The following is a 136617-nucleotide window of genomic DNA, read 5'->3' on the forward strand; positions in this document are numbered from 1 at the left end:
TTGATATTAGCAGTTGTTGTGGTGGCGCTGGTTGTTGTGGGTGTGGTAGTGTTGGTTTTGGTCGTAGTTGGGGTGGGTGTGGTGGTGTTAGTGATGGTTGGGTTGGGTGTGCTGGTGGTGTTGTATTTTGAGGTGGTTGTGCTGGTAGTTGTTGAGGTGGGTGTGGAGTTGTTGGAGTGGTGGTGTTGGTGGTTGTTGTGTTGGTTGTGGTGGTGTTGGTGATGTTTGGGGTGGGTGTGGTGGTGGTGTAGGATTTTGTGGTGGTGTTTTTGATTGTTGGGGTGGGTGTGGTTTTTTGGTGGTTTTTAGGGTGGGTGTCATAGTGGTGGTGGTATTGGTGGTTGTTGGGGTGGCTGTGGTGATGTCTGTTGAGGTGAGTGTGTTGATGTTGTTTGATGTGGTGTTGGTTGTTGTGGGTGTGGTAGTGTTGGTGGTAGTTGTGTGGATGGGTGTGGTTGTGTTGGTAATGGTTGAGATGGTTGTGGTTGTGTTAGTGGTTGTTGGGGTGGGTGTGTTGGTGTTAGTGGTAGATAGGGTGGGTTTGGTGGTTGAGGTTGTGGTGGTGGTTGTTGGGGTGGGTGTGGAGGTGTTGGTTTTAGTGGTGTTTGGGAAAGTGTTGGTGGTTGTTGTGTTTGTTTTGGTGGTGTTGGTTATAGGAGGGGTAGGTATGGTCGTGTTAGCAGTTGTTGAGGTGGGTGTGGGGGTGTTGGTTGTTGTGGGTGTGGTAGTGTTGGTTTTTGTGGTGGTTGGGGTGGTGGTGTTGATGATGGTTGGGGTGGGTGTGCTGGTGGTGTTGGATTTTGGGGTGGTTGTGGCGGTGGTTTTGGGGTGGGTGTGGATGTGTTGGTGTTAGTGGTGTTTGGGGTGGATGTGGTGGTGTTGGTGGTTGTTGTGTTGGTTTTGGTGGTGTTGGTGATGTTTGGGGTGGGTGTGGTGGTGGTGTTGGATTTTGAGGTGGTTGTGGTGATGTTGGGGATAGTTGGGGTGGGTGTGGTGGTGTTTGTGATGGTTGAGATGGCCGTGGTTGTGTTAGTGGTTGTTCGGGTGGGTGTGGTGGTGTTGGTGGTAGATGGGGTGGTTTTGGGCATTTTTGGTGTGGGTGTAGTGATGTTCGTGGTTATTGGAATGGGTGTGCTTGTGGTAGAACTTCTAGTGGTTGTTGTTATAGACTGGACTCCTGAACAAAATGGTTAGTGCATAAGTGAACAATTGATTCAACTTCAGACAAATTACTTAAAGTAGTGTAAATAAAAAATGTTAATTATAATCGTCATTACATCATACAGTGTGTGACCTTACTGGAAGCTATTTGTAACAATTAATAATAACATTATTTTGTTCTGACCTGCACCACTTGTTGTAGTGGTAGAAGACAGAGTTGTAGGAATACTACTAATGTTCACACCTGAAAATAAAAAAAACACACAGAGTTATAGAAGCGAATCACAACAACACTGCTACATCACTGTCAGGATTCACGGAGCGGACTGACGGAGGCGGACGCATTTGCTAAAACACGGTATTTTAATTATAATGAAAGAAATAACAAAACAACGACAGGAAACAGTAGTTACAACACAACACGAAATGAAACTAGACTAACACTTAGACAGACTAGACTGGGGAGCGAAACGACGATGAGAGAAACTACGGAGACAGACAAATAACGTGACTGACATGACAAAAGAGAAAAGAGAATGTGAATGAAATGAACGACAAACAGGACACGAGACAAGAGGGCTTAAATACAAACACAAATGAGACACACCTGGACAGATAACGAGGGGACGGGTTAACAAATGACAGACGAGGAGGCGGAACAAAGGCGGAGACTCGAACATAAACAAAACAGAGCCATGTGCAAATAAAGCACATGGCGGGGACAACAGACTGACAGGACGAAGGCGTGACAGATGCCCCCCCCAAGAACGCGCAACTCCCGGGCGCGTACTCCTAAACCCCCCCAGGAGCTGGCGCAGGAGAGGGCACGAAAAACAAGACAGGACAACAAACCAACAGGTGACAGGACTCAGGACAGGACGGGAACAGACACAGTAGCTGGGGACACGACAGGACCGAATATACTAGACGGGACACGGGACATGACAGGAGACTGACAAAGGGGGGCAACAAGAGACGAGAACGGACTGGACAGGACAGGAGTGGACACATGGGAATTGACGAGATTTTTGACATTGGACATGACACTGGATGGAAACAGGGACTGGACGGAAGACGGGACAGGTGACAGGACTCGGTGCTGGGACTGGACGGGAGCAGAGACTGGTGACAAGACACTGGACTGGACAGGGGTACGTGACTGGACAGAAGACAGGACAGGTGACATGACACTAGACTGAAACGGAGACGGGACTGGAGACTGGACAGGGGATTGAAAGGGAAACTGGACCGGAGACAAGACAGGTGACTGGACATTGGACTGATACGGGAACTGGACGTGAGACAAGACAGAGGGTTGAAACAGGGACTGGACAGGACTGACAGGGGACTGGACAGGAGACGGGACTTGAGACAGGACCGAGGGTTGGAACGGGGACTGGACAGGAGACGGGACTTGAGACTGGACAGGGGTCTGAAACAGAGACTGGACAGGGCTGACAGGAGACTGGACTGGACTTGGTAGGGGAACAGGTACAAGGACATTTACAGGGACTGACACAAACACAGTGACCGGGACAGGGACAGAGACAAAGGCAGACACGGGTACAGGGACAAGGACAGAGACGGGAACCAGGACAGGGACAGACAAGGGAACCAAAATAACAGGGGGGTGCCCAGGACTGGCTAATGTCTGTGGGGTAGTCTGAGGAACCAGCCTGGGCACAGTTCTGGGGATCGGCCCTGAAGTCCTTCGGGCCGACCTACGGACATGGACAGGAGCGGCGGGTGCCGCCATAGTCACGGGGACAGGAGCGGCGGGTGCCGCCATAGTCACGGGGACAGGAGCGGCGGGTGCCGCCATCATGGACACTGGAGCGGCGGGTGCCGCCATCACGGGGACTGGAGCGGCGGGTGCCGCCATCACGGGGACTGGAGCGGCGGGTGCCGCCATCACGGGGACTGGAGCGGCGGGTGCCGCCATCACGGGGACTGGAGCGGCGGGTGCCGCCATCACGGGGACTGGAGCGGCGGGTGCCGCCATCACGGGGACTGGAGCGGCGGGTGCCGCCATCACGGGGACTGGAGCGGCGGGTGCCGCCATCACGGGGACTGGAGCGGCGGGTGCCGCCATCACGGACACTGGAGCGGCGGGTGCCGCCATCACGGACACTGGAGCGGCGGGTGCCGCCATCACGGACACTGGAGCGGCGGGTGCCGCCATCACGGACACTGGAGCGGCGGGTGCCGCCATCACGGACACTGGAGCGGCGGGTGCCGCCATCACGGACACTGGAGCGGCGGGTGCCGCCATCAACGGGACAGGAGCGGCGGGTGCCGCCATCAACGAGACAGGAGCGGCGGGTGCCGCCATCAACGGGACAGGAGCGGCGGGTGCCGCCATCAACGGGACAGGAGCGGCGGGTGCCGCCATCAACGGGACAGGAGCGGCGGGTGCCGCCATCAACGGGACAGGAGCGGCGGGTGCCGCCATCAACGGGACAGGAAGCCCTGCGACGTCGTCCACGGAGGCAGGGGAACCTGCGACGTCGTCCACGGAGGCAGGGGAACCTGCGACGTCGTCCACGGAGGCAGGGGAACCTGCGACGTCGTCCATGGAGGCAGGGGAACCTGCGACGTCGTCCACGGAGGCAGGGGAACCTGCGACGTCGTCCACGGAGGCAGGGGAACCTGCGACGACGTCCAAGGAGGCAGGGGGACCTGCGACGACGTCCAAGGAGGCAGGGGGACCTGCGACGACGTCCAAGGAGGCAGGAGAGGCGCGCGTCGCGCTCACGAAGACAGGAGAGCCGCGCGCCGCGCTCTCGAGGACAGGGGTTTGTGCTGCTCGCCGGGCTCGCGCTGGAGCTGTAAAGGGTTTAGGGGGTTTCACAGGCGCACCCATTAGATCACCTCGAGGTGCGCCCCTGTTAGCCTCAGGCCTCAGAGGTACGGAGGTGAGGCTAACAGCCCCTACCCTTAACGCCCCCCCAAAAATTTCCCCGGACCTGAGGGGGCAATCCTCGGGAACAGAGGGTCCTGCGGAGCTGACCTTGAGAGCCGATCGGGAGAATCTGGCTCTCAATAGATCTCTGAAAGTCTCCACCGAAATCTGCAGGCCTCTCTCTCTCAGCACGCGATCAGCCCACTGCAGTGCTATCCCTTTAAGAAGAGATCTCATGAACATTACCTTAATAAATTCGTGTGGCGCAGGAACAGTCAGATAGTCAAAGTATAAGCGGCATTGGAGCAGAAAACCCTCAACGTTTGAAGTCCCCTCAAACTCGGGGGGAACTCCCATATGAGATTGCAGGGCAGCAGGTTGATCGCCCACCTTTGCCGCTAGAAACTCCTGTACTCTCCTGAACGCCTCGTTGAGAAAATAGTCCGTGCTAGCTGCGTCCTTTAGTGGGTCGTTCATTCTGTCAGGATTCACGGAGCGGACTGACGGAGGCGGACGCATTTGCTAAAACACGGTATTTTAATTATAATGAAAGAAATAACAAAACAACGACAGGAAACAGTAGTTACAACACAACACGAAATGAAACTAGACTAACACTTAGACAGACTAGACTGGGGAGCGAAACGACGATGAGAGAAACTACGGAGACAGACAAATAACGTGACTGACATGACAAAAGAGAAAAGAGAATGTGAATGAAATGAACGACAAACAGGACACGAGACAAGAGGGCTTAAATACAAACACAAATGAGACACACCTGGACAGATAACGAGGGGACGGGTTAACAAATGACAGACGAGGAGGCGGAACAAAGGCGGAGACTCGAACATAAACAAAACAGAGCCATGTGCAAATAAAGCACATGGCGGGGACAACAGACTGACAGGACGAAGGCGTGACAATCACCAGTTTCACATTCTATTAGTTCAGCAATAAATTACCAAACATTCTGAAAATATTTGATTAAAGGAAAGATATGTTTTCTCCTGAAATTTAAAATTTAAAATAAAAATGTTTTATGTCTGAAATTAAGAGTATTGATATTTATGTGTTTTGCAGGAGAATTGGGCTAATGTTTTAATTCAAAGAATCTGTACATTTCATTAGTGTTAAGTTGAATGTATTTGAAAAATGGTATTGTATTCCATCATGTTTTGAAATTCAAACTACACCAAAAATACACTACATCAAAAACGTATATTCAGACAATTGACAGCAGTAGCATTTCTTAGAGTACTGGTGGTGAACTTTGTATGGGCGGTCCTAGTTGTTACAGAGTTGACGCCTGAACATAAATTACTATGTGCAGAAGCAAAAATTTGATTGAAGTGTTAAGTTTAGAAACTGTACAGTGGAACAGAAATATATTGACTGAAGATTTTGACTTTGTATTTAATTGCTTATTAAATGCATGGAAAATTTCAAGTTTTAAGGACTTGATTATTATTACATTTGAAATTAGATGAAGTGTATTTGCACTTCTATTTACACGTTTTGCAGGTAAATTGGGTTAATGATTTTTTTTTTTTCAAAGAATCTATGCATTATATTAGAGTGTTATGTTGAATTTATTTGAAAAATTGTATTGCATCATGTATTGTAATTCAAACATACATTGAATCAATAATTTGTATATAGAAAATTCCTACCAGTAGAGCTTTTTGGAGTACTGTTGTTTGCTGGGGTAGATGTGGTGGTTTTTGTGGTTGTGATGGTGGTGATGATGGGTGTGGTGGTTGTTTGGGTGGGTGAGGTGGTTGTTGGGGTGGGTGTGGTTGTTGTGGTGGGTGTGGTGGTTGTTGGGGTGGTGGTTGTTGTGGTGGGTGTAGTGTTTGTTGGGGTGGGTGTGGTTAAGGTGGTGGGTGTAGTGGATTTTGGAGTGGGTGTGGTGGTAGGTATAGTGGTTGTAGGGGTGGGTGAGGTTAAGGTGGTGGGTGTAGTGGTTGGTGTGGTGGGTGTGGTGGTTGTGGTGGTGGATGTAGTGGTTGTTGGAGTGGGTGTGGTGTTTTTTGTGGTGGTGGTTGTGGTGGTGGGTGTAGGGCTTTTTGGGGTGTATGTAGTGGTTTTGGTTGTTGTTGGGGTTGTGATGGTGGTGGGTGCGGTGGATTTTGGAGTGGATGTGGTGATGGATATAGTGGTTGTTGGGGTGGGTGTGGTGTTTGTTGGGGTGGTGGTGGGTGTAGGGCTTGTTGGGGTGGGTGTGGTGATTTTGGTTGTTGGGGTTGTGATGGTGGTGGGTGTGGTGGATTTTGGGGTGGGTGTGGTGGTTGTTGGGGTGGTGGTGGGTGTAGTAATGGTGATGGTGGGTGTGGTGGTTTTGGTTGTTGTTGGGTTTGTGATGGACTTTGGGGTGGGTGTGGTGGTTGTTGGGGTAGGTGTGGTTGTGGTGGTGGGTGTAGGGCTTGTTGGAGTGTATGTGGTGGTTTTGGTTGTTGTTGGGGTTGCGACGGTGGTGGTTGTGGTAGTGATGGTGATGGTGGGTGTGGTGGTTTTGGTTGTTGTTGGGTTTGTGATGAACTTTGGGGTGGGTGTGGTGGTTGTTGGGGTAGGTGTGGTTGTGATGGTGGGTGTAGTGTTTGTTGGGGTGGTGGTTGTGGTGGTGGGTGTAGGGCTTGTTGGAGTGTATGTGGTGGTTTTGGTTGTTGTTGGGGTTGTGATGGTGGTGGGTGTGGTGGATTTTGGAGTGGATGTGGTGGTGGGTATAGTGGTTGTTGGGGTTGGTGAGGTTAAGGTGGTGGGTGTAGAGGTTGTTGGGGTGGGTGTGGTGGTTGTGGTGGTGGGTGTAGTGGTTGTTGGAGTGTGTGTGGTGGGTGTTGGGGTGGTGGTTGTTGTAGTGATGGTGATGGTGGGTGTGGTGGTTGTTGGGGTGGGTGTGGTGGTTTTGGTTGTTGTTGGGGTTGTGATGGTGGTGGGTGCGATTAATTTTGGAGTGGATGTGGTGGTGGGTATAGTGGTTGTTGAGGTTGGTGAGGTTAAGGTGGTGGGTGTAGTGGTTGTTGGGGGGGGTGTGGTGGTTGTGGTGGTGGGTGTAGTGGTTGTTGGAGTGGGTGTGGTGGTTTTGGTTGTTGTTGGGGTTATGATGGAGGTGGGTGAAGTGGACTTTGGAGTGGGTGTGGTGGTGGGTATAGTGGTTGTTAGGGTGGTGGTTGTGGTGGTGAGTGTAGTGGTTGGTGGGGTGGGTGTGGTTGTGGTGGTGGGTGTAGTGGTTGTTGGGGTGGGTGTGGTGGTTTTGGTTGTTGGGGTTGTGATGGTGGTAGGTGTGGTGGATTTTGGAGTGGGTGTATTGGTGGGTGTAGTGGTTGTTGGGGTGGGTGTGGTTGTGGTAGTGGGTGTAGTGGTTGTTGGGGTGGATGTGGTGGTTGTTGGGGTGGGTGTGGTTGTGGTAGTGGGTGTAGTGGTTGTTGGGGTGGATGTGGTGGTTGTTGGGGTAATGGTTGTGGTGGTGGGTGTAGTGCTTGTTGGGGTGGGTGTGGTGGTTTTGGTTGTTGGGGTTGTGATGGTGGTGGGTGTGGTGGATTTTGGAGTGGGTGTAGTGGTTATTGGGGTGGTGGTTGTGGTGGTGAGTGTAGTGGTTGTTGGGGTGGGTGTGGTGTTTGTTGGGGTGGTGGTTGTGGTGGTGGGTGTAAGGCTTGTTGGGGTGGGTGTGGTGGTTTTGGTTGTTGTTGGGGTTGTGATGGTGGTAGGTGTGGTGGATTTTGGAGTCAGTGTAGTGGTGGGTGTAGTGGTTGGTGGGGTGGGTGTGGTGGTTTTGGTTGTTGTTGGGGTTGTAATGGTGGTAGGTGTGGTGGATTTTGGAGTGGGTGTATTGGTGGGTGTAGTGGTTGTTGGGGTGGGTGTGGTTGTGGTAGTGGGTGTAGTGGTTGTTGGGGTGGATGTGGTGGTTGTTGTGGTAATGGTTGTGGTGGTGGGTGTAGTGCTTGTTGGGGTAGGTGTGGTGGTTTTGGTTGTTGGGGTTGTGATGGTGGTGGGTGTGGTGGATTTTGGAGTGGGTGTAGTGGTTATTGGGGTGGTGGTTGTGGTGGTGAGTGTAGTGGTTGTTGGGGTGGGGGTGGTGTTTGTTGGGGTGGTGGTTGTGGTGGTGGGTGTAAGGCTTGTTGGGGTGGGTGTGGTGGTTTTGGTTGTTGTTGGGGTTGTGATGGATTTTGGGGTGGGTGTGGTGGTTGTTGTGGTGGTGGTTATGGTGGTGGGTGTTGTGGATTTTGGAGTCTGTGTAGTGGTGGGTGTGGTTGTGGTGGTGGGTGTGGTGGTTCTGGTTGTTGTTGGGGTTGTTATGGTGGTAGGTGTGGTGGGTGTGGTGGTGGGTGTAGTGGTTGTTGGGGTGGGTGTGGTGGTTCTGGTTGTTGTTGGGGTTGTGATGGTGGTAGGTGTGGTGGATTTTGGAGTCAGTGTAGTGGTGGGTGTAGTGGTTGGTGGGGTGGGTGTGGTTGTGGTGGTGGGTGTAGTGGTTGTTGGGGTGGGTGTGGTGGTTTTGGTTGTTGTTGGGGTTGTGATGGTGGTAGGTGTGGTGGATTTTGGAGTGGGTGTATTGGTGGGTGTAGTGGTTGTTGGGGTGGGTGTGGTTGTGGTAGTGGGTGTAGTGGTTGTTGGGGTGGATGTGGTGGTTGTTGGGGTAATGGTTGTGGTGGTGGGTGTAGTGCTTGTTGGGTTGATTTTGGTTGTTGTTGGGGATGTAGTTGTGGTGGTGATGGAACTTGTAGGAGTGGTGGTTGTTGTTATAGACTGGAAACCTGAACATAAAATAGTTGGTGCATGAGTGAACATTAGATTGCTAATTTCACTTTAGGCAGTTATTCCTGTATAGTGGAGATGAAACAAACTGACCAATTACCTAAAATAATATAAAATTACTTAAAGTACTGTAAATAAAAATTGTTAATTATCATTACATCTCCTCTAATACTAGGATGTGACTTCACTGGAATCTATTTATAATCACATTATTTTGTTCCTACCTGCAGCACTTGTAGTGGTAGAAGGCAAAGTTGTAGGAGTACTGCTAATAATGTTCACACCTGAAAAATCACACGTAAACAGAGTCATAGAAGCAAATCACAACAACACTGCTGGTATTGTATTCCATCATGTTTTGAAATTCAAACATACAGTGCATCAACAATTTGCATTTGGAAAATTCCCACCAATAGCATTTCCTTGAGTACTGGTGGTAGAATTTGTATTTGCCATCGTAGTTGTTATAGAGTTCATGCCCGAACCTAAATTAGTAGAATTGAAACGTTGGTTGTAGTATTAACTTTAGAAATTGATGCTACACAGTAGAGCAGAAACAAATTGACTGAAGATTTTGACTTTGTATGAAATTGTTCAAGTTTTAAGGGCGTGATTATTATTACATTTCATTGTAAGAGCGATAGTTGCTGTTGCATAATGTAGTATTTACATAAATGATCTATAAAATCTCTTTAAAATCCCCTTAAAGGGTAAAATGGTAAGCTTTTACACTAAAAATGACAATTTATGAACACAACATTTATGTCAAATCTGCAGTATTTCTTTCTGAAATGATAAATATGGAATCATCTTCCCCGCAGACATTGTTGGTATAGTGTTGCTGGCTATACTTTTTGGGCTAGTGGTTGATGTCATGGAGATGACTCCTTTAAATAATATTAGACAGTCAGATTATTTAGAATGAAAAAAATTCAGGATATCAGGATTGAACTATAATCAAAATCACACTTTAATATAAACCATTCAGTGTTGAAGGAATCATCCAAAAATCCTTAAATTTACAAATTCATCTTCAAATTTGAATTCTAAGAAGTGGCATTTAAAAAAATCTATATATTTTTTTTTTCAAAATATAGTTTCAATAACAAATTCTTTGCATTACATTATTGCAGTCGTACATGTCTGAAATGTGAAGCTGGATTATATTCCAACTAGTTTGAATCATCATTAGCTAATGGGGTTTTGTATTCAGTACTACAGTGTCTATTTAAAGTGCTTGGTCTATTTGGTGTAATGAACAGTTGTCATGACTCAGCATAAATCTTTGATAAATACATTATGTAAAAATTTAAATAACCTTTAACAAAAGGGAAAATTATTGAGGATGTTTTACACAGCATTTATTGACAATGTAAATCTGACTTTTGCATGGAATAATTCCTACTAGTAGGGCTTCCTTGAGTAGTGTGAGTGGTGACTGTGGAATTTCTAGGACATAGTATTAGATTTTCCAGAGTTGACATCTGACAATAAAGTACTAGGGACATCACATTATTGTAACCAGGTTAACAGAGAATGTTCTGGATTGGTCCAACATGATATGGTCATTCATACAGCACACAGAATGAGGAGCAATCTATGAAGGAATTCACAATCAAGGCTCTTCAGAAAGACTTCATCCATCCCTCTACTTTGCCTGTGGCTTTGGATTTTATTGTATATTAAGTAGAATGTCTTGACAATTGGGTCTTGAACTTAATTTAAAAAAAAATTCTTGTATCATTTGCAGTTAATTTCTGTAACCTTAGAGCGGTTGCGAGGAGCCACATGTTTTACCAAATGTGACCTGTGTGGTGCTTAGAATTTAAGGGAAAACCACTTTCATTAACATCAGTACAGAATGTATACCTGGTAGTGCCATTTGGGCTCTTTAGAGACACCTCTGTGTTTATAACGTTCATATATGGCACGTTCTTGGATGTGTTTGGAACACTTTGTGATTGCTTGATGACATCCTTATTTATTCACTCAGCTTCACCACTCATGTAATCCATGTATGCCAAGTCCTCACTAAGTATCTTTTGAGATATCTGGAAATATCTGCCTACGTGCAAATCATATTGATTATTCAGAATCTGAATAACCACATCCTGTACAAATTCAACCTTTGTTAAAACATATGACATTTTTTACATAGTTTTCATGGACTTTATGAAGCTGAAATTCTTTTCAGTAGATCTTCATGGAGTCCAGGTGGTGGAATTGTAGGTAGATTTTTGTGGAACTGACACATGATCATTGTTTCAATGTTGGAACAACTGACATTATTTCAACACACCCACACATTTGCACGCATACACACAAACACGTGTATGGGCAGAGGCAACATATGTGAGTCAGTCAGTGAGTGAGTGAGTGAGAAGGTATGTGTGTGAGAGTAACTCTTAAGGCTTTTTGCATTACCATGGTAGCATAAAGAAGAATGTTCACCAGTGAACATGAGGGCTGTCAGACATATGTGTTCATTAGAATATTAAGATCACAACTACACCATACTCAGAGAGGTCTGATGAGTGCAGTTTATAATGTGTTGTGTTTTTATTCAGATTTCAGCTGAACACTTTACATAACACACACGTTTGATATTATACTAAATATTTAATATACCATAATGTCTTCCCAGTAGTTTTAAGAGATAACATTACTGATAATATTTCAATTTCTTGAATGACCATATTGAAACAACCCAACTGAGAATTTAATTTAATAACTTTTAAAAGCATTCAAATAATGACCGTGTCAAATTTGTCCTGGATGAAAATAAACGTCATTCCAGCCTTAAGGACTTCATTTTTGTAGGGGTGGAAGTTAGAGTTTTAGATTGATTTTTGTTGTTGAAGCCTAAAGTTGAAAGAGTCATTAAATATGGAGCACTAAGTATGACGAATCAGAATATCTTTCCTACCTGTGACGCATAAATAAACCATAAATGATACAATAGCATATAATATCAGAACTTAATATATTTTAATAATCTTATTAGTTTCCCACAGAGAGTTCCATAAAATGTGTAATTGTGTAGCTGTTTTAAGTGAATATATTCATGAAAAAAGATATAAGAATTAAATATATGATATAAGCAATCACCAATTTTGGTCAACAACATATAGTTATGTTTGGATGTGAAGCACCTCAAGTAACTGGTTTGTAACTATCTCACTCACTCCCATATATACATGCATTCTCACTCAATCTCATACATATCTCCCCTAACTTTCTCTCACTCGCATATATTCTCACTCACTCACACTACTACTTCTAGTATAGTTAATTATATTGCCCAGGGATAGTTTCACATGAACAGTACTTTGTATTTTCATTTACAAAGCCCAGTTGTATTCTGAGTTTCTTAATGTAGTAGTGGAGCTGGTTCTCGGTAGAACAGTAGTTGTGGCAATGTTGCTGACACCTAATTAATAAATATTAGCTGCAATTATATGGTTTTGATGGATCATCAACTTTCAAATCAATAATCTGAATAAACTTTTTTGGAATGTGATGCTGGAATCAAATTCAAAATGGTCAACTGTTTTTACAATATATCTATTAAACTTTCTCACTTTGTACATTTACACAGTTGTCTTTGTAGGTTCCAATACATTTAGTTGAACCTCGATTTACACATTGCACATAACTGTGTTTTGTTTTTATTTATAATTTGCACAGCACTTCAACCTTTTCTTTACATTAAGGCGAATACATTATTCAAACATTTTGAAAATAGTGTCTCACAAGGAAAATGCTAATGCTATACATGACAAATTTTAAAAGGTGGTGAAATGTGAGGAAAGAGAAAGTGGAACTTACCATGTGTCAGCAGCAGTGCTGACACACACAGCAGGACCTGAAGACCCATTCCACTTAACCAATATGAATTTGTCTGAAACATAATGTATATTATAATTAATATTAATTATATGTTACCACCCAGCCAGTATTATCAGCTGCCATTGGACTTGTTCACTACTGTCCTTTCCAAAAAAGTCCCTCTGTCAGTGGTCCTAGCCATTAACCCAGATATCATTATATATCCTCTCCCTGGTCCAGATCCCCTCTCTTTGCCAGGGGCCTTGTTTCAATATTAATGCACACATCCCTGGGACCAATTAAAATTAAAAATGCTAACAGGAATTTGTAAAATTCTTTAGCATTTCATGTGTAACAGGTTTTTGTGAAAACCCACTTATGAGAAAATCAAAGTTGCATCTGACTTGCTTTTGAAGGCTTAAACACACTAAAGTGTTTATACATATTAATTTAACATTTAAACTCCTAATATTTTCCAAATGCTCAGAATATGCCAAAAATATTCAAGCTGTATTCATAGTGGCATTACAACACAAAACAGAACTGATTATTTCAAAACATATTTAAATATCCTTACCTGTTTAAATTCCAACTGGACACTGTCAGGTACGGCTACTTCTAGTGATTACCATAGCCTCTGGTTCTCAGCATTTATGAAACTATAAATAGGTACGCCACAACCATGAATAACCTGTTTTTTTTTTTTTTGTGTGTGTCATGAATGTATACCTCTGGAGGAAAAACCATTAGGTATGTGGATCAGGGCATATGGCTGACATGAAGACAGTGTTATAGATCAGCAGATACTATAATGTTAAGAAGTATTTGCATTTAAACTGAAACAAAGATAAAAATATAAATTAGCAGGTGAATCCAGGAAATCCTTTGAATCATCTTTTTTTTTTTTTTTTTTTTTTTTTTTTTTTTTTTTTTGGTGTAACAAAACTTATTGCTGTGTTTCCTGTATCTGATGTACTGATAAATTCCAGTAGGGATTCTTCACTGCTGCTGCGATTTATTCAAGATTAATTTAGCTATGGTTATATTTTCATTTATTGTAATGTATTCTTATTTATTTATTTATTTATAGTCTTAAGTTAACTAAATATTTTCCCCTGATTTTTTTAGGAATATTTTGGTAGTTATACTTTTAATAGTAATATTTTAGTAATATTTTAGTAGTTTCTCTTACACTCATTGATTTATTATATTTGTGCTGTATTGTAATGTATTTATTTACTATTGTTTTTATAGTGATAATTTACATTTTTCTTGCACATTACATGCAATCAGAGAGCATGGGGGTTTTGAGATTGCATGATGTTTAATGAAACAGAATAGAATCGGTTGTCCAGCTGACGAAGAATGTCATTTTAGGATGTTGTCAACAACAAGAACAGTCCATCAAACAGAAAACAGAGGAGGATATATATTTTGAGGGAAACCATAGACACTGATATACAGAAATGAAAAAAGGGACACAGACAATTCAGGATAATTCAGTCATGACCATAATCTCCAAAATTGGGAGAGTGAATGTCTAACCTTATTACTTTACTTAGTTTAGTTTAGTTACATTCTAAAAACCATACAAACACAAATAAAATCAATGAACAAATCAGTACAAAAATGAATGTATGTGAAATGACAATGTTTCTTTCCATAGTTCCATAGTTAATGTACTGTTTTCTCTGACAAAAAATCTTTATATATTTAAGCAATATAAAATAGTCCATTGTGTGGTCAAAATAATGTAAATATAAAGCATGTTCCTACGTCTTACAAATGAATTTACAAAAGTAAAGTCTTCATAAATTAAGTTACAAAATTTTCAAGGGGCTCTTTTTAAACTTACATAGAGCTGCTTAAATCTATACTCAGAGAAATAACCCCTGCAGAACCCATTGCTGAAGAAGAAGCTATTTGCTCACTCACCTGTGTAATAGTGGCATCAGGAGGTACATTGAGCTGTGACAAGGCAGTACATGCAGAAATTTCAGAGAAAGTGTTAGGAAATGGTAATAATGTTTTTGCAATTATATTTTATATAATGAGAAATGAAAGTAACACAGTCTTTATTAGATCTACTGCTGATCCAGAATATCTAGAGCTTGTATTTTTAAGTATGGTGGTATACATTTGGTGTTTTTAATGATGGCAGTGGAGAGCTTTGTTTCAAAATCTGATTCGAGATCTGCTGACTGTGAAAGTCATAACTTAGAATGCTCACCATTTTTATGACCAGACACTGAGTGTGTCTAAACACTGCACTAAGTCACTTGCAGTAAAGATATTCTGCAGTTCTGAAGTGACAAGCATTGACAAATGAATACAAAACTTAGTTGGTATTCAAACTAAATGAAACCAAAATCCATGGAGAGAAAGGCTTCTTTCAGTTTAGATGTATCAAAAGATTGGCACCTGAGGAAGGGTGTGGTGAATTCTTAAGCAATTGGGCACATAGAGCATTCTATACAAAATGTGTTTACATGATATGTGCATGGAAAATTCAAATTTTTATCTACATTCACATGAGGGAATTATGTATAAAAATTGGTGTGGACATTACACAAAAGGTTAATAAAACATTTGTTCAATTGACCAATTTTACATAGCTCACTGTGACAGGTTTTGCAGCTGTCAACCTCTACCTATCAGAAAACATGTGACCAGATGGAGAAATGAAAGTCAGACTGCTCATAATACTTTTTGCCATGGAATACAGCCAGAATCTGTGGTTGAAAAATTATGAAAACAGAAACAGAAAGTCAAGTAACTCTAAGGTATAGTACAAAAAGGCAGTAGAGTGTAACTTGAGTCAACAAACAGGGTGAACAATCAGCAGGAAAAAATGTACAGGTGCAGTTTTGGTCACAAAAGGAGCATTGTCAATGTACTCTGAATTGCACAGGGTGAGTGAAATGTTGTAGGACACCCTTTTATTTTTAATGATATGCTACACGACCACATTCCCTTCGGAAGAAACCTGGAAGCCAGAGCACCCGGTGGAAACACATACTGAGATAGGAGTGTCGCAGTCACACAGCTCCTGGTACCTGGAGATTGTGGGTTCAAGCCCCACTTCAGGTGACTGTCTGTGAAGAGTTTGGTGTGTTCTCTCTGTTTCCGCATGGGTTTCCTCTGGGTGCTCCGGTTTCCTCCCACGGTCCAAAAACACACGTTGGTAGGTGGATTGGTGACTCAAAAGTGTGTATAGGAGTATGTGAGTGAATCTTTGAATGTGTGTCACCCTGCGTAGGACTGTCGCCCCCTCCAGGGTGTGATTCTGATTTGCGCCTAGTGATTCTGGGTAGGCTCCGGACCCAACGCGACCCTGAACTGGGTAAGCGCTTACAGATTATAAATGAATGAAACACAATACTTTAATAAACAGAAAAGTACAATGTAAACAATAACTTGCACTATAAAGAGCTAAAGTGATTCAGTTCACAGTTAAACAGAGCTAACACAAATACAACATCTCTACATGAATTCATAATTCATTTGGGGAATTATATTAAATAAGAAGTAACTAATTAAAAACAAAATACAGTGTAAAACTTTAAAGCAAAATTTTAAAAGTTCTAATTCAAACAATCTAAACATTGCACACTGTCAGTCAGTCACAATGTTCCAGATACTTTTGCACATTTGCTGAATGTGAAATTGGAGACATACATTTAAATATTTTCCAATAAGATCATGGTATTAAATTGGATGCTCTAAAGTAGATGCAAACAAGCTTTGCTCTACTAACAGTTAGTATTCTTGTTCCTGTATTTTAAACTATTTCTGTTCATGCATGAGATATTAGCCAATCAGGTACTGATGCTGGATGATTTGTGCTGGATCAAAAAAAAAAAAAAAAAAAAAAAAAACAACACACTTCAGCTTATCCCAAAAGTATTGGATCATGTGCTATCACTCCAGAGAACACTGCTGAATTAGGCTCCTCTAGACCATGGAAATCTAAAACTCAAATGCACTTGATCCAGATTATCCCATCTTATTGACAAAGATTTTCTACCGAGATGTGGGTTAGCAACAAATTTGGACATACAGACTATATGTTATTTACACCCCATTGTTGGAACATGCCAATGTTGTTGCTCTCACAACAATATCAGCTCATATTAATAACAGCAATATGATGCTGTGTTAAGGGACCCAGGAGGAACACACAGTTGACAACACAGTCAATTTAAAAAAAGAAAAAAGAAAAATTAGATTACCTGAAGAACCCATAATCCATCAGCTATGAATCCTGTAAGAAAGCTCTGTGTACAAATCAGACTAAAATCTTCTTAGAAAAACATATACTATAAGGAAGCATTCAAAGCAAAGAACATGGTACTTACGGTCAGTTGTTCCTATTGTTTTAATGCAAACTAAAACAATAATATGTACGTAACAATGTGTTTTCAAATGAAACAATTTTCTGGAAGTCCAGCGGAGCCTTTATGTTTGGCCATGACTGGATTTAAGAAAAGGACATTGTTGTCATCAGCAGTGTGGATGACAAAATGGTTAGTGCTCCAACAAAAATGTTTAATCTAAGCAAAGATTAGTGTTTGCTAAAACCTGACAAGCACACACCCACACCCACACTATATATACATATATATACAAACCGGATTCCAAAAAAGTTGGGACACTAAACAAATTGTGAATAAAAACTGAATGCCATGATGTGGAGGTGCCAACATCTATTTTATTCAGAACAGAACACAAATCACAGATCAAAAGTTTAAACTGAGAGAATGTATCATTTTAAGGGAAAAATATGTTGTTTCAAAATTTCATGGCGTCAACAAATCCCAAAAAAGTTGGGACAAGGCCATTTTTTACTACTGTGTGGCATCCCCCCTTCTTCTTACAACATTCAACAAACATCTGGGGACAGAGGAGACCAGTTTCCCAAGTTTAGAAATAGGAATGCTCTCCCATTCATGTCTAATACAGGCCTCTAACTGTTCAATCGTCTTGGGCCTTCTTTGTCGCACCTTCCTCTTTATGATGAGCCAAATGTTCTCTATAAGTGAAAGATCTGGACTGCAGGCTGGCCATTTCAGTATCGGGATCCTTCTCCTACATAGCCATGATGTTGTGATTGCTGCAGAATGTGGTCTGGCATTATCTTGTTGAAAAATGCAGGGTCTTCCCTGAAAGAGATGATGTCTAGATGGGAGCATATGTTGTTCTAGAACCTGAACATAGTTCTCTGCATTAATGGTGCCTTTCCAGACATGCAAGCTGCCCATGCCACAAGCACTCATGCAACCCCATACCATCAGTGATGCAGGCTTCTGAACGGAGCGTTGATAACACCTTGTCCTCTCTGGTCCGGATGACATGATGTCCCAGTGTTCCATAAAGAACTTCAAACATCATTTTGAGTGATAAGGGGAAGTTAAAGTCCTTCCACCTAAGAATAGTGCTATCTAGGGTTTTGTGTTCACTGGGCATTTTATGGTTATGGCATCACTGGGGATCAAATTGGTTTCCCAATATTAAGGCCAGACTATCAAACAATTACATGTTCATGACTACATTAAGAGATAAGTGCTGCACAGACACTGTGGCCAGAAACCAATGAATCACATATGGTCAAGCTGCACCAAATTCCTTTAGCTGTTAGACTGTATGTGTAACTTTGACAGGTCAAACTGTTATTTTCCAATATATTCTGAATGTCTGGAGCAATGTTCTTTTCACTTTTAATAATGAGAAAAGGAAGATTGTTGAAAAGGCACACAAATATATGTGAAGTAAATCAACGGTGCTGTGTAAAAGAAGTATTAAACATTAGTGTCCTTGTTCTGGTGCAAGCACAGATTTGAACTCAGGGTTGATGTGAAAGCGCGAGTGCTGTTTTCAAGACTTCCAGCATAAGAGGTAACAAGTTTGTGAGCTGCTGGGTTCCCTTGGAGCTCCCATAAGGTACAGCTCCACAACTGATGAAAATTTTCCCCTTAGTAACCCTGAATTTTCACAGTAGTATGCATCACTACATCTCTGGATCACCTGACATTCCGGGCTTTTAAGGGTGGTAAAACTAAGCAAAGTGTAAATAAACCGGTCTGTCAAGATTTGCTCTTCCTTCCCATAACGCATCCAAACCTGGGGCCATGAATTTTTGTAAGACATTGCAGCAAAACTGTCTTAACTGGTCTAAGCAGGCATCTATAGAGGGGGTCAAAAAGACCACAATTGGCCTCCCTGAGTAGGGAGACAACCCTCCTTGTTCCGACATCAGATATGAAATAAAATGTGGGTATCTGTTAGCTGGCACAGCAGATCTGGAGATCATGTTCTCTTCCAAGCATGTTGCATTGTCTAGTGACATTGTGTGAACAGCAGTAACACCTGTTCACCACACATGTACATCGGTGTCACTGCAGTGCTGAGAATGATCCATCACCCAGATCAATCTGCCTCTCTGGTGGTCCTTAGCATTGAAATACAGTAAAAGATGTATTTGTACAGTATGTAACCGGGGAAAAACAAAGCTCACCTGTGTGCTCTGTGGAGCTTATAAAATAAACAGTAAGTGTAGAGTATTAGTGTATGACCCTTGCAAAATATTGCATTATGGAACACTAAAATTTTCACAAACAAAAAACATGTACAGGGTGGGCCATTTATATGGATACACCTTAATGAAATGGGAATGGTTGGTGATATTAACTTCCTGTTTTTGGCACATTAGTATATGGGAGGGGGGAAACTTTTAAAGATAGGTGGTGACCATGGTGGCCATTGTTAAGTGAGCCATTTTGGATCTAACTTTTGTTTTTTCAATGGGAAGAGGGTCATGTGACACATCAAACTCATTGAAAATTTCACAAGAAAAACAATGGTTTAACGTAACTTTATTATTTCATGAGTTATTTACAAGTTTCTGGCCACTTATAAAATGTGTTTAAAGTGCTGCCCATTGTGGAGGATTGCCAATGCAACCCTCTTCTCCCACTATTCACATACTGATAGCAACACAGCAGGAGAAATGCTAGCACAGGCTTCCAGTATCTGTAGTTTCACCAGTGATAATCTGCAGTGTGGAAGGGAATGGTTTTCCAATATGGTATATCAAGTACCACGTACTCTTTATTTAATTTTCCATCTTTATAGCTTAGGTTGTAACCACTGAAACTTGTTCGTCTAAATGACCTCTGGTGCAGTTCATTACTCCAGCCATCTGATGGCTACAGAGAGTAAAGACACTTAGAATAAATACATGAAGAAGAGGGGGCATGTGCTAGAGAGGGCTACAAACAGCTCATGTTGAAACTCCCTGTATGAAGTCCTTTCTTTTGGAGTGATTAACTTTGTCATTATTGGTAAAGATTTACACATATGGTAATTTGATTACATTTATTTGTTTACTGTAATGTCTTTGTACAATAAGCTTATAGCATTATGTTTATGTTTATGTAGAATGACAAATATTTACTGGCCTACTTAAATCACTGATACATTCCCTGGGCATAAGGAGTCATTGGTGTGTTTAATGCTTGAAGGGGAGACATTTAAAGCCCCTGGGAACCCATTTTGAAATTTAGATTTTTTTTATATAATGCTAGCCCTGGGTGTTATGTGAAACATTCAGCAAAATTTAAATAAAAAAAAAACACAACAGAAAGATCACAAATCCTTTCTCATTCTCAGTGTAGAAGGGGCAGTCCTAAAGTGGGTAATGCTTATGTCAATATTACCCTTGAACAATCACAAGCCACGCCTCCTCTCTAAGTCAAAGAAACTGGTGAGATAAGCTCAGGAGCAAAACTTTGTCAACGTGTATAACAGAGTAGCATTGGATTTAGGAGCATCACTCGACCGGCATATAGAACAGAATAGCAGCGGGGAAGGCAGACCCACTCGGTCGGCAGTACAGCGAAGACAGTGGCCACTGTGGCAGTGGGGATGAAAGCCACACTCGGTCGGCAGTACAGCAGAGTAGCAGTGGGGAAAGCATTTGGAGACACTCTAGAAGTTATCTCATTCATACTATTTTGTTGACAAAATAATAACAGGAAACTACATAGAAGACACATAGAAAACAAAAGACATCCATAGGTTCATACATGATCAGCTGTAAAATGTCAATTCTACCCGCCTTGCGCCCAATGATTCCAGGTAGGCTCTGGACCCACCGCGACCCTGAATTGGATAAGCGGTTACAGATAATGAATGATCATTCTAGAAACAGCAACCCCTTACTACAAGGGACCATAACATTCACAAGGAATCCCTTGTAGCCCCGCAGCAATGTGCGTAAGTCCTGCTACTTTCCGTCCTAGAGTATTATGTTAGAGACAAGTTAAATGTTGTTACAATGGCACAGCATATCACCATCACTGCTCCAGAATCATGTGATTCCTTACCTGTGAGTACTTTGCTGTGTTCTCCCAGTGTCTGCATGGGTTTCCTCTGGATGCTTCGGATACCTTCCAGAGAAAAAAAGTAACAAAGAAAGTGTTGTGCAAAGTGTGTGAGTGACAGGGTGAGTGTGTGGTGCCCTTTGAAGGACCAGGGTACAGTCCAGTGTGTGCAGAGCATCCAATGATACCAGCTCTGTACACTCCATGACACTGATCAGAATGAATTAGCTACAGAAGATGAATGGATGAATGAATAAATAAATGAATGGATGAATGCTTGGGCTGATTTCATTGAAATTCCACAGTGCTAATGCAACTTTAGTAAAAACTGTCAAGTAAAATGTTTTACCCTCAATTTTGTACTGTCAAGAATGTACTCTTTTGTTGAGTACATTCTTGGGTATCCATGACTAAGGTGCCATCTAAAGTTCAGTAGCTGTCATTAAATCTATGAATAAACATACACTGTCCTGTTGTCCATGACAAAACTGTAATGTTCCTGCAATAAAGTAATCTGTCAAAAAAAAAAGGTCATATAATGCTCCCATGAATCAGTTAATGAGATGTTTTTTTATTGAGAGGCATAATAAACACTGGATTAACTTCTGTTTCTAAAAACTCCTCATTCAGCTAATATTTCTACACATTTATCTGCTAGTTCATATGTCATAAATCATTTTAGCTTTTAATCCTTATTTGTCTTCATATCAAGGATTTAATTTACTTAAATCCTTACACCTTACTTACACCTGTGAAATAAAAAAAAATACTTATTTTAATAACAGAAAAAAATATTAAAGCTTTCACTTAAAAGATTTTGTAGCAAAAAGATATGCTCAGTTTTCTTTTGATATGAAGTTATACTGCTTCAGTTTACAGTGTCTATATTAGTTATTGTCTAGTTTTTACTAGTACATTTTATTAATAAAATATCTTGCTATAAAAAATCTAAAATATTAGCAGTGTTGTGGTAATGACTCAAATGTAATTCATTACTGATTACGCACTACTTAAGTACAATTATAATGGGATTCTTTTACTTTCCTTCCTTTGCATCCTGGAAAATGTAATCTCAAATCTTATTACTTTACAATTGTTACAATCTAAAACCCACACAAACACACTTGAATAAAATCAATGAGCAAATCTGGAAAGTACAAAATGTTTGTAGTTTATTTAGGAACAGCTGTAGCAGCAATATTAAACATGAATAAAATTTTGAGTAGATTCGCTAAAAAAGCCTTAATGTATTTTTTCATTAATTGATTAATTCATATATATATATATATATATATATATATATATATATATATATATATATATATATATATATATATATAAAAACTGGATAAATTCACGCTGAGGGAACATTCCAGTGTAATGTTTCCAACAACCAAAATAGAACATTATGGGAACATTCTAAGAACCTGATTTTGTAAACGTTCTAGACAACGTTCATAGAATATTAATTTTACATTGAGACAACTTTACAGTGCATTGTTCCCACAACCAAAATGGACCATAATGGGGTAAGTTCTGAGAACATAATTTTGCTAGCTGGATAAATTCATGCTCAGAAAATAAACTTCTCAGTGTTTGACAATACGAGTGGATCAGACACAGCAGGGCTGCTGGAGATTTAAAACTCTGTGTCCGCTCTGTTAGACACCACTACCTCATTGGTCCACTTTATAGATGTAAAGTCAGAGATAGTAGCTCATCTGTTGCTGCAGTGAATCTTGAACGATTTTTCATTTTTAAATCCAAATGTATTAAAAAGACAAATTTGAACGACTCTAAAAATACATAACACACCTCTCAAAGGCCACTGGTTCATTTCATATTTGGTGTTGAATATATTTCTGGGATAAACTAAGCGTATGTTATTTTATTGTGTAAATAAAACCAAACTTTTTGGCTATATATTTGTGTGTACACTATTCTTATATGGAATTCTTACTTTCTGGTAAGATTCAATTTCAGAACCAAGAACCTTCAGCGGATCAATAAGCCTAATAATTCATTATTAATAGTTAATTATAGCTAATCCCACTATATTAAATGTAATGTAAGTTGCAATTGGACAGGTAAAGACACTACACATGTATGTACTGTGTTTTTAGTAGAATGTAAATGGAGACTCATTTACAAAGACACAAATATTCATGTTAAGCTCAAGGGACAAAAATGATGCTAAGAGATTTTATTCAAAGTCATTTACATTAAATTTCTACATAATTATATGTTCCAGTCATAGAAAGTTAAGGATCAGAAATAATGAAAATATTTAGATTTCTATTTAGAAGAGAATGCTTTTCCACCAGTAGTTCTTCTTGAATATGATGTAGGAATCGTAGTAGTTGAAGTAGTAGCTTTGATTAAGGGGCTGAAACTGAAAATGAATGATTAGAAGCTGACAATGAGAGAAATGTATGATTTTCTTAATAGATCAATATTTTACAAACATGAGCATCTTTACAAAAAAGCTGTGAGTCTTGTTTCATTATTAATATTTAACAGAAATCAAAATTTAACTAGTTTATGCACTGCTGAGTAGGTCCCTAGCATGGGGAACAAATGTGAATTTAATTAGTGGGCTGTTCCTTACCACTGCTGCTTTTCCTTGTTGTAGTTGAGGATCTACTTATAGTAGTAGTAGGTGAGCTGCCAGCTGAAAAATAGCATTAGATACGCAAGTTATGCTCACTGAATGGTGAAATTTATGATTTAAAATAAGTGGTTTGGGGGTCATATGAAAATGGGATAGAGATTAATCAAACTCCTAGAATTCCATGTTAATCAGTAATTATCTAACATAGTATTTAAGGCTTGTCAAAAACATCAAACCATGGTTGGTTATTTCTGATAAGATTGGTGTTGACAAGTTGCACAGACTGATACTAACAAATGCAACCGATAAAAGGACTTTATTATAAAATACTTTTTTTTGCCAGTGAAAGAAGACATTTGTTTTTCGGGAGGACCAAATCATTCTTATTATCTGGAAAGTTTTATTTACCCGCTTTTGTTGTAGTGGCTGAGATTTTAGATGAGTTAACACCTGCAAATAAATAACAAGACCTGAGAGCTGTATTGTGCTCAGCATGTTGAACCCTGAAAATTAATTATGAATAAAACTGGAAAAATACTTGAAAGAAATTATGTACATGATCTTATTGTTGTATCTCCACATGTGGTCTATATGTTTGTTAATTCCCCAGATTTTCCAGTGCAATAATATATCAAATTAGAATTTGTTTTACCAGTAGTTGGTTTTCCTGTAGTGGTGGTAGTGATGGTTGTGCTTGTAGGAGCAGTAGCAGTAGATGTTTTAGAGTTTACACCTGAACATTAAGTAGTAGGTTAATGATCATTTAGTTGGATGAGCTGTAACAGGAAGTAAAAATTACAGTTTATAAACTTTTAAACCTGCTGCACTTGTTGTTTTAGTTGTGGATGTTGGAGTTTTTGTAGTATTTCCACTGCTGTTCACGCCTGAAAATAAATAGTCAATGATAGAAAATATACATTAAGTCATTAATGGATCAACAGATTTGGATTCTAGAAGTTAAGTAATTCAAATCAACCCCACTAAGAATTAAAACAAGATTTTGTTTTTAAATATTGCATTCATGATATAATTACAGATTTTCTTTTTGAATAATTAATATTGCAGGAATATTTCATGTCTGAAATTTAAAATTTGAGCTCAGATTTTGATGTACTGATGGAGGTATGTACTTTTAGGAGCAGTGGTTTATGTTATGCTACTAAAAGCTGAAAACAAAATATTAGATTCAAATTTAACTATCAGGTGCAGATTGTTAAAACAGTTAAAAATCTCACCACTGAAATATTACTTCCTAGTGGGGTTAATTAGTACTTCTTGATGCATGTATGGATAATCCACCTGGAGGTAAATTGAGCATATGTTTTTGTTCTAAGTGATTATAAACGTTATTCCAAGCTTATGTTGAATTTACTTGAAGGAGTGTTGTTTTCTCCTCTTATAAAAATATACATTGCAATTGTAGTTTATATCCACATTTTTTTTAACAATAGAATTTTTATAATTGTGTCATTGGAGCAATATTTATTAAGGAATTTCCACCAGAGCATAATGTAGCAGGTGCATAAGTGAACTATAGACTTAGTACATGGCAGCAGAAAGTAATTAATGATTGTTAATGATAATTACATTATTGGCAGTTAAAATACCTATAATATATATAAACTGTATTTCTGTTATACCTGAAGTTTTTTTCGCACTGGTGGAAGTGGGAGGTGTTGTAGTAGTAGTAGTAGTAGTACTTTTGATGCTCACACCTGAAATAATTACAAGTAGAAAGAAGATACAACACTCATTTATAGTTTGACACTCAAAATATTTTTAAACAATCATTTTTAAAATCTTGCAAAAACATTGCATTATTGAAAATTAATATTTCCTCACAATTATAAATACTGGATATATACTGTATTTCTATCCTACCTGTAGTACTTTTTGTAGTGGCGGAAGTTGGAAGAGTAGTAGTACTTTTGGTGCTGACACCTGACACAAATAATATTAAATATCGTCATCTAAAAGAACATGGGATGTAGCATCTTCACTTCAGGAATGCTGTATTTCTTTCCTACCTATAGTACTTTTTGTAGGGGTGGAAGCTGAAGGTTTAGTAGTGGTAGCACTTTTGGTGCTGACACCTGAAATAATTAATCATTATATGTCATCACCTAAAAGAACACGACGTTTAGAATTTATGCTTGAGGAACACTATTTCTTTCCTACCTGTAGTACTTTTTGTAGCGGTGGAAGTTGAAGGTTTAGTAGTGGTAGTACTTTTGGTACTGACACCTGAAATAATTAATCATTATATGTCATCACCTAAAAGAACACGACGTTTAGAATTTATGCTTCAGGAACACTATTTCTTTCCTACCTGTAGTACTTTTTGTAGTGGTGGAAGTTGAAGGTTTAGCAGTGGTAGTACTTTTGGTGCTGACACCTGAAATAATTAATCATTATATGTCATCACCTAAAAGAACACAACGTTTAGAATTTATGCTTGAGGAACACTATTTCTTTCCTACCTGTAGTACTTTTTGTAGTGGTGGAAGTTGGAAGTGTAGTAGTACTTTTGGTGCTGACACCTGAAATAATTAATCATTATATGTCATCACCTAAAAGAAAATGAATCTTAGAATATATGCTTCAGGAACACTATTTCTTTCCTACCTGTAGTACTTTTTGTAGTGGTGGAAGTTGAAGGTTTAGTAGTGGTAGTACTTTTCGTACTGACACCTGAAATAATTAATCATTATATGTCATCACCTAAAAGAACATGACATTTAGAAATTATGCTTCAGGAACACTATTTCTTTCCTACCTGTAGTACTTTTTGTAGTGGTGGAAGTTGAAGGTTTAGCAGTGGTAGTACCTTTGGTGCTGACACCTGAAATAATTGAAGTTATGTAATAACATAATTTTGGGAGTAGGACCACGCCCAAACTCCTCCTCTCAGCCCTATATATACACCCCGCAAATTCACGTCATTTCCGCGTCAGACAAACCCGCTTAATTTAGGTCAGAAGATGGATCTCAACTCGACTGCTTCACTACGTCAGCTTGCTCGTCTGCGCTGGGTCATTCCTGCTGATCCCCATATTCGGAGCCGTATTCGGTCATTATCAAACCCACCGAGCCTCCTTTTTCAAAAACCCTGCTATGGGTATCTGAACTGCCCGGTATCTAAAGTTACGTACAGCCGTTGTCGTGCCAGCAACTGCTTCGATTGTTCTATGCTTAGCGGTCTTACCCACACCGGATCGTTGCTCTGCTCTCCTGCTTCTCCTCCCACTGCAACCGGCCTCCTCCCGCATCTGCCTCAGACGCTGGCACACGGCTTTGAGCCTGCCCTTACTTTCATCTCCGGCTACGCTGCTACAGGACTGCCTTGTGTTTGGGGAACACGAATCTACCGTCGGTATGGCTGCTGCTCCACAGCTATGAGCTCTACAGTGCCATGAGACTTTTCCTCCTCTCCGGCAGAACAGCCTCTGTATTCCAGTAACGTGCTCTGAAACAATGGCATTCCCTTCGCTCACTCAGCTAAAGAGAGAAACTGTCGGCCAGTATAAGGATCCCCTGCATTGCAATGCGATGACGTCACATCCCCTGACTCAACGCCCCCTACTGGAGCATTCTTCATCTTCCTGTTACCTTTCCTGGTTGTGTCTATGTTGGAGACTTTAGTCTCAATGTCTTAGTCTTTACTGTCTCACAGGTCTGTGCCTTAGATTGCTGTTTTGATAATAATATAATTACCTGAGCTGCATTGGATAATGGCTTGGAATCTGCAATATTCATGCACATCACCAGGGCACTAGTTCACCTACACTGCTTGCCAAGATGGTCCTATTTGAAATGTTAGAATAGAAAGCAGGCAACATGTTTAAGCCTTCATTCCAAATCGGCTCCTCCTTCCCTCTGAATACTGCCTTGATTGAAAGTATTGCACCCATTTAGACACAGCCTCCTTGCTCGTTTCATTCTCTCTCTACACATCATTCCAACCCCTCCCTTGCTCCTCCTCTCTACATCTGTCACTACGCATCATCCCACTCCTCCCTTTCTCTTCCTCTACATCTGTCTCTACGTATCGTCCCACCCCTCCCTTTTTCATCCCACCCCTCCCTTTTTCATCCCACCCCTTCCTTTCTCTTTCTCTACATCTGTCTCTACGCATCATCTCCACCCCTCCCTTCATGATCCCACCTCTTCCCCGTTGCAGCTGCATGCCTCAGACCTTCTAGCCTGCAACCCTCTAGGTGCTGCGGCGGGCCTGTCTCCTGTCCAGCGATCTGGGCACTCGACGTGGTCTACTCACTGCATGGCTTCCTTATTGCCGATTCATGTTCATTTCACCCACCCACCCCCCTTTCTCCATCCCATTGATGTTGCGGGCCTGCCTCCTGCCCAGCCCTCTGGGCCCTCTATGCAATGTCTCCTTGCTGCACAGCTTCCTCATCCTAGATTTGCTCTCATCCTATCGTCTCATTCTCCCAGCCTCTACATCAGCAGCTTGTGTACTTCATGGAAGCTTATCCCAACCCCTTCAATTTGTGGCCGCGCCATACCTTGCCTCTAACTTTACAATTATGACTTTTCTATTCGTGTGCTGCTGCGGACCCTCATCCTGACTCTTCTGCTGCTGTGCTCCTCACACCCTCCGGCTTCCAGTTTGTACTCTTTTCAGATGCTGCTGTGGACTATCGTACTGGCCTTGCTGCTCACACTCTACAGCTTCTAGCTCCTGCTCTGTTTTCAGGTACTTTGGTGAACCTTCACCCCCCACTTATTGCTGCTGCACTACTCCCGGTCTCTGACTTTCCAGCTCATCGTTTTCTCGGGTGCTGTTACAGGCCATGTCTTAATCCTCTCTCCTTTTTGGCTGTCCCACACCCCGCCTCTTCCTTTACAGCGCACCCTCTATCCTAATGTGGACCTTCATCCTAATCCTAATCCCCTTCCCCATGTAGTTTCGCTGCATCCTGCCTCTTCCTTTACAGCCCTCCTCTCTCATGCCACAGACCTTCATCCCAAACCCATAGTTTTATGGCCGCACCGCCCGCCTCCAACTTCACAGCTTGCACTCTCTCCTCAGAAACTGCTGTGGATGCTCATCCCTATGCCTTCCCCTCACAGCTTGCACTCTCTCCTGCTGGATCTTACTTTCTGCCTCTCTGCTTGCAGCTAAGCTTGTCCTAGCGACTGCACCTCACCCTGCCTCTAATGGTACTATTTGCACTGATTCCTCCAGCAGCTGCGGGCTTTCATCCTGACCTCTTCTCTTCGCAATCATGCTGCTCCGAGCCCCTCCAGCTTATGCATAAGTTCCAGCTTATGCTCTCTTCTTAGGTGTTGCCTTGGACCAGCCCCTCTACAAAGCACTCAATCACTTGACACCACCTCAAATTCCATTCAGTCAAATTCAATACAGGCAGCCTTGTGTCTCGGCTTCTAACTTTCCAGCTCGTGCCACCGAGGACCTTCATCTTTCATCTCTCTGCTAACAACTGCACCTCACCCTGCCTCTTATGGTACTGTTCGCATTGACTTCAACCTGTCCTCTTATCTTCACAACCATGATGCTCCTAGCCCCTAAGTTCCAGTTATGCTCTCTCCTCAGGTGTTACCTTTGCCACCTCAAATTCAATTCACCTTCTTACATGCTGCCTCTTCTCTGGCACCTGTTTTTCATCATCATCTAGGCATTTTTGCTATATTTGAGTCAACATTCTACATTGCCCTCTTGCTTGAGCTCTTCAGCACCTTTGGATTTTGTCTCTTTCAGAGTTTTCTCCTGTGTGACAAACTGTCTTCTGTCTATCTTGCCATTCCTGTGGTGCTGACCCTTTTTTTTGGGGGGGGAAGAAGTATTTGGCCTCATCTGTCATCCCTCTAGATCACCCTTCCGTTCTCAATTCCCTCTATGCCATCGGAAAGGCACCACCAGGGCACACCTGCCAATGAAGGACATGTCGCTTTATTAATGCTGTCCCTCTGTAGTACTTGACTTCCAGGCTGCTACTAATCCACTTTCCACCTATTGTTGCCAGCCTCAGACCCCTCACCATTACCCAACCACCATCAACTACACTGGACTTAGCAACACTCTGTCCAATGCATCCAGTCTGATGCACTATCATGCTGGCCCCAGATTAATGTCTCTATTATTGTTACACTGTAGCTTAATGACATTTGGCTGGTATTTTAAAATTCTATTAGTAGGTGATCAATTTGATTTCTGCTGACGCGATGATCTTGGTCATCTTAAGACCAACTCTGGCATTTGATTACTCAAATTACCAATCACGCTAGAATTTCTGTCATCATAATCAATAAAGGACATTCAACTTACTCAAACTAATGCTATTTCTCTACCGTCTCACATGACACTCAGTCATACACCAGTTTATTAAAAGTAGTTCATTCATAGTCTCAGTAACCCCTGTCATTTACCTACACACAATCCAGGACACCAATTAAACCCTTGACCAGAGTACCTGAACCTGTCTGTTATGTAGCACTTAATGACCAGCACTCCAGTAAATTTTTGGGGGTCCGGCTTCACGCATTCATAAGCCACCCTGAACTCCTCCCCAAAGACTTCTGAGTTCACATCACCATTTCAGCCTCTACGGGTGTGGTTTGTACTAGCAAATTGAATGTATGTAATAACATAATTTTGGGAATAGGACCACGCTCAAACTCCTCCTCTCAGCCCTATATATACCCTGCAAATTCACGTCATTTCCGCATCAGACAAACTCGCTTCATTTAGTTCCGGAGACGGATCTCGACTGCTTCACTACGTCAGCTCACTCCTCCGTTATGGGTCATTCCTGCTGATCCCCATGTTCTGAGATGTGTTCAGCCATTATCAAACCCACCGAGCCTCCTGTTTTAAAAACCTTGCTCCCACCTCCACCTCGTCTCCAGCCTTTTCTCATATTAATTTATCCAATGGGGGTGGGGGGGTCCAGCTTCACTCGCATTCATAAGCCACCCTGAACTCCTCCCCAAAATCTTCTGAGTTCACCTCCCCATTTCAGCCTCTACAGGCGTGGTCGGTACTAGCAAATTAATCATTATATGTCATCACCTATAAGAAAATGAAGTTTAGAATTTATGCTTCAGGAATACTATTTCTTTCCTACCTGTAGTACTTTTTGTAGTGGTGGAAGTTGAAGGTTTTTCAGTGGTAGTACTTTTGGTACTGACACCTGAAATAAGTAATCGTTATATTAGTACTTTTGTATTAGTTGAAGTTGGAGATTTTAGTTTTAGTAGTAGTAGTACTTTTGGTGCTGACACCTGAAAGAAATTGCAAGTAGAAATAATCATGGAGAAGGCACATAACTCTATTTGGCAGGTTTACTAATATATTCTAATAATAATTTTGAAAAAATGTATAGTATTAGTGAAAGTTAATATATTATTGGAGTAATATTGGAATAAGTGTTCATGTTGGAAATTTGTAGCTGGTGTTAATTTCCCACTTGTAGCAGTTCTGGATGTACTTGTGAAGATTTTCCTTGTTGGAGTAGTGATTGAATTTATGCGACTGACACCTGAGAAAATAATTAAAACTACAAGTCTCAGGTAACTCAGTAAAGGAAAACCATAAACAACCTTTCTTCATTACCTGCAGAACTTGTTGGTGTTGTGGTGAAAGCTGGATTTATAGGAGCAGTGCTAATGACATTCAAGTCTAAAAATAAGTGACGTAGAAGAAATTATGGACAAGAACACAAAAGACAGTGGCAGATTACCGGTCAGATAACTAAAAATTTTGCAATAATGCCAACTAAGCTCTTTTCTGAAAATACTAAAGTTGCCTTTGTTGTGAAATCTGGACTTCTAAGAAGGGTGCTAAGGATGTTCTAGCCTGAAAATTACATATATCTTTTGTTGTTGTTGTCGTGGTAACCACTGGGTTTGAAGCAGCAGTAGTATTAATGTCCTCAACTGAAATATTAGTATGTAATGTAGATTTGACATTAAGAATTTTATGAAGATAGAAACAGGGAAGTATCCCACAATTTTACTGATAAATAAACAAACTCAAGTTTCAAAGTAAAAAAAAATATTTATAACATTACTACATGAAAAGATTCTCAGAATAATGAAACAACATTTTCATATCTGAAAGTTGTAGCTGGAGTTAGTCCTTACCTGCTTGACTTGTTGTGGTGGTGGGGGTGGTGTCCACTGGATTTGAGGGAGCAGTGATAGCAATAATGTCCTCAACTGAAATAAGTACATCAAGTAGATTTCTGCTTAAAAGTCCTAACCAGATGGATTCATGGAAGTAGTTCACAATTTTACTGATGAATAATCAACCTCATATTTTGAAAAATTAAAAGTAAAGCAAATACTTCTAATATTATTACATTAAAAAATCTCTGAATATATTAGTACCATCTATAAGTTAGACCTGGACTACTTCCTTACCTACTTCACTTGGGATCGTGGTGACCACTAGATTTTTTAGGGTAACTGAAATATTAATATGTAATGTAGATTTGAAATTAACACTTTTATGCAGATAGAAACATGGAAGTATCCCACAGTTCTACTGATAAATAACCAAACTCATACTTCAGAAGATTCAAGGTAAAAAAAAATTATAGCATAGTTACATGGAAAGTTTCTCAGAATAATGAAACAACATTTTCATATCTGAAAGTTATAGATGGAGTTAGTCCTTACCTGTTTCACCTGGTGGTGTTGTTGTGGTGGTGGTGGTGGAGTCCACTGGATTTGAGAGAGCAGTGGTAGTAATAACATCCTCAACTGAAATATAAGTACATAAAGTACATTTCCAATTAAAAATCCTAAGCAGATTGCTTATGGAAGTAGCACACAATTTTACTGATGAATAATCAACCACATTATTTTGAAAATTTCAAAGTAAAGCAAAATACTTCTAATATTATTACATTTTAAAAAATCTCTAGATATTGTAGTAACATCTGTAAGTTAGACTTGGACTTCTTCCTTACCTGCTTCACTTGGGATTGTTGTTACAACTGGATTTTTTAGGGGGGCAGTGGTCACATCTGTGAATGAGCAATTTCAAGTAGTTGAAACCATGGAACTAATCCATAAATTTAATGATGAATAACCAACCACACATTCTATAAGATTCAAATCAAAGCAATGGATCTGTATTGTATTACGATAAATAAAAACATTTTTCTCTGAAAGTTGAAGCAATATGTAATATCTGAAGCTGAGCTGGAAAACATCCCATCTGGAAATTGAAATAAAAGTTAATATCTGAAGCTTTAAGGTGGACTTCTTCTTTACCTGCTTCGCTTGTTGTTGTCGTGGTAACCACTGGATTTGAAGGAGCAGTGGTAGTAATAATGTCCTCAACTGAAATATAAATATGTAATGTAGATTTGAAATTAATCATTTTTTGTAGATAGAAACATGGAAGTATCCCACGGTTTTACCGATTAATAACCAAACTCATACTTCAGAAGTTTCAAGGGAAAAAAAAATATTTATAACATAATTACATAAAAAGATTCTCAGAATAATGAAACAACATTTTCATATCTGAAAGTTTTAGATGGAGTTAGTCCTTACCTGTTTCACTTGGTGTTGTTGTTGTGGTGGTGGTGGTGGTGTCCACTGGATTTGAGGGAGCAGTAGTAGTAATAATATCCTCAACTGAAATATATGTACATCAAGTACATTTCTGATTAAAAATCCTAATCAGATGGAATCATGGAAGTAGCTCACAATTTTACTGATAAGTAATCAACCTCATATTTTGAAACATTCTAGGTAAAGCAAATACCTCTAATATTATTACATTAAAAAATCTCTGAATATTGTTGTACCATCTCCTATCTATGAGTTAGACCTGGACTTCTTCCTTACCTGCTTCACTTGGGATCGTGGTGACGACTAGATTTTTTAGGGGGGCAGTGGTCACATCTGTGAATGAGCAATTTCAATTAGTTGAAACCATGGAACTAATCCATAACTTTAATGATAAATAACCAACCACACATTCTATAAGATTCAAATCAAAGCAATGGATCTGTGTTGTTTTATTATAAACAAAAATTTGTTTCTCTGAAAGTTGATGCAATATGTATTGTCTGAAGCTAAGCTGGAAAACATAATCTAGAAATTGAAATAAAAGTTAATATCTGAAGCTTTAATGTGGACTTCTTCTTTACCTGCTTCGCTTGTTGTTGTTGTGGTAAACACTGGGTTTGAAGTAGCAGTGGTAGTAATAATGTCCTCAACTGAAATATTAATATGTAATGTAGATATAAAATTAAGAATTTTATGCAGATAGAAACAAGGAAGTATCCCACAGTTTTACTGATAAATAAACAAACTCATACTTCAGAAGTTTCAAGGTAAAACAAATTATTTATAAAATAATTACATCAAAAGATTCTCAAAAAAATGAAACAACATTTTCATATCTGAAAGTTATAGATGGAGTTAGTCCTTACCTGTTTCACTTGGTGTTGTCGTTGTGGTGGTGGTGGTGTCCACTGGATTTGAGGGAGCAGTGGTAGTAATAACATCCTCAACTGAAATATAAGTACATCAAGTACATTTCTGATTAAAACTCCTAAGCAGATGGAATCATGGAAGTAGCTCACAATTTTACTGATAAGTAATCAAGCGCATATTTTGAAACATTCTAGGTAAAGCAAATACCTCTAATATTATTACATTTAAAAAAAATCTCTAAATATTGTTGCAGCATCTCCTATCTATAAGTTAGACCTGGACTTCTTCCTTACCTGCTTCACTTGGGATCGTGGTGACGACTGGATTTTTTAGGGGGGCAGTAGTCACATCTGTGAATGAGCAATTTCAAGTAGTTGAAACCATGGATGTAATCCATAGCTTTAATGATAAATAACCAACCACACATTCTAAAACATTCAAATTAAAGCAATGGATCTGTGTTGTTTTACGATAAACAAAAATTTGTTTCTCTGAAAGTTGATGCAATATGTATTATCTGAAGCTAAGCTGGAAAACATAATCTGGAAATTGAAATAAAAGTTAATATCTGAAGCTTTAATGTGGACTTCTTCTTTACCTGCTTCGCTTGTTGTTGTCGTCGTAAACACTGGGTTTGAAGTAGCAGTGGTAGTAATAATGTCCTCAACTGAAATATTAATATGTAATGTACAATTGAAATTAAGAATTTTATTCATATAGAAACATGGAAGTATCCCACAGTTTTACTGATAAATAAACAAACTCATACTTCAGAAGTTTCAAGGTAAAACAAAATATTTATAAAATAATTACATCAAAAGTTTCTCAAAAAATGAAACAACATTTTCATATCTGAAAGTTATAGATGGAGTTAGTCCTTACCTGTTTCACTTGGTGTTGTCGTTGTGGTGGTGGTGGTGTCCACTGGATTTGAGGGAGCAGTGGTAGTAATAACATCCTCAACTGAAATATAAGTACATCAAGTACATTTCTGATTAAAACTCCTAAGCAGATGGAATCGTGGAAGTAGCTCACAATTTTACTGATAAGGAATCAAGCGCATATTTTGAAACATTCTAGGTAAAGCAAATACCTCTAATATTATTACATTTAAAAAAAATCTCTAAATATTGTTGCAGCATCTCCTATCTATAAGTTAGACCTGGACTTCTTCCTTACCTGCTTCACTTGGGATCGTGGTGATGACTGGATTTTTTAGGGGGGCAGTAGTCACATCTGTGAATGAGCAATTTCAAGTAGTTGAAACCATGGATGTAATCCATAGCTTTAATGATATATAACCAACCACACATTCTACAAGATTCAAATTAAAGCAATGGATGTGTATTGTTTTACTATAAACAAAAATGTATTTCTCTGACAGTTGATGCAATATGTAATATCTGAAGCTAACCTGGAAAACATAATCTGGAAATTGAAATAAAAGTTAATATCTGAAGCTTTAATGTGGACTTCTTTACCTGCTTCGATTGTTGTTGTCACAGTGACCACTGGGTTTGAAGGAGCAGTGGTAGTAATAATGTCCTCAACTGAAATATTAATATGTAATGTACATTTGAAATTAAGAATTTTATGCAGATAGAAACATGGAAGTATCCCATGGTTTTACTGATAAATAAACAAACTCATACTACAGAAGTTTCAAGGTAAAACAAATTATTTATAATATAATTACATGAAAAGATTCTCAGAAGAATGAAACAACATTTTCATATCTGAATGTTATAGATGGAGTTAGTCCTTACCTGATTCACTTGGTGCTGTTGTTGTTGTGGTGGTGGTGTCCACTGGATTTGAGGGAGCAGTGGTAGTAATAATATTCTCAGCTGAAATATAAGTACATCAAGTACATTTCTGATTAAAAATCCTAATCAGATGGAATCATGGAAGTAGCTCACAATTTTACTGATAAGTAATCAACCTCATATTTTGAAACATTCTAGGTAAAGCAAATACCTCTAATATTATTACATTAAAAAATCTCGGAACATTGTTGTACCATCTCCTATCTATAAGTTAGACCTGGACTTCTTCCTTACCTGCTTCACTTGGAATCGTGGTGACATCTGGATTTTTTAGGGGGGCAGTGGTCACCTCTGTGAATGAGCAATTTCAAGTAGTTGAAACCTTGGATCTAATCCATAGCTTCAATGATATATAACCAACAACACATTCTACAAGATTCAAATCAAAGCAATGGATCTGTATTTTATGACAATAAACAAAAACTTGTTTCTCTGAAAATTGAAGCAATATGTAATATCTGAAGCTAAGCTGGAAAACATCATCTGGAAATTGAAATAAAAGTTAATATCTGAAACTTTAAGGTGGATTTCTTCTTTACCTGCTTCGCTTGTTGTTGTCGTGGTAAACACTGGGTTTGAAAGACCAGTGGTAGTAATAATGTCCTCAACTGAAATATTAATATGTAATGTAGATTTGAAATTAACAATTTTATGCAGATAGAAACATGGAAGTATCCCACGGTTTTACTGATAAATAAACAAACTCATACTTCAGAAGTTTCAAGGTAAAAATATATTATTTATAACATGATTACATGAAAAGATTCTCAGAATACTGAAAAAATATTTTCATATCTGAAAGTTTTAGATGGAGTTAGTCCTTACCTGTTTCACTTGGTGTTGTTGTTGTGGTGGTGGTGGTGGTGGTGTCCACTGGATTTGAGGGAGCAGTAGTAGTAATAATATACTCAACTGAAATATAAGTACATCAAGTACATTTCTGATTAAAAATCCTAATCAGATGGAATCATGGAAGTAGCTCACAATTTTACTGATAAGTAATCAACCTCATATTTTGAAACATTCTAGGTAAAGCAAATACCTCTAATATTATTACATTAAAAAATCTCTGAACATTGTTGTACCATCTCCTATCTATAAGTTAGACCTGGACTTCTTCCTTACCTGCTTCACTTGGAATCGTGGTGACATCTGGATTTTTTAGGGGGGCAGTGGTCACCTCTGTGAATGAGCAATTTCAAGTAGTTGAAACCTTGGATCTAATCCATAGCTTCAATGATATATAACCAACAACACATTCTACAAGATTCAAATCAAAGCAATGGATCTGTATTGTATGACAATAAACAAAAACTTGTTTCTCTGAAAGTTGAAGCAATATGTAATATCTGAAGCTAAGCTGGAAAACATAATCTGGAAATTGAAATAAAAGTTAATATCTGAAGCTTTAATGTGGACTTCTTTACCTGCTTCGATTGTTGTTGTCACAGTGACCACTGGGTTTGAAGGAGCAGTGGTAGTAATAATGTCCTCAACTGAAATATTAATATGTAATGTACATTTGAAATTAAGAATTTTATGCAGATAGAAACATGGAAGTATCCCATGGTTTTACTGATAAATAAACAAACTCATACTACAGAAGTTTCAAGGTAAAACATATTATTTATAATATAATTACATGAAAAGATTCTCAGAAGAATGAAACAACATTTTCATATCTGAATGTTATAGATGGAGTTAGTCCTTACCTGATTCACTTGGTGCTGTTGTTGTGGTGGTGGTGGTGTCCACTGGATTTGAGGGAGCAGTGGTAGTAATAATATTCTCAACTGAAATATAGGTACATCAAGTACATTTCTGATTAAAAATCCTAATCAGATGGAATCATGGAAGTAGCTCACAATTTTACTGATAAGTAATCAACCTCATATTTTGAAACATTCTAGGTAAAGCAAATACCTCTAATATTATTACATTAAAAAATCTCTGAACATTGTTGTACCATCTCCTATCTATAAGTTAGACCTGGACTTCTTCCTTACCTGCTTCACTTGGAATCGTGGTGACAACTGGATTTTTTAGGGGGGCAGTGGTCACCTCTGTGAATGAGCAATTTCAAGTAGTTGAAACCTTGGATCTAATCCATAGCTTCAATGATATATAACCAACAACACATTCTACAAGATTCAAATCAAAGCAATGGATCTGTATTGTATGACAATAAACAAAAACTTCTTTCTCTGAAAGTTGAAGCAATATGTAATATCTGAAGCTAAGCTGGAAAACATCATCTGGAAATTGAAATAAAAGTTAATATCTGAAACTTTAAGGTGGATTTCTTCTTTACCTGCTTCGCTTGTTGTTGTCGTGGTAAACACTGGGTTTGAAAGACCAGTGGTAGTAATAATGTCCTCAACTGAAATATTAATATGTAATGTAGATTTGAAATTAACAATTTTATGCAGATAGAAACATGGAAGTATCCCACGGTTTTACTGATAAATAAACAAACTCATACTTCAGAAGTTTCAAGGTAAAAATATATTATTTATAACATGATTACATGAAAAGATTCTCAGAATACTGAAAAAATATTTTCATATCTGAAAGTTTTAGATGGAGTTAGTCCTTACCTGTTTCACTTGGTGTTGTTGTTGTGGTGGTGGTGGTGGTGGTGTCCACTGGATTTGAGGGAGCAGTAGTAGTAATAATATCCTCAACTGAAATATAAGTACATCAAGTACATTTCTGATTAAAAATCCTAATCAGATGGAATCATGGAAGTAGCTCACAATTTTACTGATAAGTAATCAACCTCATATTTTGAAACATTTTAGGTAAAGCAAATACCTCTAATATTATTACATTAAAAAATCTCTGAACATTGTTGTACCATCTCCTATCTATAAGTTAGACCTGGACTTCTTCCTTACCTGCTTCACTTGGGATCGTGGTGACGACTGGATTTTTTAGGGGGGCAGTAGTTACATCTGTGAATGAGCAATTTCAAGTAGTTGAAACCATGGATGTAATCCATAGCTTTAATGATAAATAACCAACCACACATTCTAAAACATTCAAATTAAAGCAATGGATCTGTGTTGTTTTACGATAAACAAAAATTTGTTTCTCTGAAAGTTGATGCAATATGTATTATCTGAAGCTAAGCTGGAAAACGTAATTTGGAAATTGAAATAAAAGTTAATATCTGAAGCTTTAATGTGGACTTCTTCTTTACCTGCTTCGCTTGTTGTTGTCGTGGTAAACACTGGGTTTGAAGGAGCAGTGGTAGTAATAATGTCCTCAACTGAAATATTAATATGTAATGTAGATATGAAATTAAGAATTTTATGCAGATAGAAACAAGGAAGTATCCCACAGTTTTACTGATAAATAAACAAACTCATACTTCAGAAGTTTCAAGGTAAAACAAATTATTTATAAAATAATTACATCAAAAGATTCTCAAAAAAATGAAACAACATTTTCATATCTGAAAGTTATAGATGGAGTTAGTCCTTACCTGTTTCACTTGGTGTTGTCGTTGTGGTGGTGGTGGTGTCCACTGGATTTGAGGGAGCAGTGGTAGTAATAACATCCTCAACTGAAATATAAGTACATCAAGTACATTTCTGATTAAAACTCCTAAGCAGATGGAATCGTGGAAGTAGCTCACAATTTTACTGATAAGTAATCAAGCGCATATTTTGAAACATTCTAGGTAAAGCAAATACCTCTAATATTATTACATTTAAAAAAATCTCTAAATATTGTTGCAGCATCTCCTATTTATAAGTTAGACCTGGACTTCTTCCTTACCTGCTTCACTTGGGATCGTGGTGATGACTGGATTTTTTAGGGGGGCAGTAGTCACATCTGTGAATGAGCAATTTCAAGTAGTTGAAGCCATGGATGTAATCCATAGCTTTAATGATATATAACCAACCACACATTCTACAAGATTCAAATTAAAGCAATGGATGTGTATTGTTTTACTATAAACAAAAGTGTATTTCTCTGACAGTTGATGCAATATGTAATATCTGAAGCTAAGCTGGAAAACATAATCTGGAAATTGAAATAAAAGTTAATATCTGAAGCTTTAATGTGGACTTCTTCTTTACCTGCTTCGATTGTTGTTGTCACAGTGACCACTGGGTTTGAAGGAGCAGTGGTAGTAATAATGTCCTCAACTGAAATATTAATATGTAATGTAGATATGAAATTAAGAATTTTATGCAGATAGAAACAAGGAAGTATCCCACAGTTTTACTGATAAATAAACAAACTCATACTTCAGAAGTTTCAAGGTAAAACAAATTATTTAAAATATAATTACATGAAAAGATTCTCAAAATAATGAAATAACATTTTCATATCTGAAAGTTATAGATGGAGTTAGTCCTTACCTGTTTCACTTGGTGTTGTTGTTGTGGTGGTGGTGGTGATGGTGTCCACTGGATTTGAGGGAGCAGTAGTAGTAATAATATACTCAACTGAAATATAAGTACATCAAGTACATTTCTGATTAAAAATCCTAATCAGATGGAATCATGGAAGTAGCTCACAATTTTACTGATAAGTAATCAACCTCATATTTTGAAACATTCTAGGTAAAGCAAATACCTCTAATATTATTACATTAAAAAATCTCTGAACATTGTTGTACCATCTCCTATCTATAAGTTAGACCTGGACTTCTTCCTTACCTGCTTCACTTGGGATCGTGGTGACGACTGGATTTTTTAGGGGGGCAGTAGTCACATCTGTGAATGAGCAATTTCAAGTAGTTGAAACCATGGATGTAATCCATAGCTTTAATGATATATAACCAACCACACATTCTACAAGATTCAAATTAAAGCAATGGATGTGTATTGTTTTACTATAAACAGAAATGTATTTCTCTGACAGTTGATGCAATATGTAATATCTGAAGCTAACCTGGAAAACATAATCTGGAAATTGAAATAAAAGTTAATATCTGAAGCTTTAATGTGGACTTCTTCTTTACCTGCTTCGATTGTTGTTGTCACAGTGACCACTGGGTTTGAAGGAGCAGTGGTAGTAATAATGTCCTCAACTGAAATATTAATATGTAATGTACATATGAAATTAAGAATTTTATGCAGATAGAAACATGGAAGTATCTCATGGTTTTACTGATAAATAAACAAACTCATACTACAGAAGTTTCAAGGTAAAACAAATTATTTATAATATAATTACATGAAAAGATTCTCAGAAGAATGAAACAACATTTTCATATCTGAATGTTATAGATGGAGTTAGTCCTTACCTGATTCACTTGGTGCTGTTGTTGTGGTGGTGGTGGTGTCCACTGGATTTGAAGGAGCAGTGGTAGTAATAATATTCTCAACTGAAATATAAGTACATCAAGTACATTTCTGATTAAAAATCCTAATCAGATGGAATCATGGAAGTAGCTCACAATTTTACTGATAAGTAATCAACCTCATATTTTGAAACATTCTAGGTAAAGCAAATACCTCTAATATTATTACATTAAAAAATCTCTGAACATTGTTGTACCATCTCCTATCTATAAGTTAGACCTGGACTTCTTCCTTACCTGCTTCACTTGGAATCGTGGTGACAACTGGATTTTTTAGGGGGGCAGTGGTCACCTCTGTGAATGAGCAATTTCAAGTAGTTGAAACCTTGGATCTAATCCATAGCTTCAATGATATATAACCAACAACACATTCTACAAGATTCAAATCAAAGCAATGGATCTGTATTGTATGACAATAAACAAAAACTTCTTTCTCTGAAAGTTGAAGCAATATGTAATATCTGAAGCTAAGCTGGAAAACATCATCTGGAAATTGAAATAAAAGTTAATATCTGAAACTTTAAGGTGGATTTCTTCTTTACCTGCTTCGCTTGTTGTTGTCGTGGTAAACACTGGGTTTGAAAGACCAGTGGTAGTAATAATGTCCTCAACTGAAATATTAATATGTAATGTAGATTTGAAATTAACAATTTCATGCAGATAGAAACATGGAAGTATCCCACGGTTTTACTGATAAATAACCAAACTCATACTTCAGAAGTTTCAAGGTAAAAATATATTATTTATGACATGATTACATGAAAAGATTCTCAGAATACTGAAAAAATATTTTCATATCTGAAAGTTTTAGATGGAGTTAGTCCTTACCTGTTTCACTTGGTGTTGTTGTTGTGGTGGTGGTGGTGGTGGTGTCCACTGGATTTGAGGGAGCAGTAGTAGTAATAATATACTCAACTGAAATATAAGTACATCAAGTACATTTCTGATTAAAAATCCTAATCAGATGGAATCATGGAAGTAGCTCACAATTTTACTGATAAGTAATCAACCTCATATTTTGAAACATTCTAGGTAAAGCAAATACCTCTAATATTATTACATTAAAAAATTTCTGAATATGGTTGTACCATCTCCTATCTATGAGTTAAACCTGGAATTCTTCCTTACCTGCTTCACTTGGGATCGTGGTGACGACTGGATTTCTTAGGGGGGCAGTGGTCACATCTGTGAATGAGCAATTTCAATTAGTTGAAACCATGGAAGTAATCCATAAATTTAATGATAATTAACCAACCACAAATTCTATAAGATTCAAATCAAAGCAATGGATCTGTATTGTATTATGATAAATAAAAACATTTTTCTCTGAAAGTTGAAGCAATATGTAGTATCTGAAGCTAAGCTGGAAAACATCATCTGGAAAGTGAAATAAAAGTTAATATCTGAAGCTTTAAGGTGGACTTCTTCTTTACCTGCTTCGCTTGTTGTTGTCATGGTAACCACTGGGTTTGAAGGAGCAGTGGTAGTAATAATGTCCTCAACTGAAATATTAATATGTAATGTAGATATGAAATTAAGAATTTTATGCAGATAGAAACAAGGAAGTATCCCACAGTTTTACTGATAAATAAACAAACTCATACTTCAGAAGTTTCAAGGTAAAAATATATTATTTATGACATGATTACATGAAAAGATTCTCAGAATACTGAAAAAATATTTTCATATCTGAAAGTTTTAGATGGAGTTAGTCCTTACCTGTTTCACTTGGTGTTGTTGTTGTGGTGGTGGTGGTGGTGGTGTCCACTGGATTTGAGGGAGCAGTAGTAGTAATAATATACTCAACTGAAATATAAGTACATCAAGTACATTTCTGATTAAAAATCCTAATCAGATGGAATCATGGAAGTAGCTCACAATTTTACTGATAAGTAATCAACCTCATATTTTGAAACATTCTAGGTAAAGCAAATACCTCTAATATTATTACATTAAAAAATCTCTGAATATTGTTGTACCATCTCCTATCTATGAGTTAAACCTGGAATTCTTCCTTACCTGCTTCACTTGGGATCGTGGTGACGACTGGATTTTTTAGGGGGGCAGTGGTCACATCTGTGAATGAGCAATTTCAATTAGTTGAAACCATGGAAGTAATCCATAAATTTAATGATAAATAACCAACCACACATTCTATAAGATTCAAATCAAAGCAATGGATCTGTATTGTATTATGATAAATAAAAACATTTTTCTCTGAAAGTTGAAGCAATATCTAATATCTGAAGCTAAGCTGGAAAACATCATCTGGAAATTGAAATAAAAGTTAATATCTGAAGCTTTAAGGTGGACTTCTTCTTTACCTGCTTCGCTTGTTGTTGTCATGGTAACCACTGGGTTTGAAGGAGCAGTGGTAGTAATAATGTCCTCAACTGAAATATTAATATGTAATGTAGATATGAAATTAAGAATTTTATGCAGATAGAAACAAGGAAGTATCCCACAGTTTTACTGATAAATAAACAAACTCATACTTCAGAAGTTTCAAGGTAAAACAAATTATTTAAAATATAATTACATGAAAAGATTCTCAAAATAATGAAATAACATTTTCATATCTGAAAGTTATATATGGAGTTAGTCCTTACCTGTTTCACTTGGTGTTGTTGTTGTGGTGGTGGTGGTGGTGGTGTCCACTGGATTTGAGGGAGCAGTAGTAGTAATAATATCCTCAACTGAAATATAAGTACATCAAGTACATTTCTGATTAAAAATCCTAATCAGATGGAATCATGGAAGTAGCTCACAATTTTACTGATAAGTAATCAACCTCATATTTTGAAACATTCTAGGTAAAGCAAATACCTCTAATATTATTACATTAAAAAATCTCTGAATATTGTTGTACCATCTCCTATCTATGAGTTAAACCTGGAATTCTTCCTTACCTGCTTCACTTGGGATCGTGGTGACGACTGGATTTTTTAGGGGGGCAGTGGTCACATCTGTGAATGAGCAATTTCAATTAGTTGAAACCATGGAAGTAATCCATAAATTTAATGATAAATAACCAACCACACATTCTATAAGATTCAAATCAAAGCAATGGATCTGTATTGTATGACAATAAACAAAAACTTGTTTCTCTGAAAGTTGAAGCAATATGTAATATCTGAAGCTAAGCTGGAAAACATCATCTGGAAATTGAAATAAAAGTTAATATCTGAAACTTTAAGGTGGATTTCTTCTTTACCTGCTTCGCTTGTTGTTGTCGTGGTAAACACTGGGTTTGAAAGACCAGTGGTAGTAATAATGTCCTCAACTGAAATATTAATATGTAATGTAGATTTGAAATTAACAATTTTATGCAGATAGAAACATGGAAGTATCCCACGGTTTTACTGATAAATAAACAAACTCATACTTCAGAAGTTTCAAGGTAAAAATATATTATTTATAACATGATTACATGAAAAGATTCTCAGAATACTGAAAAAATATTTTCATATCTGAAAGTTTTAGATGGAGTTAGTCCTTACCTGTTTCACTTGGTGTTGTTGTTGTGGTGGTGGTGGTGGTGGTGTCCACTGGATTTGAGGGAGCAGTAGTAGTAATAATATACTCAACTGAAATATAAGTACATCAAGTACATTTCTGATTAAAAATCCTAATCAGATGGAATCATGGAAGTAGCTCACAATTTTAATGATAAGTAATCAACCTCATATTTTGAAACATTCTAGGTAAAGCAAATACCTCTAATATTATTACATTAAAAAATCTCTGAATATTGTTGTACCATCTCCTATCTATGAGTTAAACCTGGAATTCTTCCTTACCTGCTTCACTTGGGATCGTGGTGACGACTGGATTTTTTAGGGGGGCAGTGGTCACATCTGTGAATGAGCAATTTCAATTAGTTGAAACCATGGAAGTAATCCATAAATTTAATGATAAATAATCAACCACAAATTCTATGAGATTCAAATCAAAGCAATGGATCTGTATTGTATTATGATAAATAAAAACATTTTTCTCTGAAAGTTGAAGCAATATCTAATATCTGAAGCTAAGCTGGAAAACATCATCTGGAAATTGAAATAAAAGTTAATATCTGAAGCTTTAAGGTGGACTTTTTCTTTACCTGCTTCGCTTGTTGTTGTCATGGTAACCACTGGGTTTGAAGGAGCAGTGGTAGTAATAATGTCCTCAACTGAAATATTAATATGTAATGTAGATATGAAATTAAGAATTTTATGCAGATAGAAACAAGGAAGTATCCCACAGTTTTACTGATAAATAAACAAACTCATACTTCAGAAGTTTCAAGGTAAAACAAATTATTTAAAATATAATTACATGAAAAGATTCTCAAAATAATGAAATAACATTTTCATATCTGAAAGTTATAGATGGAGTTAGTCCTTACCTGTTTCACTTGGTGTTGTTGTTGTGGTGGTGGTGGTGGTGGTGTCCACTGGATTTGAGGGAGCAGTAGTAGTAATAATATCCTCAACTGAAATATAAATACATCAAGTACATTTCTGATTAAAAATCCTAATCAGATGGAATCATGGAAGTAGCTCACAATTTTACTGATAAGTAATCAACCTCATATTTTGAAACATTCTAGGTAAAGCAAATACCTCTAATATTATTACATTAAAAAATCTCTGAACATTGTTTTACCATCTCCTATCTATAAGTTAGACCTGGACTTCTTCCTTACCTGCTTCACTTGGGATCGTGGTGACGACTGGATTTTTTAGGGGGGCAGTAGTTACATCTGTGAATGAGCAATTTCAAGTAGTTGAAACCATGGATGTAATCCATAGCTTTAATGATAAATAACCAACCACACATTCTAAAACATTCAAATTAAAGCAATGGATCTGTGTTGTTTTACGATAAACAAAAATTTGTTTCTCTGAAAGTTGATGCAATATGTATTATCTGAAGCTAAGCTGGAAAACATAATCTGGAAATTGAAATAAAAGTTAATATCTGAAGCTTTAATGTGGACTTCTTCTTTACCTGCTTCGCTTGTTGTTGTCGTGGTAAACACTGGGTTTGAAGGAGCAGTGGTAGTAATAATGTCCTCAACTGAAATATTAATATGTAATGTAGATATGAAATTAAGAATTTTATGCAGATAGAAACAAGGAAGTATCCCACAGTTTTACTGATAAATAAACAAACTCATACTTCAGAAGTTTCAAGGTAAAACAAATTATTTATAAAATAATTACATCAAAAGATTCTCAAAAAAATGAAACAACATTTTCATATCTGAAAGTTATAGATGGAGTTAGTCCTTACCTGTTTCACTTGGTGTTGTCGTTGTGGTGGTGGTGGTGTCCACTGGATTTGAGGGAGCAGTGGTAGTAATAACATCCTCAACTGAAATATAAGTACATCAAGTACATTTCTGATTAAAACTCCTAAGCAGATGGAATCGTGGAAGTAGCTCACAATTTTACTGATAAGTAATCAACCTCATATTTTGAAACATTCTAGGTAAAGCAAATACCTCTAATATTATTACATTAAAAAATCTCTGAACATTGTTTTACCATCTCCTATCTATAAGTTAGACCTGGACTTCTTCCTTACCTGCTTCACTTGGGATCGTGGTGACGACTGGATTTTTTAGGGGGGCAGTAGTTACATCTGTGAATGAGCAATTTCAAGTAGTTGAAACCATGGATGTAATCCATAGCTTTAATGATAAATAACCAACCACACATTCTAAAACATTCAAATTAAAGCAATGGATCTGTGTTGTTTTACGATAAACAAAAATTTGTTTCTCTGAAAGTTGATGCAATATGTATTATCTGAAGCTAAGCTGGAAAACATAATCTGGAAATTGAAATAAAAGTTAATATCTGAAGCTTTAATGTGGACTTCTTCTTTACCTGCTTCGCTTGTTGTTGTCGTGGTAAACACTGGGTTTGAAGGAGCAGTGGTAGTAATAATGTCCTCAACTGAAATATTAATAAGTAATGTAGATATGAAATTAAGAATTTTATGCAGATAGAAACAAGGAAGTATCCCACAGTTTTACTGATAAATAAACAAACTCATACTTCAGAAGTTTCAAGGTAAAACAAATTATTTATAAAATAATTACATCAAAAGATTCTCAAAAAAATGAAACAACATTTTCATATCTGAAAGTTATAGATGGAGTTAGTCCTTACCTGTTTCACTTGGTGTTGTCGTTGTGGTGGTGGTGGTGTCCACTGGATTTGAGGGAGCAGTGGTAGTAATAACATCCTCAACTGAAATATAAGTACATCAAGTACATTTCTGATTAAAACTCCTAAGCAGATGGAATCGTGGAAGTAGCTCACAATTTTACTGATAAGTAATCAAGCGCATATTTTGAAACATTCTAGGTAAAGCAAATACCTCTAATATTATTACATTTAAAAAAATCTCTAAATATTGTTGCAGCATCTCCTATCTATAAGTTAGACCTGGACTTCTTCCTTACCTGCTTCACTTGGGATCGTGGTGACGACTGGATTTTTTAGGGGGCCAGTAGTCACATCTGTGAATGAGCAATTTCAATTAGTTGAAACCATGGAACTAATCCATAAATTTAATGATAAATAACCAACCACACATTCTATAAGATTCAAATCAAAGCAATGGATCTGTATTGTATTATGATAAATAAAACCTTTTTCTCTGAAAGCTGAAGCAATATGTAATATCTGAAGCTAAGCTGGAAAACATCATCTGGAAATTGAAATAAAAGTTAATATCTGAAGCTTTAAGGTGGACTTCTTCTTTACCTGCTTCGCTTGTTGTTGTCATGGTAACCACTGGGTTTGAAGGAGCAGTGGTAGTAATAATGTCCTCAACTGAAATATTAATATGTAATGTAGACATGAAATTAAGAATTTTATGCAGATAGAAACAAGGAAGTATCCCACAGTTTTACTGATAAATAAACAAACTCATACTTCAGAAGTTTCAAGGTAAAACAAATTATTTAAAATATAATTACATGAAAAGATTCTCAAAATAATGAAACAACATTTTCATATCTGAAAGTTATAGATGGAGTTAGTCCTTACCTGTTTCACTTGGTGTTGTTGTTGTGGTGGTGGTGGTGGTGGTGTCCACTGGATTTGAGGGAGCAGTAGTAGTAATAACATCCTCAACTGAAATATAAGTACATCAAGTACATTTCTGATTAAAAATCCTAATCAGATGGAATCATGGAAGTAGCTCACAATTTTACTGAGAAGTAATCAACCTCATATTTTGAAACATTCTAGGTAAAGCAAATACCTCTAATATTATTACATTAAAAAATCTCTGAACATTGTTGTACCATCTCCTATCTATAAGTTAGACCTGGACTTCTTCCTTACCTGCTTCACTTGGAATCGTGGTGACATCTGGATTTTTTAGGGGGGCAGTGGTCACCTCTGTGAATGAGCAATTTCAAGTAGTTGAAACCTTGGATCTAATCCATAACTTTAATGATAAATAACCAACCACACATTCTAAAATATTCAAATTAAAGCAATGGATCTGTGATGTTTTACGATAAACAAAAATTAGTTTCTCTGAAAGTTGATGCAGTATGTATTATCTGAAGCTAAGCTGGAAAACATAATCTGGAAATTGAAATAAAAGTTAATATCTGAAGCTTTAATGTGGACTTCTTCTTTACCTGCTTCGCTTGTTGTTGTCGTGGTAAACACTGGGTTTGAAGGAGCAGTGGTAGTAATAATGTCCTCAACTGAAATATTAATATGTAATGTAGATATGAAATTAAGAGTTTTATGCAGATAGAAACAAGGAAGTATCCCACAGTTTTACTGATAAATAAACAAACTCATACTTCAGAAGTTTCAAGGTAAAACAAATTATTTATAATATAATTACATGAAAAGATTCTCAGAAGAATGAAACAACATTTTCATATCTGAAAGTTATAGATGGAGTTAGTCCTTACCTGATTCACTTGGTGCTGTTGTTGTGGTGGTGGTGGTGTCCACTGGATTTGAGGGAGCAGTGGTAGTAATAACATCCTCAACTGAAATATAAGTACATCAAGTACATTTCTGATTAAAAATCCTAATCAGATGGAATCATGTAAGTAGCTCACAATTTTACTGATAAGTAATCAACCTCATATTTTGAAACATTCTAGGTAAAGCAAATACCTCTAATATTATTACATTTAAAAAAATCTCTAAATATTATTGCAGCATCTCCTATCTATAAGTTAGACCTGGACTTCTTCCTTACCTGCGTCACTTGGGATCGTGGTGACGACTGGATTTTTTAGGGGGGCAGTAGTCACATCTGTGAATGAGCAATTTCAATTAGTTGAAACCATGGAACTAATCCATAAATTTAATGATAAATAACCAACCACACATTCTAAAATATTCAAATTAAAGCAATGGATCTGTGTTGTTTTACGATAAACAAAAATTTGTTTCTCTGAAAGTTGATGCAGTATGTATTATCTGAAGCTAAGCTGGAAAACATAATCTGGAAATTGAAATAAAAGTTAATATCTGAAGCTTTAATGTGGACTTCTTCTTTACCTGCTTCGCTTGTTGTTGTCGTGGTAAACACTGGGTTTGAAGGAGCAGTGGTAGTAATAATGTCCTCAACTGAAATATTAATATGTAATGTAGATATGAAATTAAGAATTTTATGCAGATAGAAACAAGGAAGTATCCCACAGTTTTACTGATAAATAAACAAACTCATACTTCAGAAGTTTCAAGGTAAAACAAATTATTTATAATATAATTACATGAAAAGATTCTCAGAAGAATGAAACAACATTTTCATATCTGAATGTTATAGATGGAGTTAGTCCTTACCTGATTCACTTGGTGCTGTTGTTGTGGTGGTGGTGGTGTCCACTGGATTTGAGGGAGCAGTGGTAGTAATAATATTCTCAACTGAAATATAAGTACATCAAGTACATTTCTGATTAAACATCCTAATCAGATGGAATCATGTAAGTAGCTCACAATTTTACTGATAAGTAATCAACCTCATATTTTGAAACATTCTAGGTAAAGCAAATACCTCTAATATTATTACATTTAAAAAAATCTCTAAATATTGTTGCAGCATCTCCTATCTATAAGTTAGACCTGGACTTCTTCCTTACCTGCTTCACTTGGGATCGTGGTGACGACTGGATTTTTTAGGGGGGCAGTAGTCACATCTGTGAATGAGCAATTTCAATTAGTTGAAACCATGGAACTAATCCATAAATTTAATGATAAATAACCAACCACACATTCTATAAGATTCAAATCAAAGCAATGGATCTGTATTGTATTATGATAAATAAAAACATTTTTCTCTGAAAGCTGAAGCAATATGTATTATCTGAAGCTGGGCTGGAAAACATAATCTGGAAATTGAAATAAAAGTTAATATCTGAAGCTTTAATGTGGACTTCTTCTTTACCTGCTTCGCTTGTTGTTGTCGTGGTAAACACTGGGTTTGAAGGAGCAGTGGTAGTAATAATGTCCTCAACTGAAATATTAATATGTAATGTACAATTGAAATTAAGAATTTTATTCATATAGAAACATGGAAGTATCCCACAGTTTTACTGATAAATAAACAAACTCATACTTCAGAAGTTTCAAGGTAAAACAAATTATTTATAAAATAATTAAATCAAAAGATTCTCAAAAAAATGAAACAACATTTTCATATCTGAAAGTTATAGATGGAGTTAGTCCTTACCTGTTTCACTTGGTGTTGTTGTTGTGGTGGTGGTGGTGGTGGTGTCCACTGGATTTGAGGGAGCAGTAGTAGTAATAACATCCTCAACTGAAATATAAGTACATCAAGTACATTTCTGATTAAAAATCCTAATCAGATGGAATCATGGAAGTAGCTCACAATTTTACTGATAAGTAATCAACCTCATATTTTGAAACATTCTAGGTAAAGCAAATACCTCTAATATTATTACATTAAAAAATCTCTGAACATTGTTGTACCATCTCCTATCTATAAGTTAGACCTGGACTTCTTCCTTACCTGCTTCACTTGGAATCGTGGTGACATCTGGATTTTTTAGGGGGGCAGTGGTCACCTCTGTGAATGAGCAATTTCAAGTAGTTGAAACCTTGGATCTAATCCATAACTTTAATGATAAATAACCAACCACACATTCTAAAATATTCAAATTAAAGCAATGGATCTGTGATGTTTTACGATAAACAAAAATTTGTTTCTCTGAAAGTTGATGCAGTATGTATTATCTGAAGCTAAGCTGGAAAACATAATCTGGAAATTGAAATAAAAGTTAATATCTGAAGCTTTAATGTGGACTTCTTCTTTACCTGCTTCGCTTGTTGTTGTCGTGGTAAACACTGGGTTTGAAGGAGCAGTGGTAGTAATAATGTCCTCAACTGAAATATTAATATGTAATGTAGATATGAAATTAAGAATTTTATGCAGATAGAAACAAGGAAGTATCCCACAGTTTTACTGATAAATAAACAAACTCATACTTCAGAAGTTTCAAGGTAAAACAAATTATTTATAATATAATTACATGAAAAGATTCTCAGAAGAATGAAACAACATTTTCATATCTGAAAGTTATAGATGGAGTTAGTCCTTACCTGATTCACTTGGTGCTGTTGTTGTGGTGGTGGTGGTGTCCACTGGATTTGAGGGAGCAGTGGTAGTAATAACATCCTCAACTGAAATATAAGTACATCAAGTACATTTCTGATTAAAAATCCTAATCAGATGGAATCATGTAAGTAGCTCACAATTTTACTGATAAGTAATCAACCTCATATTTTGAAACATTCTAGGTAAAGCAAATACCTCTAATATTATTACATTTAAAAAAATCTCTAAATATTGTTGCAGCATCTCCTATCTATAAGTTAGACCTGGACTTCTTCCTTACCTGCGTCACTTGGGATCGTGGTGACGACTGGATTTTTTAGGGGGGCAGTAGTCACATCTGTGAATGAGCAATTTCAATTAGTTGAAACCATGGAACTAATCCATAAATTTAATGATAAATAACCAACCACACATTCTAAAATATTCAAATTAAAGCAATGGATCTGTGTTGTTTTACGATAAACAAAAATTTGTTTTTCTGAAAGTTGATGCAGTATGTATTATCTGAAGCTAAGCTGGAAAACATAATCTGGAAATTGAAATAAAAGTTAATATCTGAAGCTTTAATGTGGACTTCTTCTTTACCTGCTTCGCTTGTTGTTGTCGTGGTAAACACTGGGTTTGAAGGAGCAGTGGTAGTAATAATGTCCTCAACTGAAATATTAATATGTAATGTAGATATGAAATTAAGAATTTTATGCAGATAGAAACAAGGAAGTATCCCACAGTTTTACTGATAAATAAACAAACTCATACTTCAGAAGTTTCAAGGTAAAACAAATTATTTATAAAATAATTACATCAAAAGATTCTCAAAAAAATGAAACAACATTTTCATATCTGAATGTTATAGATGGAGTTAGTCCTTACCTGTTTCACTTGGTGTTGTCGTTGTGGTGGTGGTGGTGTCCACTGGATTTGAGGGAGCAGTGGTAGTAATAACATCCTCAACTGAAATATAAGTACATCAAGTACATTTCTGATTAAAACTCCTAAGCAGATGGAATCGTGGAAGTAGCTCACAATTTTACTGATAAGTAATCAAGCGCATATTTTGAAACATTCTAGGTAAAGCAAATACCTCTAATATTATTACATTTAAAAAAATCTCTAAATATTGTTGTACCATCTCCTATCTATAAGTTAGACCTGGACTTCTTCCTTACCTGCTTCACTTGGGATCGTGGTGACGACTGGATTTTTTAGGGGGGCAGTAGTCACATCTGTGAATGAGCAATTTCAATTAGTTGAAACCATGGAACTAATCCATAAATTTAATGATAAATAACCAACCACACATTCTATAAGATTCAAATCAAAGCAATGGATCTGTATTGCATTATGATAAATAAAACCTTTTTCTCTGAAAGCTGAAGCAATATGTAATATCTGAAGCTAAGCTGGAAAACATCATCTGGAAATTGAAATAAAAGTTAATATCTGAAGCTTTAAGGTGGACTTCTTCTTTACCTGCTTCGCTTGTTGTTGTCGTGGTAAACACTGGGTTTGAAGGAGCAGTGGTAGTAATAATGTCCTCAACTGAAATATTAATATGTAATGTACAATTGAAATTAAGAATTTTATTCATATAGAAACATGGAAGTATCCCACAGTTTTACTGATAAATAAACAAACTCATACTTCAGAAGTTTCAAGGTAAAACAAATTATTTATAAAATAATTAAATCAAAAGATTCTCAAAAAAATGAAACAACATTTTCATATCTGAAAGTTATAGATGGAGTTAGTCCTTACCTGTTTCACTTGGTGTTGTTGTTGTGGTGGTGGTGGTGGTGGTGTCCACTGGATTTGAGGGAGCAGTAGTAGTAATAACATCCTCAACTGAAATATAAGTACATCAAGTACATTTCTGATTAAAAATCCTAATCAGATGGAATCATGGAAGTAGCTCACAATTTTACTGATAAGTAATCAACCTCATATTTTGAAACATTCTAGGTAAAGCAAATACCTCTAATATTATTACATTTAAAAATCTCTGAACATTGTTGTACCATCTCCTATCTATAAGTTAGACCTGGACTTCTTCCTTACCTGCTTCACTTGGAATCGTGGTGACATCTGGATTTTTTAGGGGGGCAGTGGTCACCTCTGTGAATGAGCAATTTCAAGTAGTTGAAACCTTGGATCTAATCCATAACTTTAATGATAAATAACCAACCACACATTCTAAAATATTCAAATTAAAGCAATGGATCTGTGTTGTTTTACGATAAACAAAAATTTGTTTCTCTGAAAGTTGATGCAGTATGTATTATCTGAAGCTAAGCTGGAAAACATAATCTGGAAATTGAAATAAAAGTTAATATCTGAAGCTTTAATGTGGACTTCTTCTTTACCTGCTTCGCTTGTTGTTGTCGTGGTAAACACTGGGTTTGAAGGAGCAGTGGTAGTAATAATGTCCTCAACTGAAATATTAATATGTAATGTAGATATGAAATTAAGAATTTTATGCAGATAGAAACAAGGAAGTATCCCACAGTTTTACTGATAAATAAACAAACTCATACTTCAGAAGTTTCAAGGTAAAACAAATTATTTATAATATAATTACATGAAAAGATTCTCAGAAGAATGAAACAACATTTTCATATCTGAATGTTATAGATGGAGTTAGTCCTTACCTGATTCACTTGGTGCTGTTGTTGTGGTGGTGGTGGTGTCCACTGGATTTGAGGGAGCAGTGGTAGTAATAATATTCTCAACTGAAATATAAGTACATCAAGTACATTTCTGATTAAAAATCCTAATCAGATGGAATCATGTAAGTAGCTCACAATTTTACTGATAAGTAATCAACCTCATATTTTGAAACATTCTAGGTAAAGCAAATACCTCTAATATTATTACATTTAAAAAAATCTCTAAATATTGTTGCAGCATCTCCTATCTATAAGTTAGACCTGGACTTCTTCCTTACCTGCTTCACTTGGGATCGTGGTGACGACTGGATTTTTTAGGGTGGCAGTAGTCACATCTGTGAATGAGCAATTTCAATTAGTTGAAACCATGGAACTAATCCATAAATTTAATGATAAATAACCAACCACACATTCTAAAATATTCAAATTAAAGCAATGGATCTGTGTTGTTTTACGATAAACAAAAATTTGTTTCTCTGAAAGTTGATGCAGTATGTATTATCTGAAGCTAAGCTGGAAAACATAATCTGGAAATTGAAATAAAAGTTAATATCTGAAGCTTTAATGTGGACTTCTTCTTTACCTGCTTCGCTTGTTGTTGTCGTGGTAAACACTGGGTTTGAAGGAGCAGTGGTAGTAATAATGTCCTCAACTGAAATATTAATATGTAATGTAGATATGAAATTAAGAATTTTATGCAGATAGAAACAAGGAAGTATCCCACAGTTTTACTGATAAATAAACAAACTCATACTTCAGAAGTTTCAAGGTAAAACAAATTATTTATAATATAATTACATGAAAAGATTCTCAGAAGAATGAAACAACATTTTCATATCTGAATGTTATAGATGGAGTTAGTCCTTACCTGATTCACTTGGTGCTGTTGTTGTGGTGGTGGTGGTGTCCACTGGATTTGAGGGAGCAGTGGTAGTAATAATATTCTCAACTGAAATATAAGTACATCAAGTACATTTCTGTTTAAACATCCTAATCAGATGGAATCATGTAAGTAGCTCACAATTTTACTGATAAGTAATCAACCTCATATTTTGAAACATTCTAGGTAAAGCAAATACCTCTAATATTATTACATTTAAAAAAATCTCTAAATATTGTTGCAGCATCTCCTATCTATAAGTTAGACCTGGACTTCTTCCTTACCTGCTTCACTTGGGATCGTGGTGACGACTGGATTTTTTAGGGGGGCAGTAGTCACATCTGTGAATGAGCAATTTCAATTAGTTGAAACCATGGAACTAATCCATAAATTTAATGATAAATAACCAACCACACATTCTATAAGATTCAAATCAAAGCAATGGATCTGTATTGTATTATGATAAATAAAAACATTTTTCTCTGAAAGCTGAAGCAATATGTATTATCTGAAGCTGGGCTGGAAAACATAATCTGGAAATTGAAATAAAAGTTAATATCTGAAGCTTTAATGTGGACTTCTTCTTTACCTGCTTCGCTTGTTGTTGTCGTGGTAAACACTGGGTTTGAAGGAGCAGTGGTAGTAATAATGTCCTCAACTGAAATATTAATATGTAATGTACAATTGAAATTAAGAATTTTATTCATATAGAAACATGGAAGTATCCCACAGTTTTACTGATAAATAAACAAACTCATACTTCAGAAGTTTCAAGGTAAAACAAATTATTTATAAAATAATTAAATCAAAAGATTCTCAAAAAAATGAAACAACATTTTCATATCTGAAAGTTATAGATGGAGTTAGTCCTTACCTGTTTCACTTGGTGTTGTTGTTGTGGTGGTGGTGGTGGTGGTGTCCACTGGATTTGAGGGAGCAGTAGTAGTAATAACATCCTCAACTGAAATATAAGTACATCAAGTACATTTCTGATTAAAAATCCTAATCAGATGGAATCATGGAAGTAGCTCACAATTTTACTGATAAGTAATCAACCTCATATTTTGAAACATTCTAGGTAAAGCAAATACCTCTAATATTATTACATTAAAAAATCTCTGAACATTGTTGTACCATCTCCTATCTATAAGTTAGACCTGGACTTCTTCCTTACCTGCTTCACTTGGAATCGTGGTGACATCTGGATTTTTTAGGGGGGCAGTGGTCACCTCTGTGAATGAGCAATTTCAAGTAGTTGAAACCTTGGATCTAATCCATAACTTTAATGATAAATAACCAACCACACATTCTAAAATATTCAAATTAAAGCAATGGATCTGTGTTGTTTTACGATAAACAAAAATTTGTTTCTCTGAAAGTTGATGCAGTATGTATTATCTGAAGCTAAGCTGGAAAACATAATCTGGAAATTGAAATAAAAGTTAATATCTGAAGCTTTAATGTGGACTTCTTCTTTACCTGCTTCGCTTGTTGTTGTCGTGGTAAACACTGGGTTTGAAGGAGCAGTGGTAGTAATAATGTCCTCAACTGAAATATTAATATGTAATGTAGATATGAAATTAAGAATTTTATGCAGATAGAAACAAGGAAGTATCCCACAGTTTTACTGATAAATAAACAAACTCATACTTCAGAAGTTTCAAGGTAAAACAAATTATTTATAATATAATTACATGAAAAGATTCTCAGAAGAATGAAACAACATTTTCATATCTGAATGTTATAGATGGAGTTAGTCCTTACCTGATTCACTTGGTGCTGTTGTTGTGGTGGTGGTGGTGTCCACTGGATTTGAGGGAGCAGTGGTAGTAATAATATTCTCAACTGAAATATAAGTACATCAAGTACATTTCTGATTAAAAATCCTAATCAGATGGAATCATGTAAGTAGCTCACAATTTTACTGATAAGTAATCAACCTCATATTTTGAAACATTCTAGGTAAAGCAAATACCTCTAATATTATTACATTTAAAAAAATCTCTAAATATTGTTGCAGCATCTCCTATCTGTAAGTTAGACCTGGACTTCTTCCTTACCTGCTTCACTTGGGATCATGGTGACGACTGGATTTTTTAGGGGGGCAGTAGTCACATCTGTGAATGAGCCATTTCAAGTAGTTGAAACCATGGATCTAATCCATAGCTTCAATGATATATAACCAACAACATATTCTACAAGATTAAAATCAAAGCAATGGATCTGTATTGTATGACAATAAACAAAAACTTGTTTCTCTGAAAGTTGAAGCAATATGTAATATCTGAAGCTAAGCTGGAAAACATCATCTGGAAATTGAAATAAAAGTTAATATCTGAAACTTTAAGGTGGATTTCTTCTTTACCTGCTTCGCTTGTTGTTGTCGTGGTAAACACTGGGTTTGAAAGACCAGTGGTAGTAATAATGTCCTCAACTGAAATATTAATATGTAATGTAGATTTGAAATTAACAATTTTATGCACATAGAAACATGGAAGTATCCCATGGTTTTACTGATAAATAACCAAACTCATACTTCAGAAGTTTCAAGGTAAAAATATATTATTTATAACATAATTACATGAAAAGATTCTCAGAATACTGAAAAAACATTTTCATATCTTAAAGTTTTAGATGGAGTTAGTCCTTACCTGTTTCACTTGGTGTTGTTGTTGTGGTGTTGGTGGTGGTGGTGGTGGTGTCCACTGGATTTGAGGGAGCAGTAGTAGTAATAATATACTCAACTGAAATATAAGTACATCAAGTACATTTCTGATTAAAAATCCTAATCAGATGGAATCATGGAAGTAGCTCACAATTTTACTGATAAGTAATCAACCTCATATTTTGAAACATTCTAGGTAAAGCAAATACCTCTAATATTATTACATTAAAAAATCTCTGAATATTGTTGTACCATCTCCTATCTATGAGTTAAACCTGGAATTCTTCCTTACCTGCTTCACTTGGGATCGTGGTGACGACTGGATTTTTTAGGGGGGCAGTGGTCACATCTGTGAATGAGCAATTTCAATTAGTTGAAACCATGGAAGTAATCCATAAATTTAATGATAAATAACCAACCACACATTCTACAAGATTCAAATCAAAGCAATGGATCTGTATTGTATTATGATAAATAAAAACATTTTTCTCTGAAAGTTGAAGCAATATCTAATATCTGAAGCTAAGCTGGAAAACATCATCTGGAAATTGAAATAAACGTTAATATCTGAAGCTTTAAGGTGGACTTCTTCTTTACCTGCTTCGCTTGTTGTTGTCATGGTAACCACTGGGTTTGAAGGAGCAGTGGTAGTAATAATGTCCTCAACTGAAATATTAATATGTAATGTAGATATGAAATTAAGAATTTTATGCAGATAGAAACAAGGAAGTATCCCACAGTTTTACTGATAAATAAACAAACTCATACTTCAGAAGTTTCAAGGTAAAACAAATTATTTAAAATATAATTACATGAAAAGATTCTCAAAATAATGAAACAACATTTTCATATCTGAAAGTTATAGATGGAGTTAGTCCTTACCTGTTTCACTTGGTGCTGTTGTTGTGGTGGTGGTGGTGGTGGTGTCCACTGGATTTGAGGGAGCAGTAGTAGTAATAACATCCTCAACTGAAATATAAGTACATCAAGTACATTTCTGATTAAAAATCCTAATCAGATGGAATCATGGAAGTAGCTCACAATTTTACTGATAAGTAATCAACCTCATATTTTGAAACATTCTAGGTAAAGCAATTACCTCTAATATTATTACAATAAAAAATCTCTGAACATTGTTGTACCATCTCCTATCTATAAGTTAGACCTGGACTTCTTCCTTACCTGCTTCACTTGGGATCGTGGTGACGACTGGATTTTTTAGGGGGGCAGTAGTCACATCTGTGAATGAGCAATTTCAAGTAGTTGAAACCATGGATGTAATCCATAGCTTTAATGATAAATAACCAACCACACATTCTAAAACATTCAAATTAAAGCAATGGATCTGTGTTGTTTTACGATAAACAAAAATTTGTTTCTCTGAAAGTTGATGCAATATGTATTATCTGAAGCTAAGCTGGAAAACATAATCTGGAAATTGAAATAAAAGTTAATATCTGAAGCTTTAATGTGGACTTCTTCTTTACCTGCTTCGCTTGTTGTTGTCGTGGTAAACACTGGGTTTGAAGGAGCAGTGGTAGTAATAATGTGCTCAACTGAAATATAAGTACATCAAGTACATTTCTGATTAAAAATCCTAAGCAGGTGGAAACATGGAAGTAGCTCACAATTTTACTGATAAGTAATCAACCTCATATTTTGAAACATTCTAGGTAAATACCTCTAATATTATTACATTAAAAAATCTCTGAATATTGTTGTACCTTCTCCTATCTATAAGTTAGACCTGGACTTCTTGCTTACCTGCTTCACTTGGGATCATGGTGACGACTGGATTTTTTAGGGGGGCAGTGGTCACACTTGTGAATGAGCAATTTTAAGTAGTTGATACTATGGAACTAATCTACAAATTTAATGATTAAATAACCAACCAAACGTTCTACATGATTCAAATCAAAGCAATGGATCTGTATTGTATTGCGATAAACAAAATCTTTTTTCTCTGTAAGTTGAAGCAATATGTAATATCTGAAGCTAAGCTGGTAAAACATCATTTGTAAATTGAAATAAAAGTTCATATGTGAAGCTTTAAAGTGGACTTCTTCTTTACCTGCTTCACTTGTTGTCGTGGCAACAACTGGTTTTGAAGGAGCAGTGGTAGTAATAATGTCCTCAACTGAAACATTAATATGTAATGTGGATTTGAAATTAAGAATTTTATGCAATTAGAATCATGGAAGTATCCCACAGTTTTACTGATTAATAATCAAACTCATATTTCAGAAGAAAAAAGATTCATAACATAATTACATGAAAAGATTCTCAGAGTAATGAAACAACATTTTCATACCTTAAAGTTAGTCCTTACCTGCTTCACTTGTTGATGTTGTTGTTGTTGTTGCTGTTGTGGTGGTGGTGGTGGTGGTGGTCGTGGTGGTGGTGTCCACTGGATTTGAGGGAGCAGTGGTAGTATTAATGTCCTCAACTGAAATATAAGTACATCAAGTACATTTCAAATTAAAAATCCTAAGCAGATGGAATCATGGGAGTTATTCACAATTTACTGATAAATGTCAAGATAAAGAAAGTAGCTTTAATACGTTTATACCAAAAGAAATTCAGAATATTGTAGTACCATCTCCTATTTATAAGTTAGACTTCTTCCTTACCTGTTTCACCTTGGGAAAATTGTTTGCGTTCTCCACTATCCTGTAGCAAGCATGCTTATTTACCAAACTGGACTTGCATAGGGAAGGGCGATAAATGGAAGACCACGTTCATTGTTCCTTCTTGGGACTATGATGACTGTCATGTCATTTGGACTGGTGAATGCTCCTGCCATCTTTCTTTGGTTGATTAACTTAGTGTTGAGAGAGGCACTAGACCACTACACATATATCTACCTTATTGATATCTTTAGAGCTGCTCTTTCCAGGGGCGTGTTGGACATGTCAGGTGAACCATCCAACCATGTCTGGAGAATAACTTGTATGTTATGTTGTTGCCGGATGGAGAGGAGGCAGTCAGTGCGGAGGTTGCAGATAAGGGTGCAGGTGCGTTCTCACTGATTGTGGAGGAGTCTACTATCAGTGCGGTACCACCTAGTACAGGATCCAAATTTTCTGATCCTCTGATAGCAGTGCGCCTTAAAGAGTTGGATTTGGAGACACGACGGCAAGAGTTTGAGATACAGTTACTTAAGGTGAGGGCTCTAGAGATTGAAGCTGAGAAGACTCTGAGGTTATACCAGTTGCAGACTGGACCTTCAGGTGCAAGCACTGCAAGTGGTGACCCTCTGCCACTACAGCTGGGTGCTTCTTCAGAGTCTACTGAAAGGAGAGCTTCTGGTCCATTCTTCCTGGCCCTACTTCTACTCCTTCTGGCCCTGCTTCCATGCCTTCTACTCTGTTTATTCCTTTGCCAGCTGCTGCTAATTCTTCTGTGACTTCACCAGAACTGGTTGCTGCATTTGATGTAGGTAAGCATATTAAGGTAGTACCTCAATTTAGAGAATCAGATGTGGATTCTTATTTCCCTGATTTTGAACAAATTGCCTCTGTTGGAAGCCTGGCCTCTGTTGCAATGCAAGCTGGAGGGAAAAGCTCAAGAGGTATGTGCAGCATTATCTTTAGGTCAGAGTTTGGATTATGAGGTGGTGAAAAGCAGTATTTTACATGCATATGAGCTTGTGCCTAAAGCTTACCGGCAAAACTTTAGAATGAATGGGAAAACTGCCAGCCAGACATATGTGGAGTCTGCGTGTGAGAAAAGGACTTTATTTAAAAAGTGGTGTAGTGCCTCTAAGCTACTAGTTTTGAACAGTTACAGGAACTCATTTTATTGGAGGATTTTAAAAATTCTGTTCATGAAAATATTGTGGATCATTTAAATGAGAAGAAAGTTCTTTCTCTTGCAGATGTAGCGGTGTATGGAGATGAGTTTGTGTTTTTACATCGCCAGTACGGTCTGACCGTGTGGTAGGAAGAGATTGCACCTTAACACATGCTGTGTTTGTTGCTCCAGTAAAATGTGAGGTACCACTTAATGTTCCAAAAGGGTTATCATGCTGGTGAGACATGTTTGTTTTTATTGTTGTAAACCTGGACATTTTATCGCAGATTGTAAAGCTTGGCAAAAGAAAAGAAACAAACAGCATATGAAAAGTGTGGGTCTAGCACAATCTGATGCCATGTTGTCTTTACAAAGTTTCAAATCTTGCCTTGATGAAGGGTATAAGCCTTTTTTATTGGATGGGTGGGTTTCAAGCATAGATCAGGACCATGATTTGCAACCTGTTAAAATATTACGAGATACTGTGGCTGCTCAGTCATTTATTTTGGAAAATGTGTTGCCATTCTCAGAAAAGACGTTTTGTGAGTCTTCTGTTTTAGTACAGGGCATTGAATTTGAAGTCTAGTTTAGTTACAGGTCTTGTAAAGGTTGCAGTGCGAGATGAGTTGCCAGTTGCAGGTGTCTCCCTCATTCTTGGGAATGATTTGGCTGGAGGAAAAGTGTTTCCTTTGCCAGAAGTGAGTGTGATGCCTGAAACTGATGACATAGACCCAAAGTTTTTATTATTGTTCCCTTGTTGTGTGGTAACACGGGCTCAAGCCTGTATAATTCCAGAGGTACCCCTTTTAGGGACATTTATGGCACCTCAAGGTTCATCAGTTGTGAAGGAGACAAACGCAAGTGGTGACTCAAAATTCTTTGGGGAAATGATTAAGACGGGGTTAAAAATTGGGAGAAAGCAGTTGATTGAAGCTCAGTAGGGTCTTTAGCCTTGTGTTCTACTAAAACTGTTCCGTAGGGGGATATAAATAAATCAGCTGTTGCTTATGATGTGAGTGATGGAGTTTTAAAGCGAAAGTGGACACCTACAGGAACCTCTGATTTGGGTTGGAACACTATCCATCAGATCGTTATTCCAGAGGCTTATAGATGTCCTGTTTTGAGCCTAGCACATGAAAATGCATTTTCTGGGAATTTAGTGGTTACTAAGACTTATGATCATATTTTGAGACATTTCTTTTGGCCGGGACTCAATAGTGATGTTTCAAATTTCTGTCATTCTTGTCACGTATGCCAACTTGTAGGTAAACCTAAAAATTCCATCAGCTCCCCTTCATCCAATACCGGTTATGGGGGAGCCTTTTGAGAAAATCATTCTGGATTGTGTGGGTCCATTGCCAAGGACAAAGGCAGGACATGAATATTTGTTGACAATGATGTGTTCTGCTACTCATTATCCTGAGGCCATTCCCTTACATACCATCAGCTCTAAGGCAGTGGTCAAAGCTTTGGTGAAATTCTGCTCTACATTTGGGTTGCCCAAGGTTATTCAAACAGATCAGGGTTCCAATTTCATCTCTAAGATTTTTTCTCATTAATGAGATGTCAATTAAACATCAAGTAGCTAGTGCTTATCACCCGGAATCACAAGGGGCATTAGAGCGGTTTCATCAAACATTAAAATCTATGCTGTGCAAATATTGCTTTGAATCAGAATGTAATTGGGATGAGGGAGTCCCTTTTCTTTTGTTTGCTCTACCGGAGGTTGTTCAGGAATCTCTTGGATTTAGTCCTGCACAGTTGGTGTTTGCACATACAGTTCGGGGACCACTTAGAATGCTCCATGGGCAACTGAGTGCTGAGCAGTTGTCAGAGAAACGCAATGTGTTGGAGTATGTGAGTGCGTTTCGTGAACGTCTGCATAACGCCTGTAAAGCTGCCATGGCTTCATTAACCGCTGCAAGGTATCATGAATTTCTCCTTGGGGATAAAGTTCTAGTGTTCCAGCCCATCTCTGGATCAGCCTTACAGGCTAAATTTTCTGGTCCATATGTAATTGAATCCAAACTTAGTGAAACAGATTATGTGGTTAAAACTCCCGACCGGAAAAGGAAAAGTCGCATCTGCCATATTAATATGCTAAAGGCCAATGTATGTCGTGGTCCTGTGGGATGCTGTGATGTGTTGCCTACTGTTAAAACTTCCACTGTTGCTGTTCTCCCGCTTGTGTATAACCCTGAAGAAGATGGGTTATAATAACATTGCGTAGTGTACCTGTTGTGCCTGCACGTTTATCCAATTCAGAGATTTTAGCTGATTTTTAAAATTTGCTACATCTGCTAAAATTTCTGCTATTTTGGACTTTCCTGCCCTCACTAACCGGCGTGAGTTAAGGAGATTTTTAGGAATGGCTGGTATTTACCGTGCATTTTGTAGAAACTTTTCTAGTCTAGTGTCTCCTCTTACTGACCTGCTTCAAAAGGGTTAGCTATTTGTGTGGTCTCCAGAGTGTAAATAAGCTTTTGACTCCGTCAAAGCTGTTTTGTGTAGCTCTCCAGTCCTTACTGCACCAAATTGAGGTACCATTTAAGCTTGAAGTAGATGCAAGTAGGACAGGTGCAGGGGCTGTGTTGCTACAGGAAGACCACCAAGGCATTGACCATCCTGTTCGTTATATTTAAAAAAAAATTCAACAAACATCAGTTACACTACAGTACTATTGAAAAGGAAACGTTAGCTCTCTTGTTGGCTTCACAACATTTTGAAGTTTGTTGGATCAAGTTCGGATCCGATAGTAGTTTACACTGATCATAACCCACTGGTCTTTCTTAATCGAATGAGCAATCATAATCAATGTCTTTTGAGAGGGTCATTGTTGGTACAATCTTTCCCTCTAGAGATACATCATAAAAAGGGAAGTGAAAATATTGTTGCTTATGCTTTGTCACGTGTTTAATTTTATACAGTTTCAAACATATTGTTTGATTCTGTAGGGAGGGGGTGTTACATCTAGTGACTTATTTGTGTGTTTTGTGTTTCTCTACTCTCTCAGTAAATGCCTCAGGTGCTGCTGCTGGAACAGTGCTCTGGTTGGCTGACAGGATTAAGGTGGAACAGATATAAAGCCAGTTTCCAAAAGCCAGTTTCAGTAACCAAGGATCAGAATGCCAGGGCCCCCAACCCCGACCGCCACCCGATCCACAATGCACCAGACCCGGATTACTACCTCTCCCACAGGTGGTGGGCCTATGGGACAGTGGACCCATGTATCTCCTTCAGGCTAAGCCTGGCCGGACCCCATAGGTGAAAGTCCAGCCACCAGGCGCTCGCCAAGGAGCCCCTCCCCCAGGCCTGGCTCCAGGGTGAGGCCCCGGTAACCCTGCTCCAGGCAAGGGAGGCTGTGTCCACGATCTTATCTTTTTCATCCGTGTCTTTATGGATCACTCTTTGTCTGGCCCATCACCTAGGACCAATTTGCCTTGGGAGACCCTACCAGGGGCTATTGCCCCCAACAACATAGCTCCTAGGCTCATGCAGGCACGCAAACCCCTCCACCACGTTAAGGTGGTGATCCAAGGAGGAGCGGTGGTGTAGTGTGGTGAAGAGAGAGCTGAGCAGAAAAGCAAAGCTCTCGATTTACGGTTCAATCTACGTCCCAACCCTCACCTATGGCCATGAGCTTTGGGTAGTGACCGAAAGAACGAGATCGCGGGTACAAGCGGCTGAAATTAGTTTTCTCCGCAGGATGTCTGGACTCTCCCTTAGAGACAGGTTTAGGAGCTCGGACATCCGGGAGAGACTTGGAGTGGAGTCGCTGCTCCTCCACGTCGAGAGGAGCCAGTTGAGGTGGTTCGGGCATCTGGTTCGGATGCCTCCTGGACGCCTTCCTGGAGAGGTGTTCCGGGCATGTCCAACAGGGAGGAGACCCCGGGACAGACCAAGAACATGCTGGAGAGACTACATGTCTCGACTGGCCTGGGAACGCCTCGGTATACCCCTGGAGGAGCTGGAGTCAGTGGCTGGGGAGAGGGAGGTCTGGTTACTTTGCTCCGACTGCTTCCCCCGCGACCCGGACCCAGATAAGCGGTGGATAATGGATGGATGGATGGAGATATAAAGCCCTGGTGGTTGACTGAAAGAAGCTCCTCCTCTTCCTCCTTACCATTGCTTCTTCCTGCCAGACTAAGGATTGTGTGTGTATGTTGACATTGTCAACATACATTGTGCTATTGTGTGTGATTCAGCTACCTAATGTAGTGTTAACTCAGTAGTTAACCTACTAAATTGGAAGCTGTAGGGGGTGTAGCCTTGTTTATTTCCTTAAAGGGGTTGAATTGTTTCTGTTTATGTTAGGGAGGTAGGTTATGTTTTTGTATTTTCTTTCTTAATTTTTTTAGGTTAGGTAAGTTATATATGTTGGGTGGAAAGGGGTTTTGATTATTTTGGGCCTAGATCACTCCTGACGCTTTGCTTCCATTATAGCCTTACAGTCAATAAAACATCTGGAGACTGAAGTCTTGTGACATTGTGTGGTTTTCTTGGTCTGGTGGGATTGAAGTGGGACGATTTGGGAGACATTTTTTTAAAATTATTATTATTATTTATGTTGCAGCTTACCTAGACAGGCTGTAACACTAGGACACGAGTGTCTTCTCAGATAATTTTTGGTGGCCTTGGATGCAGAAGGATATCTGAGCCTTTATTGCTTCTTGTGAGGTGTGCTCAAGAAAAATTGTATACAGATTACATCCTCAGGGTTTTCTCCATCCAATACCCATTCCCATTCAGCCATGGTCCCACACCTCTCTGGACTTTATAACAGGTGTGTCTCCATCCAAGGTCAACACAGTGATCCTAGTCATTGTAGATAGCTTTTTCAAGGCTTGTAGGTTGTGGCCTTGCCCAAACTACCCTCTCCCAAGTAGACTTCTGATGACTTATTACATCTTGTGGTCAAGGCACATGGGATGCCTAGTGATTTGGTATCAGATCGGGGCCCTCAGTAAATCGCCAGGCACTGGAAAACCTTCTGTCAGCTCATGGGTGCCATGGTAAGCCTATTATCGGGGCTATCTGGCATAGAGGCATCTGGCATAGAGTTCAATGGCCAAATGAAAGGGTCAACCAGGATCTGGGTTGGACACTGTGGTGCCTGACATCTTCAAAACCCTCTTCATGGTCAGAAAAGTTGTTAGGGGCTGAATATGCTTATAACGCTCTCTGTCCAGTGTATATGATCGCAGAATGAGGGGACAAACCCAGTATGTAGTATACTGGGAAGGCTACATCTCTGAAGAGCGCTCATGGCTTCCAGCACATTTTGGATAAAAATCTTACCCAAGAGTTAGTGTTTTATTTGGTGTCTCCTTGTTTGAAATGTCGTTCCCTTTGCTTTAGGAAGTGTGGCTTAGTAATAACAGTTTCTGGTTCAAATCTAGCTCATGGTGACACAATCACAGTGTACACAGTGTAACACTCATCAGAAGTATTTACTTTGTTTCTATGTTAGAGCACATTATATATAAAATATTTGGACTTCAACTATTTCAGCAAGCCACTTTCCTTTGGTTTACTCTGCACTTGGATTCTCCAAACACCCATTCCTGGTGAACCAATCCATAACTTTGATAAATAACCAACCTCACATTCTAGAAGATTCAAATCATAATAAATGATAAACACATTTTTCCTTAGAACCTTAAACATTTCATATCTGAAGCTTTAAGTTGGAGTTCATCCTTACCTGCTTTACTTGTTGGTGTTTTTGTGGTGGTGGTGACCACTGGGTTTGATGGAGCAGTGGTATTGTTCCCACCTAATATATAAGTATATCAAGTAGATAGGAAATTAATCATTTTAAGCAGATGGCATTATGGAAGTAACCCACAACTTTATTGATAAATAACCTAGCTCCGATTTTAGAACTTTAAAGGTAAAGAAAGATTTTCAAAGTTGCTACTTATTTTTTTTTTTTTTTTTTCTTCTTTTTTTACAATTTTAACTTTCATTTAATATCTTAAGCTTTAAGCTGGAGTTCTTCCTTGCCTTCTTCACTACTTGTTGTTGTGGTGACCACTGGATTTGAGGGTGTAGTGGTAAGGATTTTCACACATGAACAATAAGTCATTGAACTTATGGAACCAATCCATAAATTTAATGATAAATAACCAACCTAATATTATAGAAGATTCAAATCAAAGCAATTGATTTTTATTGTATTTAGATAAACACAAAATATCATCTGGAAATTGAAATACCTGAAATTGAATTGAAATTGAATTCAATTGAAATAATTGAAGGTTTAGGCTGAAATTCTTCTTTACCTGCTTCGCTTATTGTGTTGGTGAAAACTGTATTTGAGGGAGAAGTGGTAATGATCTCCCCACCTGAAAAAGAACATGGAATCATGGACATAAACACCATCCTTACTAATAGAGTACATAGGTCAGGTTCTAAATTGTAAGAAATTGAAGATATTAATTTCTTATTAACCATTACCGAAAATAGCATGTATAATACTCCAGCTTCTTCTTTACCTGCTTTATTAGTTGTGGTGGTGAAAATTGGATTTGAGGGAGCAGTGGTAAGGTTTTTCCACCTTAAAATTAATAATTTAGAGTAAACCGAATCATGGAACCAATCCACATTTTCACTGATTAATAAACAAGCTCTGATTTAAGAAGTATACCAAGTGAATTATTTTTAATATTAGGTTATGGAAATATATTCCTTCTGTAGTAACATTACAAATAACATTTGAGAGTGCTAATGATGTTCACACCTAGCGATGAATAATGTGATGTAGTGGCAATTATAGAACCCATTCATACCTTTGATGACAAATAACCAAGCTCACATTCTAGAATATTAAATTTATATATTCTATAATATTTCATTTTTTATTGTATTTATTTTCACTGTATATTGAAGGAATGTTTAACATCTGAAAGCTGAAGCTGGAGTTCTTCCCTACCGGATTCACTTGTTGTGGTGGTGACAACTGGATTTGAGGCAGCAGTAGTAATGATGTTCCCACCTAAAATGTAATAATTACATGTTAACTGAATCATGTAAGTTAACCATTCCTTTACTGATTTCTAAAAAGCTACAAATTATGAAGTTTAAAATTGAAGCAATGATTTTTAACAATATTAGATTAATTTTTTTTTTGGCAATTGGAGTAATATTTCATATCATATATATGTTTAAGTTAGAGTTGCTCCCCACCTGCCTCACTTTTTGTGGTGACAACTGAATTTGTGGGAGCAGTGTTAATGATGTTCTCACCTGAAAATGAATGTTTTCAAGTTTCAGAAATACATTTTCATGAATCAATACTGAAAACAAAAGGTTTTAATAGAATTTCAAAATGTTGTATTTGCATGGGGTGGCACGGTGGCTCAGCAGGCAGGCCTGGAGGTTGTGGGTTTGATTCCCGCTCCGGGTGACTGTCTGTGAGGAGTTGGTGCGTTCTCCCCGTGTCCATGTGGGTTTCCTCCGGGTGCTCCGGTTTCCTCCCACAGTCCAAAAACACACGTTGGTAGGTGGATTGGCGACTCAAAAGTGTCCGTAGGTGTGAGTGAATGTGTGTGTGGCTGTGTTGCCCTGTGAAGGACTGGCGCCCCCTCCAGGGTGTATTCCCGCCTTGCGCCCAATGATTCCAGATAGACTCTGGACCCACCGCGAACTGGATAAGCAGTTACAGATAATGAATGAATTAATGTATTTGCATGTTATGCCGAAATAAACCATAACGCTTGAGTTCTTCCCTACCTGCTTCACTTGTTGTTGTGGTGGCAACAGCTGGATTTAAGGGAGCGGTGGTGATGAGGTTCTCACCTGAAAATAATTCATTTCAAGTAGATGGAAGTAATGAATGATTTATTGATAAATAAAAAGATTGGATTTCAGACATCCCCAAATAAAGCAATACTTGTTTGTGTTGTTACATTACACAAAAAGAAATTTATCTGTAATGGTTAATAAAATGTCATATCTGAAACTTGAAATAGGAGTTCATCTCTACCTGCTTCATTTGTTGTAGTGATGACAGCTGGATTTGAGGGAGCTGTGGTAATGATGTTTACATCTGGAAATTAATAATAAATTAGTAACCTTAACACCAGCATTCCTAACACCAGCATTTCTGACAGAGTACCATGGTCAGGTTTCAAGTGGTAAAATTAGGTAAAATTAAGTATTCAAAATATTGTATTATCATTTCATTTATAATACTTAAAGATGTATTTCTTCCCTACCTGCTTCACTGGTGATTAAGGCTGGATTTGAGGGAGCAGTAGTAATGATGTTCTCACCTGAAAATGAATAAGTAGATGGAATCATGGAAATAATACATGTTTTTACTGATAAATATTTAAAAAATTAAAACATTTAATTATCACTTTTTTATCATTATCATTTTATGTATAAGCTGGATTTCTTTTTTACCTGCTTCACTTGTTATCATAGTGACAGCTAGATTTGAGGGAGCAGTAGTAATGATGTTCCCATCTGACAGTTAGACAGAATCATGGATGTAACCCATATATTTACTGATAAATAACCAAACTGAGATTGTAGAATTTTTCTTCTGTACCTGTTTCACTTGTTGTTGTAGTGATTACAACTGGATTTGAGGGAGCTGTAGTAACGATGTTCATATCTGAAAATGAATCATTTCAAGTAGACAGAATCATGGAACCAATCCATATATTTTATGATAAATATTCTCATATTTAATAAGATTAACAAGTTAGTTATTTTTTAATACTATATTTAACATAAATATTTCCCTGGAATTTGATATAACCTTTCATATCTGAAAGTTAAAGCTGGAGCTCTTTCCTACCCGTTTCACTGGTGACTACAGGATTTGAGGGAGCAGTGGTGATGATGTTCTCACCTGAAAATGAATAGCATCATGTAGAGAAAATTATGGCAGCACCTCATGTCTTTTCAAGTTCTTTTATTGATAAATAACCATTAACATATTATTCATGTTACTGATATATAACCAAAGATAAAATTCTTAAATTTTCCAGTTAAACTTTAATTTTTTTTTTTATATTTGTACATTAAATAATATAGTTTTAAAAGAAATTGTAGTAACATTTCATATCTGAAATCTAAAGTAGGAGTTCTTCCCTACCTGCATCACTTGCTGTAGTGGTTAAAACCGGATATGTGGGAGCAGTGGTAATGATGTTCAAACCTTAAAGTGAATAATGTCAAACAGAAGTTATTTTTCATTATATTCACTCCTGTTCGTCTGTTCAAACTCTGTGTATTTCTGTTTAATAAATTCAATGTCTCATTGTGTCTTTCCACCTCTCTTTGTCTCTTCTTGAGAGCCTGACAGAAAATTACAGTAAAATATTTTTTTTAATTTGTATGTTTTGTTTTTATTTTATTTTGTTTTATTTTATCCATTTCTTTATGTTTGGAAATTAGACATACTGGGATAACTTTTTGGTTTTCAAATGTAAATGTAAATTGTCTGTCCAAAATAAATAAAAATGTAACCATATATATATATATATATATATATATATATATATATATATATATATATATATACATAATATGGCAAGCCAAACAAGAAATAATTAATGAACTTTGATATATATAGAATGAACTTTGATATATATAGAATGAACGCTGATATATATAGAATGAAAGTTGATATATATAGAATGAACTTTGATATATATAGAATGAAAGTTGATATATATAGAATGAAAGTTGATATATATAGAATGAACTTTGATATATATAGAATGAACTTTGATATATATAGAATGAAAGTTGATATATATAGAATGAAAGTTGATATATATAGAATGAACTTTGATATATATAGAATGAACTTTGATATATATAGAATGAAAGTTGATATATATAGAATGAACTTTGATATATATAGAATGAACGCTGATATATATAGAATGAAAGCTGATATATATAGAATGAACTTTGATATATATAGAATGAACTTTGATATATATAGAATGAATGCTGATATATATAGAATGAAAGTTGATATATATAGAATGAACTTTGATATATATAGAATGAACTTTGATATATATAGAATGAAAGTTGATATATATAGAATGAACTTTGATATATATAGAATGAACGCTGATATATATAGAATGAAAGCTGATATATATAGAATGAACTTTGATATATATAGAATGAACTTTGATATATATAGAATGAATGCTGATATATATAGAATGAAAGTTGATATATATAGAATGAACTTTGATATATATAGAATGAAAGCTGATATATATAGAATGAAAGTTGATATATATATAGAATGAACTTTGATATATATAGAATGAAAGCTGATATATATAGAATGAAAGTTGATATATATATAGAATGAAAGTTGATATATATATAGAATGAAAGTTGATATATATAGAATGAACTTTGATATATATAGAATGAACGCTGATATATATAGAATGAAAGTTGATATATATAGAATGAACTTTGATATATATAGAATGAAAGTTGATATATATAGAATGAACGCTGATATATATAGAATGAACTTTGATATATATAGAATGAACGCTGATATATATAGAATGAACGCTGATATATATAAAATGAAAGCTGATATATATAGAATGAACACTGTTATATATAGAATGAAAGCTGACATACAGGGGTTGGACAATGAAACTAAAACACCTGGTTTTAGACAACAATAATGCATTAGTGTGGTGTAGGGCCTCCTTTTGTGGCCAATACAGCAGCAATTTGTCTTGAGAAAGTCCTGTACAGTGGTCAGATGGATTTTAAGCCATTCTTCTTGCAGGATAGTGGCCAGGTCACTACGTGATGCTGGTGGAGGAAAACGTTTCCTGACTCGCTCCTCCAAAACACCCCAAAGTGGCTCAATAATATTTAGATCTGGTGACTGTGCAGGCCATGGGAGATGTTCAACTTCACTTTCATGTTCATCAAACCAATCTTTCACCAGTCTTGCTGTGTGTATTCGTGCATTGTCGTCCTGATACACGGAATCGCCTTCAGGATACAATGTTTGAACCATTGAATGCACATGATCCTCCAGAATGGTTCGGAAGTCCTTGGCCATGATCATTCTATATATATCAGCGTTCATTATATATCCCCCATACTCAAATAGCGGCCTCCTGGCCTTTTTAGGCCCATTGGTCATCTATTTCTGGCACGAGAGCTGTTTTGAAAAGTTTTTTTTTTATTATGATTTTTTTTTTCAATCGCGCTGTCCGCTCTTATTTTGAAATCGCGCACCGCGAGGCTGGTGATTGCCTCCATGGCAACAATAAACAGATAGCAGTAAAGTCTTCGGAAACGAGACAGTCAAAGTTCATTCTATATATATCAGCGTTCATTCTATATATATCAACTTTCATTCTATATATATCAAAGTTCATTAAATATTTCCTGTTTGGCTTGCCATAATATGTATATATATATATATATATATATATATATATATATATATATATATATATATATATATATACATATATATATATATATAAATGAATATATGAGAAAATCTGCCACTGCTTTTTATGATGTAAAGCTGAAATTTTTTTCTTATCTGCAGTAGGTCTTGGTGTAGTGGTCGGTTTTTTACTTGCTGGCTTGACCAGTTGTTGATTTTATGGAACTGATCCCTTTTATTAGAGTCAATCTTGAATGCCCCGAATAAAAAATCAGGAACAATATCCATATTTGCATAATATTCCTAATGTGATTTTAGCAGTACTTGATCATCAACAGTGGGCTGTCCTATTTATTGTGTTGTGACTTAATTTTATTGTCCTTAATATTTTCTAAATAATAATACAGATTTATGTCAAATGTTTATAACTTTTCATCATCAAACACTTTACAATAAGGGTAAATAGTTAACAGTATTTAAGACAGTAATAAGCCTTACTAAATATTACAGTTGATCATTATTAAATAATAAGAAACAAAAACTTTATTTTTATAAATCCTAAGATAATGTTTGTTCTCTGTTTTTATTGCTTAATGATTGTGAATTTACTTACTTGTTTAGTAATGCTTATTAGTCTTATTAATCTAATGTCTTATTAGTTAATACTCCCTTAAGTATTGTTAATGTACTCTTATTGTATAGTATGACTAAATTGAAATATATTTTGTTACAATATTTCACCTTCAGAATGCTTTTAAAATTAGGGATTTTTTTGTTATTAAGTGGCATTAGAAATTCTAGGAGTGGTAGTTTTTATAGGGTCAATACTGGAACATTAGTAGGTATGTACATCAACATTAGATTATTGTATTAAATTCAGACAGTGAAGGACTGGCGTCCCCTCCAGGGTGTATTCCCTCCTTGTGCCCAATGATTCCAGGTACGCTCTGGACCCCCCCGCGACCCTAAATTGGATAAGCGGTTACAGATAATGGATGGATGGATGGAAATTTTGTAATACTTAAAACTGCAGCCTTTTCATGGAAATGATAAAAACTGCAATAATATTTTATGTTTGAAATTGAAATCTGTAGTTCTTTTCATACTTGCAGTACTTCTTGATGTTGTAGTGGGTGTTGACTGTTTCCCACTAGTTGTTGACCTTACAGTTGTGACACCTGGAGACAGTGTTAGAAGCAAACATGATTGTCAGGTTCCTCAAAATGTGAAACGTCATAAACAATATTAATGTGGACGTAGCATTTATTTGTTTGATATGCTTCTTGATATAGGGCGACATGTCTATTTATTAGTGTATTAGTGAAGTTATGTTACAGATTTTCTTGAAAAACTGTGTTCAGTGTTTCATCGTATTATGATATACAAATATAAACTGCAGCAGTATCTTATTTAGAATATATTTAATATATTTAACAATAGGGTTTTTTGTTATAGCATTTGTCACATTGGGACTTCTAGGAATGGCAGTTGTTAAGTAGTTGGAACCTGATCATAAATTAGTATGTGCATGAATAAATATTAGAGCATTAGACCTGTAATTTTGAACTGAAATATATTGACAGTAGAATTTCTAAAAATGTTATTGAAACCTACAGAAATTCTAAATATTAATGAATGTTAATGATTGATAAATTTCATCAAACATCAAAATATTACTTTATATATATATATATATATATATATATATATATATATATATATATATATATATATATATATGTATGTTGTAGGGCTTAATTTATATTTCATATACACTGTATTTTTTCCTACCTGTAGAACTTCTTTTTGTAGTGGTGGGTGTTGTAGTTTTAATAGTAGTTCCTTTGATATTTAATATAAATAATTACAAGTAGGAAGAATCATGCACATGATACATCATTTTATCATATTACATGTATTTTATTTTGCAGTAATTAAAATTGCAGTCTTTCCCAGTAAATGTTAAATACAGCAGTATTATTTCATGTTTTAAATTTAAGCTTGGTATTCTTTTCCTACTTGCAGTACTTCTTGATGTAGTGATGGTTGCTTTTACAGACGTAGCCCCTGGAAACAAAGTGTTAGAATATCATGTGATTGTCAGGTGCTTCAGAATGTGAAAATCAATGCTGAAATAGTATTTACTAAAACGATTCATGTAGTTCTATATGATGCAGGGCCTATTTATTGGGGTGAGGTTATGTTCTTGGTCTAAGTATTTATCAGTAACATTACAGATTAATGTACATTTCCTTGAAAGACTATAGTATTCCAACATGTTATGAAATTCAAATATAAATTGTAACAGTATTTCATATATAGTAAGCATTTAACAGTAAGGTGTTTTGTTATAGTATGAGTGGAAAGATGGACTGGTGCCACATCAAGGGTGTGTTTGTGCCTTGCCCCCAGTGATTCTGGGTAGGCTACTGACCCACCCCAAACCTAAACTGGGTAAGTGTTTACAGAAAATGAAGAAATGAATAAATAACTGAATTTTAGTGGCAGTGAAACATCTAGCAGTGGTAGTTGATGTTATGGAGTTGAGATCTGGTCATAAATTAGTATGTGTGTAAATAAACATTAGAACATTGGACTGACTTCAGACAGTTACACCTGTACATTTGTATAAAATTGTTATTATTGAAATTACCTAAATTTTAATGAATATTGACCATTAGATGTCATCACACACCAAAACTTTGTTATTGAATCTGAATTTACATTTCATACAGTGTTTCTTTCCTACCTGTAGTACTTCTTTTTGTAGTGGTGGAAGTTGGAGTTTTAGTAGTAGTTCCTTTGATGTTAAAACAGGAGTATAAATAATTACAAGTAGGAAGAATCATGCAGATATTACATTACTGATGCATCGACAGGTTTGAAAAGTGTAGCAACTCAAATTAACTTAACTAAGATTTAAACATGCTAACCAGATTAAATTGTGTAATAATTAAAAAAAATTACAATTACAGCTTTTCATGTAAATGTTAAACACTGCAGTAATATTACAAGTTTGAAATTTTCCTACTTGCTGTACTTCTTGATGTAGTGGTGGAAGTTGGAGTTTTAGTAGTAGTTCCTTTGATGTTAAGACAAGAGTATAAATAATTACAAGTAGAAAAAATCATGCAGATATTACATTACTGATGCATCGACAGGTTTGAAAAGTGTAGCAACTCAAATTAGCTTAACTAAGAATTAAACATGCTAACCAGATTATATCGTGTAATAATTACGATTGCAGCTTTTCATGTAAATGTTAAACACTGCAGGAATATTTCATGTTTGAAACTTTTCCTACTTGCAGTACTTCTTGATGTAATGGTGGAGGTTGGAGTTTTAGTAGTAGTTCCTTTGATGTTAAAACAGGAGTATAAATAATTACAAGTCGGAAGAATCGTGCAGATATTACATTACTGATGCATCGACAGGTTTGAAAAGTGTAGCAACTCAAAACAACTTAACTAAGAATTAAACATGTTAACCGGATTAAATTGTGTAATACTTAAAAACAATTACAATTACAGCTTTTCATGTAAATGTTAAACACTGCAGTAATATTTCATGTTTGAAATTTTCCTACTTGCAGTACTTCTTGATGTAGTGGTGGAAGTTGGAGTTTTAGTAGTAGTTCCTTTGATGTTAAAACAGGAGTATAAATAATTACAAGTAGGAAGAATCATGCAGATATTACATTACTGATGCATCGACAGGTTTGAAAAGTGTAGCAACTCAAATTAACTTAACTAAGAATTAAACATGCTAAACTGATTAAATTGTGTAATAATTAAAAAAAAATACAATTACAGCTTTTCATGTAAATATTAAACACTGCAGTAATATTCCATGTTTGAAATTTTCCTACTTGCAGTACTTCTTGGTGTAATGGTGGAGGTTGGAGTTTTAGTAGTAGTTCCTTTGGTGTTAAAACAGGAGTATAAATAATTACAAGTAGGAAGAATCGTGCAGATATTACATTACTGATGCATCGACAGGTTTGAAAAGTGTAGCAATTCAAATCAACTTAACTAAGAATTAAACATGCTAACCAGATTATATCGTGTAATAATTACGATTGCAGCTTTTCATGTAAATGTTAAACGCTGCAGGAATATTTCATGTTTGAAATTTTCCTACTTGCAGTACTTCTTGATGTAGTGGTGGGTGTTGAAGGTTTCACACTAGTGGTTGTTGTAACCCCTGGAAACAAAGTGTTAGAAGCTCATGTGATTGTCAGGTACCTCACAATGTGAAAATCATAAAAGATGTCAATGTGGAAATAGCATTTACTAATTGGATTTCTAGTGCTTCTTGATACAGAATAGTGGACTTATTTATTGGGGTATGTGACCTTATTTTTTTGTTTTAAGTATTAATCACTAATGTTAAAAGCTCATGTAAATTTCTTGGAAAGACTGTTCTATCTTTAACAGTGTGGCACAGTGGCGCAGCAAGTAGTGTTGCAGTCACACAGCTCCAGGGACCTGGAGGTTGTGGGTTCAAGTCTGGCTCCAGGTGACTGTCTGTGAGAAGTTTGGTGTGTTCTCACCATGTTCAAATGGGTTTCCTCCCACGGTCCAAAAACACACATTGGTAGGTGGATTGGCTACTCAAATGTGTGTGAGTGTGTGTTGCCCTGTGAAGGACTGGTGCAAACTTCAGGGTGTATTCCTGTTTTGTGCCCAATAATTCCAGGTAGGCTCTGGACCTACCGCAACCCTGAACTGGATAAGAGGTTGTAGATAATGTATGAAAGAATATATTTAACAGTAGAGCTTTTACATAGTGTTGGAGCCATTAGAACTTCAAAGAGTGGTAATTGCGGTTGTTATGGATTTGAGGCCTGCACATAATTTAGTTGTGCATATATTAAAATTAGATTGTTGTATCAACTTCACCTGTATCGACAGTTTTACATGTAAATTGGAACCAGTACATATTGACTGAAGGGTGTGTAATATTACTTAAAGAAACCAACAGTTCTGTTAAGCTTTGCAATGAGCAACAAACTGTTGTTAAAAACCAAAATGTACATTTCATACAGTGTTTCTTTCCTACCTGTGGTACTTCTTTTTGTAGTGGTGGAAGTTGGAGTTTTAGTAGTAGTTTCTTTGATGTTAAAACAGGAGTATAAATAATTACAAGTAGGAAGAATCATGCAGATATTACATTACTGATGCATCGACAGGTTTGAAAAGTGTAGCAACTCAAATTAACTTAACTAAGATTTAAACATGCTAACCAGATTAAATTGTGTAATAATTAAAAAAAATTACAATTACAGCTTTTCATGTAAATGTTAAACACTGCAGTAATATTACATGTTTGAAATTTTCCTACTTGCTGTACTTCTTGATGTAGTGGTGGAAGTTGGAGTTTTAGTAGTAGTTCCTTTGATGTTAAGACAAGAGTATAAATAATTACAAGTAGAAAAAATCATGCAGATATTACATTACTGATGCATTGACAGGTTTGAATTCTAAAAGTGTAACAACTCAAATTAACTTAAGCATGCTTAAGCAAAATTTATTAAACATGCTATCTGGATTAAATTTGTGTAATAATTGCAATTACAGATTACTGTCACAGTCACACAGCTCCAGGGACCTGGAAGTTGTGGGTTCGAGGCCCGCTCTGGGTGACTGTCACACGTTGGTAGGTGGATTGGTGACTCAAAAGTGTCTGTAGGTGTGAATGTGTGAGTGTGTCACCCTGTGAAGGACTGGCTCCAGGGTGTGTTCCTGCCTTGTGCTCAATGATTCCGGGTAGGCTCTGGACCCACAGTGTCCCTGAATTGGTCAAGCGCTTACAGAAAATGAATGAATTTAAATCCAGGTTTCTTTTCTTACTTGCAGTACTTTTTGATGTAGTGGTGGGTGTTGAAGGTTTCAAACTAGTGGTTGATGTTGTGACACCTGGAAACAAAATGATAGAAGCTAATGTGTTTTATCAGGTACCTCAGAATGTGAATAACCAATAAACAATATGAATGCTTAAATAGATTAAAAGAGTGCTTCTTGATACATGACGGAAGGCTGGTTTATTGGGGTTCATGAATTAGTTTTTATTTTGATTTTGAAGTTTTAGTAGTAGCTCCTTTGATATTCAAACAGTAATATAATTATTACCAGCAGAACAAGTCATGCAGAAAGTACATTACACTACTGATGTATAAACATGTTTAGATTCTAAAAAGGTAGCAATTTGAATAATCCAAGCCAAGAATTAAACACATTCCCTGCATTACATTTTGCAATAATTACTATTAGTCTTTTCTTGGAAATGATAAATATTATAGAAATAATTCATGTTTGAAAATTAAAATCTGTTTTTTTTTTTCCCTACTTGCAGTACTTCCTAATGTAATGGTGGGTGTGGAACCTTTTGCCGCAGTGGTTGATTTTACAGTGGTGATACCTGGAAACAAATTGTTAGAACCACATTTCATTATCTGGTACCTCGGAATGTAAAAATCACAGAGTATCAAAGTTGAAACAGAATTTCCTAATAGGATTTAAAAATTGCTTCTTGATACAGTGTGGGCAGTCCACCTTGAGGTGAACTGAATTTATGTTTGGGTTCATAATTATTATTATATTTCTGGATTTACTTTAAGGAATGTTAATTGTATTCCATCATGTTATTACATTTAAATAATTCAATAATATTAAATATTTACAGTATATTTCACTGTAGGGCCTTTTCTGTAGTGGTGGGTTTGGTTGAACTGGAAATTGTAGAAGTGGCTGTTCTTACAAAATTGACACTTAAACTTAATGTTGTCTGTGACTAGGAGAAATATTTTATTTTTTATGTCTGCTTTCTACAAATTAATTGGTGGCATATTCAGGTTGGGGTGTGCTGAGGATGGGGAGTTCTTTCCCTACCTGCAGCTTTTCTTGATGTAGTGGTGGGTGTGGTACTTGTTGGATGAGTGGTTGTTTGAGTGATTAGTTCTTAGTAATGTAAAAATAATAATATCAACACTCATATATGATCTCCCAAAGATCTTCCTGATGCAGTGGTGGGGGGTCGACTTAAAGGACCAGTGGTTGGTCTGTCTACTACAACAACTGGTTTATTCAAACTACAAATAAAGGTTCATTTCAGTCATCAGTTTAATACATACATCCTGTAAGGAATCGAATGTCTTTGAGAAAATATCTGAAGAATGCATCGCATTTAAATGACATTATGAAACTGAAATTGAAATGTACATAGTATTTTATTTTAAGAAAATTCCTATCAGTACAGGTTCCTGGAATCAAGGTAGTGGAATGTTTATGAGCGATACTTGTTGAACTCATGAACATCAACAAGTAGAATCTAAATATTCACATTTTTTGTCTTTCTGATCTGCAGCAAATTATTAGCTTTTTCTTACAAAACTCTTGATAAACTCTAAGAAACTCTTGATATGCAACCTTGATAACCCAATAGTTTTGGAAAACATTTGTTCTTGTTTAACTAGATTATGAAGCATGAACATTCAGGGACCAAGCCCAGTTATACCCTACCATATTAGCTTCTTAATGTAGAGTTGGAGGTAGTTCTTGAAAGAACTGACAGTAATTGTGGTAACATTACTGACACTTTATTTCAAATTATGAAACTGGGAAATTTATTTTTTAATTTGAATTATGTATTTGATGCCAGCAACACATTCCAAAAAAGTTATAGAGGAATCTCTATATGCAAAGGACAAGGCCCAAAACCAATAATATTATGATGTGCATTTAATTGCTTTTTGTTTTTATTTACATTTTGCACAATGCCCCATTGTTTTCAGAAATGGGGTTGTATATGCTATAGATGGATTTAAATAAAATACATATATACATTCTTTCCTACCAATAATGCTTTTTGTTGTAGAGGTGGGGGTTATGTTTGGACGAATAGTCGCTGATGTTACATTGCTTACACCTGGAAGTAAGGTATGAGGAGCATTTTAAATAGTCATTGAAAGATTTGTTAATGCACAGAAATTCACTGTTTGTTATGGATAAAAAATATATTGTATACATTTGCATTTGAGTCAGTGAGGTACTTGACTGATATATTTACATTCAGACCATGCAGATTTATTTTGTTAACATTGCAGGACATTACAGTGTGGACATTACAAAAATTCATAATATTTAAAATGAATATATATATATATACTGTACTGTGCAGAATTCTAAGCTAGTTTAACACCTAAGATAAATATATATATATATATATATATATATATATATATATATATATATATATATATATATATATATATATATATATATATATATATATGTGTGTGTGTGTGTGTGTGTGTGTGTGTAGACAGAAAATGTGGAGGAACTTACAATGTATCAAGAGAAGAGCTGACACACAAAGCAGGGCCTGAAATCCCATTGCTGTAGAAAGGAATTTAAATGGTCCTAAAAATGATATACATAATATGAATTAATAGTGCATACAAAATCATGGGCATGTATGTATATACTGGTTATACATATAGATTTTTTTTAAACATATTGGTGTGACATCTGTCATTTTTTAAATTTGCTCCAGAGAGGCTTTGCCCCTGACTCTTCAGTCATACTAGCACCAGCTGTTCTTTTCACTCCAGTGTTTCTGCCTGTGGTTCTGTTGCCTACTCTCCCTTTCCCAGTGGTCCTGTAAACTAATGTCTTTCTACCAATTGTCCTGTCTACTGTCTCCATTAGTGGTCCTTATACAGAACTTAGAAACAAACCCTGATATCAGGGTTTACCAACAGTCCAAAGTGCTTATGGTTTTGAAATGATGGATATATTAAGGAAGTATATTAACTCTAAACATGCAACTAATCATTACATAATAGTATCATAACAGTTGTAAACACTTACAAATTGTGTAAAATATAAATAATTTATTTAATGTATTTTTAGATTGTTACATTTTTTTTAAACAAATATTTAAATAAATAATAAATATTGTTTTAACAAATATAAAAAATATTTATGTTTTTTAATATTCAGTTGCAAGCAGATCTCAATTGTATTTATATGGCATGTTGACCCCAGAATAGAAACAGGTTAAACATATTTATATCCAGACTGACCTAATACGGTAGTAATTGCTAGTAAATTAACTAATTTGCAGTACTTGTGCACAGAAGAATTTGTATATATTGGGTATCCAGTGGGTAATCAGAAGTCACTATGAACCCAGAATAAATTTAAATTGACCAGTTTAGTGTGCAACTGAATTTATTGCAACATTTTTGCTATAAACGCTACCATTAATAATAGATTTTGAAGGGTAAGTAGTTAAAAAGGTGAATCATTAAAACTTAAGTTATGGTCCTGCAAATAACTTAATAAATACCTTATTAATGTAAGTTGTCCTTATGAATTATTTCCACAACTTTGATAAGCATTCACTAACAGAAAAGTGCTTGTAATTGAGAATGAGTATGTACTTTTTGCAATTGCAATTAAAAAAAGTATTTCAATCTAATGGCCAGTGAAAATGTACACTATGATAATAGAAGATGTAAACACAGTATGCTCCTTTATATCTACAATAATATCAAAAAATTAATCTTTAATAAAGTGGTTACTCTGAATATTTGTATAAATTACATAGTACATTGTACATTGAACATTGTGTTACATATATTTAACATGTTTGCTCTTATACAAATGTCATATTAATTCTAAATCAGTAAATATTAACTGCTTGTTAATCATTCATTAACTGCTTGCTAATAGTGAATAAAGTCATAAGAACAGACCTGAAGTTCTTCTTGTGTTTGTTTCATAAATCACTTAATATCAATTTTTCAAGTTTTATTTTCTCATAAATGTAGAACCTGGATTAAGCACTTTACCATGTTTCTCATTCCCAATATTTTTTTTGACGTGGCCATTTCCATGTCACAAATGCAACAAATTGAGAAGAAAATGCTTTGGACCAGAGTCCAGGGATCAATTCTCCAGCACCACTTTGCTTGCATTGACTCCACAAGTCAGTGTCAAAAAACCCACAGCCGAGAGAAACAAATGCTGAAAATGTACCTGAACTTAAGAAACCAGAGCCTGGCTTCTGACCAGCGAATACGCTGGAAAATGGTGGAACGCTCCTTAAAATTGACCAAATTCTCTATCCATTTTTCTTTGTTTCATCTCTCATTTGGATGCTCCAATGCACTAATTTTGTCAAATATATTAATGAAAATAAAGGCATATGGTTTTGAATTTGAATTATGCCCCGATATTATCCAAATCCTAGCTTAAAATAGTCATATCATCATTAATAGTGTGATGATAGCATAAAACAGAGCTGAGTGCTTAAACACAAATTTAAATATCCTTACCTGTTTCCACTTGGTACAGCCAATGAGAGCCACTTCTTGTGATGATTCTAGTCTCTGTTTCTCAGCATATATGCAAGAATAAACATACAGGGACAGGACGACCATGAATAACCTGTTTTTTTTTTTATATGTCTTGAACATATTCCACCAGAGGAAAAGCCACATTAGGTATGCTGTCCAGGGCACATGCCTGTCATGTATACAATATCATTAGACACTTCAATGTTAGGAGGAAGTAGAGTTCATCTAAGTTGAAATGATTACAGTCTTTTTCTCGTCAAGTGTAACAAAGAATAAACATACGTAGATAAAAAAAAAATTTAAATGCTGTTTGGTTCTAAGATAGAGTTCAAAGCTAATCCTACTCTAGAAAAAATTCCAGTAGGAATTCCAGTATTTATCACTGATGCTTCAATTTAGTCCAAAAATATTTTCAGATGTTTTATAATTTCACTTATATTAATGCACACATAATATAAGCATATATTCATTAATGCATAGCTGTATACCTGTTGTGTATCTTAACTAAGTTTATTTCATTTTTACCCCCTCATTTACTGGTATATGTTGTAGTTGTATTATTTTCTCACATTTACTGGTTTATTACTTTTATGTTTATTTTGACATTTTTTATTAATTTAATTTCAATAATTAAATTTTTTCCTTGGACATTTTGCACAACAAGATAAGTCCATTATCCAGCCCACAGAGAGGGATCTATTAGTAAGGCTATAGCACATACACCACAAATGCAAATACACCTTTAATAGAAACCATAGATACTCATCTACAGAAATTTGGGGAAAAAAAGAAAGTCACATAACCCATCCTTGTTATATGAATGTGCGTCTGAATGGTTGACTCATACAGTGAGCCATTTTCTTGGTGCTATCATTCATTGGGACCTTTTTCTGTGATTGTTTGGTTCCATTTGTCACCTTAGAAATAAAGTCTTTGTAAAATCAATAAAACCATATTATGACAGACTTCCTGTTCTGGAAGAAGAGTGCCTTCATGGCATGACGGGTCACTGTAAAGATCTGTGTGCTGGAACAGACTCATTGGAACTGTGGAGAATCAATGGAATGCTGATCTTTCAATAAAATGTGATTGTCATTGGCATTGGAATTTTATTTAAAAAATATTGGTAAAAATCGGTTGCAGGTTTTTTAATCTCATATCATTAATCAATGTAAAAATGGGAAAGAATCCAACACAAGGGTGTCAGTTCTACAAGGTAAAGCAATCTAAATGAAAAACAGAGTTCAAAAACAAAAAGAAAATACAATAAATAGCCTGCTCAGAATTGCAGGTAGAGATCAGATAATACTTCACAATCATGTGGTAGAAAATATCCACATAGATGAACTTCTAAGTAGGTACAAGTTCAGGGAATACACTCTGTTGTCTTGGAGGAGAACTAGTTTAGGAAGATGTGACATTGATCTACAAAACATAAAGAGATTTTGTCCTATGAAAGGTATCATTCAATTGGGTTTTTTCATGATGGCTTCGGAAAGCCCTGGTTCAAAATTTCTTGTAGGTGTTAATCTGGGCCCACATCTGGTGATTGACTGTGAATGCCATAACGCAGTATGTTCTAATCAAACCCTGAGAGTGACTCATCACTGTACTATAGCACTATATACTGGTTTTCTTTTTAACCAATAAAGGCTCCTCAGGCTTAAAGCCATCTGCAGTTTTGAAATTAAAATATTTGACAAATGACATAATAACCTGATTAGAACATTGAAATCATTAAAGAAATGTCCATGAAGGAAGGTTTCTTTCAGTTTGGAGTTTATCGAAGAGTCAGAAGGGCCATAGTTACTTGACTGGCTACATTCTTTCTGAACTTAATACAGACAATCTCTGATTGACACCTAAAGAATAGTGTGCTGAAACAAAGGATATGGCTTGATGCCATTTTTCAGCTTGAACACTCCCACATTATGAGTTGCAAAACAATCGGCTGTATTTACTATATTCAAAGTTTTTACATTTTTTTATATAGGACCATAGCACTCCAAAAAATGTGATATGTTTAAAGGATTATTTTGATTTACAGAGTGTTCCTCGGATAAATGAAAAATGTATATGTATATACTCCTATAAAGCACCTTTTTTAAAATAGTTATTTACAACACCAAGAAAACGTTCTGCTATTGCTAAGATATCACACTTGCTAAGACAGAAGAACAATTTTCTGTGCTGTTGAAAAAAAAGTCTCACTATAGGACTATTTACAATATATTTTACATCAGTCTGAACGAGACTTTCACAAAGCAAAACAATGGTAAAGTTTCAATAAATGTTAATAGTTCAATAAGAAACCACTGTAATTACTTAAATATTTTCAAGGAGAAACCGCATAACCAGGACTGAATCTAAAATGACCTGATTAAGCTAAAGGCAGTTAGGGTTTGGGTAAACATCCACCTGCCAGCAAGTTCAAGAGTATTTATTGTAATTTTAAATATACAGAGTACACAGTGAAACAAAACCACATTCCTCCAGGAACATGGTGCCACACAAAACACGAGTGCAGACAGAAACAAAAGCAAAACACAAGTGCTAGTGCAGACAGCCATACAGTATAGCACAACACAAATAAAATGTGTAATCTATGTTTTCTTTAGAAGAGCTGCACAGCAGTCTTCATGGTAGCAGCCACAGAAGAGTACGAGTACAGGAATGTGCAAATTAGACAAATTATACAATGTACAGAAGATAATGTGCAATTATTGAAATATACTAGAGGTAATGTGCAAATTTTAAGATGTACAAGAATCTGCCCATGTTGGACCGGATCCTGCTGTACTTTCTTCCCAACGGCAGGAGAGAGAACAGTGTGAGTGAGGGGAGGGTTGGTCCTCCACAATGCTGGTTGCTTTGCGGATGCATCGGGCGGAGTAAATGTCCTCTCAGCTGTCCTCACTATACACTGGAGTATCTTACGGTCAGAGACAGTGCAGTTCCCAAACCAGGCCATGATGCATCTGCTCAGGATGTTCTCTATGGTGCCTCTGCAGAAGATGGTGAGGATGGGTAAAGGGAGACTGGTGTTTCTCAGATTCCAGAGGAAGTAGAAATGCTGCTGTGTTTTCTTGGCTATAGAGCTGGTGTTCAGGGTCCAGGAGAGGACCCGTTGATGTTGAGCGGAGAGGAGTTATTTTGTTCTCTCCTGAAGTCAACAACCATTTCCTTGATCTTCCTCACATTTAGGTGAAGGCTGTAGATTGTACACCCCTCTGTCAGCCGCTGCACCTCCTCTCTGTATGCTGATTTGTTGCCTCTGCTGATGAGACCCAGCCCAGTTGTATCATCTGCAAACTTCATAAAGTGATTTGAGTGATATGAGTTTTGCCGCAGAGTTATAAGTTAGGATAGTGAACAACAGAGGGCTCAAAATGCTGCCCTGGGTAAGCAAATTTAAGTCTGCTCAGTACTTGGATGCGAGAACTCCAAGAAAAAAAATTGGGTGGCTAGCCTCTTATTTATTTATTCATTCATTATCTGTAACTGCGTATCCAATTAAGGGTCGCGGTGGGTCTAGAGCCTACCTGGAATCATTGGGCACAAGACGGGGAATACACCCTGGAGGGGGCACCAGTCCTTTACAGGGCAACACAGACACACACATACATTCACTCACACACACACTCACACCTACGGACACTTTGGAGTCAACCAACGTGTGTTTTTTGTGGGAGGAAACAGGGGCACCCGGAGGAAACCCACGCGGAGAACACACCAACTCCTCACAGACAGTCACCTGGAGCAAGAATCGAACCCACAACCTCCAGGTCCCTGGAGCTGTGTGACTGCGACACTACCTGCTGTGCCACAGTGCCGCCCGCCTCTTATTTACCTCGCCACAAATTAAATTAATTAATTATCTTCTTTCTTCTCTCTATCTTAGATATGATGTGTGGTGATTATACTCAGGCAGCTAATCCGCCATCAAACCTTGTGGACTCTGAACATTGATGATGACTACCGCGTATTCCAGAGCATGTAAATTGCTTTGGGGGACTCGAAAAAGACTGTATATTTTTAACAATCATTTGTTGGACTAATGCTAATACATCCTTGAAAAGGAGATTAACATGTAGTATGGTGGGAAAACTGTTTGGTTTTTGTTTTGTTTGGTTTGTTTTTTAAAATTCTTATAATATCTGAGTGTAGTTTTGATGATTGATGACTGAATTGCTGAGTACATTTTCAGTGAGCACTGTACATGTCAAAGCTCAGACACTGAAATTTAATGGAGCAGTGTAGCTTGTGGCTTAAAGTATAAAATTCTTCCATATTCAAGCTTCAAACATCTTTAAGAGATAAACAGGTAGAAAAGGTGCGGTATGAGGGGAAACGTGCTGAACAGGATTAGTTGCTTAGTGTGTGTGTGTGGGTGTGTGTGTGTGTAGGTATGAGAGAGAACAAAGAGAGGAGAGTAAAGATGAGATGTAATAAATACTTCAATATTTATAAATTGACTATGTAATAGACTCTTTAAAAAGAGTGAAGTACAGGAGGAATTTCAGGACTAATATTGTAAAATGATCAATTTTATCTTTAAAATAATATTCCTGGGTTACAGTTTTCAGATAGATATTTTTCAAATGTGTCAAAGTACATTCCCAATCCAGATGACTGCCTGTGAGGAGTTTGGTGTGTTCTCCCCGTATGTGTTTTTTCCAGCTGCTCAGATTTGTAATAGGCGACTGCATGTTACCCTGTGAAGAATTGGCTCTCCATGATATGTTCCTGCCTTGTGCCAGTGACTCTGGGTAGGCTTTGGACCTACCGTGATCCTGAACTGGATAGGCCAGTGGTCCTCAAACTGTGGTACCTGTACCTCTAGTGCGAGAGCAATCCTTTGCTTTTTTTCCTGCTTTTTTCCAAGTAGGGAACGCAATCCTCCAGTTTTTTAAGAAATCCCAGAAAAGCCCAATAAAGAAAGCCCAGTTTCTGTTGTTTACTGGATGTTAGGCTAGAGACAGATGTGAGCAATGTGGATTTTATTATAAAAAGGGCGAAGCAAAAATGAGAAAAACAAGCCGAGACCAAGCCCAAGAAATACTCCGAATCCTAGAAGGACTAAAGCCAGAGGCAAAAAAGAGAGAATTAGAATTATAGATAGACGGTGTCCTTTACATTTGTCTGTACTGCCTGCCACAGGTTTCAGTTACAGGAAGAAGTTAAATAAAGAAGAATCAGTGCAGTCTAAGAAGAGGAAAAACAAGACAGCTTGAACTATATTTTATCTGAGAAATATTTGTTCTGTCAAAGAAGCATCCTAGTCAAACATCATCATCATCTTCATTTCCTCTTCTCCATTTCAGGGTTGCGGTCTTGTCAAACATACTATTCTGATATGATATTTCAGTTTGTTATATATAATGCACTTCATCTTTCAGTTCTGTCAGGCGACAACAATGAGGAACGTACAGAATGTGATATAGGAGACATATGGAGGTGTTTCGAATATTCACTGGATTGATTTGGATGCTCAAAAGTAGCTTCACCACTAGAGATTCTCCACTAACAGATGCCATCAGATTCTCACAGAATTGTAGATATTAGTGTATTTCTGTGAAAATCTGATGGTATTCATTCACATCAACATTAGCGAGATCAGGTATCAATGTTGGATGATTAATTCTGGATCACAAACACCTCTCCAACTCATTCGAGTGGTAATTTGTTGGTTTTTCAACACACCAGAAAACACAGCTAAACAGATCCAGAGCACACAGTACAATACGTGTATATATATATATATCACCAAATCACCATAATCATTCATTCACATTCAAAATATTACCTACTGTGTAATTATTCAGTAATACTTAGTATTTAATCATAGTTATTTAGGTGCTAATGCAGCATTTATCATAGTTCCTGCTTAGTCCCTGCATAGTTACATGTTAACTACCAAACAGTATTGGAAAGTGTTATCATCCATCCATCCATTATCTGTAAGCACTTATCCAGTTCAGGGTCACAGTGGGTCCTGAACCTACCTGGAATCATGATGCACAAGGCGGGAACACACCCTGGAGGGGGCACCAGTCCTTCACAGGGTGACAGACACACTCACACGCAGACACAGGGAAAACACACCACACTCCTCACAGTCACCCGGAGGAAACCCACGCAGACACAGGGAGAACACACAACACTCCTCACAGACAGTCACCCAGAGCGGGAATCAAACCCACAACCTCCAACTCTTTTGGAGTTTTTGGGCCCTGGAGTGTGACTGCAACACTACCTGCTGCGCCACTGTACTGCCCAGAAAGTATTACCATCATCTTTAATTCCATTCATTGTCTGTAACCCTTATCCAGTTCAGGGCAGTGGTGGGTCCGAAGCCTACCTGGAATCATTGGGCGCAAGGCAGGAAAACACCCTGGAGGGGGCACCAGTCCTTCACAGGGCAATACACACACTCACACATTCACTCGCACACTCACACCAACAGACACTTTTGAGTCACCAATCCACCTACCAACGTGTGTTTTTGGACTGGGGGAGAAAACTGGAGAATACACCTGGAGCGGGGCCTGAACCCACAACCTCAAGGACCCTGGAGCTGTGTGACTGCGACACTACCTGCTGCGCCACCCTGCCACTCTAATTCTGTTCATCTCCCCAGTTCTACACGGTGCTGTCAGCTACTGGAGGGTGGAGCAAACTCTTAATGCGCACAGCTATAACAAAAATGTTTTCAAAATAAAAAGTACATTCCTCATCCTCAAATGAGACCATAAAACAACAATGCATATATCATTAATAATTAGGTTTTTACATATTATAAAATCTATGACTATGTAATGTCACAGAAACATCTGACAATGGTCTGATTTATGCTCAGAAAAGGATGATTTATCTAACCAAATACCAAATAACTGAATGCCCTTATAGCATGCTCATGACCAGAAAAACTGTGCACACATTCAGTATGTGAATTTAAACATGTTAAACAAATTAATCGGTTCTAATTTCACACTAAACAAGTCATTCAAACACTCACAGATTTAGAAAATTTCTTACACTCAACTAGTCACTCTCAAACTTTGCATTTCCTCACCCCTGCCCTCTGGAAAGAGATATATATAGCAATTAGAGCTAAAACTAATCCTTCCACCCCATTCTATCAGAGGGCTACTAGGTCTGCAGAGGTCTTTATTTTTAAATTTCACTATTTATTTTTGTTTCTCGCTCTCAATTCTAGAGCTGTAAATTATATTTTGTTGTTGTTAACAATGACTATAAAGATGTAAAAATGTAAAGCATATTCTATGCTATACATTTTGTAAAAACTTTACATGCCTCAAGAATAATGTTGTGCTCCATGTATGTGCATAGAATAATGGTGGGTGTTGTCACAGTGTTTCTAAAGTTCTAGAGTTCATTCATTCATTCATTCATTCATAATCTGAAGCTGCATATCCAATTCAGGGTCGCGGTGGGTCCAGAGCCTACCTGGAATCACTGGACGCAAGGCAGGAACACACCCTGGAGAGGGCGCCAGTCCTTCACAGTGTGACAAACACACTCACACATTCACTCCCACACTCACACCTATGGACATTTTTGAGTCACCAATCCACCTACAAATGTGTGTTTTTGGAGCGTGGGAGGAAACTGGAGCACCCGGAGGAAACCCACATGGACACAAAGAGAACACACCACACTCCTCACAGACAGTCACCCGGAGGAAACCCACGCGGACACAGAGAGAACACACCACACTCCTCACAGACAGTTACCCAGAGGAAACCCACGCGGACACAGAGAGAACACACCACACTCCTCACAGACAGTCACCCGGAGGAAACCCACGCGGACACAGGGAGAACACACCAAACTCCTCACAGACAGTCACCCGGAGGAATCCCACACAGACACGTTTTTTCCAAAAATCCTTTCCATTTTTTCCTATTGAAGCTGGAACAGATAAGGGCATGCCATCATTGGAGAAATTTCCAGCAAAATCCAGAATTTGAAACCAGTTTAGTTTCGCAGTGTGTACAGCAGAAATGCAATAATACCAGAATAAATTACTGTCCTGTATCCCCTTTGGTGATAGTTCCAATCTTGTTCTAATCTTGTTCCAATCATTCTCATGGTAAAATGGACCAAAGGTTGCTGAACCCCTTTATAGTAAGTGAATAACGCTACTTTAAATCAACCACAAACACTGAGCAACATCCACCTGCACAAGAAAGAAGAATTAAGATATTTTATTTGAAGCTATGATAAGGAGGCCAAACGTCACCACAGTGCGTTTGAGCATTGGAATCCAGTTATGTACCTACCAATCACATGATCCTTCCCACAATTTCATGTGAAAAGGAATCTTGTTGAAAGTATGTTTCTGCCACAAAATCAGCACTTAAGTTTTTCCATTATTAAGTAAATTGCTGTCTCAATATTTTGAGATTCTATCAAATTTTTTTAAGATATTGTGTGTACATGTGTAGTTTGTGTGTGTGTGTGTATGTGTATTTTGTATTTCTAAAGAAAATAAATACAAATTGTATCACAATAATATATTAAGTCAATATATTTGAAGATACTATCTTATTATTTTGAGATATCAAACCAACATTTTTGAGATAATGTCTCCATATTTTGTGGTAAATTAATTTTTGGTAAAGAAAGTAGGTACAACAGCAGACAAAAAGATAGTGTATGCTATCAGCAAAGAATACTTCAGATATGGATTTGCAAATCCACATCTTCCAGAGGAATGACACAGCATCAGAATAAGCCCCTGAACCTTAGATAGTAAACTACAGAAGAATGAACTTGGCGGAGACAAAATGACAGACATAGCAGAAGTTGCATCATCATCTTACTATGGCTACGGATATCTAGCAAAAGGCATATGGTCTCAGAAAATACTTACTAGATATCAGTTTCCCAAAATATATATTTAGTATCTCAAAATTTTGAGATAGTACCTCGAAGTGACAGTATACAAAAAATATTGAAATTAAATTAAATTGCATGTGGCAGAAATGGGCTTTCATTCTTTAGAATTAATATGAAGCAAATCAGCAATGTCAGCTTAACAGTACTCTCCAAGATTTTAAACATGATTGTCCTTTTACTGGTGCACAGATTTCATCTTAGGGTTGGTTTGATCCTCTGCCCATTTTTCCCAGATTGTACAAGTGCCCACTAGTGGCTATTTTAAAAGACTTCAAAAGTATGGATTAATGAGCATGTGTGCTGCTGGGTTCCATTGGTGCTCCCATGAGGTGCTTTTCCATAATTCATGAGGATTAGGCATCGGTAAGTATTGACAGTTGTACGAATCACCACAACCCTGGCTCACCTGACATTTAAACATGCTGAAACTACATGAAGAGTTAGTAAACCAGTCTGTCCAGATTTCCTTTTCTTTCCCATAACTGATCACAAGCCTGTGGGCATGTATTTTCGTTTTAGGTTGTAATGGCTTATAATACCAAAAGTAGAATATTCGATGTGTGGGTCGGATGACCCTGCTTACAACCACCATTACCAAAAGAAAATGATAGACCATGTGGGCATCTTAAACCTGGCACAGTATGTTGAATTGTCCAGTGGCATTGTGTTAGTAGGAAATTTGTGGTGGGTCCTGAGCACTGAAAAACAGTAACAGATGAACTACACTTTGTAATTGTGACCACATATGTGGCCTATGGATCTGATAAAATTTCCAGTTTTATCAGAAAAGATTCAGTGCAGAATATTAGAGTATGATGTTTTTTTTTTTTTTTTTTTTTTTGGTCAGGCAGTGTGTGACGCTAAATAACAATTCCTTCCACAATGGAACATTTCAAAAACAAACTTTAAATATGTGATATTATTCTTGGTTGAAATAGAAAGCATCCAGGATAGACATGGCCTTTCATGAGCAAACATGTGTCAAACATTTTTCAACAAGTGACTGAAAATAATCCATTGAAGCACTGGTTATTGTGAGTTGAAATTTTGTTCCCACATGAACACGTGATTGTTTTGAAAGATTTAAAGGGTTCAAGATCTGGATGCAGATTACTCCAGCACATGCCATATCTTGTTACACATATTAAGAGATGTTTTTAGGCTTTTTATTTCCTTATAAATGCCTCCAGCTCCTCTTGTTGTCTCATGCTTATTCATAACATTATTTATTATTACTGCATTATTGCAGTGTTTAAGTTCCCTTCAACAGTCTAAAGACCTGTTCTTCCAATGGTAGCTTCCTGTCATCTTTCTGAAATGGAAACAAATTTTCTGAGTCTGTCACTTTAAGCAAATTTATTCTACGTTCTTTCAAAATAGTTTAAGGGGAATTATATATATATAGTATTATACATATATAGTATTGTTAGAATTGTTCTGCAGTTTCACCATGCATTTGTGAAATACCCTCTCAAACCACTAGTGTTGCCCTTGTTTTGTCAGTCCTGTTCATCAAGTTACTTACCGCATATTTTCCACAGCTGTAATTCTTAATATGATATTTGTAATTTTTAATAAGATAATTTCACAGCAACAGACATCTGCTTTGATATAATTACACTGTCTTGGACAACTATTGGAGAAATAAATCATTCAACTCTTGTAGAATGGAAAGGCTATTATCAGCTGTGTTTTCTAGAACAAATTAATCAAATGTCTGAATGTTGTGTGGCCTTCATTACACGTGGTGGTTTTACCACACTGATGCTAAGTGGTTCACACCTAAATATTGGAGATGGAATAATGATTTGTGATGTTACTCTGAGTAATTACATAATATGCTGTTATTAATACAGGCTTATTAAGTCATGGCTTACCCAGAAATTATCATGTCTATAAACTTGTTAAACCAGATGTTTCTATTTCCGTGCCTTCATAATAATTCAGGTACAGCAAGACTTCCCATTACACTTTTACACTACTCTTCACTTTATTTGTAGTGTTTTCTTAGTTAAATTCTATGGATTAATTGATGGTTTAATTGATAACTCTTATGACTTAAGTCCAATAATACTTCATCTTTTAATTACTGTTTCCTTTAGCCAACCCAGTGCTAAAAATAACCCTGCTACAAATAAATTGTCCTGAATGATCATTTTAGAAGCAACAAATTCACCAACTCTCAACAATGTGATGCCTGTGTCAACTGGGTAGGCTGGTACCAGCTTGTCATTCAGGGACAAAGTGCCAAAAACATGTGTTTAAGTTTGTTGCAAGTGAAGCAAAGATCATCCGCTTCATCTGAAAAACTACAATGGCTGCTGTATTCAAATCCAATTTTAAATCCATTTTTGCCCTGAAAATGACTGTGTTTATGAGCTTGTCAAACCAGGGTTCTGCTATGCAGACTATCATACTGGTAATCAGAACCAGTCTACGAATAATAAAAGTTTCTTTGTAAAATAAAACCATTGTAATAAGAATACTTCCTTCCAAAAAGAAACTACAGTCAAAATACCAAGCACCGTGCTAAATAAAAACCTGCTTGAAAATGTACATACAAAAAGAATTGAGACAGATTTATTGATTTATTGTAACAAACCAATGTCCACTTAAATATACAAAAATAACATATGTCATGGCATAGGCATTTACCCATATTATACTAATTACATATTCATGTATTAATGCAGTGTTGTAGTCCTTACATGCTCCAAAAAAATCAGAGCTGCGATCACACAGTACTATGATGTCTGCGTAACCATGGCAACATAAACAACCCAGTAGTGGTGATGTCAATGAATTGCTAACTCTGATTCGGTGCTTTGGCAGGTCCGAACATCACGTAAGCCAAATTCAGTCCTGCCCACTAAAATGCAATGGAAGGAATGAGCAGAAAAAACAAGCAATTAAGTTACCTTTAAAGTGTTCAAGATCTGGATGCAGATTACTCCAGCACATGCCATATCTTGTTACGCATATTAGTATATGTTTTTAGGCTTTTTATTTCCTTATAAACGCCTCCAGCTCTTTTTGTTGTCTCATGCTTATTCATAACATTATTGCAGTCGATACTTATCTTATTATTGCAGCTGTATCATTTCATGTTGGATTCATTTTGTGTACAATAATAGTCTGGAATATTTATAAACATATATAATCCAGGTGTTTCAGTTTCCTTCCACAGTCTAAAGACCTGTTCTTCCAATTTTAGCTTCCTGTCATCTTTCTGAAATGGAAACAAATTTTCTGAGTCTGTCACTTTAAGCAAATTTATTCTATGTTCTTTCAAAATACTTTAAGGGGAATTGTATATATATATATATATATATATATTGTTAGAATTGTTCTGCACTTTCAGAAGGACTGGCACCCCCTCCAGGGTGTGTTCCTGCTTTGTGCCTAATAATTACTACAGCTGATATACTACTTCCTTTAAAGATTCATCTCTAATGAAACTGTAAAATTGTCAAAGTCAAATACATTCTTACGTAGTCATATCTTTGGCAGGGTTGCCCTCTAATGTTCAGTAGCCCCCATTAAACTTTAAAATATACATGGATTGTCTTTAATGTACATGGATTGACTTTAAATAAAACTGGTTATGTGAAGCATCCTCAGATTTTGTTTTCAATTTATTTATTTATTTTTTTAAGTAAGTTAATTCATAGAGTAACACACAATGACAACTAAAAGGACAATAAAAGGAAAGTAAGAATATATAAGGGCAGCAACCCACAACAGGGAAATGCAACGTTGAATATTGCTGCATAACTTTACACTGAATAAGAGGTGGCGGGGTTAAGAGAGGTCAGACTGAAAAAATTAAAAGACTCTGTAATAAAAATGTATGTACAATATATACATACAAATACTTCACAAATACTACAAAATAATTAATAAAATTGAATGGTCCATAAAAAATAAACATTAGGGTTAAAAATAAAAATAATTTATATTTACTTTTACATCTTGTGAAATATTAGTTCAAGTTTGTAATAAGGTTTAGATGATAATAATAATTATCTGGTTTCACACAAAAACAATTCCTGAATCTTATAAAATGACATAAACAAAGTGCAGCTAAAGCAGAGAATCATGAGTTCTAAACAAAAAGATGAGGTGAACATGTCTATCATTTACACCACTGCGGCGCTAGAGGGCCACAGCACCACATTCTTAATATAAACGTATTGGCTTGCTGGGCAGGTGTTAGCACAGGCTACACATTTTGCTGCAGGCTTCTAAGAATGTAATTTCATTGTCTCTACATTTCCCAGTGAAAGTCTTTATTATATATATTATTTTGTCTTACAATTCTGAAATTACCATGTTCCACTTGTAAAAACAGCCTAGTAACAATCATAAATAGTAATTAAAATTAGAGGGTGGACAAATTACTTTTTACTTACCTTTGAATAATAATTAAAAAATATGCATTTTATTAATAGAATACAGTATCATTATAATATTACTAATACAAACATAAAATAAAATGGCTAATATAAAACAAAATAAATTTCTCCAATGTGTTTAACCATTTTATCTCTGTGTTTATGTTCACTGCCACAGGTGGTCAGGATGTCATATTGCGCTGTATTGCTGAACAGTAACAATAAAAGCACATTAGAAATTTAGAAACATGGACTAAAATGAGAAAGTTTGGAAAGTACAGGACCATCAGCATTATAAAAGCAATAGAGGGTGAACATAATACAGGTCTGGAAATTGTTTTCGTGGTGTTTTAAGCAGTCTGTGGAACCAGTACAAGTAACTAATCTTACCTTTCCAGCATTATGAGTAGCAGGTCTGGGAGACTGACCACATTTAAACCTGATTAAAGGTGTAAGGTTTCAGTCAAAAAAGTTCTCAAGGATTCCAAGTGCATTTGCAGTTTTACAAAAAAAATTTATGATGACAATAATGACCATACTGGCACATGATCTACTATTCGATGTAGTATAGTTTCATATTCTATTAATTTTCTTTTCTTGATTGTATCATTTACATAAGTCTGTGTTTCAATGGGGTCTTCACGTAAAATACATGTGATTCCTCTTAAGACGGTGGCTATCATATTCTTGATAAGTATATTCTTAATATGTTGGTTATTTCTACAACTAACTCAGTAAACTGAAACTATTCAAACAGTTATTCTGTTCCTCTTAATGCCACATAGGTGAACTTGTGAAGACGCAAACAAGTGAGTACACTGTGTAATTACATTCACCTGTTGCTTTTACAAAGGACATATTCTACCCCTTTTTCAACATATTCTGGGGTCTTGATAAAATGTTGGTGACATGATTTGGTCCATATACCACAAGGATCAAACAACACAGCAAGGTCTCCTCAGCTAAACAGCCACTAAAATGAGAGTTCAAGGTGAATGAGCCAGTGTTCACCCTGTTCCAAGCACACAGCAAGGAGCGAGCTCTGGATTTTAACCATTTTTGCTTAGTTCTCTTTACTCTGTTTTCAGATTTGTTTTCTTTCTTTTCTAAGTACTCATATTTCCCAGTGCTTGTTGTGTTTGTTTTGCCTCACCTAACCTCTTATTTTAGCCTGTGTTTTCTGACTTACGCTGGGTTGTTGTAATTCAATATATGTGTTTTTATTTTTTAAAATAAATTAATGTGCACGGGCAGCGCGGTGGTGCAGCAGGTAGTGTCGCAGTGTGGGTTCGATTCCTGCTCCGGGTGACTGTCTGTGAGGAGTTGGTGTGTTCTCCCTGTGTCCGTGTGGGTTTCCTCCGGGTGCTCCGGTTTCCTCCCACAGTCCAAAAACACACGTTGGTAGGTGGATTGGCGACTCAAAAGTGTCCGTAGGTGTGTGTGTGTGTGTGTGATTGAATGCGTGTGTGTTGCCCTGTGAAGGACTGGCGCCCCCTCCAGGGTGTATTCCCGCCTTGCGCCCAATGATTCCAGGTAGGCTCTGGACCCACCTTGACCCTGAACTGGATAAGTGGTTACAGATAATGAATGAATGAAAATTAATGTGCAAAAGCACTGAACATGTGATTTAACAGTGTGTTAATAAGGATCAGAGCTGGAATGAGCACCAGACACTTAACTGTTTCTCTTTAACAGCTCCACCTACTACAGCAAGCTCTGGTGATGACAATAATTATACAATCCTGGATCAGCCCTGGAAAGCCACTAACCAATCAGCAGACAATATCTGCGACAGAGACTTTGAGTGGAACGGCTAGTATCGTCTCCTCCATCATGGGATGAACATACATATGTCAGAGTACTGTTGTAGTGGATGCAGTACTGCTGCTGCCCTGTGGCTAAATGGTTCCCACCCCCAGCTGGAAGATGGAGTAGTCATCTGTAATGTCTGTGAGAAAAATGGAGCCAGCTGCTGTAACGTTTCCTTTATCTCCATTTGAGTCAATGCATGCCCCGGGAATTTTTATGTTTATGAATTCATCAAGACCATCTCATGCAACCAGGCCTACTGCGCAGGTATCATTTAAGACAATCTTGTTTTAAACCTTGCCTTTTTTGTGAGGTTTTTGTGATATTACATATATACATTAGTTCTTGCAGATATCAACACACTAACCCAAACCAATTTCACCAAACCTGGAGTCGTCACCACAGAAACCTATATAAGTATGTAACAGTATTCATTCTTATATTTTTAAATCGCTATAAATGAGATCAAGTTCAAGTTCAAGAAGTTTATTGTCATTTCAGCAGTATACAGTGTTTACAGTACACAGTGAAACGAAATAGCGGTCCTCCAGGACCAAGGTGCTACATAAAACAATACACAACATTAAAGTGCAATTAGTGCAAACATAAAACAGTGCACACGCATTAAAGTGCAAAAGACATAAAACATAAAACAATACACAACATTAAATTGCAATTAGTGCAAACATAAAACAGTGCATACACATTAAAGAGCAAAAGACATGGTTAAGAAAATACAAAACAATATCCATGCAATACAATACAATACAAGACAGTGCAAAACCGTAAGTACTAGGGGGGAGGAGAGACACTGCAATTTAAAGTGTATTTGTGCTGTAAACGGTAACTGGATGTAACGATAATGTAAACAGGATATGTGTAAACAGTACACTCATTTTCCGTATATAATTTTCAGTCCAACAAACCAGTGTTTTGTGAAGGTGTGTGGGTGCGCTTCTTCAGTCCAGTCTCAGTCTCTAGGTGTTTAGGAGTCTGATAGCATGTGGGAAGAAGCTGTTACGGAGTCTGGATGTGAGGGCTCAAATGGTTTGATACCTTTTTCCAGACGGCAGTAAGTTGAAGAGTGTGTGTGAAGGGTGTGTGTGATCTCCCACAACGCTGAGTGCTTTGCGGGTGCAGTGAGTGGTGTAAATGTCTGTGATGGAGGGAAGAGACACACCAATAATCTTCTCAACTGTCCTCACGATCCGCTGGAGGGACTTGCGATCTGCCACTGTGCAGTTCCCAAACCAGACAGTGATACAGCTGGTCATGATGCTCTCGATGACTCCTCTGTAAAAAGTGGTGAGGATAGGAGGTGGGAGATGAACCTTCTTCAGCCTTCGCAGGAAGTAGAGGTGTTGCTGGGCTTTCTTTCTGATGTTACTTGTGTTAGTGGACCAGGTGAGATCATCCGCTAGGTGAACACCAAGGAATCTGGTATTCTTGACAATCTCCACAGCAGAGTTGTCGATGTTCAACGGCGAGTGCTCACCCCTTGTTTTTCTGAAGTCTACAACCATCTCTTTGGTTTTGTCCACGTTCAGAGACAGGTTGTTGACTACACACCAGTCAGTTAGCCGCTGCATCTCCTCTCTGTATGCTGACTCTTCGTTCTTACTGATGAGACCCACCATAGTCGTGTCTTCAGCGAACTTGATGATATGATTTGAGCTGTGCAATCGCTGCACAGTCATGGGTCAGCAGTGTGAACAGCAGTGGACTGAGCACGCAGCCCTGGGGGGCTCCAGTGTTCAGTGTGATGGTGCTGGAAGTGTTCCTACCAATCCGGACTGACTGAGGCCTCCCAGTCAGGAAGTCCAGGATCCAGTTGCAGAGAGAAGTGTTAAGGCCCAGTATATTCAGCTTCCCGATCAGGTGCTGAGGAATGATGGTGTTGAATGCTGAGCTGAAGTCTATGAACAGCATTCGAGCATATGTGTCCTTCTTGTCCAGGTGGGTGAGTGTCAGGTGGAGCGTGGTGGATATGGCATCATCCGTTGAACGGTTAGGACGATACGCGAAATGTAGAGGGTCCATTGTGGGGGGAAGTAGGGTTTTGATGTGCCTCATGACAAGCCTCTCAAAGCACTTTGTGATGACAGGTGTGAGTGCAACGGGACGATAGTCATTGAGGCAGGACACAGGAGAATTCTTAGGCACAGGGATGATGGTGGTGTTCTTGAAGCATGTTGGAACAACGGCGCTGCTCAGAGAGATGTTGAAGATATCAGTGAAGACATCAGCAAGCTGGTCTGCACATTCTCTGAGCACTCTACCAGGAATGTTGTCTGGTCCAGCAGCTTTCCGTGGGTCGACTCTGCATAGAGTTTTCCTCACGTCGGCTGCAGTAAAAGACAGCACCTGGTAACTGGGAGAAGGGGTGGACTTACTCGCCGTTACGTTGTTCTGTGCCTCAAACCGTGCATTGAAATGGTTCAGCACGTCTGGTAGGGAAGCATCTCCGTCACAAGCAGGTGGTGTAGTCTTGTAACTGTAGATCATATATCTTCATAAAAGAAACACATAAAATATAAATAAATAAAGTAAATAAATTATGTGTAACATCCCCAGTTCTTTGGTGAATGACATTGTCAGTTTTATATATAATAAATAAATATATATAGTTTATTTAGTGTGTGGTTTTTTTATTTTTTATTTTTTTCAAGGGTCACAGTACCACAGTACATAATTTTAATCACTGCAATCTTCCATACTGGTCTCGTCATTTCCCCTGGATGACATCTAAATGAATGTCCCATTTCTTGCCTACAAGGGTGTTTTGGATGGGTTGAAAATGGGAATGGTCCGTTCATGCTCTATATTGGTATACACACTAGCATTCATGATGTCATCACATACACCTCATGAATGTATACAGCCCCATAATAACTTCTGTCCAAGTTTCGAAATTGGCGCTCTGCAAAAACACTGTGGTACATTTTGGATACAAGCAAACATGTGTTGTTAACTTTGCTGTGTAGTGAAGACAGGTGATGGAAAGAATCTCCGCAGACACGGTTAAAGGTGTAAATAAATTTTTATTTACAGAAACAGTGTCTTACGGGTTCTTAAGGATCCCGTGAGAGGAGTGTTCAATTCAGCGCTCAAATTCTCTCTCTCCCCTCTTGGTTAGGACCCTTATCTATATGGTTCTCTAACCTTTCCAAATATGGAGAATGTAGAGGTTGGTCTACATTTGCATGTTTAAGGGACTAAGGGAGGGGTAAATTTATAGTCTCCTACCCTCACTGACAGCTTATCCTAAACATTTCTCTCTGTGGAGCACTGACACAGAGCATATGTCTGAACATATGAAACATTTCGGCGCTTAAGGCCTTATGATTAAATATACCTCATCATTTCCTCCCTTCGAGACTTAAAGTCTCATAAATTTTAAGCAACCCATACATGTTAATGTCATAACCAATAAGTGATACCTTCCTACACACAATTTTAACATCACTATAACGCATTATGATGTAACAAAATTTCATGGAGTGTGAGGGCAAAAAAACTGCCAGGCAGCCATCTTTCTTGAAAATTCTTCAAACATTTTAGACAGGAAAAATTCCCCCACAATCCCTCTGCCTAGGCGATCACATACTGTACTCCAGCCCAATTAAATTTACTCTATATGTGTAGGGAGTTGACTTAAGTAAATGTGTATTGAAATCTCAGAAAATAAAATCAAACCAATGTCCAAATTCAGGCTGGTCGACCCATCGGACCTTCCAATGGACCTGTCCCTACCTGACACACCCCTTGGCCCTAACATTGATAAAAACTAAAAACATCTGAGATTTCAATACACTTACACAGATTACATTTCATCAGTCTATAAGACTTCATAATAAACAGTTGTTACAATTTTTAATATCACTCATAATGGTTTATCAATATCAAAGATTACTAATAACTAAATGTTTGTATTTTACGTCTATTTGACATGAGGATATGACGTTTGTTAGACGTTGGATTGTGGTTACATAATATCATGACTTAAAACTAACAAAATATCTGTGTCATATGTCGTCAGTTTCTTACGTCAGTTTAACATCAGTATTAGACGTTAGCCTGACGTAAAATTTTGGTCAACATTCAACCACATATCAACGTCTTTTGACGTTGGTGGCCAGCTGGGAGGGCACGGTGCAGTGTCCGACTGGATGGTGGAAGGTGGAGTAATCTTCATTGCTTGTACCTATAACTCCCTTAGAAGGGATAGCCAAACATAAATCCAGTTCAGCTTGACATGTGAGGTATATTTAATCATAAGGCCTCATAAGTGCAGTATTAAGGAATGTTCACTGTTTTTTATGTTCAGCCATATGCTCTGTGTCTGTGTTGCACAGAGAGAAATGTTTAGGATAAGCTGTCAGTGAGGTTAAGAAACTTTGAATTTTACCCCTCCCTTAAGAACATGCGATTGTAAACTATCCTCTAGATTGCCATATTTGGAAAGATGGGAGAAGCATATAGAGCAGGGTCCTAGTCAGGAGGGGAGAGAGATTTTAGACATGGGAGAGAGATTTTGAGCGCTGAATTGAACACTCCTCTCACGGGATCCTTAAGAACCCATAAGACACTGTTTTGGTAAATAAAGATGTATTTACACAATTAACCGTGTCTGTGGTGACCAAAACCAAACACCTTGTAAACGTCAGTCTTCTAACTTCAGTTCAACATGCCAATCTAACAATAGATGTTGAAAATTTGTTGATTTTAAGATGTGATTCTATGTAACCAAAATCCAACATCTTCCAAACCTCACATCCTGATGTCAAATTGATGTAAAATACCAACATTTAGTTGTAACCAAATCCCAACGTCTGATAAATGTCTGAATTTTAACGTCAGCTCATTGTTCCATTCTAACATCAATAGACATCGATAATTTGTTGGTTTTAAGTTGTGGTGTTATGTAACCAAAATCCTACGTCTTCCAAACCTCACATCCTGATGTCAAACTGACATAAAATACCAACAAATTGTTTTAATGTATAGTGACCAAAACCCAACACCTTGTAAACGTCAGTCTTCTAACATCAGTTCAACATGCCATTCTAACATCAATAGACGTTGATAATTTGTTGATTTTAGGTCATGACGTTATGTAACCAAAATCCAACATCTTCCAAACGTCACATCCTGATGTCAAGTTGATATAAAAAAAATGCCAACCTTAAGTTAGACCAACATCAGAGCATTAGACTAACATCAATAGACATGATATTTTGTTGGTTTTAGGTTGTGGGGTTTAGTACTTCAAATTTAACGTCATCTTGATGTAAAATACCTACATTTATTTGTTAGGCATTGGTAACCAAAACCCAGTGTATGATAAACATCATAATCTAAATGTCAACTCAATGTGACATTCTAACAATATTGGATATACTTAGTTGGTTTAAGATACAATATTCATTCATTCATCCATTTATAAAAAGTAACAGATTATCCACTTTAGGGTTTGTAGTGGGTCCGGAGCCTACCTGGAATCAGTGGGGCACTTGTCCTTCACAGGGCGACACACATTCACACACTCATTCACACACTTATACCTATGGACAGTTTTGAGTAGCCAATTGAGCTACCAACATGTGTTTTTGGACCATGGGAGCAAATTGGAGCACCCGGAGAAAACCCAAATGGACACAGGGAAAACACACCCAACTAATCACAGACAGTCATGCGGAGCAGGGTTTGAACCTACAGCGGCAGCACCCTAGATTTGTGTGACAGCGACACTACCTGTTGCAGTCCCAAGTTGAATTTTATAAAACCAAAATCCAGTGTCTTCCAAACATCATTCTGATGCCATACTGAAATTAATTAATTAATTCATTCATTCATTCATTTATTGTCTGTAACCACTTATCCAGTTCAGGGTCGCAGTGGGTCCTGAGCCTACTTGGAATCACTGGGAGCAAGGCAGGAACACACCCTGGAGGGGTCACCAGTCCTTCGCAGGTGTTACACACACTCATCCATTCACACCTATGGACACTTTTGAGTCGCCAATCCACCTAACAACATGTGTTTTTGGACCTTGGAAGGAAACCGGAACACCTGGAGGAAACCCCCGTGGACACAGGAAAAACACACCAAACTACTCACGGTCACCTGGCGCTCCAGGACCCTAGAGCTATGTGACAGCGACAGTACCTGCAGCACCATCGTGCTGCCCCAAGCTGCTATGTTAAGAAACCATAATGCAGTGTCTTCAAAACATCATTCTGATGCCATATTGACATCACATAACAAAATTCAGTTGTGAGATACCATGACCAAAATCCAAATCTTCCAAATGTCACATCCAACTTAAAGTTAGAGGAAGTGTTATTATAATATAATGGGTGTATTTTAATGTAAAATTATAGAATAATAAATCATTAAAATCATTTAAAATTAGTTTGAGGAGATCAAAAACTACTGAGATGTTCTTCAGTGGGCAATAATCTGAACGGTCCAATGGTGGACCAGCAGTGGCCTACCATCAGTGGGTTACCAACATCTTCAAGCCATTTGACAGGTATATGCTTGCCGTCTTAAGAATACAAAACATACTGTAAAAAATTGCTGGAGCAAGTTTGCTACTGTATTGTAATTGTAATGCCGCCAGGCATCTGAAGGTGAGTAACCTATTTACACCATTTATTTATCACTTATTTTATTATTTTGACAACGTAAATATAGCTTAGATTGTTCCAAAATTACATTCTGTGTTTTGGGTTTTTCCCCCTCATTTAGGCAATGGTACAATTAATATTTTTAACGTCAGTTGTAGACCTCACTACAAAACAAAACCAGAACAGGACAAGTGAATACTTTTCGTCCAAATAAAAAAGAGAAAGAAAAGTGTTTTTTTTTTTTTTTGTTACACCGCGACCCTGAAATGGCCAAGCTGAAAAGATGATGATGATGATGATGATGTTTTGCGTTAATATTGTTTTATTTATTTCAATTATTTTTTTGAGGGTGGGGCGGTTAGTGAGAACGGGGCAAGCGGTTCTCTGGGGCGGGGTGGCGAGAACAGAGACGGAGAGAAAGAGACGAAAAGGAAGAGACAAAACGTATTCATAGGCTGCAAGCGTTGTCGTACTTTAGGGATTTTGGAACAAAAGTAATGAGTAAATGTATGTTTTAATCATACAGCTCTAAACGTTGTCTTGGTACTGCTTTTTAGCAAGATAGATGGTGCTAGTTATGATAGCCGCTAACATGTAACCAGATAACTCCTGTGGAATTTGCACACTTGTTTGCTCCCAAAAAATGTTAATGTTTTAGATAACATTCCAGTTCACCAGTTTTGTGATGGGTTACAAGCAGGAGGCTGAGGAAAAGGTAGGAGAAAAGAGGCGGGAAGAAAACAAAGAGAGGGTTCTACTCCATTGAAATAGGCTGCCGGTGAAAGGACGGGTCAGTCGTAGCATTATTTATTTATATTTAGCGTAGTACAGACCACCAGGTAGAGAACAATAATTTAACTGTACAAACAATTTGAGTTTACAAGTCCAGTTTTGGGCTTCTTGCGGGTAATATTCGAGTTTTAGTTAGCTAGCAGATTAATGCTTTTTAAAGAAGAGAACGGAGGGAAATATAAACATAGAGATGGACAGGGATTCTGGCCATTGATATTAGTCAGTTTGGTAAAATTAGCTACGTTCATTATAACAGAGAATTGTAAAAGCAGAACATGTAATGTTAGCTACAGGCAAACTCCATTCCAGATTATTAGCTAATACATATTTGGAGTGTCAGTTGTGTTTCACAGACTTTGCTGTGAAAGAGATTTTACTTTGTGCCGTATTGAGAATTATAGGCTACTGTAATTTGCTGCAGAATTTTGAGCTCCATTCTACCAAGCCCCTAAAGGGACTGGGGGGAAAAAATAACAAAAGACTTGATTTTGCGTTCCCTCGCAAACATAATTGCATTCCCTCGCAAATACATTGCGCTCCTTTGCAAATGTTTTATGATACACAAGTGCCTTTTTGGCTCAGTCAACACATCAGGACACTGCAGTTTCCAGGGAAATCCAGCCACTTGAAACAGATATTATATATGTATTTATTTATCTCTACTAACACACAGTTTCGTTGCCAGTGCGAATCGTTCATACATCTGTAAAGAACTGCCTCACATCAGAAGTTGTGAACAACAGATTTATATACGTTCTGTAGCATCCTGAAAGTGCAAGTCAGAACGCCGTAGTTCCACGTATTTCCATAGTAACAGGTGTATGAGACGTAGGCGGCTTCATAAAAGAAAGTAAAAGTGTGGACAGCTGGGTTTTTTTATTGTTATTGACTGGGGTAGGGGTCAAGCTAAGAATCTTAATGAAAAACCTTTACCAAGCAAAGTCTCTTGAAAAAATCCGGTCATTCAATAACAAGATGGAGGATGTAAGGCAGTGGCACAACACACAGAGATCTCAGGGCACATTGCGGACTGTTTTTTACAGAGACGTGGCTCAGCGCGCTGACTCCAGACACGGCTGTGGAGCTAGCGAGCCGTTCACTTCACCACGCATTTTGTTTTATCTGGGAACTCTGGTTTTTTTGTTTGTTTGTTTGGTTGGTTCTTTAAACTGCAGTAAAAACAGGATACCCTTTTCTGACTGACTTTTACACACATACACACATTACTCCAATACACTAGCCAATAGCTACACATTTATTTAGGTGTTCACTCTCCATTCTCTCCCACTGATTGGAAAGTGTGTTCATTGTCTGTATCTCTATACTGTTCACGTAACCTTTGTCCATGCTCTTGCACTTTAAATTCTCTCATCCTCTTTGCCAAGCAATAAACAAGACAGCATCAAACGTTTCAGTTGGTGCTCCCCAATAACATATCCATGTTTTCTGCTGAGAAGAAATGCTATGACTTTATATTTCAGTCCAAGATTAAAGTAAAAATCAACGACCTGCTCCATAGTTCACCTGATATATGCACAGCAAGCACATAATCAACAGCAAGCACAGTACTACGGAGCCCACAAAGTGTTTGCGAGGGAACGCAATTGTGATTGCGAGGGAATGGGGAGGGGATTACTTGCAGAAAAATAAACATAGCACAAAAAGTAAGGAAATTTGTGTCTGGTAGATTATTTCTTTGTTGTAACAGTGCTTCTTGCCAATAAACCTTATACCGATACTGTTAATTTCCCTTTTAAATGGTGCCACATTTGTAAGAAACATGCTTTTGTGAGATGAGCAGTAGAGCTGAGTATGTGGGTTGCACCCGTGAAAAATTTGTCAAATACTCACTGCCAATGCCAAACAGCTTATTTTGTGTGATGGTGTGATGCGGCATTTCCTTCACTGGAAAAACGAGGCTTGTCATCATTGGAAGCAATCTTAATGCAGAAAAAGATATTGAGATGAAATTCTACAACCAGTGGCAATCCCATATCTCCACAGTCTGGGACCAAACTCTATCCTCCAAAATGACAACGCTTGCCCCCACAGAGCGGTGTTTATCAGAGACTACCTCCAGAATTTGGTAGTGGAGAGGATGGAATGACCTGCCAGCAGTCCTGCCCTCAACCCCAATGAACACTTGTGGGATCAGCTTGGGCATGCTGTTCGTGCCACAGTGACCAACACAACCACGTGTGTGACCAGCAGTGTGTAACCAGGATGGTGAGCATCATGAGGAGAAGGTGCTGGGCTGTTTTGGCTGTTTATGGTTCTTCCACACGCTACTGAGGCTCCTATTTGTTAAAAGAATAAATTGTTAAATTGCCAATATGTCTTGTTTCTTCAAACATCAGTCAGCCAGTCACAACCCACCAAACGAGTCAATGGCAGAATAAGCTCTTTGGCATCGGCAGAGAGGATTGAGCTAATGTTTCATTGGCACAACCCACATACTCATCTCTACTGCTCATCCCACAAATACATGTTCCTTATAAATGTGGCACCATTTCAAAATGAAATTAACATGATTCCAACAGTATAAGATTTATTGCCAAGAAGCATTGTTACAACAAAGATATAATCTACCAAACAATACTTTCCTTATTTTTGTGCTACGTTTAGTTTTAAAAATTTTACCCATGATGCCATCTGATCTTCCCCTTACTGTATCCTCTAAGCTTTGTGTACACTATTTTTACTGCGACTTTTTTGTGCCTTTTCACATGCTGTTACTAATTATGGAATTTTTATTTTAATAGATGCCTCATTGGTACAAATCCCCAGGGGTGGTCAACGTAAAGAGCAATCAATAAGTCCTGAAACATGCATCCGTGTGTATCCTCTCTATAAAGAAACTGATGGACTTTGAATATAATTTTATTTAAAGGGTCATGTTCAACGCAAAACTGACACTAAGTCAGTAACATGTTGGGTTCGCTGATCATATTTGAAATAGAAAGTTTTAGTAATCCAGATTGCATATTTTTTATTACATGATGTTTTACGGTCACTATTTATGTGGTCTGGTAAGATCAAAAGTCATGTGATATAACGTAATGTTTTACTATAAAGATTTGGGCACCTTTCTTGTAATTCATGTAATTGGATATTGTGAAGTATTTTTGGTTAGAAAAAAAGCAAATATCATAAGGTGTTATGTACATGTAACATGTTATGTAGCATTTGAAATTTGTCCACATTTTGCATATATTCTGTTTTAAAAAAGTGTATTACTGATTTTAATTCTAAATGTAGATTTGGACTTCTTTTGTGTATGTAATCGTTATAGTATTTTTACAGTATTCATGCTTGGCAGACTTTGGATTTTTTATTTATTTAATAGCAACACTATAATCGTATTACAAAAATATTACATGCTGGTATTGTTCAGTATACATAAAGAGTTGAATGTAATTTAGATACTGTTTGTAATTAGTTTTCCTCTGTAAAAAGGTATTGTTTCTGAAAAAAAGGCAGTAAATGGCTGGCAAGTCTGCTTAAAGGATTACTGTAGTATTCTGTAAATTTTAAATACAATAGTGTTCCTGTAAAAATGCAGTAAATGGCTGGAAACTCTGTTGCCAGGTATTTACTGTAAATCCCAATATTCACAGTAAAGTATTGTTATTCAATTACAGTAGTATTTTGTAAAGTTGAAATACATTAACGTTCCTGTAAAAATACAGTAATTGTCTGGGAACTCAGCTGCCAGTTATTTACTGTAAATCAGTTTTTACAGTAAAGTATTATATTATTTAATTACAGTAGTATGCTGTAAATGTGAAATACAGTAGTGTTGAGTCTCGATGTCACACCAGTGTTGGGTTTATGCTTTGACTCGATTTTCATTTACAACTAAAACAACATCTATGCAACATTGGAGCTTGACGTCATCCAAACATTAATTTTTGAGTAATATCTGACATTGAAAATTGTTGTCAAGGCAACGTTGGGCTATGACGTCAACCCAATTTCATTTCCAATATAAATTCAACGTCTGTCCAACGTTGAAGCTTGTTGTAAAGGCAATGTTTGGTTTAGACGTCAACCCCATTTTCATTTCCAACTAAAAATCAACATCTATACAACATTGGAGCATGACATCATCCTGACATTAAATTTTGACTAATATCTGATTTTGATTACTAACCATACTTCAACGTCTAACCAACGTTGAGTCTTGATGTCACATCAATGTTGGGTTTAGACGTCAAACCCCGATTTTCATTTCCAACTAAAAATCAACATCTACACAACATTGGATCTTGACATCATCCTGACATTAATTTTTGAGTAATATCTCATTTTGATTACTAACCATATTTCAACGTCTAACCAACGTTGAGTCTTGATGTAACCTCAATGTTGGATTTAGACGTTAATCCGATTTTCATTTCCAACTAAAATTCAACGTCTGTCCAACATTGAAAATTGTTGTCAAGGCAACGTTGGGCTATGACGTCAACCCAATTTCATTTCCAACATAAATTCAACGTCTGTCCAACGTTGAAGCTTGTTGTCAAGGCAACGTTGGGTTTAGACGTCAACCCGATTTTCATTTATAACTAAAACTCAATGACATCCTGTGCCTGCTGGGCTCCTCCCACTCTGGTGTCTTCTCCAGCTGTTGTTTCACTGGATTCTGCTTCCGCTCCTCCCATTTCTTCTGTCAACCCTCCAACATTTGATGTGAGTAAACACATCCAATGTGTTTGCCTTAGTGTTTCCTTTTTAGGGAAACCGAGGTGAATACATATTTTGGGGTTTTTGAGCATATAGCTATGGCTTTAAATTCTCCAAAAGATGTGTGGTCCCTTTTGTTACAGTGCAAGATATTAGGCAAGGCTCAGGAGGTATGTTCATCTCTGCCATTACAGGATAGCTTACAGTATGATGTTGGATTCTGCTGATTCTGTTGGAGGAGTTTAAGAACTGCTTACATGAACGTGTGGTTATTTATCTTAACGAACATAAAATTACAGTCAGAAGCAGCAGTATTAGCTGATTAGTATGTTTTGACCCCCAAAACAATCTATAAGACAGCTAAGACTGACTTTCCAGTAGTAGGGTCCATTAGTAGTATCTGACAGACGTGCTAAGCAGGTCCAATCCGGTCGAGCTTCAGATGAGTGTTTTTACTGTCATAAGCCGGGTCATTTAATAGCCACATGCCCCAACCTAAAACGTAAGCAAGAAAAGCATTCATCCTACATTAATCAGAATCACAGTGGCATTAGTAGATTCACATTCTTCGGTTTATCCTGAAATTACCACTTCCATTCCAGATCCTAATTATCAGACTTTTATTACTCAGGGTTATATTTCGTTTGCTGGGTCTGGGGAAAGTCAGTCACCCATCTATCTAAGTCAACTATTCTTCGTGATACTAGTGCCTCACAGTCATTTGTACTAGCAGGAGTGCTGCCTTTCACTAAACAGTCATTTTGTGGTTCATATGTGTTCTGTCGGGGCATTGCTATGCAGTATGTTAAGGTTCCTTTGCACCAGGCAAATACAGAGTGGGTATCTGTCCTTTACCTGTGGAAGGGATTACATTTATCATGGGTAACGACATAGTGGGGTGTAGTATTCTTCCAGTACTAGAGGTCACAGATAAGCCCTCTGATAGCAATGTGGGTAAACTGGGATGAAGGGGTGCCCCTTGTGCTCTTTGCTGTGCGAGAGGCTGTTCAGGACTCATTAGGGTTTAGCCCTGCTCAGCATGTATTTGCTCGCTCTGGGCGTGGTCCTTTGAAGGTTCTTAAAGAAACATTTTTAAATGAATAGTTAGTCACAGAATATATTAGATTATGTAAGTACCTTTCGAGAGCGCCTGCATAAAGCTTGTGCTCTTGCTTGTGAGACTCTTAGTGGTTCACAGGATGGATTAAACGTTCCTATGACAGACATGCAGTTTCCCGACAGTTCCAACCAGGTGATAAAGTAATGGTATTACTTCCTGCCCCTGGTCCATCACCTTCAGCCAAGTTTGCTGGCCCATATACAGCTGAAAAAAGACTTAGTACTACAGATTATGTTATTCAAACCCCTGATTGAAAACATAGGAAATGTGTCTGCCATGTCAGCATGTTGAAAGCTTATCATTCTCATGTCAGTCCTGCTGCTGATGGTAAGATACCAATTTACACCCTTGTTTCTGTTGGTATAGTAGCTGGTAGCCCTGAAAATGATAATGCACATGGGTTAATATTACAAGATTCTTCACAGATATTGTGTCGACTTGCCAATTCTGAAATGCTACAGAACCTGGCCTCCATATTAGGTCACTTACCAAATTTGCAAAGAATAGATCTTGAGGAACTAATCTGTGGATTTCCTTTCATCTTTCCTAATGTTCCTTCCCAGAAAAAATGTATTAACACAATATCCAGGTTACTACCATCACACAATTATACAACATGCTTATCATCTTAATTCTGTGAAGAGAGCTGCCATGAAGAAGGAGGTTGACCATTTGTTAGAGCATGGTTTGGCAAAACCAAGTTGTAGTCCTTGGAGTTCTCCTTGTCTCCTCGTTCCTAAGCCTGATGGGTCATACTGATTGTGCACAGATTATAGGCATGTAAATTCTGTCACTATCTCTGATTCTTATCCTTTACTCCAGATAGATGACTGTATTGATAATGTGGGTTCTGCTAAATTTGTTAGTAAACTGGATTTGCTAAAGGGATATTGGCAAGTTCCTCTGACTGCTCGTGCTTCAGACATCTCTGGGTTTGTAATGCCAGATGCTTTTGTACAGTATACAGTGATAACATTTGGTCTTAAGAATGCACCAGCTACATTTCAAAGATTAGTTAACACTGTGCTATTAGATGTGCCAAATTATTCTGCTTATTTAGATGATCTTATCTGTAATAATTCGGGTGTGTATGAGTGGTCAAGGAGTGAGGGATAGAGGTAAGTGCAGGAGTCTTTAATAACACTAACTAAAAGGAAACTAAACAAAGGAAAGCTAAACAGAAGGGCAAAACACAGAGGCTAAATGCTAAACACAAGGGCTAAACACTAAACAAGGAATCTAAACATTAAAAATATTAAACAAGGACTATACAGAACTAAGAGGCTAAACATAGAGCAAGACTAAGGAACAGAGACATCAAGCACAGACAGGAAACAGGAGGCATGCAAAAGACAACACAAGATACTAGATTAAACAGGGGACTGGACTCGAGACAAGACTGGACTAGGCAGGGGAACAGGAACCAGGACATTTACAGGAACAGACACAAACATGGTGACAGGAACAGGGACAGAGACAGGGACCAAAACATGGACAGACAGAGGTACAAAAACAACCACTGGCGGATGGCCAGGACTGGCATAAGTCTGAGGCAATGTCTGAGAGGCCAGCCTGGGAAAAGTTCTAGGAATCGGCTCTGAAATCAGTGAGGCCGATTGAGGGACGTGAACAGAAGCGGCAAGTGCCGCCATCACTGGAACTGGAGCAGCGGATGCTGCCTTTACAGGGACAGGAGCGGCTGGGTTCGCCACCCTCAGATGAACAGGAGTGGCTGGGTTTGCCGCCCTCACATGAACAGGAGCGGCTGGGTTCGCCGCCCTCACATGAACAGGAGCGGCTGAGGTCGCCGCCGGCACATGAACAGGAGCGACTGGGATCGCTGCCCTCACATGAACAGGAGCGGCTGGGTTCGCCGCCAGCACAGGAACAGAAGCGGCTGAGGTCGCTGCCGGCACAGGAACAGAAGCGGCTGAGTTCGCCGCCTGCACAGGAACAGTGGGCCCTGCAGAGACGCCCTCAGAAGCAGGGGGCCCTGCGGAGACGCCCTCGGAAGCCAGGGGCCCTGAATCCTCTGGAGCGACCAGGCGCTCTGGAGCAGCGTGGGGCTCTGGATCCACTGGAGTGGCCAGGGGCTCTGGATCCTCTGGAGCGGGCCCTGTGAACATCAAACACTCGGATCCTTTGGACTCCGATATCCGTTCAACTAGCTGCTCCCCAAACAAATTCATAAACGTTGTTAATTTGTAAATTAAGTCCATCAGTTTGAGATTCCCACATGACTCCAACACCGGTAAGGAAAGCCGGACCGAAGCTGCAAGTTCTGTCACTTTCGCTTGCAGAATCTGAGCATACCGGTGAACCGATGTGATGTCCATGGGGCCAGAACTCAAGGCCTGAGACACAAGACATGGGGGAACAGTCGCATGACAAGGGGAGCACAAACAAGAAACAATACAGAACAAAACACAAAACAAAGTACGTTACATTATCATTTATACCTTGGACTGGCCCACTCATGAAGACTCTATCATCTGTGGTTGATCGCCTACAGCGTGCTTCCTTGACACTCAATTTAGCAAAGTGTGAATTTGCTCAGGCCACCGTGACCTTGATCTTGGTAAGGTAGTTGGTTAAGGTCCTGTGCGTCCTGTTGATGCACTAGTTTCAGCTATATTAATGTATCCTACTCCTTCTTCTAGGTGGGAACTACGCCGGTTCCTTGGTATGACTGGTTATTATCATACTTTCTGTAAACATTTTTCAACTGTAGTTGAACCACTGGCTTCCTTGCTCAGCCCCTCTCAGTCTTTTACGTGGGATTCAGTTGTCAACATGCATTTCAAAATGTAACATCTCTTCTTTGTAATACCCCTGTTTTTGTTGCTAGTGCTGTGGGAGCTGGAGCTGTACTGCTACAGGAGGATGATTCAGGCATAGATCATCCTGTATGTTACTTCTCTCGCAAGTTTAACAAACATCAATTAAATTATTCTACCATTGAGAAGGAGACTTTAGTTCTACCGTTGTCTTAACAACATTTTGAAGTTTATGTTGTTTCTAGTTCATTGCCTATAACACTTTATACTGAGCATAATCCTCTGACATTTTTGTTACATATGTAAATTCACAACCAATGTTTGATGAGGTGGTCTCTGACGCTACAGGAATACAATCTAGTTTTAAAACACAAGAAGGGTTCGGAAAATGTTTTAGCTGATGCATTTTCTTGTATATGATTTGTAAGTAATCTTTGTTAGTATACATGCAGGTAATAATGTCCTTCCTCCTATTACAAACATATGTTTACATAAGTTTGTTCTTTGGGGTGGGAGTGTTACATGTAACAATTTTGTGCATGTGTTTGTTATCTTGTTTTCTGTCCTGGTTCTTTCTTTTTCTCTCTTTCCCTTATTTACATAGGTAGACTGGACTGTCACTCTTCATTGACCTGGCAACCCTTTCAGCTCCAGCCAATCCCAACAAGACACAACAGCTTACTGCTCCTAAAAGGATGGAGCTTATAGGTTGTACGCATATGAAATTATTTTTTCTCAAAGTGTTACACATGCATTTTTCAGAACTATCTCTGCAACAACAATGTTGAATCAGTAAGAGTGTCATACATCTATATTTTGATTAAATTTACTCTAAACTTAGACTTTCCAAAAACCTCTTTTCAGAAGTGCTGATATACTGTGAAAAAACACTTTTTCTAAACATTTCTCACTGGGACCTTTGAGGTCAAAACTTTGTGAACACGGTTCTTGGCAACACACTGCTGATTCTACTTTTCATAAATTGTATGTAATTTTATACTTAGGACATAACAAATGTGAGGTGACACTCTGTTTTTCTCAGTCACTGGCTCCTACATTGCATATGCATGAAGATAGGTGCGAAAACCGAGGTGCGAGGTCCCCACCCCACTGCCTAATGAATGGCCCATTAGCTGTCATCGCCACAGCTGTCAAAAGAGAAGAGACCAGAGGCAGATGGTCACAGTTTATTGCAAAAAAAGAGAACTAAAAAAGCAATAAAAACAAAAAAATAAATAACTGGCATGAATTAAAATAAATGGAAAATGTGTTCACATGTAAAGATAGTGATAATATACTAAAGATAGTCATACTGTATATCCTTGTGTGTGTATATATGTTTGAGTCAGTTCAACAAAAGATGCCAGTCTCTAAAACAGTGTCTATCTGGCTGCATGCAAAGGTAGACATCACACTGTTCACACTTCCATGGGGTTTTTGCATACCACACAGCTGTTCAACAAGCTCTTCCATGAATGCCTTGTGGGTCAGGCTGTCCTGTTGCATAAGTTGTTTGTGGAGAATGTAGGCATTGGTAGCAGCAATGTCCAAGAAGTGAAGAAACAGTTTTCTGTACCACTTCAAAGTTTTGTGCTGAGTTGTGTAATGCAAAATGCTAAACCTACAGAGCAGATGTGGAAGGACCATGTGTTTACACGTTGGTGGTTGCAGACTTCGTTGACGCCGTTGTCTTTTGCTTGGAGGTGGAGTATTTTCCACATTTCTGAAAGAAAAATAATAAGAAATGTGAGCTTCTGAGCAGTTACAAAGATTAGCTATACATGCCAACAGTCACTACAACTAATAATTACTTGTATTTCAAATACAGTACTTACATATGACCTATGTATAGCAGTACATAGCATAACAAGCTACATAGGATGACACTATTACATTCACACAGGCCATTTACACATTACATTACCACACTAGGCTAAACATATACAGCCATTTACACATAAGCCACACTTATGGTACTGGAGCCTCGCATGCTAATGTTAGCACTCTCAGCATGCACACTCAGATTAGCAACAGGCTACACTTGAATGTGCCGTTTACACAACTGCAGGTTTTTTTTACATTCTTTTATGCTTTCATATACAAAGTAATACTTATTTAATTTAATCTTTATTTTAATTTACCCGGAATTCGCGGAGTGTACACAGTAAGCGTGAAGCGTGGGTTTGTTTCATTTGAAAGGAAATATTTCACTGACCTATCACAAAAATCCTCCTTCGGATCAATCCGCATCTCAAAATAAATCTTTCTTCGTCATGAGCTGAAATCCTCTTCATTTTCCAAAGCAAAGCTCTCCTGAATGTGTAGCAGTGCCTCCGCAGCTTCCGTGAGTGCGACATGACGAAGCTCCACGAAAACAATTCCGCGACATGTGCTCTGTGTTTGTAACAAGCGAATGGGCATTTTCATGCAAATTATCAGCCAATGATCCTCCACTAGCAGCTGCCGAATTACCATAGTGTCAACATATGAATGGCAGAACGCGTCTATGGGTTTATGCGTCTATGCGTCTATGGGAACAAAAAAGCTTGTGCCTCAAAAATGTGCCAGTTGTTGTTTACGCTTCTCTCACAAGAATATAAATATATATATATATATATATATATATATATATAGTTTCATCCTATATATAGTTGGAAAGTAGACCCTTCAAGGTTTCCGAGGTATGTTGTATTTTTTTTAGGATAAAATCTCGCAGAGTTATATACGTGTTTATGTGGAATTTCAACCTCAGACGGTTAAGCTGCACCAGGAAGTCAGAAATGCAGCCATCTTTGGGCTCACTTCTTTGGTTGGCCATTGTTTTGACTCTGTCTGGTTGTATGGTCTTGTGTGTTTTATGGTATTCAACTTGAAGTCTGTAAACCTAGTTTAATGATGTCTATTTTATATTAGTTTTGTTTTGCCTTGGGGTTATTGATGTTGTTGTGTTTGAACACTTGTCCTAGTCCTGCCAGGTTGTCAGTTTGTTTCTGTCTACCTAGGAGAGTGAGAACAAGCTAGATGTGCGCGTACTTACATGGTGCACATGTAGTTTCCGTACCAGGGTAGAGGGCAGGTACCACCCCTTGTATTTTCTTTATAGATTTTTTTCTTTGGTACTGTCCATATTTATCCCAGGTTTGTCTACCTGTCATGTGTTATTGTTGTATGATCTTTTGTATTAAAGTAATGTTTGTAGTACCTAAGCAACTTGGTCTCTAGCTTTTGGCTGGCTTCTCTTTTCCACTTATGTTACGTTCCCCTTAATACTACCACCCTAGACCCAGAAGCCCATTAGTAGGGGCATAACAATGTGTCATTTACATTTGCCTGTACGGCCTGCCATGATCAGGCTTCAATTACAGGGTCTTTAAATAAAGGATAAAAGCAATCTAAGAAGAGGAATGTACAACAAATTGACCTATGTTTTATCTGAGAAAGATTTAAATTGGATTCTGTCAAAGAAACATCCTAGTGAAACATACAATTCTGATATGTATAAAGCACTTTATCTTTTAGTTCTGTCAGATGATAACAAAGAGGAACAGACAATGTCATATAAGAGACATACATGTGTATATAAAATATTTACTGGATTGTACTGGATGGTCAAACACAGCTGAACATGTGTGTAAGGAAATATGTGTTTGGTAGATTATTTCTTTGTTTTAACAAAGTTGCTTGGCAATAAGTCTTTTACCATTGGAAAACCATTTCTCTTTTAAATGGTGCCACGTTTGTAAGGAACATGTATTTGTGGGATGAGCAGTAGAGCTGAAAATGTGGCTTGTGCACATGAAAAATTTGCCGAACACTTTGCTGAAAAATTTGTCACACCCACCATGATTTCTGGTGCAACTAGTAATTTACTACCTTCTGCCTTATCATATTACAAGCAATGTTTAATTCTTGCAGTCAAATAATGATAAAATTAACATATTCAAACAACTTTAAACTAAGATTATTCATCGTTTACAGGTTTTAAAGAACAAGCATTGTTGGTTTAATTTGTTCACATCTGCAGCCAACACTCTTTGTTATGAAGCATCATAACGCCCTAACACCTGGCCCTACCTCTTTATCCCTAGAAAAACAGTAAGATCCTAACTCTAGGCACAATGGACGGTTAGGGCTAACTGGTAGGGGCAAGGGGGAAATGGGATTGTCTCTGAACCTGTAGCCTACGTGAATCAATTTCACACACTAATCCAGTCATACAAACACTCACAGATTTAGAACATTTCAAACATTCACCAAAATGCTCACACAAACAAACACACACCTGTTGATAATTTCACACATTCACCCAGTCACTCTCAAACTATGCATTTCCTCACCTTTAGAATTAATATGAAGCAAATCAATCATGTCATCTTAACAGTAGTGCCCAAGATTTTCAACATTAATGTCCATTTACTGGTGCACAGATTTTAACTCAGGGTTGGTTTGAGCCTCTGCTCATTTCCCCCAGACTGTACAAGTGCCCACTAGTGCCTAATTTTCAAGACTTCCCGCATGGGGTAATAAACATGTATGCTGCTAGGTTCACTTGGTGCTCCCATGAGGCCCATTTTCATAATTCATGAGGATTTCACATCAGTAATTATTGACAGTTGTACATATCACCATGACCCTGAATTGCCTGACATTTAAAAATACTGAAACTATATGAAGATAACATAAACCAGTCTGTCCAGATTTTTTTCCCATAATTGATCACAAGCCTGTGAGCATGTTTTTAAGCTGCTGGTTGTAATGGCTTATAATACAGAAAGTAGAATATTGTATGCTGCATACAGCTAAAAAGAAATTAACACTTGAAGTTACAGCCCAACACTGAGGGGGCTCCTAAGTGGAACAATTTTCTAAGCTAACATCCAAGGCAACCCTAACCCAAAAGAGAACAGTTGACCTCACACTCTGTGTGGGTAGGTTGACCCTACTTACTTTCCCCATCATGAAAAGAAAATGCTAGAACTTGTGGGCATCTCAAGCCTGGCACTGCATGTTGGATTATCCAGTGAAATTGTGTTAGTATGCACATTGTGGGGGTTCCTGAGCATTGACAAACAGCAATAGGTGTAATTTTGGCCACATATATGGATCTGTTAAAATAGAGAATGAGTGTAGAATATTAGAGTGCGTGACATTTTTTGTCATGCAGTGTGTGATGCCAATTCTTCTAATACCTTCCACAATGGAACAATAAAATTTCAAAAACAAACTTTAAACACGTGATATAATTATACCTGGGTCAAAAAGAAAGCATCCAGGACAGACATGGCCTTTCATGAGCAAAGATGTGTCAAACATTCCTTAACAAGTGACTGCCAATTATCCTTTGAAGAACAAAATATGAACAAGGAAGTACATTTTATAGCCAGTGTTTCCTAGAAACCCACTTGTCAAATTCTTCTTCCAAATGAAGAGCATCCATTTCCTCTTTGCTGAACTTTGCTGTGCAGCTTTTCTTTGCCTTTAAATACGTAAATAATGGTTAGACAGAGGTCAGGTCTTGAGGTGGTAGGATATGTTCTGAATTTCACACATCACACCAAATCTTTGCAATGGTTGATCTATCCAGGAAAATGTTAATATCTGTAAAAGAGAAATGCAATGGACAAAATCTCTAGAAAACAAATGTTTGTGCCTACAAACTGATAATGGTGGTTATAGTTATAGTTGTTTTCTTATTTTGCTCTGTCAGGCTTTGCTGAGGGTGGGCATGTTTTTTCCCAAAGGAAGGAAACCATGTCATCTGACTGGAAGGCCTTTTTTTCAGTCTTCAATCTTCTGGAAAAAAAAGTATCAAATATTAAGCAGTTCTCTAATCACACTATATACATGATTAATATTTAGTTTAATGATTTATACTCTAATCCAGAGAAGGGAATCATACCCCAGTCTTCTGTGGGGAGAGCAGGGTTTTATCTACTACAAAAAAAGCACACCATTCATAAACTCAGCTTTATCAAGTGTGAAGTTGATTTAGAACATCAATAAAGTCATTATCCAACTGGGTTACAGACACACAGTCTACTCTTTATTGCATATGTCTATGCGTGGTGGTTCTTGAAGCACTGACTCCAGCTGCAGTCCAGTCTTTGTGAATCTCCCCCACATTTTTGAATGTGTTTCACAATCCTCTCCAGGGTGTGGTTATCCTAGTTGAATTTTGTAAGTTTACATTTTCTAGGTTTAGATGATAATAATAAATATCTGGTTTTACGCAAAAATAATTCCTGAATCTTACAAACTGTAGTTAAAGCAGAGATTCTGTAAGCTTTCTTAAGAGTCATGAGTTCTAAAAGAAGATGAGGTGTACATGTCTATCCTTTACACCACTGCAGCTTTAGAGGGCCACAGCACTGCACTCTTATTATAAATATACTGGCTTGTTGGGCAGGTGTTAGCACTGGCTACAAACTTGTGTTGCAAGTTTCTTGGGACGTAATTTCATGCTTTTTACACAGGTACAGAAAATTTCCTAGTGAAAATATTTATTATGTGGGATTTTTTTGAACAATTCTGAAATTACCATGTTTGACTGGCAAAAACAGCCTAGTAACAATCATAAATAGTGATTGAAGTTACAAACCGGATTCCAAAAAAGTTGGGACACTAAACAAATTGTGAATAAAAACTGAATGCAATGACGTGGAGATGGCAAATGTCAATATTTTATTCGTAATAGAACATAAATGACAGATCAAATGTTTAATCTGAGTAAATGTAACATTTTAAAGGAAAAATGTGTTGATTCAAAATTTCACAGTGTCAACAAATCCCAAAAAAGTTCGCACAAGTAACAATAAGTGGCTGGAAAAAGGAAATTGAGCATATAACGAACAGCTGGAAGACCAATTAACACTAATTAAGTCAATTGACAACATGATTGGGTATAAAAAGAGCTTCTCAGTGTCAGTGTCTCTCTGAAGCCAAGATGGTAAGAGGATCACCAATTCCACCATTGTTGCACAGAAAGGTAGTGCAGCAAAACCAGAATGGTGTTACCCAGCATAAAATAGCAAAGAAGTTTAAGTTATCATCATCAACAGTGCATAACATCATCAAAAGATTCAGAGAATCTGGATCAATTGCTGTGCGTAAGGGTCAAGGCTGTAAAACTCTACTGGATGCTCGTGATCTCCGGGCCCTTAAATGTCACTGCACCTCAAACAGGAATGCCACTGTCATGGAAATAACTGAATGGACTCAGGAATACTTCCAGAAAGCATTGTCAATGAAAAAAATCCACCATGCCATCCGCCGTTACCAGCTGAAACTCAACAGTGCAAAGAGGAACATTTACATTTATATTTATGCATTTGGCAGACGCTTGTATCCAAAGCGACTTACAAAAGAGGATCTAACATTCGAACTACAGCACAAATAATACAAAATACCTTACATTAAGTGCAATATGCCAGGAAGTAATAAGTGCATTAAAGAAAGACATTCAGTGCAAAAGATACTCTCGGAAGCTGGGTTTTCAAGGATTTCTTGAATGCAGAGAAGGTTCCTGTTGCTCTGATAGTGCTTGGAAGCTCGTTCCACCAGCATGGTACCAGAGATGAGAATAGCATCAACTGACCTGTACGGAGGGTTGGTCGTGTTAGTTGGCGCTCCTTTTAGGAACGGAGAGGGCGGGCGCTAACGTATGGTTTTAAGAGTCTATTGAGGTAGATGGGAGCAGAACCAGTGAATACTCTGAAGGCCATCATTAGTGATTTAAATTTGATGCGAGCAGCTAAGGGTAGCCAATGCAGCTCAACTAATAGGGGTGTGACATGTGCTCTTTTAGGCTGGTTAAAGACCAGCCGGAAGACCTGTCAGGAGGGCGTTGCAATAGTCTAGATGGGAGATTACTAACGTCTGAACGAGGAGCTGTCTTTTATGTTGAGTTAGGTATGGCCTAATCTTCCTTATGTTGAATACGGAGAAGCGGTATGATTGAGCTACAGTGGTAACGTGATCAACCATGACACCTAGGTTTCTTACAACCTTGGTGGGAGCCACTGATAGGGACTCTAGCTTGATGCTGATGTTGTGGAGAATAGCTTGCTTGGCTGGGAGGACCAGTAGTTCAGTTTTGGATAAATTCAATTGGAGGTGATGTTCCTTCATCCATGTAGATATGTCAGAGAGACTTTCAGAGATTCGAGTTGCCACTGAAGTGTCTCCTGGAGGAAAGGATAAATAGAGCTGTGTGTCATCTGCATAGCAGTGATAGGAGAAGCCGTGCAAATGTATGATAGGGCCTAGAGAGGTGGTGTACAAGGCAAGAGGAGGGGTCCCAGCACTGAGACTTGGGGCACACCTGTGGTGAGGTGGTGTCGCGCTGATGTTTGTCCAAGCCATGACACATTGAAGGATCGTCCGGTGAGATAAGACACAAACCAGGAGAGTGAATTGTTCTTGAAGCCCATGTCAGTGAGTTTGTTTAGTAAGATGTGGTGGTTGACCGTATCAAATGCTGCCGATAGGTTGAGCAGAATGAGAACTGAGGACTGACCTGTTGCTTTGGCATCTTTAAGAGCTTCCATTACTGACAGAAGTGCAGTTTCCGTCGAGTGGCCGCTCTTGAAGCCGGATTGGTTCGAGTCATCGAGTCATCGAGGTAGCCATTTCTAAGCAAGCTTCACAAGCTCAGACGTTTGCACAGGGCCAGGGGTCTTTTAAAATGGAGTGTGGCAAAATGGAAGACTGTTCTGTGGTCAGATGAGTCACAATTTGAAGTTCTTTATGGAACACTGGGACGCCATGTCATACGGACCAGAGAGGACAAGGATAACCCAAGTTGTTATCAACGCTCCGTTCAGAAGCCTGCATCACTGATGGTATGGGGTTGCATGAGTGCTTGTGGCATGGGCAGCTTGCATGTCTGGAAAGGCACCATTAATGCAGAGAACTATGTACAGGTTCTAGAACAACATATTCTCCCATCTAGATGTCATCTCTTTCAGGGAAGACCCTGCATTTTTCAACAAGATAATGCCAGACCACATTCTGCAGCAATCACAACATCGTGGCTACGTAGGAGAAGGATCCAGGTACTGAAATGGCTAGCCTGCAGTCCAGATCTTTCACTATAGAGAACATTTGGCACATCATAAAGAGGAAGGTGCGACAAAGAAGGCCCAAGACGATTGAACAGTTAGAGGCCTGTATTAGACATGAATGGGAGAGCATTCCTATTTCTAAACTTGAGAAACTGGTGTCCTCTGTCCCCAGACGTCTGTTGAGTGTTGTAAGAAGAAGGGGGGGATGCCACACAGAGGTAAAAAATGGCCTTGTCCCAACTTTTTTGGGATTTGTTGACGCCATGAAATTTTGAAACAACATATTTTCCCCTTAAATTGATACATTCTCTCAGTTTAAACTTTTGATCTGTGATTTGTGTTGTATTCTGAATATAATATTAGATGTTAGCACCTCCACATCATTGCATTCAGTTTTTATTCACAATTTGTTTAGTGTCCCAACTTTTTTGGAATCCAGTTTGTAGATGGTGGAAAAATTACATATTACTGACCCTTGAGTGATCGTTAAAAATATACATTTTATTAATATAATTGGTCCAACCACGCAGCTGTTGCTAGAAAGCATTCTTCTGTTCAAACAAACTACAGGGTGGGCCATTTATATGGATACATCTTAATAAAATGGGAATGGTTGGTGATTTTAACTTCCTGTTTGTGGCACATTCATCTATGGGAGGGGGGAAACGTTTCAAGATTGGTGGTGACCATTATGAAGTCTAACATTTTGGATCCAACTTTTGTTTTTTCACATCAAAGTTATTGGGATTTTCAAAAGAAAAACAATGGTGTGCCTGATTTTAATGTAACTTTATTCATTCAAGAGTTATTTACAACTCTTATACATTTGTGTTCAAAGTGCTGCCCATTGTGTTGGATTGTCAATGCAACCCTCATCTCCCACTCTTCACACACTAATAGCAACACAGCAGGAATATATGCATATTTTTGGAATTTTGATTCCATTTACTACATAGTGTTGCAGTCTCACGGATCCAGGGACCTGGAAGTTGTGGGTTCCAGTCCCACTGACCCTAGCATATGTTTCCCCTGGATGGCATCCAAATGAATGACTACGGTTTAACCTGGTATGTGGGCTGCCAATTGGTGTTTAGTTTTTTTTTTACTGTATATTTTTATACACACTAGCAATCACAATGTGCTTTATAGAAATCATCTCATACACCTGTTATATAGCCCCATAAACATCTTTGTTCAAGTTTCAAAGTTGCCACTTTGTTGACACTGGGATTTGGATACAAAGAAAACATGCTGGACCACATTTTATGCAGATAAGCTCATTTTAATTGTGGTTAAGCACTCTGAAATGCATCATACCAATATGTCACATTGATTACAGAGGATACAGACTCTTAGTGCTTCAACATAATGCAGTATAACCTGACCAGCCACCTTGCATGTGAAAATGCAGAGCTAAAAAATACATAAGGCCTTTTATGATGTGTCCATGAAGCACTCAGCCTAGATGTCTAGCTGGAATCTGGAAGAATGCAGACAGTCCAGATCTATGATATCAACAGCAGTATTGGCCACTACTCTATACCTGCTACTGCCATATTCTGCCATATTCCTAGTAAAAGTCTATCATATTTCCATCATCATCATCATCATTTTCTTTTCCGCTTCTCCATATCAGGGTGGCAACAGGGCGAGCAAAGAAGCCCAGACGTCTCTGTCCCTTGCAACATCCACCAATACCTCCTGGGGGATCCCAAGGCGTTCAAAGGACAGCCGGGAGATATAATCCCTCCAGCGTGTCCTGGGTCTACCCCGGGGCCTCCTTCCAGTTGGACATGCCTGGTATACCTCCAGTGGGAGGCATCCAGGAGGCATCCTGATCAAATGCCCAAACCACCTCAACTGACTTCTCTCAATGCGAAGGAGCAGTGACTCTACTCTGAGCTCCTCCCTAGTCACTGAGCTCCTCACCCGATCACGGAGAGTACGCCCAGCGACCCGTCGGAGGAAGCTCATTTCGGCTGCTTGTATCTGCGATCTTGTTCTTTCGGTCATTACCCAGAGCTCATGACCATAGGTGAGAGCGGGAACGTAGACTGACCGGTAAATTTAGAGCTTTGCTTTATGGCTCAGCTCTCTCTTCACCACAACGGTGCGGTACAGTGACCGCATTACTGCAGACGCTGCTCCTATACTACGGTCAATCTCACCATCCCTCTTCCCATCACTCGTGAACAAGAACCCGATATACTTGAACTCCTTCACTTGGGGCAGGTTCTCACCCCTTACCTGAAGGTAGCCATCTGTTTCCAGGAGATAACCATGGCCTCAGACTTAGAGGTGCTGATCCGCATACCGGCCACTTCACACTCGGCTGCAAACTGCTCAAGTGAACGCTGGAGGCCTCCGTGCGAAGAAGCCAGAAGAACAACATCGTCCGCAAAAGCAGAGATGCCACCTCCTGAGATCCTCGACAGAAGCCCTCCTGCCCCAGGCTACGCCGCGCCACCCTGTCCATGAATATCAGGAACAGGCACAGCCCTGACAGAGTCCAATGCCCACACTGAACAAGCCTGACTTACTACCAAGGATGCGAACACAACTCAAACTCTGAGAGTACAAGGACCGTACGGCTTGCCGGAGCGACCCTGGCACCCCATACTCCTGGAGCACCTCCCACAGAATCTCTCAGGGAACACGGTCATATGCCTTCTCCAAATCCACAAAGCATGTGTAGAGTGGAGTAGCAAATTCCCACGCCCCCTCAATCATCTGTGCAAAAGTAAAGAGTTGGTCCATAGTTCCACGGCCAGGACAAAATCCGCATTGTTCCTCCAAAATCCTAGGTTCGACTATCGGACGGATTCTCCTTTCCAGCACCTTGGCATAGACTTTAGAAGTGTAATGCCATGATAATTGGCACACTTTCTCCGGTCCCCTTTTTTGAAAATAGGAACCACCGGTTTGCCAATCCAAAAGCACCGTTCCCGAGGTCCATGCGATATTGTATAGGCGTGTCATCCAAGACAGCCCCACAGTATCGAGTGCCTTCAGTAACTCTGGGCGAATCTCATCCACTCCTGGAGCTTTGCCACTGTGAAGCTTTTTAACCACCTCAGTGACTTCAGCCAAGGAAATGGAATCTGATCCCCCAGACACTTCTGGCCCTACCTCCTGTACAGGAGGCATGTCTCTCGGGTTAGGAGTTCCTCAAAGTGCTCCTTCCAACGCCCAACAATACGCTCAGAGTTTCACCATCCTTGGTGGGCACAGCTTGGACAGTGTCGCCCCTCCCCCTCCTGAGCTGTCGGAGTGTTTTCCAGAACCTATTTGAGGCCGCCCAGAAGTCATTCTCCATGGCCTCTCCAAACTCCTCCCATGCTCTGGACTTTGCTTCAGCAACTGCCACAGCTGCAGCCTTTTTCGCCTGCTGGTACCCATCCGCAGAATTGGAAGTTCCCCAAGCTAGCCAATCTCGAAAAGCCTCCTTCTTCCACTTGACAGCTTCCCTCACCCCCGGTGTCCACTAACAGGTTCTTGGGTTGCCGCCATAACAGGCACCGACAAGCTTTTGACCACAGCTACATGCAGCCGCTTCCAGGATGGAGGTCCGGAACAGTGTCCATTCAGACTCCACTCCCCCTACCTCCTCCGGAACATGTGAGAAGTTCTCTCGGTTCCAGACAGAGTCATCTGCCAGCTTTTCCCAGCACACCCTCACTATACGTTTGGGTTTACCAGGTCTGTCCGGCAGCTTTCCCCGCCATCGGATCCAACTCACCACCAGATGGTGATCAGTTGACAGCTCAGCCCCTCTCTTTACCCGAGTGTCCAAAACATACGGCCTCAGGTCAGAAGACACAACCACAAAGTTGATCATTGACCTTTGGTCAGAGTGCTCTGGTACCAAGTACACTTTTGAGCAATCTTATGTTCAAACATGGTGTTCGTTATGGACAAACCATGGCTAGCACAGAAGTCCAACAACATCACACCACTCGGGTTTCGATCAGGCAGTCCGTTTCTCCCAGTCACTCCTCTCCAGGTTTCCCAGTCATTGCCAATGTGAGCATTGAAGTCCCCCAGTAAAACAACAGAGTCAGTGCATGGAATCCCCTCTAGAACTCCAGTCACTGCCTCCAAGAAGGCCGAATACTCTGAGCTGCTGTTTGGTGCATATGCACACACAACAGCCAAAGTTTTCCTCTCTGCAAGCCGGAGCCGCATTGAGGCGACCCTCTCGTTTACTGGGACAAACTCCAGCTGTACAGGCGCCAGCCAGGGACTTGTGAGTATCCCCATACCCGCCCGGCGCCTCTCACCCTGTGCAACTCCTGAGTAGGAGAGAGATCAACCCCTATCAAGGAGTTTGGTTCCAGAGCCTACACTGTGTCTAAAGGTGAGCCCAACTATATCTAGCAGTCTATATCTAAACTATAAAATAGCAACGGTAAAAGATCATAACTTTGAAAATAGTATATCACTGTAACATATAAAGAAGTTTTCCTTAAATAAATAAATATATTACATTAATTTTTACTGACATAATATTTATAATATACACATTTTTACTGTTAATTTTATTACTTTATGTAAAATATATTGGAAAATACCATAATATCATAAGCAAAGTATAACCCTAAAAATAACAGAAATATTTAGTCTAAATTAAAGATTTTGCTGATTTGCACATTTAAATTTACAATATTAAACCGTTCATTATTCAACAAAATAATACCTTCATTGCTACAGAAAGAAAATGTTAAAAAATATGGCATGTGTTGTAAGGTGAAGTAGCTATATGTCTTTAGGTATACTAGAATGTCATTTTAGGAATTGTCTTTGCAAATATTGGTTATATATACCACTTAATTTTCTATTTGCAATGGAATATTTTAAACATAAATAGAAAGACACAAATTTTGTTGTAAAGTAATTGCTGGGCAGCAATGCTAACCATTTTTGTGGCTGTCAGAGTAGGTGGTTACTAGGATGTAACCATATATGGGTTGCTAGTTTCTTAATATAAGCTAAGATGTAAAAACTGACCGGGGTGTTTATGGGTTGCTAAGGTGTTCTGGGTGGCCACAAGTGAATGTTGGATTGTTGCAAAGTTTGCTACAGTGTACCAAATAGTTGTTATGATGTACTTGGTGGTTGTCAGCATTTCTAGATTGTTGGGATGTACAGGGATCCATAGGTGATTGCAATAGTGCTTATAAGTAGTTACTAGGTGTATAATGTGGTTGCCAAAGGATGTTCTTGTTGGTTGCTTTTATTTACCAGGTGTTTGCTAAAATAGAAATACAAATAATGCTCTCATTACATTAATAAATTGTATGTATACAATATAAAAAAATTCTGTGCATGAGTTTATATATGTTAACCCTACAGCCTGGGAAAGTCTAAAAGAATACATTTAAATATAAAAATAAACAAAATAAAATGTAATTAAAATTAAATAAATAAATAGAAACATGCATCACCAATTGCTATTATGCCTACTTTAAAATAACTTCTGAGTTCAAGATAATGTTCTAATTTAAAGGACGAGCGAGCCGACAGACTGTTCAATACTAACGGACACTGAACTTTTGACCCCATGTAAACCAAATAACTCCATTTCTGCGCGCCAAAAACCCTACGCATCTGTGGGGTTTAGTCTAACTCCGATGCTGAGGGAATTTTTCCTACGGAGCCCCTAAAGAGACTGGGGGAAAAATAAAAAAACACTATTGATTTTGCGTTCCCTCGCAAATAGTTTTGCGTTCCCTCGCAAATTATACACAATTGTCTTTGGGGCTCATTCAACACATCAGGACACTGCACGTTCCAGGTAAATCCAGCCAATTGAAACAGATATTATATATGTATTTATTTACCTCTACAAACACAGTTAGTTAAGCTAAATAAATTGCCAGTGCGACTCGTTCATACATCTGTACGGAACTGCCTAACATCAGAGGAAGTTGTGAACAACAAGTTTATATACGTTCATCCTGAAAGTGCTAGTCAGAACGCCGAAGCTCCAAGTATCACCATAGTAACAGGTGTATGAGACATAGGCGGCTTCGTGAAAGAAAGAAAAAATGTGGACGGCGCACTGGGGTAGGGTTCCAGCTAAGAATCTTAATAAAAAGCCTTTACCAAGCAAAGTCTCACAAAAATACGGTGATTCAGTAACAAGATGGAGGGTGTAAGGCAGTGGCTCAACACAGAGATCTCAGGACACGTTGCGGACTGATTTTTACAGAGACGTGGCTCATCGCGCTGGCTCCAGACACGGCTGTGGAGCTAGAGCCGGTCCCTACACCATGCGTTTCGTTTTATCTGGGTATTCTGTTTTTCTTTGGGAGTTGTAAAAACGGAATACAATTTGGGAATTGTAAAAACGGGATACAATTGTCTGCCAGAAAAGACTTTTACACACATACACATATTACTCCAATACACTACCAATAGCTAAACATTTATTTAGGTGTTCACTCTCCATTCTCTCCCACTGTTTAGAAACATTGTTTATTGTCTGTATCTCTGTACTGTTCACATAACCTTTGTCCATGCGCTTGCACTTTAAATGCTCTCATCCTCATTTCATAGCAATTAACAAATCCATCCAACTCTGTTACTTATTATGACTCTGTCCACATTCCGTACTACACTGGTTAGCTGCTAGCTTTTCAGTATCATTTAAGCTGCTGCACTATATATAATGCTGCCAGATTATACTGATAACACTGTATTTCACAGCTGTACTTGTATTGTCTAATTGTAGGGTCTAGCAAGGAATCTGTAAATGTAATCTTGTACTTGGGCTATAACATAGATGTTCTAGTCTATTAATCAGCACAGGGGCATGTGGGTGATTCAATCATTTACATTTTGATTTGCTTTTGTATGTAGCTAAATGTCTGAATTGTATAGGCTTTGATTGAGAGCTTAGAAACAATCACTGGAATGGAATAAACCTGAAGCTGATAATTCTGATTTTAATCTTATGACCTAGAAATGGAGGAGGACCTTGAAAGTTTCCTGAGGTCAAGAGGAGTGTCAGAGGAGGACCTGGATAAAATGAAAAGGGACAAGGTACAGTCATCACATTCCTAAGAAATTCTGTCTTGGATTTCATCAAATGAAACCAGACGTATATCGTCACTGTCCAATCAAATATAATTGCACTCCACAAGGTATGGTGCCAGCATAAGCCCACATGTGTTAAATCACAGACAGAAGCAAGTTTACAACACTGTGTATTGATTATTCATTTAAATTATTTTATAGCTGATATGAAGATTTTGGCATTAAACCAAACCCTGGGGTATGATATTTGAGTTTTACAGTCAAAGTGGAACTTCAGAGATATTCAGAATATCTGTAAATGTTTGACTGTAGTAAATATATGTCTTTGTTTTGTAGAATATAAATGTTCTCTGTTGTATATCTGTAATCCAGATTGTCAATTCAGGTGTGTTACTTGCATTTCTACTGATATAAATCAAATCTGTAATGTTTGTATTTTGTATTTGTAGATTGACAGGTCTGTCCTCCTCATTATGACAGATGAAGAAAGGGCAAAGTATATTAGGTCATACGGTGATCGGCTGGCTGTTATTTCCTTTTGCAAACAGAAAGATATTTGTGCTGACAAAGGAACTCTTTTAGAAAGACTGAAACAGAAAATCTTTGCAAGAAGAACTGGGTCAAAACAACACGAGCCAGATATAGCAACCACACTGGAAAACGGGATGTCAAGACATAACAATAAGAATGCACAAAAAAGCTCAAGAAGACTCGAAATTGGGTGGCTTCACTTTTCCAAAAATGACTATCATCAAGTGAGGACAAGGAATGGAGGTGGAACAAGGCATATGTTGCTTGATAAATATACAACAGTTGCTCAGATTATGGAAATGGGAAAAAATCTTTTTTTCCAAAATGGCCACTCACCTAAAGGAGCAGAAGAGGACTTTACATTTACAATTTGTGATTTTAAAAGAAATCAAGTCTCTATGGAAAGCACACTCTTCCAGCTCTATGAAGAATGTAAACTGAAAATGCTGAGACTTTACATCTTCCCCAAAGGAAAAGTTTATTCAGTCATGATCCATGAAACATCTTCAGACAGTGATGACAACACAGAGTTGTTCAAAGAGTTTACCTCACAGATCTCTCACTGAAGAGGTATTTGAAGTTTTATTGTTTCTGTGCTTTTGAATTGTTGCCTCAACAATTACTAGGAAACTGGGAGAAATGCATTGACAATGGCCAGAAAATATGTGTCTTTATAAATTGTCAACAAAACAAATGGATTGATAAAACCTGTTTCAGGAATAATTTAATCAGGTGGTATGACAAATATTAATATGGATTTTGGCTGTTATTTTTTATTTTAAAAAATCTGTCTTAAGTTTTTAAGTTAAAGTAAATTGTGCAAATACATGTCAGCAGCACGTTATGAAATGAATTTATTTTATTGAATATATTGAGAATTAACATTCAATTAATATTTTACAGATTTTGAAAGAACAGGGACTACAAAGACACAAAAGATGTTTGATGTCAGCCAGAACCAGCATAGCAGTGCTGCACCCTCTGAGACCTTAGCTGATGAAGTCCCAGGGCCTTTAAATTACCTACATTCAACACCAAATGAAGGTAGAAGCTATGCAGTCATGCACTCCACCCAGGACTTTCAAGATGAGAATATAATACACATTTCGTCTCATGCAGAAGAATGTCTGAATGAAACTGGCATAGTGCAGTCCTCACATGAACTCCAGGACACTCCTAGAGAATATGAGGTGCCTGAATTCAACAATCAAGCACACAATGAAATGCAACAATTGATTTTGATACCAGAAGATTCAGAAATAGAAGTTGGACACCCATATTATGAAACGGTTGATGAGCTTGCATCAACAATTGAGTGGAATTTTGAGTATAACCACAAGGATATAACAAAGGTAAAAACAATGAAGGAATGTCTGTCGCTGTTTTTGGTTGATTGGTCCAGTAGTTTGTATATCATATTCACATGTTTAATTAATTTTGTTTTACAGAATGATGAGAGGAATGAAGTCCAAGATGTGGTATCTACAGAAAATGACCCTCCATCACCATCATCAGTGGGTCCTGTTAATGCAGAAGATTTACAACATGTACAGGTGACTCATACAATATCAATGTTATTTATTTATTTAGATTAAGGGTAATTCTGGTTTAAAGTTTTAGCTGAAATTCTTCATTAACCTTCTTAGCATGGACTTGATGGCTTTATTTTGTAAAATTATTTTTCACATATTACTGTAGTCATCAACTTATACACTGAATGATTACTGCATAAAGAACACATACATTGTATCTACATTCGCTGTCAATTTTATTAGCTTCACTGACCATGCAGGAGCACTTTGTAGTTCTATAGATGTAAAGTCAGAGACGGTAGCTCATTTCTTGCTGCAGTTTGTCAGTCCAGCAGTGACACAGAGTGGTTCAAAAACCTTCAGCAGCACTGCTGTGTCTGATCCACTCGCACCAGCACAACACACACTAACACACCACCACCACGTCAGTGTCACTGCAGCGCTGAGAATGATCCACCACCATATCACATGAAAATGCTGAGACCTGCTCTGTGGGGGTCCTGAGCGCTGAGGAACAGGGGGAGAGGGGGACAAGAAAATATTCTAAGAAACAGGTGTACTACAGTCTGTAATTGTAACTATAATGTGCTCCTGTGTGGTCAGTTGATCTGGTAATATGGATTACAAGTGTAAATACAATTAAGGTTTTCCTAATCCAGTGATTAAGTGGCAAAATAAGTTGATTATTTGAATTTAGTATAATTTACTATCGCAATGAGCAAATGTATCTAACATAATTTAATGCAAAGGTTTTCATTTTCACAGAAACATATTGGAAATATGTGCAAAAGGCAAATTTTAAATATATATTATTCTGCTTAGTTAATTTCAGGCAATAAATAGAACTACACAATTAAATATTAAGAGAATGTCATAATTAAGAAATTAACTTGTAGACTTTGTTATTTTCACTTAGAAAATTAAAACGCTGTTGGTCTAGGAGAATACAATATTTTGCTTAGAAGTCTATATGCTTGGTGTACCATAAAATGCTAAACTGCTTGTGTGTCCAAAATGGGCATAATTAATAACCTGCCCACAGGATTGTGGACCAAAGTTACATGATAAATAAGTATGTATGTTAGTAAGTAAATAAATTATAAGAAAAATCAGATACTTTAATAAATGTCTTGAATCTATTTCTGTATTTACACAATGAAGTAAAATCTGAGCTATTTCTATATGTCTATATTTATTTAAATCTTTCTTTATTTCTACATTTATTTATTCTTGTATTTCTATGTCTATGTTTAATATCCTAAAGCAGGATTGGTCAGCCTGGCAAAGCAGTACACAGCTCAGTGGCTCTTTTGTCTGGACAGTATTATCACATATCACAGACTGGGGACACAACAGAGACATGAACGATATGTACAGATGTGCAGCAGCACAGTGACTGTGTTAAAACAGGTCAAAACAACTCTATTCACACTTTAGATGTGTTTTTTTATTATTATTTTTTTTTTGAAGTTAAGACTATAAAGACAGATAGTTAAGATGATTTGTTTGAGACAGACAGAATTGCTGCTGTCCCTCAGCTGTCTGTGTTCCTGCAAGTTTAGTCCCCGTTCATAAATCTAGCAATGCCTCTGCCAAGCATGGATAGAATGTATAGATAAAAGAATGGAGAGAGCTTTTACCCAGTTTTATACAGTCACCGTATGAGCAGCATGTCTCAGTTCCCAATCTGTCAGTAATACTGTCAGGACAGAAGAGCCACTGAGCCATGTACTAGTATGCCAAGCTGACCAATCCTGCTTTAGAGTAAGTTTAGGACGGCCCTCATACAGACAGAAATACAGGAAGACACATATGCAGAAAAAGTGAAGTAAATAAACAAATGTTGAATGTGGAAATAAAAAAATAAATGTATGAATAAATAAATATGAATACAGATATAGCTCAAATTGAAGTTAATTTATGTAAATATAGAAATAGATTCAAGATATTATTTGTGCATTAATTTATATAGTTATGCTTTTATTTATTTATAATAATAAAAGTTGAAAGCATTGGCCAGAAGAATCAGGGTGAGAATTAGTGCCTTGTATGTGTCAGAATAATTACATACAAAATTTGGGCATTAGTAATGCTGTCTCACTAAAGTTTTATTTATGATTTTCCTTATCTTTCTATACAGCAAAACATAGAAATTTCTTGCACACAAGAGGAGTCTTTTGCACCTGTAGAATCAGTGGTTGAGAAACGGTATGCTGTAATACGTCGGGTTAACGTTGTGGATGACCTTTTAGACATATTCATGGACAGCAAAATAATGAAAGTTGGTCTAAAGATGGAGTTCAAAAATGAGCGGGCCCTGGATGACAATGGAGTTTCAAGGGAGGTTTACACTGCTTTCTGGACAGAATTTCTGGAACAGTGTGAGGGTGAAGAAGAGCGAGTGCCAAGGTTGAGGCCTGATTTCTCTGAAGCACAGTGGCAAGCACTTGGAAGAATCTGGGCAAAGGGTTACATTGATCATGGTATAATTCCAGTGAGACTATCAAAGGCTTTCATTTTAGCTTGCATATTTGGAATTGATGCAGTGGATGAAGATGTCCTTATGTCTTCTTTCTTCAACTATTTGTCTGCTAGTGAGCTATCAGTTGTTGAAAAGGCACTTAAAGGCAGAATTGGAGATGATGACAAAGCAAAGTGTTTTGCTTGACCTTCTCTCAAAGATCAGGGTCACACAGCCTTCCTTGCAAAGAAAACACACGCATTGCCATTGAAACAATGGCACATAAAGCCATTCTTCAAGAGCCAAAATTTATAATGGACTGTTTCTCTCATAGTCTTACCAGTGCACAGCTGAATCTGGCAGACAAAGAGAGTGTGATGCATCTGTATGCATGCAAAAGGCCAACAAGCAATAAAGTTTGTGAAATGTTACAAACATCCTCTGTGTTTCTATCTCAAAAGGAGCAAACAACATTCAGTTACTTGCAGCGCTACATTAGAAATGTTGATCAGCGTAAACTAGAGATGTTCTTACGCTTTTGCACTGGTTCATCTGTAATTTGCACAGAGAAGATAGATGTAAGTTTCAATGCTGTATCTGGTTTGAGCCGAAGGCCTGTAGCTCATACTTGTGGAGCTGTACTCGAAGTTCCTTCAACATATAGCTCCTATCCAGAATTTCGCACAGAATTTGATAACATCTTGTCTGGTGATTTTTTTTCCATGGACATACTATAAAATGATTAATAGATTGGTGCCACATTAGAATAAGAATACACTTATAAAGGTTTATCCATAATTTAAAATCTGTTTATGAATGATTATTAAATGTTGTTAATGCATTAAAAGTCATTAATAAGTTTACCTGTATACATATTAGATACCTGTATTCTTATTTTAAGGTAGTACCAATAATTTAAATGAAATGAGTTTTATTCAGTTAAGCTCCATTGCTAGAATTAACACTGTCCATAAGACATAAAAAAGCCATCTGCTGGACATCTGGCGTAAACTTGCACATGCAGACTTATAAATGTTATTATAGTTATAATTGTTCCTAATGTTGCACATTTACACAGATTTGTTTACCTTGCCTCAAAAGTAATATCTTGATATGTGAAACCATTTTAAATCTACAACAAATACCTAATGTTTTTCATTTTTAAATTGTTTTAAGTTATCATAAAAATAATAAACATGCAAACATATAACAAGCTAAATAAGCCTACAGCAATCGCAAAA

At 37.6% G+C, this 136617-nt stretch overlaps 2 protein-coding genes across 2 annotated transcripts; both read right to left on the bottom strand.

Moving 5' to 3' along the window:
• Nucleotides 1–650: 650 nt before the first annotated feature.
• LOC136691408 (mucin-2-like) lies at nucleotides 651–9271 on the bottom strand. The gene is made up of 5 exons (XM_066663970.1): nucleotides 9226–9271; nucleotides 9040–9099; nucleotides 5737–8814; nucleotides 1346–1405; nucleotides 651–1177 (listed from the first exon to the last, which is right to left on the bottom strand). Exons 1-5 carry the CDS (start codon nucleotides 9269–9271, stop codon nucleotides 651–653), a joined length of 3771 nt encoding a protein of 1256 aa, XP_066520067.1.
• Nucleotides 9272–22375: 13104 nt separating this feature from the next.
• Nucleotides 22376–83622, bottom strand: LOC136691409 (mucin-2-like). Its single transcript, XM_066663971.1, has 84 exons — nucleotides 83597–83622; nucleotides 81600–81674; nucleotides 81109–81180; nucleotides 79603–79674; nucleotides 79107–79172; nucleotides 78598–78648; nucleotides 78316–78366; nucleotides 77395–77457; nucleotides 77123–77173; nucleotides 76004–76054; nucleotides 75274–75321; nucleotides 75046–75096; nucleotides 74361–74432; nucleotides 70948–71010; nucleotides 70648–70701; nucleotides 70396–70461; nucleotides 70248–70310; nucleotides 70058–70114; nucleotides 69826–69888; nucleotides 69573–69638; nucleotides 69027–69086; nucleotides 68773–68835; nucleotides 68123–68185; nucleotides 67543–67614; nucleotides 60376–60492; nucleotides 60118–60183; nucleotides 58929–59015; nucleotides 58339–58395; nucleotides 58033–58125; nucleotides 57146–57226; nucleotides 56256–56342; nucleotides 55370–55450; nucleotides 54780–54836; nucleotides 54484–54564; nucleotides 53594–53680; nucleotides 52709–52789; nucleotides 52119–52175; nucleotides 51823–51903; nucleotides 50933–51019; nucleotides 50047–50127; nucleotides 49457–49513; nucleotides 49161–49241; nucleotides 48271–48357; nucleotides 47682–47738; nucleotides 47386–47466; nucleotides 46502–46582; nucleotides 45612–45698; nucleotides 45022–45078; nucleotides 44722–44808; nucleotides 44131–44187; nucleotides 43831–43917; nucleotides 43241–43297; nucleotides 42941–43027; nucleotides 42350–42406; nucleotides 42050–42136; nucleotides 41165–41245; nucleotides 40275–40361; nucleotides 39389–39469; nucleotides 38499–38585; nucleotides 37614–37694; nucleotides 36727–36813; nucleotides 35842–35922; nucleotides 34958–35038; nucleotides 34072–34152; nucleotides 33185–33268; nucleotides 32900–32968; nucleotides 32593–32649; nucleotides 32300–32383; nucleotides 31763–31837; nucleotides 31233–31298; nucleotides 30745–30810; nucleotides 26412–26477; nucleotides 26261–26326; nucleotides 26116–26175; nucleotides 25965–26030; nucleotides 25814–25879; nucleotides 25663–25728; nucleotides 25517–25576; nucleotides 25276–25350; nucleotides 24454–24519; nucleotides 24288–24368; nucleotides 24044–24085; nucleotides 23633–23695; nucleotides 22376–23416 (listed from the first exon to the last, which is right to left on the bottom strand). The coding sequence occupies exons 2-84, from the start codon at nucleotides 81646–81648 to the stop codon at nucleotides 23403–23405; spliced, it is 5814 nt and encodes a 1937-aa protein (XP_066520068.1). The 5' UTR covers nucleotides 81649–81674; nucleotides 83597–83622; the 3' UTR covers nucleotides 22376–23402.
• Between the last annotated feature and the right edge of the window lie 52995 nt (nucleotides 83623–136617).

The sequence above is a fragment of the Hoplias malabaricus genome, chromosome 3 (genome assembly GCF_029633855.1).
Source record: "Hoplias malabaricus isolate fHopMal1 chromosome 3, fHopMal1.hap1, whole genome shotgun sequence".
Taxonomy (NCBI): domain Eukaryota; kingdom Metazoa; phylum Chordata; class Actinopteri; order Characiformes; family Erythrinidae; genus Hoplias; species Hoplias malabaricus.

Bases quoted from the DNA above. Each gene is read 5' to 3' on its own strand.
- LOC136691408 (XM_066663970.1), bottom strand. From the start codon at position 9,271: ATGGCAAATACAAATTCTACCACCAGTACTCAAGGAAATGCTATTG. The intron at 8,815-9,039 runs GTAGGAACAAAA...TTTTATGTTCAG, and splicing joins TACCACTACAAGTGCTGCAG to GTTTCCAGTCTATAACAACA. The intron at 1,178-1,345 runs GTCAGAACAAAA...CATTTTGTTCAG, and splicing joins CACTACAACAAGTGGTGCAG to GAGTCCAGTCTATAACAACA.
- LOC136691409 (XM_066663971.1), bottom strand. From the start codon at position 81,648: ATGGGATTTCAGGCCCTGCTTTGTGTGTCAGCTCTTCTCTTGATACAT. The intron at 77,174-77,394 runs GTAGGAAAATTT...TTAACACCAAAG, and splicing joins TACATCAAGAAGTACTGCAA to GAACTACTACTAAAACTCCA. The intron at 74,433-75,045 runs GTAGGAAAAAAT...CACTGTCTCCAG, and splicing joins TACAAAAAGAAGTTCTACAG to GTGTCACAACTGTAAGGTCA.